Source organism: Eschscholzia californica, unplaced genomic scaffold, assembly GCF_041429995.1.
Source record: "Eschscholzia californica isolate CP2 unplaced genomic scaffold, dmEscCali1.0.p SCAF_3, whole genome shotgun sequence".
Taxonomy (NCBI): Eukaryota; Viridiplantae; Streptophyta; class Magnoliopsida; order Ranunculales; family Papaveraceae; genus Eschscholzia; species Eschscholzia californica.
The window spans coordinates 139,624-246,914 of record NW_028238420.1 but is presented as its reverse complement, the minus strand read 5'-3'; the positions used below and the strand labels follow the sequence as shown (position 1 = coordinate 246,914).

At 38.1% G+C, this 107,291-nt stretch overlaps 5 protein-coding genes, 3 long non-coding RNA genes and 4 other non-coding genes across 28 annotated transcripts; 3 read left to right on the top strand and 9 right to left on the bottom strand.

Annotated features, from left to right (window-relative positions):
* Positions 1-9,343: 9,343 nt before the first annotated feature.
* Positions 9,344-25,363, bottom strand: LOC147547394 (ARM repeat superfamily protein). Of its 2 annotated transcripts, XM_086668996.1 has the most exons (25): positions 25,237-25,363; positions 24,852-25,085; positions 24,590-24,688; positions 24,266-24,490; positions 24,003-24,122; positions 23,833-23,916; positions 23,687-23,746; positions 22,974-23,102; positions 22,702-22,763; positions 21,659-21,715; positions 19,760-19,883; positions 19,249-19,383; positions 16,819-16,899; positions 15,818-15,931; positions 15,600-15,679; positions 15,356-15,494; positions 14,549-14,698; positions 14,384-14,469; positions 13,154-13,341; positions 12,971-13,063; positions 12,078-12,265; positions 11,828-11,939; positions 10,587-10,744; positions 10,336-10,452; positions 9,344-10,252 (listed from the first exon to the last, which is right to left on the bottom strand). In XM_086668996.1, exons 1-25 carry the CDS (start codon positions 25,258-25,260, stop codon positions 9,986-9,988), a joined length of 3,126 nt encoding a protein of 1,041 aa, XP_086525122.1. In that variant the 5' UTR covers positions 25,261-25,363; the 3' UTR covers positions 9,344-9,985. The 2 variants fall into 2 exon arrangements, with proteins under 2 accessions (XP_086525122.1, XP_086525123.1); XM_086668997.1 differs by lacking the exons at positions 24,852-25,085; positions 25,237-25,363 and having other exon boundaries at positions 24,266-24,459; positions 24,590-24,672.
* A 1,028-nt stretch (positions 25,364-26,391) lies between these two features.
* ATSBT5.2 (Subtilisin-like serine endopeptidase family protein) lies at positions 26,392-35,341 on the bottom strand. Its single transcript, XM_086665391.1, has 10 exons — positions 35,337-35,341; positions 35,232-35,239; positions 29,508-29,858; positions 28,931-29,033; positions 28,262-28,823; positions 28,054-28,154; positions 27,718-27,960; positions 27,507-27,621; positions 27,183-27,396; positions 26,392-27,092 (listed from the first exon to the last, which is right to left on the bottom strand). Exons 1-10 carry the CDS (start codon positions 35,339-35,341, stop codon positions 26,524-26,526), a joined length of 2,271 nt encoding a protein of 756 aa, XP_086521517.1. The 3' UTR covers positions 26,392-26,523.
* Positions 35,342-36,333: 992 nt separating this feature from the next.
* LOC147547392 (uncharacterized) lies at positions 36,334-41,830 on the bottom strand. 10 transcript variants are annotated; one of them, XM_086664934.1, is made up of 16 exons: positions 41,450-41,830; positions 41,262-41,335; positions 40,883-41,094; positions 40,646-40,767; positions 40,449-40,536; positions 40,259-40,344; positions 39,760-39,841; positions 39,537-39,650; positions 39,365-39,457; positions 39,173-39,271; positions 38,954-39,061; positions 38,802-38,861; positions 38,605-38,667; positions 38,378-38,443; positions 38,166-38,270; positions 36,334-36,645 (listed from the first exon to the last, which is right to left on the bottom strand). In XM_086664934.1, the coding sequence occupies exons 1-15, from the start codon at positions 41,460-41,462 to the stop codon at positions 38,183-38,185; spliced, it is 1,368 nt and encodes a 455-aa protein (XP_086521060.1). In that variant the 5' UTR covers positions 41,463-41,830; the 3' UTR covers positions 36,334-36,645; positions 38,166-38,182. The 10 variants fall into 10 exon arrangements, with proteins under 10 accessions (XP_086521060.1, XP_086521061.1, XP_086521066.1 ...); XM_086664935.1 differs by having other exon boundaries at positions 36,334-36,639; XM_086664940.1 differs by having other exon boundaries at positions 38,378-38,437.
* Positions 41,831-44,353: 2,523 nt separating this feature from the next.
* Positions 44,354-47,559, top strand: LOC147547391 (uncharacterized). 3 transcript variants are annotated; one of them, XM_086671744.1, is made up of 4 exons: positions 44,423-45,652; positions 46,645-46,806; positions 46,895-47,036; positions 47,294-47,559. In XM_086671744.1, exons 2-4 carry the CDS (start codon positions 46,744-46,746, stop codon positions 47,401-47,403), a joined length of 315 nt encoding a protein of 104 aa, XP_086527870.1. In that variant the 5' UTR covers positions 44,423-45,652; positions 46,645-46,743; the 3' UTR covers positions 47,404-47,559. The 3 variants fall into 3 exon arrangements, with proteins under 3 accessions (XP_086527869.1, XP_086527870.1, XP_086527871.1); XM_086671743.1 differs by having other exon boundaries at positions 44,354-46,806; XM_086671745.1 differs by having other exon boundaries at positions 44,438-46,806; positions 46,895-47,018.
* A 599-nt stretch (positions 47,560-48,158) lies between these two features.
* Positions 48,159-48,729, top strand: LOC147547390 (uncharacterized). Its single transcript, XR_015238587.1, has 2 exons — positions 48,159-48,268; positions 48,471-48,729. It is a non-coding gene; the product is annotated as an uncharacterized LOC147547390 (long non-coding RNA).
* A 16,762-nt stretch (positions 48,730-65,491) lies between these two features.
* Positions 65,492-69,328, top strand: LOC147547389 (STOREKEEPER protein-like). The gene is made up of 2 exons (XM_086671053.1): positions 65,492-68,876; positions 68,960-69,328. The coding sequence occupies exon 1, from the start codon at positions 65,794-65,796 to the stop codon at positions 66,667-66,669; it is 876 nt and encodes a 291-aa protein (XP_086527179.1). The 5' UTR covers positions 65,492-65,793; the 3' UTR covers positions 66,670-68,876; positions 68,960-69,328.
* Positions 69,329-69,807: 479 nt separating this feature from the next.
* On the bottom strand, positions 69,808-75,265 carry LOC147547384 (uncharacterized). 3 transcript variants are annotated; one of them, XR_015238274.1, is made up of 3 exons: positions 75,079-75,187; positions 72,181-72,273; positions 69,808-70,300 (listed from the first exon to the last, which is right to left on the bottom strand). It is a non-coding gene; the product is annotated as an uncharacterized LOC147547384 (long non-coding RNA). The 3 variants fall into 3 exon arrangements; XR_015238276.1 differs by lacking the exons at positions 72,181-72,273; positions 75,079-75,187 and adding exons at positions 71,715-71,783; positions 71,951-72,080; XR_015238275.1 differs by lacking the exon at positions 72,181-72,273 and having other exon boundaries at positions 75,079-75,265.
* LOC147547388 (small nucleolar RNA Z266) lies at positions 72,654-72,763 on the bottom strand. The gene has a single exon (XR_015239054.1). It is a non-coding gene; the product is annotated as a small nucleolar RNA Z266 (small nucleolar RNA).
* On the bottom strand, positions 72,832-72,936 carry LOC147547387 (small nucleolar RNA Z266). The gene has a single exon (XR_015239052.1). It is a non-coding gene; the product is annotated as a small nucleolar RNA Z266 (small nucleolar RNA).
* LOC147547386 (small nucleolar RNA snoR74) lies at positions 74,389-74,518 on the bottom strand. Its single transcript, XR_015239027.1, has one exon. It is a non-coding gene; the product is annotated as a small nucleolar RNA snoR74 (small nucleolar RNA).
* On the bottom strand, positions 74,575-74,707 carry LOC147547385 (small nucleolar RNA snoR74). Its single transcript, XR_015239015.1, has one exon. It is a non-coding gene; the product is annotated as a small nucleolar RNA snoR74 (small nucleolar RNA).
* A 22,320-nt stretch (positions 75,266-97,585) lies between the features above and the next one.
* LOC147547383 (uncharacterized) lies at positions 97,586-99,742 on the bottom strand. Of its 3 annotated transcripts, none has more exons than XR_015237762.1 (4): positions 99,570-99,742; positions 99,413-99,452; positions 98,694-98,854; positions 97,586-98,427 (listed from the first exon to the last, which is right to left on the bottom strand). It is a non-coding gene; the product is annotated as an uncharacterized LOC147547383 (long non-coding RNA). The 3 variants fall into 3 exon arrangements; XR_015237763.1 differs by having other exon boundaries at positions 99,566-99,671; XR_015237764.1 differs by having other exon boundaries at positions 99,598-99,634.
* Between the last annotated feature and the right edge of the window lie 7,549 nt (positions 99,743-107,291).

The window sequence follows — 107,291 nt, the reverse complement described above, 5'->3', positions numbered from 1 at the left end:
ATCGATAAGTCGATTTCTCTCTGTCTTGGCTTAATTTAGACAGAGTTTCCTTTCTCTAACTTATAGAGAGATAAACTAATAAGGAATAATGATTAATCAATGTTCCTTCTTTCGGATAATGTAGTCGAGGCGAGAATAGATTCTCTTTCCTTAAGACATTTTACACCCCCGTAACAGTACCAAACGTTAGGGTGAATGCCTTCGGGATACAACGACTAACCTTTCAGAATTTTAAGATGGTACTTCTATATTCTGAAAGCGGACGAACCTTTGTCAGTATTATGAGCTCTTGGACTAATGCGGATGATCTTCTAGACGCTTCTGAAATTCAAATTTCACTCGAGACTTCTTTCTTCCTTTTCCAGATATTCTAGTCTAACCAGAACCTCTAGAAAATACTTCTTTAATTAGATATTCTAGGCTAACCAGAACCTCTAATTGTTAGAAGGGAAGAGAAGAAGAGAATGAATTGAATTGATGATAAATGAAGTGGGTTTGATGGGTTTATATAGGAATTGAATAGGTGCATAGTGTCTTTTGGGTTCAAAAGACATAGCTGTTCGAAACCAGGGACCATAACTGAATATGAGAGGCGGTTTGATCTTGGGACGTCGGATCTGCTTCAATCCCGCGGACTTAACGCCATCCGTTGGATGGGAAGCGAAATCCCGCCATTGTCCCGCAGATGAATTCAACGACCGTTAGATGCTAGCCCGGAGCGTGCCCGAACGCGGAGAGAACGCCAGACGTCAGATCTCGCGCAAATCCGCGCGATGAACGCTGGCCGTTCAGATTTGAGCGCGTCCTCTTCGCGTAAATGCCCCTCATCTTAACTTGTCCTCTTTGACGATTTAGTACCTATTTCAACCGTTCTTCGTTCAAACTTTAACCTTGAATTTCTCATTCATCCGGAATCGGATTTGAGTGATTCTTGGCTCTAAATTGTAGAGCTCGACGAGACGAACGCAATGGCGCGTTCCGTTTCTGAGTTTGACGAGTCGGCTCGAGCCAAAATAGGCTCCGATTCCAACAATCCCCCACATGAATGAAAATTTGAGGTTTTATGCTATGATATATGCAGACATACTATACTGACAGACTGACACTGACAGAGCTCATAAGCGGAACTTCGCTGCATCGGAAGAAGGTAGTCTTTCGACTTTGAACCTTTCCTAGTGAATAACTACAAGGTCTACAAGGACGGCAGTGAACTTTACGTCTTGAACTGAGTCCTGGGAATTGTAATCCAAAATAGCTATCACACAGCTAATCCCTTACTAACTTAGGTTCTCGGTTGTGTTCATTTCGGCCCTGAACATTCCCGATTTCGTGTGTGCTTTAGAGAAGTCGGCCTAGACGACCTTCCCATAGAACCGGCATCAATTCACACACATATAGGTTATCCGTAATAAGGTATCCTGCTATACCTCACGTTAGAATCAAGTTCTAAGTTTTCGGATTCATTAAAAGCTTAATGCTTAACCTCTCAATGCAGGCAACACTGTTATCATCCTAGGAATGGGTAAGAGATAGAGATCTCTTACAGTGTTACTGTCGAGTCAGGATATAGCTTCAGTTGCCCTTTGAACCTAGATCGTGGGATCTCCAGTCATCTAGGTAGGGTTTCACCATGCCTTTACTCATTTACTTTAGGCGTTAGCCCCATTCCCCTTGATGATGCAACTACTAACTCTCTTGATAACCCTTTTGTAAATGGATCCGCTAGGTTATCTTTGGATCTTATATAATTTATAGTTATGATCCCTTCAGAGAGAAGTTGCTTAACGGTATTATGTCTCCGACGAACGTGTCGAGACTTACCGTTGTACATCTTGCTTTGTGCCAGTGCAATTGCTGCTTGGTTATCGCAGTGTATGTTGATTGCAGGCACCGGCTTTGGCCATATTGGAATATCTTCAAGGAATTGTTGCAGCCATTCTGCTTCTTCCCCTGCTTTATCTAGAGCAATGAATTCTGAATCCATTGTTGATCGAGCAATGCACGTTTGCTTCGAAGATTTCCAAGATATGGCAGCCCCTCCCAGTGTAAACACATATCCACTGGTTGACTTAGTGTCGTCGGTATCTGGTATCCAATTTGCATCTGCATATCCCTCTAAGACTGCGGGATATGTGGTATAATGGAGTCCATACTCCTTCGTCTTTCTTAGATACCGTAACACTCTCGTTATGGCGTTCTAATGTGTGTTATTCGGGTTACTCGTAAATCTACTTAGCTTACTAACTGAGTAGGCTATGTCTGGTCGAGTACAGTTCATTAGGTACATCAGACTTCCAATAATCCGAGAGTACTCTAATTGTCTTACTGCGCTCCCTGTATTCTTCATTAAGTGAATACTTGGATCTATCGGAGTATTCGCCACTTTGAGGTCATCTTTGCTGAATTTTTCTAAGATTTTCTCAACGTAATGCGTTTGAGATAAACTTATCCCTTCAGCCGTCTTGGAAACCTTAATTCCAAGAATGACTTCCGCTTTCCCTAAATCTTTCATGTCGAAAGTTTTCGAAAGCATCTTTTTAGTTGTATTGATGACATCTAAATTATTTCCCATAATTAGCATGTCATCCACATACAAACATAGAATAACACATCCTTTAGCAGTTACCTTTGTATAGACACATTTATCACATTCGTTGATCTTAAATCCGTTTGATAATAATGTGTCATCAAACTTTAAGTGCCACTGCTTTGGAGCTTGTTTTAGCCCATATAGTGATTTCACTAACCTACACACTTTCTTTTCTTGACCCGGAGCTATGAACCCTTCTGGTTGGTTCATATATATCTCTTCTTCGAGTTGTCCGTTTAAGAAAGCGGTTTTCACATCCATCTGATGAATTTCTAGATTATATAAGGATGCTATAGCTACTAACACTCTTATTGAGGTGATTCGACTAACTGGAGAATAGGTGTCGAAGTAATCTAACCCTTCTTTTTGTCGGAATCCCTTTGCGACAAGTCTTGCTTTATACTTGTCTATAGATCCATCTGTTTTCAATTTTCTTTTGAAAATCCATTTGCAGCCTAGAGGCTTGCAACCCGGTGGGAGGTCTACTAGCTCCCATGTATGATTTTGCATGATGGATTCTATTTCACTATTAACAGCCTCTTTCCAGAATGGAGCTTCTGGAGTAGCCATTGCTTCTGTGAAAGTTTGAGGTTCATTTTCTACCATATAGGTTAGAAAATCAGGACCAAATGTCTTAGCTTTCTTTGTCCTTTTGCCTCTTCGAGGTTCGAGTGTTGTTTCCTCGATTTCCATATCATCTTCTTTAGATGTTTCTAGATTTTCCTCTTCCTCATCTCTTACACGTTTTCTACTTTCAGATGAGACTTCTGAATTCTGTTTGAAAGGAAAGATGTGTTCAAAGAACTTAGCATCTCTCGATTCCAGAATGGTGTTTACGTGTATATCTTCGATTTCAGACTTCTGTACTAGAAATCTATAGGCGCCACTATTTATTGCAGGCCCTATGTATACACAGTCCACAGTTTTAGGTCCTATCTTGACCCGTTTAGGAGGAGGAACTAATACCTTTGCCAGACACCCCCACACTTTCGTGTATTTAAAGGATGGCATCCTTCCTTTCCATAATTCATATGGAATTTTACCGGTTTTTCTATGGGGTAACTTATTTAATAAGTGATTCGCCGATAATATCGCATCCCCCCACAAGTTCTGAGGTAAACCAGAACTTATCAAGAACGCGTTCATCATTTCCTTTAATGTTCTGTTTTTCCGCTCTGCTACACCATTTTGTTGAGGTGTATAAGGAGCCGTTGTTTGATGAACTATGCCATTCTTCGCACATATCTCGGCGAACGGAGATTGATACTCTCCTCCTCGATCGCTTCTCAAAGCCTTAATCTTTTTATTAAGTTGAGTTTCCACTTCGGTTTTATAAAGCTCGAACTTATCGATTGCTTCATCCTTACTCCTTAGTAAGTAAACATAACAAAACCGAGTGGAGTCATCGATAAAAGTGATGAAGTACTTTTTACCACCTCTGGTTTGAACCATCTTTAAGTCACAAATATCACTGTGAATTAGATCTAAAGGTTCTGTGTCTCGTTCTATTGATTTGAACGATGTCTTAGTCATCTTTGATTCTACACATGTTTGACATGTTCGTTTTGAATCAATTTCGACTTTCGGAATTAACTCTAAGTTCATTAATTTCTTTAATGACTTGTTATTCACATGTCCTAGTCTTTCATGCCAAATATTAAAGGACTCAGCAATATAAACGGAATTATTAATTTTATTAATAATAATAGACGCCTTTGGCGTTACAGAGGTTACATTTAGTTTAAATAACCCCCCACATAAGTAGCCCTTCCCAACATACATCCCATTCTTAGATAAGACGAAGTTGTTTGACTCAAAGACTAGTTTGAACCCATTCTTACTTAGAAGAGAACCAGAAACCAGATTCTTTCGGATATCTGGAGCATGAAGTACATCGTTCAAAGTTACTTCCTTTCCTGAAGTGAACTTTAGTATGATCTTCCCTTTTCCTCTGACCTGGGTGGTTGAGTCGTTTCCCATGAACAGGGTTTCTCCTTCACTTATTTCGTTATAAGAGGAGAAGAGGCCTTTGTCACCACAAATGTGACGAGTTGCTCCGGTGTCGACCCACCACTCTCTCTGGTTGTTAACCAGGTTGACTTCAGATACCACTGCACAGAGGTTCAAGTTCTGAAGTTTCTCAGTCACTTCTTCGGCTTCAGTAACCATAGCACATAAATTCTGAGTTTCGGTATCTTCTATCAGCGAGGCTTGGTCATTCGGCTTCTTATGTCGTTTGCCGGTTTTGGAACGACAATCCTTTGCCATATGGCCTCGTTTGCCACAGTTGTAGCATTGGCCGAACCTCGTCTTTTTCTTCGGCTTTCCTCCGTCTTTAGACAGATGCTTACGCTTCTTACTTGGACTAGTCTCTACGACGTTCACATTCGAGAGTCTTTCAGAGTTCTTCTCGGCAGTGCGACTGTCCTCTTCGATTCGAAGCTTTAGGATGAGTTCTTCAAGGCTCATATCCTTATTCTTGTGGCGGAGATAATTTTTGAAGTCTTTCCACCCCGTGGGTAATTTTTCAATCAGAGCTCGGACCTGGAAAGGTTCATTCGTTATCATGTTCTCTGCCTGTAGTTCCTGTAGGAGACTCTGCAGTTCCTGGACTTGGGTCATAACTGGTTTTGAATCAGTCATCTTGTAGTCCAAGAATCGTCCTACGATGAACTTTTTGACACCCGCCTTTTCAGTCTTATACTTATTGATAAGGGTGTCCCACAGTTGTTTAGACGTTTCTATAACCGAATATAGATTATAGAGTCCGTCATCTAAACTGTTCAGGATATAGTTCTTGCACAAGAAGTCTTCTTGTTTCCATGCATCTATTTCAGCAGTACGTTGTGCCTCATCCTCTATTTCTGCATGGGTGGGTCTCTCTTCGGTTAAGTATTTAACCAGACCCAATGTCGTTAGGTAGAACATCATCTTCAACTTCCATCGGTTGAAGTCAGTTCCCTTGAACTTCTCTGGTTTTTCCCCATTGTTTGTGTTAGGCGGAATAACTCGTAGAGTGGTTCTTGTTCGTGCCATTTCCTTTTCTGAAACACACAGAAAGTAAGCTAAATTAATATCTTATAACCAGAGAAATAATCGCTATAAAATGTCTTAAGATTGTTGTTCTCTGGTTATTAATCGATAAGTCGATTTCTCTCTGTCTTGGCTTAATTTAGACAGAGTTTCCTTTCTCTAACTTATAGAGAGATAAACTAATAAGGAATAATGATTAATCAATGTTCCTTCTTTCGGATAATGTAGTCGAGGCGAGAATAGATTCTCTTTCCTTAAGACATTTTACACCCCCGTAACAGTACCAAACGTTAGGGTGAATGCCTTCGGGATACAACGACTAACCTTTCAGAATTTTAAGATGGTACTTCTATATTCTGAAAGCGGACGAACCTTTGTCAGTATTATGAGCTCTTGGACTAATGCGGATGATCTTCTAGACGCTTCTGAAATTCAAATTTCACTCGAGACTTCTTTCTTCCTTTTCCAGATATTCTAGTCTAACCAGAACCTCTAGAAAATACTTCTTTAATTAGATATTCTAGGCTAACCAGAACCTCTAATTGTTAGAAGGGAAGAGAAGAAGAGAATGAATTGAATTGATGATAAATGAAGTGGGTTTGATGGGTTTATATAGGAATTGAATAGGTGCATAGTGTCTTTTGGGTTCAAAAGACATAGCTGTTCGAAACCAGGGACCATAACTGAATATGAGAGGCGGTTTGATCTTGGGACGTCGGATCTGCTTCAATCCCGCGGACTTAACGCCATCCGTTGGATGGGAAGCGAAATCCCGCCATTGTCCCGCAGATGAATTCAACGACCGTTAGATGCTAGCCCGGAGCGTGCCCGAACGCGGAGAGAACGCCAGACGTCAGATCTCGCGCAAATCCGCGCGATGAACGCTGGCCGTTCAGATTTGAGCGCGTCCTCTTCGCGTAAATGCCCCTCATCTTAACTTGTCCTCTTTGACGATTTAGTACCTATTTCAACCGTTCTTCGTTCAAACTTTAACCTTGAATTTCTCATTCATCCGGAATCGGATTTGAGTGATTCTTGGCTCTAAATTGTAGAGCTCGACGAGACGAACGCAATGGCGCGTTCCGTTTCTGAGTTTGACGAGTCGGCTCGAGCCAAAATAGGCTCCGATTCCAACAAGTCTATCTTGTAGGAAATCGTGGTTGATATGTATATATATTGCTAGTTGCTTCAATTAATCCTGGTGAAAATAAGTTTGTAGTAGGTCAATATTCCATCTTTCAGGTTGAAGCATCACGAGGTTTGAAACCCAAAAAACGTTATCATGCTTTTACCTTATTATTATTGGCCTATAACTTGCAGAGAGTTCTTCAACCATTGACTTTTGCCAAAGACAACAAAGGCTTAAGGTCCCTTATATTATTTTTATGCAAAGAAGAGAGATCTTCATCCATTGACTTTTGCGAAAGAGGATCAATGACTGTCTCCCAATAAGAAGAAGGCTCAGAGTGACAATGAATAGACGTCAAAGAAAGTAAAAGAAAGAGAAAAAGTAAACAAAATCAAGTAACTGAGTAAACTTACGAAGACGATGAGGATATCTGGAAAGTGGATGCAATCTCACTAGGAGATTCGTCAGTCGTAAGGAGTGGAGGGACATAATTCATAAGCAATACTGCAATAGGAGAATCAACAACATCAAGTGCAACAAATTCAACATGGACAGTAGAAGTATCACAAACATCTGAAAAGTTATCAATATGGATTAGGTTAGAGGGATTCACATCATGAGCATTAACATAAATAAAAAAAATAAGGTATAAGCTCTAAAAATACAACATGACAAGAGATATAAAATTTATAAGTAACTGGATCATAACATCGATAACCCTTTTGACCTTCAACGTGCTAAGAAACACAAACATGGAAGAATGAGAAGATAACTTGCTACGTTTTATTCCTAGTGACTGTTGGGGCGAGGTTGTTCTCACTACGACCAATTTAATTAACAGACAATAGCAAACAAGCAGTTTCAGCGATGCGCCGATGCTTCCTATCAGCAACACCATTTTTCTCAAGAGTATTTGTATATGAAGATTGGTGAACAATTCGATCCATAACAAGTGATGCATGAAACTTATTTTAAATATATTCCTCACCTAAATCACATCTAAAACACTTAATGTAGGGAATATTGTTTTTTAACTAAGGCTCGAAACTGTTGATAAATAGCATAAAATTCAGAACGATGTTTCATAAGATAAAACCAACAAGAACAAGTGGAATCATCAATAAAGAAAACACAGTATTGAGAACCTCCTTTTATGTAAACAGGAGTAGGACCCCATACAACAGAATGTTAAATTCAACTGAAACATACATACTTCGAGTAAATGGTAAAGCCAAAACTTTTGCAAGTTTGCAACCACTACAATCAGAGTCTAATTAGTCTGGAATAGGGTTTAATTGTTCTGGAAATCGGTAAAATCCCTCCCAAGCAAGCTTTCCACGTTAGATGCTATGCTCGGGTGGTCGGACCACATCAGCGTGCCTGGTTTCACCTGGGATTGGCACCGGGCATAATATCATTGTTATTTGTTATATATATATATAGATTATTATCACTCACTTATCGAACTCTTCTTGTGCTCCTCAGGGTGCAAACCTTGATTCAAATTGAAAATTCAAAGTGTCACTTTGGATTTTTGGAGTTCTTTTGCAGAAACAATGGTCTCCATTTGGGGTATTAGCATCATCTAATTCTAAGATGTCTCAAGAAATATTTGAGATTTCAGTTGAGGATCCCAATTGTCAACTCATTATATTAAAAACAAAACTCTTCATCTAGGAAATGATAACTAAGTGATTTCTATTGAAGATGTCTTTTGAATAGAGGATTTCAGTGGATACTTCACGCGTTATATATGGCACCGCAGGGGTCGATACGCACGACGCCTAGTGTCGATCGTTTAAGGCTAGAAATATCAGGTATTACGCTCCACTAGCTTTCGCCTCTTAGTGTCAGCCCAACAAAGTGATTTCGTCGTTGGTGTTCTTTCCGATCTGTATGCATTTCACTGCTCCACCAGAAATTTCCTCTGTCCCTTACCGTTATATAGTTTTGTTTCTCATAATGTATCTAAGAAAGAGAAATTCAATTAAGAGCCTGGATAACTTGGTATTGGGGTTGCTCCTAAACGATTGTTCGAATTTTCCCGATTCAATTTTTCTGGCTTAAAAGTATTGACCTCGAGTCTGTTTCGTTAATATTCAACTCGAATCCACTGATAGCAAAGAGGTTTTCTATGAGATACTACTCAACCTTGATAAAGTAGATACAACTCAAGCTTGACCGACTTGGGTTGAATTTTGCCACAAAAAAAACATCCAACCTCAGAGGCGTTGAATTAGGTGGACTTATACTGAACTTTGTATAAAAAAAAAAATCCCACTTCTGAGAGGTTGAATTAGGTGGACTTAAACTGAACTTTTTTTTTTTTTTGTTGAAACGACTTAAACTGAACTTTGTATAAAAAAATTGGTCAGCCCAATTTGGAGCACCTCTTACCAAAGTTAACAAAACCAGATTTACGGAGAGCGAGCACTTTCAAAACTTTACTGAGAGCGAGCACTTTCAAAATTTTCAATGAGACTTGTAACAATTTCGTGATAATCAACTTGTTTTAGGTTAGAAGATAAGAACATACTAGACAATCAGAGAAGGTTTCAAGTTCAACAAAAGGAAAAAAAAAAAGACAGTTGGAGAAGGGCAACAAGATAGGTTAATATCACCACAAAAATTCTTGCCCATCTTTCAAACAAGTAATACCAGTATATCAGAATGGCCCTTTTGGAGAAACTTTTACACTTAATTGGAGAGGATACAGTGAGGCCACCCAAACAAGGATTTTTCTTTTTTCTCCATTAATAATAATGATAATAATAAATTATTAATAATAATTTAATAAATAATAATAACAACAACAACAAAACAATAATTACCACTATCAACCATTGTCAAGAGCAGTGAGTGAGAAGCTTTCCTTTGTATTGACTAATGATGCTAATCTCCACCATCTCCTGCTAGAAAGTATAAATGGTCATATCTCTCCAACCTCAACCAGACTGACTTCCATGGGATGCAAACTCCTTTCAATTAGGAGGTATAACAAGAAGATTCATCAACAGATCGCGAAAGAGTGAGGATCAATATCCTGGAATCATTTCAGATTGGTTGCACTTCCCTTGCAGTTGGCTGGATGGATATAGTCAAGCTTGAATTCGTTAAAAGACATTTCAGGTGCTACTGGGCAGCAGGAACATGAGGCCCATTGAGAAGCGGCCGGCCTGTTAAGCTACTCTATGGAGTTTTGGAGCAGAGGGAGAGGAGAGAGAGAGAGAGAGTCACGTAAGATTAGGGACATTGCGGTGGGTGTCTGCAAATTCTCTGATAATGCGCTTCAGTGTCCTCCCCCCCTTTCCTTGCATATGCATATGCCCTCCATGTTTGTTACTTCTACCACCACCACCACCACCACCATCATCATCACCGCCACCACTTCTCTTGCTCTGTAGGTAATCTGATGCAGCGCCGACAAGGGCTTTTAACCATACTGGCACTAGAGTCTCTGATTCTCCCGGCTTAAGATATTCAGCTGGCAACGCCCTAATCTGATCATACCTTCATTCAGTCAATATCCATTATTGCACTCATAATATAGCACAGAAGAAAATGGTAGAGCTGAGAGAGAGACCGTTGTGTGCAGCCATCCATGTAGGCACTCCAAAGAAAGCACAGACATCCCCGTTGAGCTCTCACTGACACTGCATATTGCTGCCAACTGTTGCAGTATAGTTGCCGACTTATGAACCTGATTAAAAGTGTAGAAAGCAATTCTTTCCTAATTAGAAAGCAACAAGCTTAAAAAACAAAAAATATCATGACATAATGGTCTGAATAGAAGACTTCCGTTCTTCTCCTCGAAATAACGTAAACCTTACTCACCCTCGACATTGCCGGGACACCTAGTAAAGCATACAAAATACTAGATACAACTCCTTCACCACTGCGAGATATGACCTGAACTGCCACCGAACTGAATGCACCTTCAGTAACAGAAGCCAATGACTCCAGCACTGATGTTAAGCCAACCTCCAAGAAACCTGCAAGGCTCATTGTCAACTACAATCATGCTATTGGACTTCAGAGAGCACTAATAAGTCATTGTTCTCATGGTTCAAATGTTCAATAAATGCTTCTTAAGTCATATATATGTATTTTGAACAAGTGCAGATATGCATGCGGAATACATGCACTTACTAAAATATGTTAAAATGATAATAAAAAAAAACACTCAATTTTCAAACAAACTATCACAAACACTGCGAATTAGATCTAAAAAGAGATTAAATAGCATTTAGTTACATACAGCATTTTTTAATGATGCATGAGTTATTAAATGATAATCTTGAAAACGGTGTACAACTACAAATATAAAAAGAGTGGGTGGGTTTTAAAGAGAAAAAAGGAAGGAAGGAGATACAGTCAGTTTGTTTCTTGTTCCAAGCTCCATGGACGGGAGAAAAAAGAGAAAAAGGAAGAAAGGAAAAAAGTAAAGAAACTCTGACCTGTTGTTCTTGTTTCTGCTTTCTATTTTTATTTTTCTGGTCATTTCTTCTCTTTTTATTTTTTCAACGGAGTTGAGATTCTTGAGAAAACCCTAGGGCCTAGACACCCTATCATCTCCTTATATGCAGCCGAGTTTGAATCTTGGGATTCAACAGATTTCATTTGCGTTTTACTAAGGATATCGTAGGATATGGTAAGCTTTACTAGCTAGGTATTAATTTTGTACAATCAAATTCAGATCATGCAGTCTGAACCCTAGATTTTAACAACACTATCTCCAATTACTTGCGAATTGAGCTGCTTCTTTCAGCATAAGCTCCTTGATCTAAAGAACAAGAGTAGATGCTAGTGGTTGTCACTTGTCTGTTTGAAGGTATTGTGAGAAACTTAGATATTGCGAGGGACACACTGACAAGTAGTGTCAGAGTTTGGTTTGCCAGAAGTGCCCGACAATGCACCTGCTTCATTTCAACAGAGATCACTGCTTCCAGAGATACACTTTCAACCAAACCAAGTGAAATGCATATCATTGTTCTTTTGCTAATTAACCACGAAGCACAAGCTGAAATTTAATAATTGGTAACAAAACTAAAAAACTATCAGAGCAAAAAGCTTACATGACATGTATGACATTGCTGCTAATGCTGCCCCACGATGCATCGCTGTGCAACAAATTGCTGCTTTTTGGAACGAAACCTCAAGAAGAGAACTTGAAGCAGCTAATACTTCCTGAAAATACTCACATCGTCAATTCCAACTTTGTCTATTAATAAGACTCAACGAAGAACTTTCATAATTCAGTATTAACAACTAATTGGAGTGTATTTCTTATTTACTAAAATAACCAAGATGAAAGAGAAACTGAACCTTAGGACAACAACGAACAAAAGTAGATGCAAAGTTGGTGTAAGCCTCCACAAGATCCGGTTCTTGGTCACATATATACGAAGAATTGAGAGCCATTACAGAAGCTGCAGATGTGAATCTGTCAAAGGTGCTGATGAACAAAGGTCCATATTCTTCGCTATGGCCGAATTCTTCAACGACGACAGCAGCTGAAAGGATTTGGGTACGCCCAAAAGAAAATGAAAAGAATTAGGGAAGTGAAACATAAAACTTCATGCATCAATAGAAGAAACAAGAGCGTGGTGGATGATGTAAGTGTAGACTAGAATTAAACACCCATACATAGTGAAAATAATATCTACAGACTTATTTGTTGATACATTGGCCTCTCTAGTGTACAGAAAGTATTGGGTTAGGGCATTGGATCTTTCACTCTATGCAAGCCTCCCAATTAACTACTACATCTATGTAAGCTACAGTTTTGGAAGTTTCTAATTTCCTAGCCAACTATATCATTATTATTTAATTAAATTTTGATGTGTTCCTCAAGTTGTAGAGTGACTGTTTTTCTTGCTGATTCAAACGCGAGAAGATACAGTTAGTGTTCCCATCTGACATTGTACTTGTTGTATTACTATTTCGGGCATAGATACCTAAGTATTCCCATCTGCCCGGAAAGCAATTGGTGTATCTCCAATTATATGGCTTTATGATCTACCCACCTTATTTGTAGAGCTCAAGATGGAATTACCTCTTTTACGTAATGGGTATGCACTCAGGCATCTATCAATTCGCACTCATTCAACATAAAAGCATGAATAACTTGAGCAACTTTTCAGTTGAAGCTAATAATCAAAATTTCTACTAGCTCAGATAAATCACAACATCCAATTTACATTCATACATAGACTTACCTGTTCTTATATAGCATTCATGGTTCTGAAAGGAACAGAAGTTTGAAGATAGACAATCTAGAACTTTTGGTAACAGCATTAAAAACTGCTGGCCTGCAAATGTAATAAAATAATTTTCTGAAAAAAATCGTAGTTGAAAGACCATACTATGATGTAAATTGCAACCTCCATCATCAGCTTTACCTGAAGACTGAATAGCTTGCGAAAGAGCCCTACATGCTGCTTGAGATAGACTACCACTTTCCATGTGTAAAGACCGAAACAACTTTTCCAGAATAGGCCAAAAGACACCAAGTAGAGCTAAGATGGTGTCATCGTCCGCATGAACTGTTGAGGGAGGGCTGGCAAGCTGAGTGAACACAGTTCCCATCCTGAAACCAGACAATCATTATACGGCCACTTGATATATGAATATTGATACATTGAAGCAACGAAAGCTTGGACAATGGTTATACATTATAATTATAGAGAAAACAATTGCTCCAATATGAACTGAAACTTCCAATTGGTCCACCAACATCTTATTAGAATGTTCACTTCTCCATATGCAATTTGCATTTGTATGCTTTTACTATGCACATACATTTTTTATCTTGTGTTTCTCATTGTGCATGCCGTGCAGAGCCGTACTCGCGTAGGAAGTTCTAAATTGACCAAATTGAATTGTTTGTGTATTTTTTTTTTAAGAGACTACGGTCTACGTTAGTCGTTACAAGGCATTGATGCATCATGCAGATGTAATGAGCACGATAACCGCCTAATATAAACTGAGAATGAAAGAGGCCTAAAGCCCGACAACGAAGAGGCCTAAAGCCCGACAACGAAGAGGCCTAAAGCCCGACAAATAATTACATTATTCATAGCCTAAATTACATAGGATAAATCTTGATGGCAACTGCTTCCACCGAGACTCGATCCCACGACCTCATGGTCTTAAGAGGGGTGTATTAATTTAATATTTTGAACAGGAATTTGGATATATTGCTCATTGTCTATATCATAAAACCAGGATGACTAAACAACACCGTTTTGGATAGGATGCAGACAATTTTTTTGTGTGAAATCTAAATATAAATCAGCTAGAGAACAACTTCGGCAAAAAACAGACAACAATTGGCAAGACTATAACTACATAGAGAAGTTAACGTTTCACGGGGTTACAGGCTTAAAGCCGGCCAAAAAAAATAGTAATAGTTCACAAATCAACTGAAATTTAGTAGTTAATAGCCATCTCAGAATATACCAGCAGAACTTGCTTTCAGGGAGTCCTTACAATCTGAAAATTCTCGAAGCCATTCCTCCCATCTAAGTTACCAACGAGGAACTAGTCGGATTCACAAAATAGTGGACTTGCATTTAAGGACATGCCAGGGATTCTTGCCTTAAACATTCAATTTTGCAGCAAGGACCTACCTGTAAAGGCCTCTTGCAGCAGAGTTTAAAGCTAGTGTGTAAGTAGCAGGGTTCTGTCTCACTGAATGCCCATTTTCGTCATCAATCTGGAGAAATAGAGTACTTAGTAACAGAGGGCATCTAATATCTAGCATAAATAGACAAACAAAACAATTAAAAGCTTACAAGTCTCCCAATGGCTCCGTAACAAGAAGATAGCAGTCTTGCTAAGGAGTTGTTCTTTAACTGTCTATTAGGAATGGAAGAAATTATAAGAGTTATCGCAGTAACGACTTCCTCCTCCTCTTCCATAGGTAAGTGCCTCTTTTCCAATCCCTGAAAGAAATTACTGATTCGCTCAGACAACATTCATACGCAGCATAAGAGACATAAAGTGGCAAGAAGTGAATTCAGGTGTCAAGAAGTGAACTGAATCATAGTCTTTATCAACAGCAACATAAGTCACCAATTTATCCCAAGACAGGATAAAACTTCAAACAGCTAGGTGAACTGAAGACCATTGAGCTCTTAATGGTGCAGACTTAGGATTAACGACGTAAAAGAGTTTCCACCATTCCACGCTTATTCCATTTCTAAATTGGCTTCAGGTCCTACCAGACCCCAGCTTGTTGACATGTCAAAACAACTCTTTGGATCACAGAGTCTCTCTTCACCAGTGTTTCCAGTAGCTTCTCAGTAACTTAACAGGTATCTGAGAGAATAATGTCATTTTCTTACTTGCGCAAAGTGCTTGGCGCGAGAGACTACTACAATCACAGAGCGCAAATGAAACTAAATAATGAATGTGTAATCATTTTTACTTTTTCTTCAAATCGTACCCCCTTCATCGAATATATTATACAATTTCAACAAATAAGTTCATACCAGTTGAGGTGAACACATTCAACTGAGCATCTTACGTTCAAATACATAAAGCTGCAAAGAATTATTAAAGTCAGGGAGTCAATTTAAATTGTGGTAGTATAGTTTTACCTCTCCTATCCAGATCAGAATTTCTAAATCAGAAGGTTCATGGATCAGTAACGCAGAAGCATCTTCACAAAGTTTACGCAAGGCTGATGCACAAGCATTTGAGGACATAGGCTCTCTAATACCTGCAGCAAAGAATAACCTGCAAGTAGAGGTCACAGAAGTGCTCGTGATCAAGAAAAAAAGGATTACCACCAAACCAAGAAAAATATGGCCAAGATGGAGGATAATAGGAAAAGAGCCTCACAGTAGAGGTCTTGTATAAGTTTGAGAAGCAGATATCCACTTGGAGTAAGAACCAACAACATCGGCAACTTTTCGGTAAACCTAGAAGTGAATCGATTATCCAGGGTAAAAGGTCAAATCAAAATCTACAAAAACTTCAGCAGCTTGAACATTAGTAGAGCACGGTCAAACAATATTTTGATAAATCAAGAAATAACATGGAAACAACGTTTAACTTACAAGGCACAGGAAGCCCTTAAGCCCATTTGATGCTCTATTTGACAGGATGGTCACCAACTGCAGTACAACTGAGAGATCGAATGATTGACCATCTTGAAGAATTAGTTCTGCAACCTAAAATGTGTAATGATATACAATCATCAATTTGTATTTCTAACTTACTGCATTGTAAATCCTAACCACAGGCAAATTAAATGGTAAAATCTCATTAGAAATTAAACATTTACAACAACTAGAAGGTTGATTTAGTCAAAAAGTAATCCAAAATTTGGACCTCAAAGATAATGAGTATTGGTTATTTTGAGTTCCTCGACAACATCCAATTGTTGGCTCCTCAAAAATTGTTCCATGTAGATTATAGAACTCCTAAGCAGTTTTGGATCCCCTAGTTTCTCCTCATATACACAAGACATGTTAAAGATCAACTTTTACGGCAAAGTTCTCCCACCTTACTTGTTAAAAATTAATTATATTGTCCAGAGGAACCAGGGACGGAATTAGGAGTAGAAATGAAGGGGGGCCAACCAAAAACCTTATAAAAATTGACAAAATCTAAGCCTACTAGTGCTCGAACCCGGGTCTCTCACGTCCACAACTCCCACCTCTACCATCTCAACCACGCTACATATGTGTCATGATTTTGACTTGAACGTTATTTATGTGATAAACCAGAGGCCAATCAACATTTCTAAATCAATTTGCAGCAAGTCAAGGGGGGCCATGGCCTGCATGTAGATCCGTCCCTGAGAGGAACTGGTTGGTGATTACTGAATAGGAGACACTGACTAGTACAAGTGACTCCATAATTACTTGAGATACAGAAAAATAAGGAAATCTCACGGGCAACTACGGGATTGTTCTTGTCCGCATGCCATTAAAATCCGTCTCACGACTCTCACTACAATAAACATAAATGGTTTGGTGATCTAGTCAAGTATGGTATAAACAAGAATCTACTATAGACACGACTAAATATCCACAACTTATAAAAAAAATCTCACCACATTAAGGGCAAACATCTTAGTTTCGACCTCCTTCCAAGGTATTGGTAAATCTGCAGATGCCCATCCACCAGAGAAAAGCTACAGTAGCATTAAAAAGATAAGAACAATTAAGCGATACATAACTATTTTCGCAACTAACTCAGCTACAGTACACAGAAGGAGATGCGTATGCAGCATGTGCTTGAGTACAGTCCCTCTTAGTGTAGAGGTGGTGGAATTATGGTGTATGTACAAACGAAGGAACTGATATCATATAACTTAGGAAGAAAAACGAGTGAACACATTAAAGCGGGAAAAAAAGTACAGACTAAGGAGCAAGGGCGATCTCAAACAATCGCCTCTGTCCTCGATAAAACAAGAAATTACAAAGAAAAAATTATCAAAGAAGAATATCCAAAAGGAACTCAAGTTTTGGTATGATAGCTCGCAATTTAACAGTTGGATTCATTGGTTCATTGATGCCTTTACCTTGTTCTTGTTTACATGGTTCCTGATTTGCAGGTTCAATGTGCAATTTCCAGTATGTCTCCTTCGTGTGAAAGGGAGTTGACAATGATCTCACCAAGGTTCGTCATACTTCCAGTTACAATGTTATTCACTTATAGACCTTGGAAACCAAGCTGAATTCTGATATAGATCCTTTGAAGTTGAGACTAAGCTTCCCAATATAACTTTTTCTAACGTTCTTCTCTTCTTATTTCAGAAAATGCCTCTCTAGTGTATGGTGAAGGCTTTGTACTAAGAGAACAACCACAAAATTTGTCCTATTCCGTGTTTAAACCTTGAAGAAAGTCGAAAACTCTATCTTGTTCGAGCATTAATTTATGTTTCCAACTGTCTTCAGTATACTGCCATTCTACGTTGTAAAACATATCATCTTTTCCCACCAGTTTTTCATAACATTGAAGTAATTTGTTACCGATAAATTACCTTGTCTTGTGTTTCTCAAAGTAGTTCTGATTTCAAAACACGAAACTGTGCTTTCAAGATCAAAGTGGGTGTTCTTAAGCATAACCCATATTTCCTTTGTTGTCTTTTAAAAAGGTAGGTATGACCAATTTGTTTATCCATGGAGTTGATCAACCACACCATTACCATGAAATTTTGTGCTTCCCATGCTGAGTATTTTTTTTCTCACTATCTTGGGAGCCTTGGTAATTCTCAAATACCTACTTTTTTGTTTCCACTAATTAGTTGCTAACATCATATATTGATGTCATGCAAGGAAATTGCTTTCACTGGGTTTATCATGTGTAATTTGAAGTGAATATGAGTCACTGATAGGGATTAGATGAAACTAAGATATTGAGAAACTTCAGAGGATGGATCTTTTTTTTTTGAAACTAGTTTGAAAGTCATAGTTGTTTTAGCCACAGTTTTTTGGAAGTCATAGTTGTTTTAGCCATTAAACCATACATGAAAGAACCTAGCTCTGATACCATGTGAACATACACAAATAGTGCACGAGAATATCTGACTTTTGAAAGTAAAGAATTTGTGATCTGATTTTTCTGGGCACGTATACATAAATACAGCCACTAAGGCATCAAAGCCACTAACATAAGCAGGTAAATCACTACCCCTTAATATGTTATAGATAAAGGTTAATAAGAATCACATTATTAGATAAAGATAAGTAACTAACTGGACACTTGCTTTTTTTTTGTGCTCTCGCAACTCAAGTTCAGAGGCATTTTACAACTGTCTTCATCATGTCTAGAGAATAGATGAAATCTCATGAGAAGCAAAACCAGGAGGGATCTAACTCTTTTTGCAATTTTGTGAGCTTTATGGAAATTAAAAATAAAAAATAAAAAAAGGAAGGTGTCTTTGGAGGATGAGAAGCATCGGATGAACTCACTGATCTTTATGGACATAAAAAAAAACAATTCTTTGGAGGACGAGAAGCATCAGACGAACTCACTCAAGAAAAACTATCCTTGTAATCAATTTTAAGGAACATCTTTCTGGTCTTCTCGCGCACACCATCCTAGATCACTTAATAGGCACTCAGAGCCAACGAACAAGAAACTCTAAGATAATTCTAGTAAATTTTATCTCATCTAATAGATATAGAGAGCACCAGAGTACAACTTACAAATACTCAGCTTTTGGGTTAGGTTGGGATTGGAAGTGGAACATCATGTTTTTGCATCAATGTTAAGAGTACTGGTTATGCATGTTTCAGTTGAACAGTTTAAGTTCTCCAATACGCTAGTCAAAATAAGATTCCTGAACAATGTTTTAAAATTAAGTCCTTCCTCTCTATCACTTGGTAATAATTAACTAACAATTCAATTTCAAAATTACTTCTTCCTTAACTACGAACATAAAATAGATGATTGCAATAAAAAACATATATTACCAACTAATGTCAGAGCCAAATAAGTTGTGTGTCACATCCAATTTAACAAGCAAAAATATTACCTTTTGCACAAATGCAGCAGATCCTAAAAGCTGACAAATATCCACAAACAGCTCCGAAAGATCCATTCTGAACTGTGCAAGGGAATCAGGCAACTCAAGAGTTTCATTCTCACCATTAAATGTAGAATCATCCACCTGCAAACGAGATTATAGTTCACATGCATTCTTAACAAAAGTAACCAGGTAGATAAATGAAATTGAGAAATTATATCTGGAGAAGGCGGCCAGGTATAACTAAATGATGTTGATGTATCTATTGACAGGCCTTCACTTAGGTATCGATAATCATACCAAATACTAGGACCAATACCTATCTCTATGTATCGATAATCATACCAAATACCAATACTAGTACCAATATACCTCTCTCTTTACTAGATAAAAGAGTAAAAGTAAAAGGGAAAACAAGAAAACCAAAAACAAACCTCTAAAAAGCACTAAATACTTTCTTTCTGAATCTGAGAATGAATAAAACATGACACTACACTAGTACTCATTATCGTAGACAAACCTGAGCACGAAACAAGAGGGCATCAAGTAATCCCGAAAACACAGGTAAGAACATTTCTTCGACATTTTTTCTGCTTCTACTGTTGTCCAAATCAAGTCCAAGAGCATAGTTTGCTAGACCACACCTGGAAAAAAGAAATACGAGGAAAGTGTAGATTTTACACTTTTATTAGGGTAGGGAAATGTCATTTAGTTAAAACATTCAGTGAAATTCCACATAAAGGGAAACCAACAAAAGAAAACATCAAGCTGATACAATAGAGTAGCTTCTTTTGGGAGTAGATATCAGCTTAAATTTTAATGACTTGTCCATGAGTTTAAATTACAAGGTTCTATCCATGGCTGCAAAATATGGAGCTCTAATGTATTATGTTTGGAATGGTGGCAAATGAGGTGAAACAAAAACTTGAACAACAATAAAATATAAAGGAGTGATCACCTGTATGCGATTACTACTAAGAAAAGAGTGACAGTCAGAGAGATGCACGTGGAAGGTGAGCAAGGGGGTGCATGGGAATTTCAAAGACTATAAAAGTAGATGTCAAAGTCCTAATGTTTCATTGGAGTAGAAATATATTTTGTGCTAAAACAAAATCCTAAAATGATTTTGTAAACAACTGGGGGGGGGGGCTATGATGATATAACATAGCCACAGTCTTCATCTTGTAAACTCTTTTTCAATAAATATTAGTTCAAAGTTTCAACTTTCAAGAAAACAAGCAAGTGAAACGGTGGCACGCGTCTTGTTTAGCTGTGAGCTTTCTTCGCAGATTGGAGACATTTTAGGAATTTGTCAAACTCGTGCCCACAGAAATGATGTCGGTGAACTTCCTAAGTGGGTAATGCGCAAGTGAATCTTCACAATAGAGGGCCATATGGGAACTAACTTTCTCCGTCATGCGTTGGTGTATATCAAGCGGAGGAACATGAGAGTCTTTCAGGAGTGAGAAAATACACAAGAAACACTAATTTAGGATATTAAGTTCCACATTTATGTGCAGGCATAGATATAAAGCACTGAAGAGTTTTGATTATCATGTTTTTGTGTCTACTTGTGATGCGTTCTGCTAGCGAGGAGTGTGCTCGCAGACTGCCAGAGGGAGTTTGTGATTTGTATAGATTTAAATGTCTGTAACAATTCTTTGCCTTGGGGTCTTTAATATGCTTTTGCCCTTATAAATAAAATGCTATATATGTCAACATGGGAGTTTGTGATTTGTATAGTTATCCACAAGCTTTTTCCAAGTCCCTTGCATTTTTCTTCTCAATGACCTCACCTAATATCTGGACTTCAAGGAAAAAAACATGCCGAAGGGAGGACACCAGTTCTAGTTGTAAAACGGGTCCTGTTCCGTTGGAGCATGATTTAAGCCTGGCCTAAGTTCAAAACTTTCAACACTTTGCTTTTAACCGGGACACCATGGTGCATAACATGTAATATCAGCATAGCCTGTTAAGTTCCTGAGTCAGGAAGCGGGAGGCCATTTTGCTTAAATGAAACAACTCGTTAAGAGTTCTTTGAAGAAACAAAAGAAATGCGGATCATTATATTTTTCATCATAGCCGGGAAGAAACTAGATATCCAGCACTTGAAATGGTTAATTTACGGGAACAAATGTTTCAATGCCGAAGTAGATCAAGTAAACACTGGAAACATTACATATGCACATTGCAGATTGAGTAGATGGCGGAATTTCTCAGTTATTCATATTTAGATAAGAGGTGCAAGCATTTCCAAGCTCATGATGGAGATGGACTTCATCTCCAATGTCCCAATAAAGACATTTCAAAAGAAGGTTCATATCTCTAATTTTAGTCATTTTACCACAGATGCAACTAGACATTTATCATAACTTCTGAATGGAAAAATAGAAGGGTGAATAATAAGTAGGAAACCAACCAAAACTGCAAAGTTGAGTCTGCAATCTCCCAGTCTTCACTTGGAAAAGCTACACAACTGCCATTTGTATGGAACAGGTTCCCAAAATATCAGTAGAAAATTTCTTCCCATTATATAACACATGAAAACAGTGTTGTATAAAAATGCTAACGTGCCAGCAAGGTTAGAATATTAGATTTATTACAGATAAAGGAAGACTGAATTAAGCTTCTTTTTAAGTTTTATCAAGTAATCAAACTCTGATTCCAGTATATATTTCAGTCTCATTGGAAAGAAAAAAAATTAGGTTGTTATCAAAATAGTTAGAAATTTAACAAACTGTTGATACATTATGCATGTGATGGAATGTTATCACATTTTATGGGAGGATGCTCCACTTGAGAAAACAAAATTTCCTCCCAAAATGTCGAAGTATAATCTTACATAAAAGATGTCTATTTTTATATGCAACAACTGTTGAAGTTTTTCATGTTTGGAAAGTAATTAGGGGTTTTATTTGCAATATGCAAAACGATACACACTTAAGTTACTTCTGTCACGAGTTGGGGGGTGTTATCAGTAATATGCGAAAGAATTGATATATTAATTAAGCAAATCCTATCGACATGCTATTCAAAACAAAAATAAGTTATGTCCTTTAGAGAACAATGAAACCATTGAACTTGATTCAACCATACTTTGTTTGGAAGATGCAGAGTTTGAAGATGAAATAGAAAGGTGAGAGCTTGTACACGTCCTCTGCAATATTATTCTTCATTTCTCTCTAGAGTGTTTTTGGATAATCGATCTACAAAAAGTTCTTTTGTTTTGTTGTTTCCATAAATTTTAGTATGTACTGAAGCGGTCTCTGATATAAAGAAAAACTTCTTACTATTCTGTCCATTTCTGGTCGAGACAAATACTTCTGGTTGAAATATTTAAGCCACTTCAGTGGGCCAATAAAGAAGAAAAAAGTGCAAGTGAAGGGTACACCTAGAAATATATTGGTCATTATAGTTAAAGTATGTCAACATTTTATCTACTGAACAAGATTGGGGTATAACCTCAAAAGTGCATTTGCAAGCACAAGTGCTTCTGTACTAGCTTCTACAATCAAAGCTGGTGCCTGATATGCAAAACCGAACAAAATGAAATCAGTGAAAAACCGAAAAAGAGTATCTATGAAATAATCAACATGTACAAAATCATTATATCACCAGTACTCGTTAATTAAGGAATGCACCTATCATAGACGAAAGCATCATATACGAAATTAGAGAAAAAAGTGGGAACCACAAGATAATCTCAAATTCTGGATGGAAGATTCATCACTTACCGCCTGCCCGATTTCTGACATCAAGCATGCAAGACCACCAATTATTTTCTCATCTCCGCTTGCAATAGCTGGTTGGAGCAGTACTTCTTTAAGGAAAGGTACTTTGTACAGTAAAACTTGGGGTAGCCCCTACATATACCAATTTTGATGGAAATATGATTACTTGTGAGGTAGATATCATAATACTGTCTGACGACGTTTTTACCGAAATATTAGTAATTATTTCCACACTAACAAAGATATTTCTATGAGATACTTGTCTTTCGAGGAGCGGGGTGGGGAATTAACAAAGAAACTGAAATGCATGAGTTAAATCGTAAGTTCACACTATATTTCTGAGCTTCACCATTTATATATTTGTTTTTATTGGCTATATCCAGAATTTCAGATGCTTAGGCAGTTGAACTGGTAAATCATGTATTTCTGGTATGCGTCAACATTAACTCGAGATTACTTAGGTCACCAGTAAAGCGAAACAATGCTTTCACAATAGTACTTAAACGAACAACTGAAGTTTCTAAACAAATAAAAAGGTAGGAACAAAGTTAGCTCTATATTAAAAAAAATAACGATTTAATTATACAGAAAATACTGAAGTCCTGGAAGTTCCTTAGAATTTTTTAAGTGAAGAAACAGGCATATCCAAGAGGTGAGCCTCAAAGACGATGAAGACCTGGGCGGCCATAAAAATTTGATATACAGGAGATCCATACCTCGTATCGACTTACAAGCTCAATTAATACTTCAACGGCCAGATCAAATGAGGAGAATACCTGCAGGAGAAATAACGGTTGGTTGATCGTGAATCGTGGTTGAAATAAATATGGGAAAATTATAAGAAAAATGTTGAGGAGATAACCTGCAAAGAGTTGAAGAGAAAGTTAAGAAGTGGATGTGTTTGTAACGTTAGGGGTGGGATATCTAAGAAGCATCCAGCTCGAACCTGTAATTTATTGAGACTTCTACTGTTAAAATTTTCTTACCCAACTACTATACGAGGTTTATCAAATGATCCAAAAACCTTCTTACCCAACTAAGCAAACAACGCAAAATTTTTCGATTCCTCTCATGAAGTTGAATAGAATCATCGAGCCTCTGCTCCGATTGGTGCATCAGGAACTCAAGAACTGTAGGAGTATGTGCAAGAAGCTGCTTGAGACGTGAGAATGACATCAAACAACAGAGAAATAGACATGACATTAGTGAACGAAAAAGACAAGTGCTTCAAAGAGGGGACGGCGGAAGAACACAAAAATAATAATTAGAAAGTTGAGGAGATAAAGGTTTCATACCTCTTGAACATATTGAAATCGAACAGTGGAACTAATATTGCAATCACTATTTTGATCCTCAACAACTTCTTCAGGTAGAACAGTGAGCATCTCGAGAACAGCAGCATTGCCATTTTCCTGGTTTTGCAAGGCTTGGAGACTTGAGAAAAGCTGCTCAATAGGTTTTTTATGTTCTACGGCACGAAGTACAAGTGCTGAGAGTGCAAGACAGATTTGTGTTAAGAGCTGAAAATGGGAAATAGGAGGATCATAGTAAATACCCAAAACAAACTCATCTAAACAAATTGAAACAATTACAAGAAGAAAAGAGAGAGAAATAGAGACCTGGGGAGGTCCTAAACTGAACTTGTTAGCAGCTAGGAGAAGAGCATTAAGCAAAGCATCCTTAACCCCAAACTGCAAATAATATCCTTCACTTTGGATCTGAAGGTTCAGATAACAACAACAACAACAACATTAAAGGAAATTAAGTTCGAGAGGTCACTTGTGTCTGGCATTTTTAGAGGGAACAAGAATAATAATCGTGTGAGGACTGGAATTCAGATCTAAAAACAAGAATAGGAATTGAAAGTAGGAGTAAGTGTACCTTGCGTTTGAGAATTTGAGCGGCGAAGAACTCGAGCTCGAAATCAGGGAGGAAAGACCTGCCGGAGGTGAGGAGAGAGGTGGCGACCTCCCAAGCGGATTCAGACTGCTGGAATTGAACAAGCCATTGATTCGCGGCTACACGGTTGCAAGATTGTAGGTCGTGGTTCAATACATGAACTGCCTCTGCTACCTTCATTTGCATCTCCTCCATCATGCTCATTTTCTTCTCTCTCTATATATATGTATAACACAGTAGTACTACTTATTACTAGCTCTTGAATTGATTCTTACAAACAAAACAGACAGTGAGAAAGAAAGAAAAGCAATCAGACGGAAGCAGAAGAAATCGAAGTCGAGGGGAGGAGAGGAGCCAGCAAACGGACCAGATATTTGTATATCAAATTCATATCGAATTTGGGGGTGGGACTGTCAAGCCTTCTCTCTCTCTCTTCTTACACATACGGACATACCATCTCCTTAGACCAATCCAAATAGAGGCTCCCAATGGGGAGCCCTCCCATGTGGAGCCTCTAAATTAGATTTTTGGTTCCCAACTTTCAAAAGAAAATTTCTACCTCTCTAACACAAATTTAATTTCTTTCAACTAGAAAAAACACAAATTTAATTTATCTTGTATGTATGTGATGAACGTATATGAAATTTTAATTCTAATTTTCAACGACAAAATATTGATTTTAATTTAATCGTTTATTTTTATAATTCATTTGCCTTTTTTTCGTTATAAGGTTGACTCGAGAAACCACTGAGATCACATAAATTTTTTAGAAAACTTGCAAATAAATTTGGAAAAAGATTTAAGAATATTTGTTAACAAAAAGTAAGGTGAATCCACTTGGGATGGCAGTTTTTGAATATGATCGTCATCTATTGAAAGTGTCTTGAATATGGATTGATATCTAGTCTGGTTTGCGAATCGTGAAACCAAATTTTTGGGTCCGAAGTAAGGTTGATCTTCTTGCGTGCAAGATCAGACTTACTAAGTAAAGTTGATCACCGAGACAGAGCTTCTATTTGGGCCGTCATCAATGTAAATAGTATCCATGTACAGTATATTTCAAAATGAGAGAGAGAGAAGCAGTGACGTGATGGGATTGGAGTTTTTTGTGGGCTATATAAACTGAAACTCCAAGATATATCTTAATAACTTGTCTTTCCATCATAGTGGAAACCAACCGAACCACTTAAACCTCTTGTGTTTTGTGTGATTCTATACTTTCTTTATTACTTTTCTTAGTTGCTTGTTTTTCGTCACAACACTATCCGTATGACTGACTTTTTCTGAAGATAGATAAAGTCCGAGTGCATTAGAGGGATCTCCACTCGAGTGACTACTCAATTTTGATGATACGAGGGATCTGCAACTCAAGTGACTACTCAATTTTGATGATACCTCTCTAGTATTTTCTTTAGCTAGGTAGGAGTATTTCTTTCATTTCGTTTTGGTGTCTCCCAAATGGGCTTGCTTATATATTGCCCTCTTTAAAATATTTTATAAATCAGCTCAAATTTAGATGAAATTTCACAAATCTACTTCGATCTAAATCTCTATTAACTCACTTTTAAATAACGGAATCATAATCTTTATTCCAACAAACACTGCAGGGAAATGAGAGAGAGAGAGAGAGAGAGGGAATCTTAATTTGTTCGGGTTAGGCGGTAGCTACCACAAACGTAGTACGAACTTTATGTTTCCCATTGCTCCATGTAATCGATCCAAAGCGATCACCTGTTACTGTAGAAGTTGAGGTGGCTGCGGAGAAAGTTACTTCGTAGCTTAGTTCATTGTTGCTCTTTGAGAATTCTAGTTTGGAGGGTACCACCATCACCTCAAGCTCTGGTGGTGAGTCCACACTAGCAGTATACACAGTTTCATACTCCACACCCACATTTGTGACTGTTCTACTCACCTTTTTGGTCTCTTTACCATTAAAATTTGAAATGGCAATGGAAGGGTAGTTGAGTTCAGAGATCAAATCCTTGGTAGAATTCTTCGGGCAATCAAACCCATCAGGGAGATTTGATGATATGAGTTTGATTTCGGAAACTCGGTATCCATAGTTACATAGAAAGACCAAGTAGTCCTCCGGATTTATTTCGTAAACTAACCCCGGTTGAAGTGCCTCAGAAGGATTCACTTCACCTGCACCATAATCGTAGGGTGTTGATGCTACATTTGAATCTGTTGTAATCAGGGCCTTTTCGTTGTTCGTTTGTATTGCTGCAGATAATCAACACACAGGCAGCAAAATGTTTCTCAGAATCTTGATGAAGAAAAGAGGCTAAATATGTGTCTGTAGATCCTTCTTACCCGTTGTCATAATGGCTGATCTGATCATAGAGGGACTCCACGTGGGATTCTTTGATTTGATTGTTGCAGCAATTCCAGAGATATGTGGACAAGACATCGAAGTCCCCGATAGCAAATTGAATTGGGATGGCTTCTGGTCATCTGGAGCGTCTGAGGTATCGTTTTTTCCCATCCAAGCTGCTAGTATGTTTACACCTGGAGCGGAAATATCTGGCTGCAAACACAAACTTATGATTCCGTTTTTGGCGTTCAACTGTTCTTCTCGAAGAAACGTAAAGATCAAAACAAACAAAAAGAAAAGAGAAGCCAGCTAGCAGGGCTTGCCTTGAGAAGATTTCTGGTCTGAAGAGAAGGACCTCTTGACGAGAAGTAGGCAACCATAGGTGCTGGCTTAAAATTGTTCACAACTACAGTTGGTAAGATTGTGGCGATTGGATTTCTTGAACAAAAGACATTTCGTTTAATTAGTCACAAGTTCATTTATGGCATGATAGTTGTAGCTATAACATGGAGTGCTGGTAATTTTATTCATTACCTGGTTGAGTTGATATAGGAGGATATTGCAGCTGCTTCCCCTGAAGAGACAACAGTGAGTGGGAAAGTTCCGAAAGGAAAAGCGACTGCTCTTTCCAAGTCATCTATCAATACCAATCCAACCCCTCCCACCTCCTTCACTCCGTCCATCTTTTCTCTTTTGGTAAAGCTCGTATCTGAGTGCTCGCAGAGGACAATCTTTCCCTTTATCTTTCTCTTATCCAGTGAATCTGGGTTGCAGTTTCTGATCACGAGCACTATATAGTAAGTGTAGTGTACCACCAACCAGATTACTTAGTATGACAATATGTGTTAACGTCGGGTCTTAGTTAATCACCTTGCATCACTCTCGGAGCTCGAACTCAGTTTTGCAGAACTAGCATTTATCAAAGGATAAATTGGAGAATTCTTCAGAGTGGAGAAATTTATGGATTCACCCTATACTTGGAAATGCCAGGATGAAACTTTATGTAGTTTTCTCAGAATCAATAATAGATTTGATAATCAAACAAGTTGGAAGAAGAACTAAGTAGTTAGTTAGTTACCTTGATGACTTTGTTTGCACCAGAAGAGGCATCACCCAAGACAACATTAGACTCAAAATCACGGTCAATAGTGGTTGCAGCAACTGTTAGGATCCACGGAGCAGCATTCACAACAGTACCTGAGGTGGGTCCGTCGTTGCCTGCAGAACAGACAACTGTGATGCCCTTCTGGACGGCATGAAAAGCTCCAATTGCAATGGGGTCAGTGGAGAAATCTGGTTTCATGAAAGATGAGGCACCGAGGGACAAGGACAAAACGTCCACTCCATCCGCAATCGCGTCATCAAAGGCGGCCAGGATGGTGGAACCACGACATCCGCTGGAGGTGCATACTTTATAGACAGCGATCCTGGATTGAGGGGATCCACCCTTTGCCGTACCAGAAGCGAGGCCATAGAAGGATGCACTGGATACAGACGCCCCTGCAGCAGTGGAAGCAGTGTGGGTTCCATGACCGACTATGTCTCTTGTTGTCATCTCTCCCTCAACTTTAAAACCGGATGAACTAGTAGTAGTAGTAGTAGTTTTGTTATTTACGTAGTATCTAGCACCGATCAGTTTTCTATAAATGGGTAAAGTAATAAGTTGTGTTAGATCTATGGGAATAATAATCATACATAGTAGAGTTATACTGTAAAATATGAAGTTGATCGAGCTGTTGATTTATACTTGTTACACTTGAAGTCATGTTCCCGCATGCATTCTCCCTTCCACCTGGACGGTATCGGACCCATACCTTGGTCGGAAAAACTTTCTGATTCCGGCCATATGCCTGAAACAGTTTGGCTTGGCCATCATTGATCAATAATATTGTACTTGAGTTGATTAGTCAAATCAGTTCATTATTGGAGCATACATGTATTTACCTCTGAGAATAGTCCCACATGGGAGAAAGGTTATCTAGCAACCAAAAATATAATATACGTCCTCTCCACTCATTAGGCAATTGGTTTTGAGTTGGATGACCACAAACTTAATATGGTAACAAAGCTAGGCCCACACGTGATAGGCTTAAAAGCAACACGTTCTCCACATCACCCGAAAAGTAAAAAAAGAAAACACGTGTTAGGCTCAAAGAACCTCACACGTGAGGGGTGTGCAAGAATAGTCTCACATGGGAGAAGGTTGGTCTAGCAACCAAGAATGTAATGTTTAGGTCCTCTTCCCTCATCGCCAATTGGTTTTGAGTTGGATAACCACAAACTTATATATACTAGATCATAGTTATTAGCTAGGGATGCCTCACCAGTGTCAAGTATTCCAATGATGGTGCCACTTCCAGCGTAGTCCTTGTCTACCAAGGGGGAGTTGATAAGGTGTCGGGGCTTGTCAGCGTGGCTGTGGTGGTCGATGACAATATCAGTTTGAAGTTGAAGGAAGTCCCAGGATCTAGTGGTGTGGAGGTGAAAGACAGGATCCTCAAAAACAGAAACAACTCTTTCTCCTCCATTAATGTTATTATTGCTCGGCTTTGCAATAGCTCGAGCCTCTTCTTTTGATAAAAGAGCTGCAAATCCGGAGAAACCGTGCTTGTAGCTGTGGACAAGTCTCTTCTCTGCTTCGTCCGCTTTCAACTGGTAATCCCCCTCTGTTATAACTGAAAGTCGCGGAAGCTATCGAACCTATCCTAGAAATTGATCCGATTATGAAGATTAATCGAAAAGCTAAGCCAAAATCAAATATGCGAACAGAATTTAACGAGGTTCGGCTTTAAAGCCTACGTCCTCGGGCGAACAAGAAATCTTTATTGAAGGATAGATGAAGACGACTAACACAATCCGCAAGTTCGTCCCAAGATGGTACCGTATAGAATTAACCTTCTATACTAGATCTTCGACAACCGAGAAATTAAACACCGCTCAAAACTATGAACAAAAAAATTTCTCTCTAACTTGCTCTCTCTCTTTAGCTCTCTCTAAAGAAGAGTTGTTGTTGCTTGTGTTGGTGTGTTGATTACAAAGCACTCAACCCCTATTTATATATATTATAAGCCAAAAAATTGGAAACTGCCTATTGAGCCAAAAAATTGGAAACTGCCTATTGAGCCAAAAAATTGGAAACCATCCCAATTTGGAAACTGCCTATTGCTGCCTCTTAAACCTCCTCTTCAATTTTTAGAAACTGCCTCTTACAATTCTCCACCTCGTACACAATTTGATATACTTCAAATTTTGGACGAACACCAGGATACTCCTTGTAAGATATATCTGCTTCTTGCAACTTCATCCGACTGCACCATATGACCATGGTTGCCTACGTACCCTTTTACAGGATCAAGCCTACCGTAGTTCTACCAACCCTTCACATAGAGATTACCTTGTCGCCATTACGCCCTTTCGGGCAACTTAACACGAGCCGATTTGTAGCAATTCCAGGCAATGCTGAAACTTGCTACACGTCACCACTTTAGTCAACATGTCCGCGGGATTCTCATCTGTGTGTACCTTCATAAGAGAAACATCACCTTCCTCTATGACATCTCGTACAAAGTGATACCTGACGTCGATATGCTTAGTACGAGCATGATGAACCTGATTCTTCGCCAAGTGGATCGCACTTTGACTATCACACCATACATCCACGCACTCTTGCTTAATCCCTAGATCATCCAGAAGACCCCACAACCACAATGCTTCCTTCACACCCTCGGCCATAGCCATATACTCGGCCTCCGTAGTAGATAACGCAACTGTAGATTGTAACATCGATCGCCAACTAACTGGAGCACCATGTACCTTAAATACATAACCAGTAGTAGATCGTCTTCTATCTAGATCGCCAGCATAATCCGAGTCAACATAACCGCTTACCTGACATGTGTCTCCACCAAAGCACAAACCCGTATCAACGGTACCCTTCAAGTACCTCAAGACCCACTTCACAGCTTCCCAATGTGTCTTCCCCGGGTTTGCCATAAACCTACTAACCACACTGACCGCCTGTGAAATATCCGGACGAGTACACACCATAGCGTACATCAAACTGCCAACTGCACTAGCATACGGTACACGATCCATATGATCCTTCTCCACCGTAGTAGTGGGAGATTGTTTTCCCGAGAGCCTGAAGTGTGGTGCCAAAGGTGTTGACACCGCCTTCGCATTCTGCATCCCGAATCGAGAAACTACTCGTTCGATGTAACCTTTCTGATTCAAGTACAGTTTCTTACTTGACCGCTCTCTCTTAATCTCCATTCCCAGTATCTTCTTTGCAGCGCCCATGTCTTTCATCTCAAACTCTTGACTGAGTTGAGATTTCAACTTATTTATCTCCACCATGCTTCGAGAAGCAATAAGCATGTCATCCACATACAAAAGGAGATAAATAAAATCACCTTCGCGAAGTTTCTTGATGTATACACAACAATCATAGTCACTTCTGCGAAAACCATGCTTTAGCATGAAAAAATCAAATCGTTTGTACCATTGGCGAGGGGATTGTTTTAATCCGTAAAGAGACTTCCTCAAACGACATACTTGATTTTCTTTACCCTCAACCTTGTATCCCTCAGGTTGAGCCATATAAATTTCTTCTTCCAAATCTCCGTGCAAGAAGGCGGTTTTAACATCGAGTTGTTCCAGCTCAAGATCACTATGAGCAACAATACTCAATAGCACCCGAATAGAAGTATGTTTCACGACCGGTGAGAAAATCTCATTGTAGTCGACCCCTTCTTTCTGTGCATAACCCTTGGCCACTAGTCTTGCCTTATACCTTGTACCCTTGATCTCGGAAGAATCCTCTTTCTTCTTGTACACCCATTTACAACCAATAACAGACTTACCTTCGGGCAATGGGACAACCTCCCATGTCTTGTTCTTGTGAAGAGACTCCATCTCTTCTTGCATAGCAACCAACCAACTCTCTCTTTCCTCCGCGGTAATAGCTTGTTTGAAGGTGACCGGCTCGTCGTCTTCCACCGAGAGTGCATATTCAACAAGATTTGCCTGCCCATAATGCCTAAGAGGTTTGTCTGACCCTAACCTCTGTACCGGCTTATATAACCGTTTCGGCCTAGTGTGTACCGAAACATCCTGCTGCTGTTGTTGTAAAACTTGTGTACCTTCCCCTTGAACCTCCTCATGATCGGGTTCATCAATTTCCTCATCCTGAGTATTATCCTGATGCTCCACCTGATCATGATTCCTAGAAACCCGTTGGTCTTCGGCTTCTACTTCCACTACTTGAGCTTTAGTAGACCCAACTACACCACAACTAGGCACCGTAGCTTTCGCCATAGCTACCATAGATGACTCATCAAACACCACATCTCTGCTGATTACAAACTTCTTGTCTTCCGTACACCATAGCCGATAACCCTTGACTCCTATAGCATATCCTAAGAAAATTGCCTTCTTTGCTCTATTGTCAAGTTTGTTACCTTTAACATGGTAATAGGCCGTACAACCGAAAACCTTAAGTCTCCCGTAATCTGCATGTTCACCTGACCATACCTCGTAAGGTATGCCGCCATCTAAAGAAGAATGTGGAGACCTGTTCACAATATAACAAGCTGTAGCAACAGATTCTGCCCACCATTCTACGCCTAATCCCGAATTGGAGCGCATACATCTAGCCTTCTCAAGTAGTGTACGGTTCAATCTCTCTGCGACTCCATTCTGCTGAGGTGTGTTTACTACTGTCCAGTGCCTCACAATGCCTTCCTGATTACAAAACTCCTTGAATGCCCCATCCGTGTACTCGGTCCCATTATCCGACCTTAACGTCTTCAGCTTTCGACCAGTTTTGTTCTCAACCATTGCTTTCCACACCAGGAATGTGTTGAATACCTCATTCTTATGCTTCAGAAAATAATGCCAGACAAATCTCGAATGATCATCAACGAATGTAACAAAATACCAGGAACCACCCTTGGAAGGTAACTTTGCTGGTCCCCAGACATCGGTGTGTACGTAGTCTAACACCTCTTTGCTCCTGTGCTTGCTTGTAGAGAACGTCACCCTGTGTGCCTTCCCGAACACACAATGCTCACAAAACTCCATGCAAGGCTTCTTCATGTCCTTCAACAAGCCTTTCCCGCACATCAAAGATAGACCCTTTTCTGACATATGCCCAAGGCGCATATGCCAAAGCCTCGTACTAGCCGTTGGATCCCTTCCACTGATTCCTACTGCTACATTTCCCGTAATTGTTGTCCCCAAAAGTTTGTATAAATTACCGTAACGAGTACCTCTCATTACCACCAAAGAACCCTTAACGACTTTTATGGAGCCATTCTCTATAATTATCTTACAGCCGTTCCGCTCCAACACACCAAGGGAAATTAGATTTTTCCGCAAATCGGGTATGTGTCTTACGTCCGTCAATGTTCTCACCACTCCATCGTGCATCTTGATCCGTATTGTTCCGAGTCCCACAGTTTTACATATACTATCATCACCCAGTATAACTGTACCACCATCTATACTCCTATAGGTAGTAAACCACTCCCTATTTGGGCACATATGGTGTGACGCCCCTGAATCAAGCATCCACTTATCGAAGATCTTCTCAGACACCTCTGTCACCGAGAAACATTCGTCCGCCTCTTCTGACACATATCCCGCCTCTTGCATCTCTTGTTTCTCCTTGTAGACTTCGTTCTTTTGCTTCAACTTTCTCTTTGGACAAGCCGCTTTAAAGTGGCCAAGCTCACCACAACTAAAGCACGTTTTCTTGAAAGAGCCTCTAGATTTGGATCTAGATTTCCCGCCCTTTCCCTTTCCCCTTTCATTACTCCTCCCCCTCGTTACAAACAACCCTTGTGCTTGTTCTTTGTCTACTCCACCCGACGCCATACTGCTAGTAGCAACCTTACGAAGGTCATCCGCTAATAGCGAATTTCTCGTCTCTTCCATGCTTAGACTATCACCAACAAGCATCAAAGTTTGAACAAGGTTCTCATAGGATTTAGGCAATGAAAGTAACAATATGAGGGCTTGGTCCTCATCCTCAACCTTAACATCAATATCCTTCAAATCTGAGATAATCCTGTCAAACCTATTCACATATTCCTGAATAGAAGAACCCTCTTCCATTCTACATGTGAATAATTTGGATTTTAAGTAGACCCGATTCGTTAAAGTTTTCGTCATGAAACTGCTTTCTAGCTTTAACCACACACCCGCCGCCGTTGTTTCTCCGTCTACTAGGAACGCCACGTCCCTCTCAAGACACAACATAATGGTAGCCCGTGCTTCGAGATCTAACTCCTCCCAATCCTCATCTGACATATCTCCTGGTTTCTTTCCCGTCAACGTCTTGTGTAATTTATGCGAGATTAACAGATTCTTCATCTGCATCCGCCAATAAGAAAAATCGTTTTTACCATTGAACTTCTCTATCTCATATTTCCCTGCTTTGACCGTACCACTTCTCGATCCCATCTTCTCTTCGTTCAATCTCAACAAGGCTCTGGTACCAATTGTTAGAACTAAAAGTCGCGGAAGCTATCGAACCTATCCTAGAAATTGATCCGATTATGAAGATTAATCGAAAAGCTAAGCCAAAATCAAATATGCGAACAGAATTTAACGAGGTTCGGCTTTAAAGCCTACGTCCTCGGGCGAACAAGAAATCTTTATTGAAGGATAGATGAAGACGACTAACACAATCCGCAAGTTCGTCCCAAGATGGTACCGTATAGAATTAACCTTCTATACTAGATCTTCGACAACCGAGAAATTAAACACCGCTCAAAACTATGAACAAAAAAATTTCTCTCTAACTTGCTCTCTCTCTTTAGCTCTCTCTAAAGAAGAGTTGTTGTTGCTTGTGTTGGTGTGTTGATTACAAAGCACTCAACCCCTATTTATATATATTATAAGCCAAAAAATTGGAAACTGCCTATTGAGCCAAAAAATTGGAAACTGCCTATTGAGCCAAAAAATTGGAAACCATCCCAATTTGGAAACTGCCTATTGCTGCCTCTTAAACCTCCTCTTCAATTTTTAGAAACTGCCTCTTACACCCTCCTTTCTGCATAAGAAACATATAATTAAACAATAGAATAAATTGTAGTTAATTTGTTGCAATTTCATTAATAAAACACAAATATCATGACATATATGTGTACCTCATGGTGTTTTTTACATTTACGACTGACGCGAGAAGGTGAAGGTGGTCTTCTCTTAACAAGGAGCTGGAGGTAGAAACTACTCCTAGTTGTGATGAGGATGATAATACTGCTCCCATATAAACCACATACATGCTTTTATTATTCATCATCTCTTCCTCATATATATAGTGTTGCTTCTCCGTTTTCTCGGCTCTAATCATCATATTCGTATTGAAAGGGAGAAGACGATCGAGTGTTGCAGAAAGAGTGAATAAGGAGACGAAGACGGCGATAGAACGAGAAAGCCGCCATATTGAAATAATACCACCATTATTCTTCATCATCGCCACTTTAATTTTGAATCAACAACTTATCGAACGTACAATACCATATTATAAGTAGCATATATACTTTGGAGTATATATAATATGAAGCAGGGCTGAGGGGGGTAGTGGGGTGGTTGTTGGTGCGTGATGACGAGTGAGAAGATAAAATGAATCGTTGTTGGGTGCAAGTATTACTAGGCACTGCACGCTGCACCAACACTCTTAACCCAACCAACAAATTGAATATTAATTAATAAACTATTCACCACCACTATATGCCCACACCAGCCAGTGCCCATTGGTGGAGTCTAAATTAAATGAGGGAAGCCAAGAGAGAGAGAGAGAGAGAGAGAGAGAGAGAGAGAGATTGGTTAGTGATGTTGGGTGGATTCTCAAATTGTATTGCTAAAACAAATTAAGAAACAAACTGGTTTGATTATTATTAGGAATATGTAACTTCAAGATCATGCCTTTTAAATGATGAGAACAGAGAAATACATGCATGTAGTTGTGCTCATCTTTCAAGTAAGGCTGTTGCTATGGGGCATGCAATTCTGGTCTATAGATAATGGAGATGGACCGAGAGAAAGATGGTGGTGCTGTCGTGGTGGTTGAAGTCGGTGATGGTTGTCAAGATGAAAATGAGTAATTGGTGTTATCCCGAAATTAGAAAATTTTCCTTGAGACCGTTTAAAAAGCACAAATTAAAATAAACATTTTAAGAGAAGTCTAATAAAATTCACATGCCAGGAAGGACAAAAGAAGAGCATGGACTAATAATTGTTCAACATAAACATAAAATTCTGTCAAAATAAACTACCAACTTCAGCATGTACTAATAACTGTTCAACATAAAATCAAAATAAACTACTAACTTCATCCTCCCATCCTTTCAACAAAAAAAAACTTCATCCTCCCATCCCTTTTTTTCGTATTGTACGCCAGCAAAACACAAAAACACCAATAACACATCATCATTTCAGCAAAGCTCCATCCTACCCCTGTGCCATACAAACAAAAAAAGAAAACAAAGAACACTATTAGTGCCTTTTTCAAAATTTAGGACATGCTCAATATCAAACATGTCAAGACTTCTATTTACATTGTTATAAGCGCAAAACATTGAACCATCATGAACTCAATACTCTCTAATGTTCTTTCAATCTCACCAAATATTCACACATCAAAATCAGCTTAAAAGCTGTAGCTTCATCATAAAAGGTTCGTATTTACTGCTGCAGTGAACTAATGAACAAACCCGCACAGGTGTTTGTGTTTTGGTACATGGAAGTGGCAGAAGGATGTATTTCAAAACGAAATTTCACATCGAACAGAGAGTTCTTGTACATAATAATAGTATCGTATTCAACTATCACCAATTTATTGTTGATCACCAGGAAGTTGATGTTTAAAACCATCATCAGTTAGCGATTAGTGTCTTATATAACTCCCACAGATATGATTATGGCCTCTAGACTATATAGTTCTGTTATCAACTACTTAGACAGGGTAGCAAGTAACTTAGCTGAAGGATAATGTGCGCTTAGATATGGACCCTTTTAATCACTCGTTTAGAAACAATATCAGTCCCACACAATTAGAAAATCTCAAACACTTGACTAAGAATTAATAAACAAAAGATTTGGATATTCTAATGGGGAGAATATAACCTAAACAAAAGCATATTTATTTTATTTAGGTCTCAACTTGATCAGTAGACATTAGTCAATGGCTCAACGCAAAGTTAAAAGAAATTTTTGCAGCAAGAAATCAGTTGGCTAAGGGTTCTTTGATTTATTTATTTTTTTCCATTATAACAGACCCAATAAGAAAAACTATGTAAGACTAAATTGTGAATACACAACATTACCAAGAAATTAGGTGGCATAGAAAAACCTACCGTTTTGATGTCAGCCGAGTTCCCATGTATTAGCTTCCACCAAGGATATAAAATTATCTATTATTTTAGTGGCATATTTTAAATTATTTGCAACCGTGATAGGGAGACCGATTTGACGTGAATCAACATCCAACAAGCTGGATTGACCTCGCTATCATCAAGAGAAAAATTGCCGAGAATCCAACAGTTGGATGGGGATTCACGCCCTTTTTGTCGGTCGACCTGTTTTTCCTTATATATTCAGTCCATTTAACACGAGTACTCTGATAAATATCTCCAGTTACAAACTGCCTATATGCTTAAATAAGCAGATCAATATTGTGTGTCAATTGAATATGATACAATTTTGAATACTAGAATGGTATTGTTAACCACCTACCTATAAACCTCTATAGTTGCTTCTGCCTATATGCTTAAATATGCAGATCAATATTATGATTTCTGTTCATATTCATCTACAGTGTCATGTTTTTCACACCTGTTTTGACCACTAATGCATACAAAACTAGATCTAAGTTGCCAAATGATATACATTATCAAACCGAACCCAATTATAATTGAACTATACCACACACAATCATCGAATATTAAAAGAGATTGTAATGGCAAATGAAGAGTTACCTTGATCATGGCACTACTCATTGTTTTTTCGATTTCTTCAGCATCCCCTCTAATTCCTTCCCGAATGCATTACGAGATTTCGGAGCAGAAACCCCAGTGGTTATGCTGCTTCCACCCACGAGTGATAAATCAAATAACACTGTAAGCACAAAAGCAGACAATATTTTCCATCGTGGTTTTCGTCGTCTTTAATTCAAAATTGTATAACTTACACTGATTTTCCTTTCTTCGAAGTCGTCAAGTCAGAAGTAACACCAGCTTCTACAACTTCACTGTAACTTAACCAAAACATAAAACACATTCATATCCTTTTTAACAACTTGATTTTTAATCTATTAGATGAGAATTGGTCATAAAAATTAAACAGCACTCGAATTTGCTAAACTAAATCTATGCAAAGAAGTTCTAATTGTACAAATGTATCTTGAATTAGTCTTACTCCGATTTTCTTTTCTTCGAAGTCTTCAACTTACGACTAACACCACCTTCTATAGCTTCCCTGCTAGTAAACAAAGCAGTCTTATCATTCATGAACATGATTTCAATTTATTAGATGAAAAATTGTACATAATAGATAAATAGTGTAAGAACTGTCTCCCTAATTTGGTACACCATTATGTCGAAATTTGGTCTTACTCTATTTTCTCTTTCTTCGATGTTTTCAACTCACTACGATCGCCACCTTGGAGAGCTTCACTGCTTGTTAAACAGGAAAAAAAGATAACACTTTTTTAATCAATTCATATATATTTTTATCAGCACAAGCAAATCAAGAAGCCGGTATAGACCTTTCTGATTTTTCATCATTAGATTTTTTTGAGGACTTAGCGGCAGATTTCTCCTTCATCTGTTCTCCTCTACTTTCAGTCCGTGCATCTTTGTCTTGGTCCTTATTCCTTAGTTGATAAATAAAGACAGATTGAAATAATGTTATAAAAAGAATTTCTTTACCAGAATTAATATTATTGTAGAAAAATGGAATAATATGTATTATATATTCATATTACTTCACATTTTCTGCTTCAAATTTGTCATCATCTCTCTTAAGCTGAAGATTTTTCTTCTTCTTTGTAACCTTCTTAGTAGCACCATCATCATCTATAAGACTGTTACATTTTAACAAAATCAGAGCACTAATATATCAACATGAAAATATATCATTAAAGATTGAAAGGTCACTGGGTAATGCAGTAACTTACTCTTTTTCTTCAGAAATTTGGATGTGTTCCTCCACTGTCTCTTTAACAACGGTTATTGTTTGCTTCGCCTTTTTCTTTCGCTTTTTCTCAACACTAATCAGAAAAGTAATATATCAAACATGAAAAGATATCATTAAAGAGTGAAAGCTTACTAGGTAACGAAGAAACTTACTCTTTTTCTTCAGGAATTTGGATGTTTTTCTCCATTGTTTCTTCAACAACAATTGCTGTTTGCTTCGCTTTTTTCTTTCGCATTTTCCCAACACCATCACCAACAGTCTCACTTCTGCCAACCAATTGACATAAAAGTTAGTTTAAGAAAATTTCAGGAGGAATAATAACATCCAAAAAATATTGAATTGTAGGGAAAAAAAAGTAAATCAACAAAATCTCACTCTTTAACAGCACACTCTTCAACTATTATCTGATTCTCCTTTGCATTGTCCTTGGGGATCTCAACAAGTTCTTCAATAGTAACTGAGAAACACGGAATGTTATAAAAAACAACTCACCTTGTCACTTAACAACAACAATATTAGAGCATTACTTATTCCGACGATTATTGTTTAAAATTAATGTATCAAGAGAAAAAAACTAAACAAGAACGAATTATAAGCCGATCATAGATTACGATTTTCAAATGAGCAAGCTCAACTAGTAAATATAATCCCAACCACACACCCAATGTTACACGTTGCCCGCCATTGTGTGTCAATTAAATACGATAGACATTTTTTCAACTTACAAACAAAACAATCGCATGAAAAAAAAAAATGTGCCACATTTTTCATTTCTAAAAATAAAATAAAGAAAGAAGCATATCCAAGTTGTATTTCCAATTATGAGGTGAATTACACAAACATAAACATCCCAACATAAAGTAATGAAACTTACTATCAGTTTGTGGTAGTCCATCGACATATTGCGGCATAATGGAGCTATTGTTGGTGCTTCCAGTCACAATTTCTCCACGAGGTTTACTAAAATAGACATTTATTACTATCAAAGACGAAACTAACAACAAAGTGGATATAGAAGTGCAAAAAGAGTACATGAAGAAAGAAAAGTCCAGCTGTATATTCACCTGGTTAATTGACCCTTATGTATAGTTCCATGGTCATCAACCAAGAACACTACTTGGCCATTCCTTTGATCGACATTCCCACTCGTTACTAAAAATCAAACACGAAAATCAAACAACAGCAAGGTCAGAACTAGAAGGTCTAATTTAATAATGATGGGTACTCAAACTAAACAATTAGACAAATATATTGCACTTGCCTTTTGTTGATTGTCGAATGAACGACATAACCTCCTCCAATAAGCTTTTCCCAAATATATGAAGTACATTATTAATGGGTGCTTCTCTGGCCAATATATTGCTTTCTCCTTCGACTGCATCTCTACTCAGCTCAAATGCAAAAAAAACATATAATTCCATTCAATTATAAATGAAAGCACTACGACAAGTTTATATAGCAACAAATAATAGTATATAATATGTATGTATATACTAACCGGGGAAAATATCCAACAAGATACACCATTTCATAACCATCGACAGTGAACAAAATATCGTCACTTTCAGATAACTCGACTTCCAACGGGCAAGACACACCTGTGTCGAAAGAAAGGCAGCATAGGAGTATGGGTTTCTGATTTCCGACAACAATATAAACCAAATTCCTAGCTTGGAGTAAGCAGGGATTGACGCTTACAAGAAGTGTTGCCTGTCCAAAATGTCAAAATACATATACAAAAAGTGTTCCTTCAAATTGGATTTAATTGCCATATAAAGAATAATAATAAAGGTAAAACAATAATTGAAATATGAGAAAAGCCTTGGGTAGTAATTCTATAACAGTGAAGTAAATATTCACACAAGATGGAAATTTACCCTGGAAATACGGAGTCTCCGTTTTGTTCCAGTGAATGGGAGGGTATAAGGCTTGTCCCTTGTCACTTCAGCACCTGAAATTTCAAGCATAAATCATAATCATAAATAAATTTGAACTAACAAAAAGAAGAAAGAAAAAGATACATGAAAGGAGTGATAGAAGCAGAAAGAGTAGTAGTAGTTGTTACCCCAAAACGCCATTTTTGGTTGTATGTAGTTACTGGTGATGTTCGACTTGTGCTGGTTACAAGACGAAGTCGATGAGATTTAAACAAGTGGGGTGTGTAGTTACTAATGAATTGGAATGAGAAGAGACCCTTCGTAGTTGGAGAATTCATCCCTTCCCAATGAATAATAATGATGGATGAGGTAAAGGTGGGAATGAGCGACCAGTAACAACCAGATGATCTATCTTTTGCCGGTTCGAATTCCTCTGCAAAGACTGACTAATAAAAGAGGCGACGGGTTAATTCCATTTTGGCCAACTCATCAAGATGGGGCATACCTAAACTCTATTTTGCCCGGTGAATAAAAACAGTCATTTTTGGGCTTCTAGTCCAAAAATCTACACCTAAACACATTTAGTCCACCCTAATATTAATATAAGATTTTAGCCCAAAATAATAATTATAATTTGATATTTTGTCCAAATTGACCCATCTTTGACTCATCTCTATAGAAAAACAGATCTCTATCATTTCTATTTAATCATAATACCCATTATAACCTTTTATATAAGGAAAATCCCACTTTTGAAAATCAATCTTCAAAATTATCTTTCTTTCTTTTTTTTCAAATTTCTTCGATTGATTTCAAACTTACTATCTGTTTCGCAATATACACATTATTTTGTATCAATTACGTATATTTCTACAACAAAACACATTTAGTATGGTTAAAGTATGTCTAGATGTCAAAGTTACAGTGTTTTTCTGTTTATTGATTTTTGTTTTGTTTCATAAATAACGTGTTATTTATTGTTAAAGTTTCAATGTTTCATGTACTTTATTTCATTTTTTATGTGTGGCATACATAACACACTATGTATCAACAATGTTTCTTCTAAAGGGGAAAAAGACTAAAATCCTATTTTCTAGGAAGATTGGACCTTAATCCCTTTTTGAATTTTATGTTGGGCCTAAAACCTGTGGACCCTAAAAACAAGTAGGTTAAACTTGTTTCATTTTGACGATTTTTTCCCTTTTTAAGAAGAGAAGTGCTAAACCGCTCATTTTCGGGGTCGCCCCGCAAAGTGACATGGGCAACTGCAAATTGGTCGGGTCGTTTCTCTCTCCTCAAAGATTGACTAATTGGGCATGGCCAAGTCACCTTTTACCCTGTGGTCGACCGCTACAATCGGACCATTTTTAACACTTTTTTTTTCTTACAAAATTACTTTTTTTTTTACTAAAGAGTGGAGTGTTTGAGGAGTGTCACCGTGTGATTTCTCCCACACCGTAAAGTTCAGAAGGCTCGTGGACCTCCATCACAGTATATCCCTCATCCTTGGGCCACATTCATTTCATTACCCCCGCAAGTCCCCTTGTTTCAAATAACCACTTATTACAATTTCATTTCTTTTTGTTTTTGTTTTTTTTTTTTTTTTTACAATTTCATTTCTTGTCCACACAAACTTTGTTGAATTCATCAACGACAACTTCCATCTTCGACGTCCTACCAACTCCTAGTGGCAACATTGGAGGTGGTGGATGTTGATTTACTGGTATTATGAAAAATCAAGAATCTGGTCTTCCTGTTTTAATAAAAAATAGGGATACACTTTAGAGTATCTTTCTGAAATAAATTCAGAGATAACTTTAATTCTCAAATTATTACTGTATTCTAACAGATTAAACATGGAAGGGAAAAAGAAAAAAAAAACTAATATAATTTAAAACAATGATAAATTAAAAGGTTAGAGAGAGAAAGCCGAGTCGAGTTGTCTCTTTCCTTAACACAGTGAACACCCTGGTATTAGTACTAAAACCAGTAAGGTGTTTGCCTCCGAGGATACAACGGTTGTACCTTTCAGTGTGACGACTAAGAGTACTTCGTTTTTCTGAAAGCGTGCGAACTTAGAACAAGCAGTAAGAACGACAGATGAATTGACTTCTTAAACTCTAAATGCTCTTGTAACTTTGAATGCTAAAACTTTCGTGTTTTGTTTGCTGTATTCTGTTTGGTATTTATAGAAGTATTGGTGACACTTCAGACAGGTGCCTTAGAAAAGAATGGATGCTTCCCAACAGTCATATTTGTCTGTTGGTTTTCGGGTGCCATGTTGATCGCTCCTCGCGACGATGCGAAGTGCAAAGTGCGTGCGGGCGCCTCTAAAGCGCCCTAAACGCCCACGCCGCGCGTGCGCGTGCGTGATTTGCGTGGTGCAAACCACGTGAGTCACCTTTCTATTCTAAAGAACATACGATAAATATATGGAAGGTTCTATAAAAGGAAATAAACCATTTCCTCTTTCATAAATGTGGTACTAACTCAAAATCCCGATTTTGAGTTAATGGTATCCATACCAAACGAATTTTGTAATAACTCACTCATACGGAATCGGATTTGGACAAAATTTGAGTCTAAATTCAAGAGCTCGACGAGACGAATCCAACGAGACGTCTTGCTCGAGATTCTAACGAATATAGGTACATCAAATTAACCAAAAACAGGTCCAGCTACTTTTGAGCTAGGTACCGATTCCAACAGTGGACGCCATCCATAGCTAATTTGTCAGAATTGGTGTTCTAAAAGCTCCTTGGACTATTTCTCCATGAAAGATTCAAAAAAAATTCTCTACTTGTCAATGTATCAACTCTCAATTGAGATTCTCACTCTTAATTGACAAAATAGAGATCATCCACCATTTTATCTCCTATCCAAATCTTTAAAGTTATTTTTTTTACATCTATATAACAAAACACAATGTTTTGTGCTGACTGGGACAAATCGAAAAACAAATCTGGTCGTTCGTTGTGATTTTGATAAGATCCACACCCTTTGATCTATTACCTACCCTAAAAAATACAAATTTATTCACCCACTCATTGCAAGAAGGTAAATAAAAAGATTAATCTGGACCGTTACTCATCTCCACCGTTTGTCGATCTACACCGTCTAATTTCTTCCCTCAACTGGACGAAAGCTCTGATCTGCCTTCTGCTCCTTCCGTTACCAAATCGACTGTTGAACAGATTATTGATGCACGTTACCAAATTAATCTTCCATTCATCACCCAAGATTAATGAGACCCTTCTTCCCAATTTATCTTTCCTTCCTTACCCAAGTCGACCAAAAGATGCACGTTACCAATTTATCTTTCTCTCTATAAAAATCATACGCTTAATCGTTTAGCTCTCAAGTGAGAAGAAATGGTTGGTTTTGTTTTTCTTTTTCAATCTTTAGGTTCTTGATGAAATGATTATTGCCTTCTGGATTTCTTTCTTTCTGGGTATTGAATGAAATTATGGAAGTTAGATTTCGTCAATGTTTCTGCAGTTCTGAATCTTTAATTTTTATGAAGATCACCATGTTAGTATGAAAAGAAGAAGATGGAAAATTTTCTAATTTCGGAACATGAAGATTCATTCTTTTAAGTTGCATAAAAAGTGTTCGATAAAATTCCTCAATGAGGAATATTTCTTTTGGTATAGTTATTTTTGTATTGCCCAAGGATATTGAGGCTGATGACCGCCTGAATTCGGAAAAATGGAATATGGGTATGTTTTCCTTTTCTAATCTAGCTCTTTATTTATTTTTTTGTGTTTTCCTTTGATAGATTGTTAAAAACTTAAGGGTGACTTCTGAGTTTCAATACATAGTGAGATTGACAATTACCCATCGTCCATTTCCTCCTACTTAATGTTATTTATACACTAATTTTGTATGAGAATATGATAGGGCTATAGATATATCAAGGATTTGACAATAAATATGCCTTGTTTGGTAAAATTTGTAACTATGGGCTTAGACGATTATGGCTCTTTCTTGCAGAAGAAATAAGACCATCAATTATGGTAGTTAAACTTAACCGATCAGAAATAAACACAACGGTGGTCTTAATATGATTGTTCTTATATATTTGTCTTCAGTTTTTACTATCGCTTTCATTTTGGATAGCACAAACTTCAAGATTCGTGGACTCAGCCTTGTGTTATTTTGGAGCATAAAGATATCGTTGTACTTCAGTCAAGCACGCGTAACTGAATCTTAGTTATTCTGGACTCTGGTACTGCTTCTAATAATTTTCCGGATAACACTTTATCTTTGGGCAGGAACTGAAAAAACTTTTGAACATCACGATGAGCCTGTATGACGAACGGAAAGCTATTCTTAGAATTTAGAATTTTAGAAGAATAGTATCATACACAGGATTTTATTGTTTCGTTTCAGTCAGGGCCGGCCCTGACTTTTCGGTGGCCCGAAGCGAGGTCTGAAAATGTGGCCCCTTCTATCAAATTGTAAATGTATTACATGAAAATCGTAAGTACCACAAAATATTTTCATCAAATTTATATAACAAAAATAGTTTTTTTAATAATTACAATCACTGGAATTTTGTTCTTCTTAAATTTTTCGATGCAAAGTCACTAATAATCGTCGAATGATCAAGACTGACAGCCACATACTTCTCAATAGATAATATAGCTAACCCGTTTAACTGTTCTTGCGACATAGTGGATCGAATATATGACTTAATCAACTTCAACTTAGAAAAACTTCTTTCTGCATAGGCAACAACAATTGGTATGGTTAACATAATTCTATAAGAAACCCATGTGTTCGGGTAACAACCTTTCATATCTTTCAAAAAATCTAGTACTTTAATTGGTCTTTTGATCTCATTCGGTAAAAAATGCTTCAACAGTTTCAGTTCAGAAAATAAATCTAGTTCGTCTATGTCATATGACTCATTATGCTTGAAAAAGGTTTCAAAGCGACCACATGAATCTCTTAAATCACCATCATCTTGGGTAACTTTTTTAACTCAAATAGAAAACAAAATATTTCTTTGTACTTCTGAAACTAAACAACTTACAACGAAAAACAATAAACTTTGTTTCTAGAAATTGAATAAGCAGTCTGGTTTGGCACTTTGGCTTGAAGAAAGAAAGGGATATTGGGATTTCATGATTTGGATATTTAAAAAGCATTTTTGTTTCATAAGAAAAACAAACTGTTGGGGCTCGCCATTCATTTAAAGATCATCAAATTTGGTGGCTCTTTTTACTTAACATTTGTTAAATGGAGTCCTTATAATTTTCTTATAGAGTTGGGCTTCTTATATATTTCTTAATGAAATTAATGTCTTGGTGGCCCCTAAAAATCGGTGGCCCGAAGCGACGCTTTGTTCGCTTTGGCCCAGGGCCACCCCTGGTTTCAGTCTTGACTTAAGCGTACACAAACAATACTTGAGTTTATCTATCACTTTTATAATTAAAATGGAGACGTGTATGGTCAAAATTCGTAAAAGTTTTCTAAGATGTTTATCCAGTTTTATGCAACTTATCAGGCTGGGACAGAATTACTAGCCGACACAGCAAAGGTATCATGTTATGATTTTCTATATGCCACCGCACCGCTTATATGTTTGTTTTCAAATTTCTTTTTGAATAATATAAATGTACTTGCAGTTATATAAAGCTGCTCTCGAAAATTGTTTTGAACTAGAAGATTGGGGTCCGATAAAGTTCTCTGTGATGGCTAAGCACTTTGAACGTCAAGGAAAACAGCCTTATGCTGTATGCATACCACTGTGTAAGTATGATCTTAAAGGTGAGATGAACTGTTGTTGGGTTCTGCATACTTTGGTCAATTCATGGTGAAAAATGATGTTTTGGACAAATTTGAGCCGAAAGATACTAAAACGTAAATGATGTTTTGGACAAATAATGATTGTGATTCAAGATAACTTCATGAGCAACCCTCTAATCGTTAACATCTAAAGCTAGACACGCTCACTTTAAATATGAAATAGTGCTAGACCAAATAATTGGATTTTACTGATACATGGTGTTTCAATGGTCATGCAGCAATACATGGCACACCTCCTTTCTCATGGACAGCTCGATGGAAATGGCGCATAGAGTTAGTTACGATCTTTAAGCAGAATCGCAACTGTAACTATCGACTGGTACACTAGCGTTTAAACAAGATAGATGAAGCTTGATTTTAAGAAATTCAATGTGATATCATGTGTATGCAACTGGCAAGAGCTCATATGTGTTTTTTGTCTATGTGTAAGATTTGAACTACAAAGCTATGGAGTAATATCTCTAGAGATGAAAGTTTATCAAAACACTAGGTATAACCCATGCCTGCAGCACACTTCATTGAACATTTTACGCATCTAAAGTAGTGTACCTATTGTTACCAAAAGACCTCGTAAGTAGACATTTTTTTTATTGAAATTATTGAATTTCTTAATCACAAAAACAAACCAAACCGATATTTGAGAACGTAAATCTTCAAAATAGTATTAGAAAATAAATTACTTAAGTATTAGAATTGCTACATAAAAAAAAATAGGATTTCTTACAATCATTATACAATTTGAAAATATAAAGACTACAAAATTTGCGACAAAATCAATATCAGATGGTCTTCAACAACTTCTCTGAATTGAATTCTTCAATTGTTACTAAACTCTGCAAATTTTAATGGACATTACTAGCTAGGGCATTGGAACAACCTTAAAATTTTAAATCAAAAAATCCTTATATGATGATTATTATGCGGTCATCCCACATTTATTTTGTGTTCCATATTGTGAGTTTGCTATTGGCTTGAGTATAGACTATATATGGTTTAGAAAGCATATGACCATGTTAATTCGTTATTCGTCACATTTCAACCTCTGGCAAGTTCATTCATGTATTCCTATCTTCCAAATACAAGCGGAGAAATGACTTTGTGGAACTGAAATGGGAAAGCACGGCTTGTGTGGTATGGTACAAACAAGACTGGAGCAACAACGATGTCTGCTTTCTTGGCATAACAATATTGAAGTGGGTAATGTTTGTGTTTTTGAGACTAGAAAACCAAATCAGATGAAAGAACACATTTTTAGAGTTTTAGCAGAGACTAAACCCTTAGTTAGAACACAAAACCAGATAGGCGACTTAGTATGTTAGCATTATTCTATATTTTATACATTACACAAGAATAAGAGATAAATCCGTAACAATTTTTTTGTTTTGTTTTCAACAGGCAAGATGATGAAACAGGAAACAAATTGATGATCTTTGGGTTTCTAAGATCTTTCACTTAAACATAACCTTTTTTTTTTCTTTTCTTTAATTTGTCTCTTAAGAATACTTTTACCGTGGTCTTTTGATATTCTGTTTTTAATTTTCTTGGCCTTGATGTAGACGTAAATTTGGCTCACCAGTTGAAGCAGAATTTCATTTATCAGACTTGGTGTTTACTCCTTTCAGATAGGAATCTATTATATTCAGAGCGAAATAAATTGCATTAATATCCTAAATTTCACTTCAGACATGGGTTTCATTCACAAATAAATGCATAGGTTGTGATTTTTATGTATGTAGTTTAAGAGTTGTTTTAGCTACATGAGTAAACTTCTTTCTCATTTACCATGTAGATAATTGATCTCATGTTACATGTTCTTTCTCATTTTATGTTTATTGATTCCGGTGTATGAGAGCAACTACCCAATGATGAAAAAGATGCCTTGCTTGATTAACGAGTCAAATTAATAATTCATACTTATATGTAGTGGTGGTCAACGGGCCGTGCCGTGCCGGCACGGCCCGTTTGGCAGCTGTGGCGTGTCAGACACGCCACGGCCACGCCAGGCACGGCTTGAGCCGTGCCGTTCCGTTCCGTGCCCAGACCACAAAGGTCTGGGCACAGAAACGGCCCATGGGAACGGCCCAGCCGTTCCCGTGGCGTTTCTGTTGCGTTTCTGGCCGTTTCCGTGGTCGTTCCGTGGTGTTCCTGTAGTCGTTCTCGTGGCCGTTCCGTGGCGTTCCCGTGGCTCCGACCCATTCATAAATAATTTTTTTACTTGTCAAAAAAAAAGTAATAAAAGAAACATTACATTTTTTTCAAGTAAAAAATTGTGATGTACAAAAACTTTAGAGTTTATGTCATATCTTTGTTTATTTTATTGGAAAAGAGTTGTATAAAGATTCTTCACATTTACTTTATATTTTGTGGTGAGAGATTTTATAGGGCCCCCTCATTTTTTGTTAAAAGGCCTCCCCTCAGTGATAATTTAACAAGTAAAATGGTTCATGGGGACGCCTTTTAACAAAATTGGGGAGGCCTTATAAAACTTCCCTTTTGTGGTTTAGGTGTGGGACTATCTTTACCACTTTATTTGTTTATTTTTTTGAAAAAGAGTTTTAGTTTGTTTCAAAAAAAAAAAATCTAAGTAAAAAAAATAAAGTAAACCTCTTTTGTTAAATTCAAGTATTACTTTTTCTTTTTAAGTATTACTTCTTTTTTTAATTCAAGTTTTTTTTAATGTTTTTTCTTTTTGTAATATAAAGTAGTTGTTATGAAAATCTAACAATTTGTAAACACATTAGAATATTAGTACACCCTAAGTAATTCTTAAAAATTCAAATAATTAAATTGGGCCGTTGCTAGCGTGTCGTTGTTGCCATTTCCGTTCCGTGTCGTTCCGTGCCCACGGGTCGTGCCGTGTACGATCCGTTCCGTGTCGTTCCTGCGTGTCTAATGGGCCGTGTTTAACGGGTATGGGGCTCTAAAATCCCAGCCCCGACACGGCACGCCAGACCCGTGACGGGTCGGCACGGCACGGAACGGACCGTTCCGTGCCGTTCCGTGTCCTCAAATAAACGGGTCGTGCCGGTCCGTTTCCGTGTCGGCACGACCCGTTGGCCACCACTACTTATATGATTCAAATGTAAGAGAATAACGATGCAGTAAGGAAAAAAAAGGTTGAATGCTAGCTTTACTTGGTTATAGTTTGTCATTTTAATCTTTGGGATGTGATAAAAAACATTTGCCCGTGCCCTACGGGCACGGGTTATACCTAGTATATGATTATTTTGTAAAAAACTAATTAATTATTTTGAAATATATGGAGACTTAACTTTTATTAGTTTAAATATTAAAAATAGTGAGGTGTACATTAGATATATATCAAGAGGTCATTTTAGAAATATAGTGTCTTCTCACTACCACATCATCTAAAATATTCAAATGAAGTCTTGCTTGTGAGAAAGTTTTTAACTAAAGAATCTAAATCTCCAATATGACACTCAAAATTTTTAAGATTGAGTTTTGTATTTAAGATGTTCTTGATCCACAACCACTTTCGTTTCCAATCTTAACAATATCGACATACCACACCCTACACCTTGATTTGTTAAGTTATGGTTTCTTTATTTTGTGCACAATAACAAAGTTACTCGGCAGAGTTTGAACAAAAAAAAAATAGTTACTTGACAAAGAAATGCATGTTTGGTCCAAAATAATTTGGTCTAGCTAGCAGCAAAGAATCTCCCCTCCAATATGAATATGCCACTTTTAGAGAAACAATAATATTTTATGGAGTACAAAATGAGTTTTATTGAATTCTCCAGAGCAACAATGACAAAGCTTCCTTTTCTTAATCTTTCTCGTCCTAAACTTTTCTTGCTTTCTCACAAACATGCTTTTTGATACGGCCTATTGGACAACCTAATAGGAGTAAATGACGGCTTGGACCAAAATAATTTGACCAAGTGGCAGTTTGGGCAAAAGATTTGGTCTCCCCATATAAGTGAACAAAAACTGTTTTCTCCTACTGGCATAAATGAAATTGTGATCTAATTTAATCCATTTTTTAATTCAATCATATGAAATGTTAGGGATTGATTAGTATTTTAGTGCTTCAATTTAGGATTATTTCATATTCACCCGCTAACAAGTATTGTTTCGATTTTTGGCTGTTTTAGATTGATTAGTTTTTATGATGAATATTGACCTGTGTTTTTTATTTCAAGAACAGAACGTTTGTGTAAATTGTGTTGATGGGTGTTTTTTTGTTTTAGTTAAAGATCTTATTTGATTCGGTCCAGTTCTCTTCGTGTGGTTAAAAGTATGAGACGTAAAAAAAGAGTTATTTCTTATTTTCTCCCTACTTTGTGACTAGCTTTCATTATGGCCTCCTAATTTTCGTAAATTCAAATATAACTCATTTTTTTAATGAAAATGTCATAAAAACCCTTCCTATAAATATTTTTTCAAAATAAAATTAAATAGAAAATATAAATTTCCACCTCACCTCTCTCGTCACCTCACATGTCTCTCCACCTTACCTCTCCTCTCTCTTCTCCGGTGAAAGTCGTCGACCGAAAAATTTTCCGGCCGACGATCTTCAACCATTAAAAAAAAAAAATTTCTCGTCTCTCTCTCTCTGAACATTCCGGCGAAGGGGTTTCCCTTTGCCGGAGAGAGAGAGAGAGAGAGAGGAGAACTTTTTTTCTTTTAAGGTCGTCGCCCGGAAGATTTTCCAACCGACAACCTTGTCGGAGAAGACGGAGAGAAAGAGAAGAGAGGTGGAGAGATCGAGAAAGAGAGAGAGGTGGAGAGAGAGAGAAAGGTGAGGTGAAGAAAGAGAGAGAAAGGTGAGATGGCCCCCAACTTTATATTTTCTATTTAATTTTAGGGTTATTTCCCATATAGGTAGGCCCCAACTTTGTGACTAGTTTCCTGCCTAGCCCCCTACTTTGTGACCAGTTTCCTGCCTAGCCCCCTACTTTGTAAAAAATACCCAGATGACCCCCTTTTTGAGTTACCGTTATAACACCATTAACCAGTCATCACCTCACTCTCTTCCATCTCATCACCTCTCTCTTCCACTTCATCTTCTCGCCATCTCATCGCCTTCACCGGTGAAGGTCGTCGGCGACCTTACAACATTAAAAAAAAAATTATTTTTTCTCTCATCTCTCTCTAAAAAATAAATAATCTTTTTTAAAATTTTCTCTCTATTCTCTCTAAAAAACAAATTATTTTCTCTCTTCTCTCTCTCTCTAAGAATTTTTTTCTCTCTCCCCTCTCTCTCTAAATACTCCGGCGAAGGGGTTTCCCTTGGCCGGAGCTAGGTCTGTACGACGAACAGACCTAGATTTGTTCGGGAACAGACCTTGCAAGCAGGGCCGGCCCTGAGTTTTTGGTGGCCCGAAGCGAGATTACAAAATGTGGCCCCTTCAATCATAGCAAATTGTAAAGGGCGGCGAAAAATGGAAAAAAAAACGGGGTGTAAAAACTTTGTTAAAAAGTGGTCAACTTCAGTTGACTAATTTTTTTCTAATTGTTAGAGGAAAACCATTTTGAGTGAAATATGTTTGTTTTCTTTTTTATCCTCCACAACACTACCACCATTTTTTATCCATTCCGCAATAGCCGCCGCCAAACGACCATTGCTGGCAACCTTCAACATTTTTTTAAAATCTTTCTTCTCCTTCAACTATCATCACAAACCATTGTTTTTTTTTTCTCATTCTTCCTTTCCCTTTCTCTCTTCTCCCCTGCTCTTTTCTCCCCCCTCTCTTTCTCTCCCTATCGCTTTTTAGTTGTATTTGGCGAAAGAATCGCCAAACACGACAATAGTTTGGAAAATTCCCAAACTATATCGGTTTTCCCTTCGCCGGATTAAATAAAGAGAGAGGAGATTGGGGATAGAGAGAAGTAGAGAGAAAATAAGGATAAATGGAAGTGGTGGTCGGATTTGGTGTTGGTGGTAGGAGATGGGGAAGAAGAAAAAGTGTTATGTTTCCCTTTAAAATTTGTACCCCGAAAAATTGGTCAAAATTCACAATTTCCTTTTAAAATTTTATACTCCGGAATTTATTTCTTATTTTCCCGAAAGTCGTCAGTGTAAAACTCCAAGACAAGCACATGAACTTCTCAAATGACCAGCATCTTCGGAATTTAACTTATGCAAATCAAATAAAAAACCAAAAATCTCTTCGTACTATTGGAATTGTCTGAACTATTCTTGCAAGAAGAAAAATCAAGATTGTTTTAGGTTTTAAAGTCAAGAAAATAGAATGACTTTTGTCTTGAATTTTGAAGTTGAAGAAAGAACAAAAACAAAGTTTGAAAGTTCGGGTTGTAGCTTTTTATGTAGAACTTACAAGTGATTTAGGGTAAAAGGTATTAGTTTAAGTTAAATTATTTTACAATTTAGAAAGTGAGTTAGAGGATATTAGTTTAGGTTAAATTGTTTAGAAAGTGAGTTAGAGGATATGCTTAGTTAGATACATGATGCTTAGGGTAAAGAGTAATAGTTGCAACCAAAAAAGAAAAAAAGTGGGTATGTGGGCTGCAGCTTGTAGCATGTACAGGAAAGAGGAAGTCAAACCTAATTACCAAGGAATTTGGGGAAGTGGGATGGGGTGGATGGGGCCACTCATTCGGCCATTCCTTTGTTGGGTCGGGATCTTATGGGCCATTTACTAAAAACTCATGGGGTCTCTAAAATTTTCATACAAACTACATAGCTGGTGGCCCCCAAAAATTGGTGGCCCAAAGCGAGGCTTTGCTCGCTTTGGGCCAGGGCCGGCCCTGCTTGCAAGGTTTGTTCCCGAAATGAAGTTTAAATTAGGTTTAAATCGAAAAACATGTCCGAAAGACAGGTTTTTAAATGGGTGGTCAATTTTATTTTGAACGGGCTTTTGGTCGCATTTTTTACATATAAAAACCGAACAGTTATAATAGGTACCCGTTCAAATATGTCAAAAAATCGGTCTACCCGGACCGGTTTCACCCCTAACTATGAATTTGTGTTTGTCAATTATGCAGTGAACAAAATATCAGACAGTTGAAAAACGGCAAAATCGATACAACTTAATTGTTCTCAACAACTAATGGAGTCCACACTTAACCATTTATGATTTCATATGGAGTTACTTCACGTTCTTCCTTTCGGAAAGGGAAGATTAGGTAAATCCTATTGATTGCAACTTTACCCAGACCTCCAGAAAAAAAGTGAAAAAAAAGGTTCCAATGGTACAATCCCCGTCACCCCTTTCATTATGGGGTGATCTCATAGTTCTTCGCCCTCGATACAAGGAGATTCTTGAATATATGAAAGAAATTTATCTATTGCAGGTTAATTTTTCACGGGAGAATATTTTCTCGCAGCTTTTGTTTAACTCAGGTAGAGTACGTAACAAAACAGTATGTGCTGGAGGCATAAGTCATGCCTAGTATATATGGTAATATGTCATATCTCACTTAACATACATATATATATAGTCATACATATATGTATAATAACAATGTGAATAGAATGCCTAGAAAAATTGGGTGAAATTCCTAAAGAAACAGGAAACGAATTTTGATTTTCTACATTTTAGACAGCATTCACCTTCCTTCTTTAACATTCAATCGTTTTTTTGTTAGATAATTCGAACATCTATCTCTCCTTCATCCTAATTTTTTTTTCTATAAAAAGAAATGTTAACTACCATAGAAATAAAATTCTTCCAAATTTTGTTAAAAGTTCAAAATAACTTTTCAAAAAATGTTACTAATAGTTTTCAAAAAATTTCACTCGGAAATTACTTTAACAATAATAACCTAGTTTCATGAATTTCTCTAACGTGAATGTTATTCTAAATTTCTTACGCATTTAAAATAGAGTGTTCATTCGGTCGTAGGCGCGAACAATATATAAGATACTTATAAAATACAAAGCCACATTTTTCTTTTTGACTTCGGACCACTAAAAACTCAAGGCCGTCCCGAGACCAGTCTGCCATCGCACCATCAATAATGTCAAGGAAAGTTTTAATCGCAATGTATATTTTTTGTTAAAGAGAATGTATTTTGCTCCCAAGACTTGATCAAAACATACGAAGTTTGGTTAGAGGCACCCTTTTATTCTCCGTCAAACGCTCGAGAATTCAAACATCGCCGATCATCGACCTACCCAGATGAAGAACAGCAAAATAATTTTTTTCTTTTTTTTGGAGCTTAGGTTGCCCGAAAGTTGTTAGCAGGCGACTTGACGCTGTTAGGTCAAACTCTCATTTAGGCATTATCTCTCCCATGTAAAGTTTTAAACAAAATATGACAAATCACTTTCTTAGGAGAAAAAAAGACTGGAAAAATTTCAAAAATATTTTACCACAAACAAGGTGGTAAAATGGTTTTCCCACTGTTTGGGAAAACTAAGCTGCCTGTCCCGACTCTCTCTATTTCTTTCTTTCTCTCGTCCATCTTTTCTCTATCAATCGATCATCTTGTCTCTCTCAACAGCGAAATCGAAGTTGGTTCTTCATCTGATCTTCCCCTAATTGCTGCTCAGATTGAAATCTCCCTCTAGAACATGGTTCTTCATTTGATTTTCCCCCTAATTGTTGCTCAGGTCGCTTCAAAACCTCTGGTTTCTTGTCCTAATATGTTAGAACTTGATCTTTTAACAACAGTTTCAGTGGTTCATTACCTAACAGTCAAGGTTTTTTTCTACTTTAGAACAGATTAATCTCTCAAGCAACAACTTCAATGGTGAGTTTCCAACTGGTATTCTTCTTCAAATGACTAATTTGAAGAAGATAGATTTATGTTAGAGTACAAAGATCGAGATGAATCGAGATGAATCGAGATGAATCAAGATCCGTAGATATCCGAAGATATCCGTATCAACTGTCCAAGATATATGAAGATATTATTTATACTTATCCTAGATAGAGTCCTAGGAAAATAAGATACCCAAATCACTCTATAAATAGAAGTGACCTCTATGTATTTTACATTGAATTGAGTTACATTGAGTCCTCGAGTCTGTAACCAATCAATCCCACGAATGCGGAGATAATATAATATAGCCATTCATGGCTTTCTGGATGTAGGTCGTGATCCTCCGATCGAACCACGTAAACCATTGTGTTCTTTATTTTAGTTTATGTCTTCTAATTTACCAACTAACATGAACTTTCACATGGTATCTGAGCAGGTTTCGATTTCATTCTTGCTTCATATTTCGCTTTCGCATTCCACGATTTTTTAATCGTTGTAGTTAATAATCGATCAATCTCTTACCCATTATTCTCAAATATCCAAGATTATCTTGTGATTATCAAGCTTTTCTATTCAAGTCTAACTCAACAAAAAAAAAAAAGCTTTTTTATTCAAGTCGACTTCATGCAATTTTCATGCACCCCGACTTCATGTTCTCTTCATATGCATCTTGGCATCCACAAATCAACCTTGTTTTTCTAATCCTCAAGGCTATCAAGTTCAGTAGAAAATGGCATACACCCATCTTTTTCTGTTTTCCTAATATCAACAACATATCCTCTATATTCATGATATAGAGAATCAATTAAAGACTAGCCAGTTCAGATCATTATCTCTGAATGCTCACATTCATACGAGTAATCCGTCATCATCCAACAATTATCTTATGATTCTTTTAAGTGGCTTCAACCACTAAAGGAGTCGGTTTCCAACAAACCGCATAATATCTCGTCCCTTTCATAACGTTTATCATTGGACAACTTCCACTGTTCCTTCTCTTCTCAAAACAGTCTTTGTCGAATCGTTTCTTTTTTTTATCCAGATTCAAACTTCCGCGAGTTCCAACAATTTTACCACAGTTTTGTGTGACATCTTTTGCTCATATTGTTGCAAAATCTTTTTGGGACAAATCACTACTGTCTCTTATCTCCGACTATTTCTAGTTGTGATATAATTTTTCTGTCACCTATCTCTTCTTTTTGTGACACTATGTCTTCATCATCCTCTTTGTGGATCCACCGGTTCCTCTCTTCCATCATCAACTACATATGGCATCGTTTCCTCCTTAGTTTGTTGATAAATTTGAAGCTCACCTCCCTCTCACCAAATTTTATTCAAGCTCGAGAAAGAAAGAAAACAAAGAAGAAAAGAATGAGATTGAAGCTTACGAAAGACAAAAATATTATATCAAGTTTACGTGCGATTACAAGTTCAAGATGCAGACAAAGAATTCAGCACCATTGAAAATTGTTCGACATTAAACAAAATTAGTCTACGTTCAAGTTCAAGTTCAAGTTTGAACCGACCACATGCGAGCAACATCCACCTTTTCCAAGTTCAATTTTCAAGTTAGAAACTCCACAAGTTCCGCTTCCAACTTGAGGGGGAGTGTTAGAGTATAAAGATCGAGATGAATCGAGATGAATCGAGATCCGTAGATATCCGTATCAACTGTCCAAGATATATGAAGATATTATTTATACTTATCCTAGATAGAGTCCTAGGAAAATAAGATACCCAAATCACTCTATAAATATAAGTGACCTCTATGTATTTTACATTGAATTGAGTTACATTGAGTCCTCGAGTCTGTAACCAATCAATCCCACGATTGTGGAGATAATATAATATAGCCATTCATGGCTTTCTCCGTGGATGTAGGTCGTGATCCTCCGACCGAACCACGTAAACCATTGTGTTCTTTATTTTAGTTTATGTCTTCTAATTTACCAACTAACATGAACTTTCACAATTTATCTTACAATTATTTTTTCGGCAAGTTACCTGATTCTTTATCCAAGTTGACGAATTTAGAGTTTCTTTGTCTAAGTTCCAATAAACTTTCTGGATCAAATCCTTCTAGACTATGTCAAGATTATAAGAATAGATTAATTGAACTTCATCTTCCTAACAATTGATTTACATGATCAATTCCAGCAAGTCTTAGTAACTGTTCTAAATTGATGTCACATGTTCTTAGCTTCAATTATCTCACAGGGATTATACCTCCAAGCTTGGGTTGTTTATCTCATCTCTGATAATATGGTTGAATCATGTTAAGAAAGCTTCAAAAATGGTCTCAGTTGAATCTCCATTGAAAGATGATAATGTAATGAAATTTTTCTTTATTTACAAATGCTCAGTGTGAAGTTCTGAGTGGGATTTTGGATCATGAGATTCTCAATTCTAGGAATGGCGAAAAAACTAAACAAGAGACTAACTATAAAGTTCACTTTGAATCTCATGTCAACTTGAGTAATTTGTTATGTCTTATAGTATACATGTACATTTCAAGCTCCTCTGGTTTGCTTCAATCTCGAGTAATTTCTCTTCTTTCAAAATTGTTATTATACCCATTAGATGTAGTTTGCTCATCTCGTTTGCTTCTATCTTGAGTAATTTCTCTTCTTTCGATTTGTTATCTTTAAATTTTCTCTGTAGATATATTGACGGAAGTGAGTCAGAGGGACATTTCTCTTTGATTAATGAGGAATACTAGTCACATCTTCAAATATTTTGTGTAGAATTTGGTTGCTGGTATTTCATATGAGTGGAAAATCAAGCCATGGAATAGCTTTGTTATGAATGTTTTGATTCTTGAAGTTGTCTTAATTGGGTATTGGCTATTGTAATTGAACTAATATATTCTTGGCACTCTCTGCAGGGCTGTACACACGAGAGTTGTATGCTACTGCTAAATATTTGATGGACGAAGTTCATGTTCTCTTGATAGCTGTGGATGTAAGAGATGTTAAGAAAGTTCTCTCTGTTGTTTTTACATCTCTCCCTACCAATTTCCGCGAGTTCATTAAGTGGGTAGCAGAAGTTCGAAGACAGGAAGATGTAGGCTCTAACTTAAGCGAAAAAGAGAAAGGAAGGCTTGGCTAAACTTCTGGTTAGCATTTCCTCCAGCTGCATGGTCTGGTACAAAAGAAGAGAAGTTGCACTTAGACCGACACCAGAGTGGTCTTCAAAAAGAGACCAATTGGCAACAATTATGTGGCAGGAGTACCGTCGGCGACATCATAGATAGATATCCTTTACTCCCTTTGTGTTGTTTATTATTTTGTTTCGTTGAATGACATGTTAATGCTAATTACTTTGGTATTAATATTAATGATTTAATGTGATAAAATATCTATATTTTTATTATCTTTCCGTTTTTTGTTTATCTAAAACCACATGTTATCTACAAAATCAACACATATTGCATGAGAGTAGGAATGTTGGACTTTTTCACTTGAATTTGAATTTCTCGGGAAAACCCATGGTTGTATCACACACTTAAATTTGTATTTGAACATGATACAATGGTTTGCTTTCACACGAGAAAGAAAACAGTTTCACATCATATATTTTCACACGTATCAAACGGACCCTTAAGAGAAGTCCCAAAATTAGGTTTTGTTTACAATTCTCACTGTACGTTACAAATAAAGAGCAATTTGTAAAACACAAAAGATGATTTGTTTACATACTTGATATAAGATAGAATTACAATTAAAGGTTGATTGCCTCGGGGGGAAAAGTATGAATTTCGGCAAACTAAATGAAGATGGAGATTTTGAGTTTAGGGCAGAGATTGTTGATGATCTGCTGCTATACGATTTGTCTTGCAATTATTATATTCTTCTGGGAAGGAACAAATGATGAATATGAAGGAGCGTTTCTTCTTCTTGTCAGTTTATTAAAATATCATCCTATTTGATTTGACCAACACAAGTAGAAGAAGCAGAACAATAAGAAGGATGGCTTTTCGGGGTAACAAATTAATTATCCATTTGTTTTTGTTAACAAGAAAAAAAACTTCATTCTTTTTGTTTTTCAACTTCAACTTGCCTGTTTTTTTATTTATGGTTGAAATTTCAGGTGCTGAATTGAACAAGAACAAGCCTTATACTCTCCCATTCACCGGATTGAAAAGGAGGCTCTGTATGTCAAGGGTATTTACTCGTTTCATTCTTGTGTGGAAATTTTACTGATGGTTTTATTAAGTCATATCTTGTTGGCTTGAGAATTTACTATCTGTTGATGATGAAATTTAGTTTCAGTTAACCAGTAGCTAAATGATGTACTATATTTTCTCATTTTTGACTGTCAACACTTGTAGATGGGTCTCCCTTGGTATCACCAATTAGGAATTATGTGTTATCACGAGTTAGGAATTTTGTTCATATTGTTGTAAGAAACCATACACCAATAGTATTATGCTCACTATCTCGTGACACAAAACTCTCATGCCGGTTGAACTTACAGTTAGAGGAGACTCGTTATTTTACTCTTCACGGCTCTGGAACTGTTCGCCTAACTGGTTACTACATCAGATTGGTACTTGGTATATATATATATATATATATATATATAACTTTATTTTGTTTGTCTTGGCTTCGTTGATGGCTGAATTATATGGTTTTCTTGTATTTGATCTGAATAGAGATACATTTGAAGGAGATACCAAGATAAGGGTCGGAGAAGCACCGATTGACAATACACCAATGGATGTATTTGTGAAAGGCCTGCTGGAAAATTTCATTGAACAATCGGCAAAAGGCAAGTATATGATTAACTTATCTGTTTAATTTGACTACCCATCAATTCAACTTTTCACTTTGTTCTTGTTTGATTTTTCTATTAAATTTGTAGGAAAAACAATGGGGAATGACAATCAAAAGAATAGTCTAATATCTTACTTGGTTGAAGACAATGGAGCAACATCGTAAGTTGAATACTTCGAAGAGGGGAAATTTTGTGCAATATAAAAACATGAAATGAAAATTTATTTCTGCCCTATTTTTATATTCATCTTTGATTATCTTGAATGTTCTCTTTTAGTAAACCTTGTGGAGAAATGGTGATTGGAAGCGCCAGCGGTAGTTTTCACGGTCCATATTTATCTTTCGATGGGCAGCAGCTAACTGGTAGTAACTTTAAGTACTATGTCTGGATTGCTATGTTTTATGTCTTTGCACCTCAAAGTTGTGAAAGCTGAAAGGTATTTGGATATGTTTGTCTCTTTTCTTCGTATTGTTGTATTTAGAAAACTAAATATTTAACTTGAATACTTCTTTTTATGATTGTCTTTTACAGTCACTATTGAAGAACCTTATAGTTCTAATGCACCGGTAGAAATCATGCGTGAATGTGCAATGGAACATCGAGAAGTTGTCAAGCGTAAAGATGTCATTATCTAAGAGTGTAAACAAAGTTTGGAAGAGAAAGAGTGAGTTTCTTCTGTAATTATTGCATTACTAATATTAAGTGATATGTTTGCGCTTTTATATATTTGTTGTATAATCTAACATATGAGGCGTAATTCATGGTGATAAAATGGAAAGTATCATGGAAGTTGGACAGATGAAATACTATAAACTTCCAAGATTTTTTGATACATTTCATGACGATATATCAATGATCTGGTTTTGTTTAACTGTAGTAGTGGTGTGGATAACGGTTGTATTACAAAGGTTACAAGGAAGAGGAAGAATAGTCTCGCTAAGAAAGATGAAGAAGTTGATGAGGCGGAGGCAAAGTACTATTTTACCTTTCATTTCTTGATTTTGCTTGCAATTGTTGGATAAACAATTATTTGGTTTTTAATCTTTCTTTATTTTTTTTACCAAGGAACAAGGATTCGGAAGAAAAGACACCGATTATACCTAGAACAGAGCAAATGAATGGGAAATCTGCCTCTGACTCGAATAAGATTAACGATAAAAAGTCAGAATGGTATGTACTAACAATCTTTGATTTGGATTCACTAGTTCATCACTATTTTGTTTTATTATATGTTTACTATATAGTGTCTGTAATATCAGTGTGGCCACTGAGGGTAGCAGTAGTATGAAAGTGACTTTCGTAAAGCAATGGGGGGTTAAAGATAATCGAGGTTTTAAAGAAGGTCAAGAAAGGTATGACAACAATAATGAAATCAAAGAAAGAAGCAGTTTCAAGATTAGCAGATTAATGATCTCGTTAATAAATTGCTAAGAATGTGTTTGTTTGTCAAGCAAGGAATCTTTAAATGTTGGCCTAACTCGTGAGATAAAGACTCCAGAGAAAAGAAAATCAGTGTGAGTTAAATCTTGAAATGAAGAATTTATTATGATAAACAAGGGAAAAATTGTGTAGAACTAGTTCAGTTAAAAGTATCAGGTTTTCAAATTGGTCTTGCTTAGACGGTTTATTGTCTTTTTTTATTGCCGGTGGTGGAAACAGGACGCTTGCGGAGCCTTGTAATGCATTTGAGAGGGAGTTACTGGGGAAGTTGAACAAAAAACCGAAGACGTGAAAGGGTCGTGTAAGAGGTAACAACTGTCTCTTCATTTATGAACTCTTAATATCATACAATGATTTAACTTCGAAAAATTAGGATATTGTACTTAAAAATAATGTTGCTTTGACATCCATGCTTGTAGAACGCTCATGTTTTATATGCCTAATTAAACGTTATTATTTATTCTAAAAAAAGAATACGTCGGATGTCGTATTTGTAATATTAGTGTCCATAATGAACACTTCAGAAATAATAAAGCTTGTTGGCCTACTTAATAGTGCAATATAATATAGGAACACCAAAATATATCCTCTGGGCAAAATTTATGCTAACTCGATCACATCAAAATTGTAGGCGGGTCACAGGCGTGAATGTTCTGGTACATGTTTTGTTTGTAATTTTGGTATATTTGTCTTGTATATTTGAAGTGTCTAGGTCAGCTGTTAGGTAAAATCTGAGAAAACCCTAAACTAGCTGCTTTTTTTGCTGCAAATCTGCTGTTTTCTTACCTCTTCTTTCAATAACACCGGTACACATTGATTTGAGACCTAACAATTAGGAATCAAGATTACATCTAATTTTAGGGTGTATTCAAACGAATCTCACCATTAGAAAGGGTTTCTTAGGAGTTCTTTTCTAGTAACTCTTAAGAATGTTCATATGTTTTGGTAAGTTGATTTTTAGTTATGTTTTAGAGAAAATCTATTGTAATACTGAAATGGTTCCTTAACAAACCTTAACTAGTGATTAAATTCGTCAACATTTGAGAAGTCAGCATTGAGATTAGATCATCCAATTACATAATGTCACAATTTACGTAGTTGATATAAAAATTTGTCATCGGCTAGTCTCGGACTGTGGTAACAATATGTGGCTTATATATAACATCAATCTTATTTGATATGTTTGCATATCAATATCAGCGTCTGTGCGATGCATGGTATATCTAATATTAACCTTAATTATGGATTGATGAATATGATACTGTTATGCACCAGTGTGCTATCTTTTCCAAATCAAATGTCTCTGTCGAATGGTGTGTACAAGGACAATAATTTAAGTCTTAATGTGTTTGTATATGTAGCATCTGCTCATAAGATAACTAAATTTCAGTAGGTTGAAAACTAATCTTCATTTCCTTTTTCCTTTTAGTACAATATGTTGTCGGACTGGAAGGTGCTCATTAGAGATGGTGTGTCAATAGAGGATCTACTTTTCGCAGTACAATACGAAGAGAAAGAATTGAAGACATTCTGAATTTTCTTTTTTATTGTTGGATTGAATTTTATTCGGTGGTTGAACAATCATGCTCTGTTTTTTGTTTATCGTTTTTTTTTTCCTTTGGTATTTTTGTTGGACAGTGAAGAAGTTCAAGAATTAGACATGAAAGCTTTATTGAGAATTTTCACTTGATTTCTTAGTGAAGAGGTTACACCACTATTTATGATAGAAAGAGAAGAGAGACCAAGGAATTCTGTTAACTATGTGTTTAGAGAGAAAAAATAATAGACTTAACTGTTTGTCACTAACACGACATATTATTTCTACCATACTAGTTTCTTTTTTCTAAATGTATCTCTTTGTCTCGTGTAAAATATGTGTTGTCGGTGTGAAACACTTGTTTATCATATTACAATTTGTTTGGATCACACACTTTTTTAATTCTAACAAATATTTTCTTGTGGTTAATTCTAACAAATATTTTCTTGTTTCCAATAAACTCATGCTTGTTTGAGTTTTTTCTCAAGTGAATTAGACATGTGTTTGTCCTGTGCAAACACTAGTTTTTTTAGTCTTCTTATTTTTATCTGCAAGTGAAAGAGAACTGCTTTCAACAAAAAAAAAAGAAAAAAGAAAAAGAGAGAGAAATGAACCAAATCAAATGAAAACTTTGACAAAAACAAAATTGATAAAAGATCGAACATACCAAATCATGCTCGAAACATCATGTGTTAACCGGTGAATATGAAATGATCCTAATTGAAGCAATTAATACTAATCAATCTTTAACAACTTCATTTGATTGAAATAAAAAATGGATCAAATTAGATGATAATTTCATTTATGTCTGTTGGAGAAAACGGTTTTTATGCACTTATCTGGGGAGACCAAATCTTTTGCCCAAACTGTCATTTTGACAAATTATTTTGGTTCAAGCTGTCATATAGTCCTATTATGTGGTACAACCGGCCATATAGATAAGCGTCTTTCCGGAAACAAGAAAAATTTAGGATGAGGAAGAGAAGAAAAGGAAGTTTTGTCTCACTCTTACAATTTCATTGTTTTTCTAAAAGTGGCCTATTCATATTGTAGTATGCTTTCTTTGTTACTGGCTAGACCAAATTATTTTTGATCAAATGTGCATTTTTCTGTCGACTAATTATGCTACTTTGCACAAAATAAACAATTTATAATTTAACGAATGAAGATTTGTAGGGAGTGGTATGTAGATATTGTTAAGATTGGAACGGAAGTTGTCGTGTCACAAGAGCATCTCAAATGCAAAATTCAATTTTAGAAAATTTGAGTTTCATCGTATGGGGGAATAGTCAAAGGAGCTTTCAGATCACCAATTTTGACAAATTAGCTATGGAAGGTGCACACCATTTCCATTGCCGCCAGTAGGAGCTGGTAGGATGTAGAAGATGGAGGTTGTCGTTGATGAATTCAACTAAGTCTGGGTTGACGAGACATGATATTTTGATCACAATAGGCGTTTGCTTGAAACAAGGTGACTAGCGGGGGTATGGAAATATTATGTGGCACAAGGATGAGGGATTTACTTTGAAGGATGATGAGGTTCATGAGACTTTTGAATTTTGCGGTTTATGAGAACTCACACCAATGGCACTCCTCAAACACGTCACTACTGAAAAGAAAAAGAAAAATGAACGTTTAAATCAAAAAAATGTTAAAGGATTTGATTTTCGAGACCGAACATAGACGAAAAGGTGACATGGGCAGGGCCAATTCGTCAACCGTGAGAAGAGAGACGACCTGACCAATTGGAGATGGGCACACCATTTTGCAGCCCCGACAGAGACGGTTTATCACTTGTCTTATTTTAAAGGAAATAACGTCAAAATGAAGAAGTCAAGTTTAACCTGCTTGTTTTTATTTAGGAGGGCCAACATAGAAGTTTTTTTATTTAGGGGGGCCAACATAGAAGTTAGTTATAGGCCATTTTGTTGAATTGCTCAAAATGGAATTAACCCTCTGCCTCACCACCTCTTTTATTAGTCAGTTTTTTCTCTCGAAGAGATTCCAACCAGCAAATGAAAGATGATCTGCTTGCTAACCTTTATCTCTTCCATCAGTTTTATTATTCATTGGGAATTAGGGATGAATTCATTGTACCAGTCGTTTCCTTCACCAACACATTCACACGCACTAGGGCATCCAACCATTGATCGATCATTATTTATAGCAACCCTCAACTTCAATCTTCACCAACACCCTTTCTACTACTACTACTACTACTACTACTGCTACTGTTTCTTTCTTTCACTCTCTAATCTCCGTCCATAACTTATGGCTACTACTGAACCGCATCAAAGTTTTGAAGTTCAATCTAATGATGAAGAAGAAGAACAAGTACAATCATCTAATGATGAAGAAGATGTCATGAGTCCTGTCTCAGCTAAAGCAAAACCACCTTCCAAAACAGAGTCAGGTGGTGATGATGAGGAGGAGGAGGATGACGATGATAATTCTGAACATGTCATGAGTCCTGTCTCAGCTAAAGCAAAACCAGCCAAACGCCCATTTGATGGTAACAAAATAGAATCTAAAGGAAAGAAGAAGAAAATTGATGAAGTTGAAGAACGAGAGAAGCCCAAGATGTGGTTCAAAAGATTGTGGAGCCAAGAAGATGAGATTGTTTTACTGAAGTCTTTGAGTCTCTACAAGAAACAAGGTGAGGAAGTTACTGCCTCTAATATTCAAGATTTTCTAGACAATATTCAGGGAGATCTCAGTATTGATGTTACTAAGGATCAACTAGGAAACAAAATTAGAAAGATGAAGAGTAAGTTTCTGAGCCAAGGCAAATCCACTTTCATGAAGTGGCCTGAAGCTTTTGAGCTAATGAAAGAGATATGGGGAAGTCAAGAACAAAGTAACGATATTGATGGTTGTAGTAAGAAACATCCTAAAAGATCTGTGGAAGAAATGAAGTTGTTGTATCCTACCTTAATTAGGGAATCTATTAACTTATCTAATGGTAATAACGGGGCAAGTCTGATTCTTGAGCGTGTGTGCTCGTTTTCTGACAGAAAGGCTACGAAATTTGAAAACTATTGGAGGGAAGTGAACGATGCAGAGCTCGACGCTTTTCTAAAGAGGAGCGCAGTACAAAAACAACAACTTAAGGAAGTATCGAAGGCACCCAAATCATCAGATTCTTAGGTTCACGGATTCGACTTGCTTGATAGTGGAGGTTTTTTTGTTAGAGCACTCAAGTTTCTTTTTGGTTAACTTAGTAGTAATGTTACAAATGTCTTTTTTATTTAGGAAAGTAATGTAGTATTTGTGTCTCGAATCTTAGGTCTAGAGCGTTGAAACCAACTTTGATTCGGATGTTTTTTTGGATTTATATTTTGTTGAAACCAACTTAGATTCAGATGTCATTTTGTGGTATAAGGTACATCGGGTAATTTTTGTATTTGCAGATGTTTAATTTACTAAAAATTGACATTCAGTTGGTAAGAGTTCGTTAGTAGTAATGTGTGTACTAATTTACTGCTGTCACAATATAACGTACGTCAAAACTATTTCTATTAAGTTGTCTGGGTCATATTCAAATATGTATACTGTTAGATGTGAATACGTGCTTCTGCGTTCTCTTTGGGACCAACATTCCATTATTTATATCTTATGAGTTGCTGAATGTCGAGGACAAGTTTTTATGGAGCCTTGTTATGCTTTTTGTGGTCTCTGAACTATTTTGCTTACAAAAATATCACACTAAAACCAGCAGCGAGAATTTCACGGGTTATATTCAAACTCCAAGAGCAAAGGTGGTGCATAATCTGTTTTAGTAACTAAATGATCCAAAGCGTCTTGTACCTAATAGTTCATTGAAGAAAATGACGCTTTTGTGGTAGGGGCGAAGGAGTTAGCTGCAATCAAAGATCCAATGATGGCTTCAACCTCACACATTCACACATATTGATTAGTCATTCTATCATCTCCACACATATTCTCTACGCATTTGTTGAACACATAAGTGTGTAATAATCAGTTTTCATTAGATCTAGACATGAAACTTGTCTAGTAGCATTCTGTTGTTGCCGGGAATATGAAATTTAAATATGGATAGACTTGCCAATTGCTTCTTCTCGTGCAGGTGATGCTTCTAGTATAAGGCTTGCATTTACTAACTCGCATCTTAGTTCTTTTACAAGTTATTTTCTTTTTTTACTTGTGTTCATGTTAATATCTTATTAGTTCAACACTGCCGAGGTTTTACCATGAACTTAATGATCAAGTGTTTTGATATATATTCACAACTTATAAGCAAAGGGTTTGCTCGTATTTGAAAAGGTTTGATCTTATTCTATAATTCTGACTGTTAGCTCTCGCTCTTTCAATTATATGTGGGTGTTCAGTAGCTGTCAACATTTTCAAGAAGATCTAAAATTTGAGTTCCCTGTTGCAATGAGATTTTCACTTGATGTTCGTCACTGTTGATGTTTTTAATTTATTTTAGTCTCGCTCTCTCATTCTTTTATTCTTTTTGGGAATACTAAGTTATCAATCCATGTTATTCTATTCTACATGAGCAACAGAATATATCGCCAAGTGATAAAATTTAGTGAGGGAAAACCTTCTAGCATTTGTAATTCAAGTTCCTCCTCCGTTAAGGTATGTTCTCTACATTGTTTTTATTTCTTCTCCTTGAAAACTTATGAACATTTCTCATATGATTTTCTCAAAACAAGAATTAAGCTGCGTATTGATGTAATCTTTTGTGCCTTTTGTTGTACATTTGTTTAGTTTGGATTTAGTAATTCTAGCAAAAAAAAAAAACCTACACATTTGCAGCATGGGTAGCTTATGTTTATTTCGGTGTGACGTGATAAATTTAGCAATGAAAAGTGAGTGAACACAACTTCCATTGAAGCAACCCTCTTAAAGGTGTGCCTATTTTGAAGGAGCTTCACTAATTTGCATTCTTCTCTCTTTGTTTAGCTATCAAATCTCCAACTGACTGGTCTGTAGGTTCAAGATAGTTGCTCTAACTACATTCTCTATTCCATCATAGTGCTTGTTCAATCTCTTTCCTACTAAAATTGGAGCTTAGAAATTACTTAAGTTACACAAAACTCCTCAGCACGCACATTTATGATAAGGTCAATGTAGTTCAGTTGCTTCAGCATATAGTACTTACTATAAACAGATATTACATATTGAGAAAATTCTAAGGTATGACACCTTAATAGGTTCCTTGTTTATGTTGGTCAGTGAGCTTGCTTTCGGTTTGGAGGACAGTGTGAGGGAAGGGCTGGTTTTTGTAAATAATGCAGTATATGTTTCAATAGCTTACCGTTTTCCTGTTCAATCAGTTCGTCTTTGACGATGGTCACATTGTTCATTGCAACTACTAAATGACAGTATGTATCGGTTTTACGAATGTCTTGAAGTCCTCCAATTTGATAATGGTTATATTTTCTAATGGTTTAGTTTCCGAAAATAGATTATCCATCGTGTTGAGTAATCAAAAGGGTGGTCTTCTGTGGAAGGTTCAAGTGACTCTTCAGAGAACATGATGACAAGGCCTGAAGAAGAGTTGTGTAATCTGCCAACTGCAGATTATGCTAATCTTTGGAGTAAGGAGGTACCTTTTCACAAATCTCTTTTGAACCACTACGGAGTTGTCGAAATCCAAAAGTGGGTGTGGGTTTAGATATGAGATTGTCATAGTGCCTTTCATGGATAGTTATGACCTCGTAGTTTTATAAACTTTAGCAATTTGTGAATGTGGGGTGAGTGGTCAATTTTGATTAAAACATTAAATATATAACGCTAATAAGTTTTGTGTTAGGCTATTCATTTTATTTCTTGCCCACCTCTAGGTTCGTACAGTGTCTGCAAAATACGTCATGAAGTGTGATGATGACACATTTATCAGAGTCGGTGCAGTGATTGAAGAAGTGAAGAAAATTCCCGAGGACAAGAGCCTTTATGTCGGAAACATCAATTTCTACCACAAGCCCTGCGTAATGGTAAATGGACTGTGCCATATGAGGTAGGAAATGATCTCCAAACCTTGTATTTATTTAAACAAATTGTGTTTGGTTAACAACCTAGAGTGAATTGGTCAGGTTTCATGCTTCAAAACTTCATTAGGTCGAACATGCTTCTTCTTGGTTCAGGTGTGACATTTACTTGCGAACCCCGTAAATAACCTGTCCTATTTCTACCACTCTTTTCTCTGCCATGATAAAAATTGGCTCTTTAGAGTTGAAATCAGAGGTTTATCTTTGACTATAAAAGACAAGTGATGAATAGCTCACCGTAAATTAGTTATACGGTAAACTAAAATTTGAGGCTAATACGTTATAATTGTTCATTATGTATTATGGATTGTCTCAAACCTTTATGAGCATTCATAATACTTTGTCAACAAGCACGACACAATTGTTGTTGTTAACACTATAAATAAAAACAATCATATTTTTTTCATCTGCCTCTAACTTCTCAACCATCGGGTAAGTCTTCTTCTTTTATTTATATATAGACTATAGCATCGTTTTTTACTGCTTTCAAATGCTCCAACAAATCCTCCTATGGATTTCTTAGAAATAATAGTAATCCACTGAGAGATTCTTTGTCTAAAAACCCATGTTCGCTTTCAAATATGGAGCTAAATGTACTCGAACCTGAAATCATAAACCGTAGTGTGGAAATCAGTGTCAGTGTCTCCATCTTAGTGATTTTTAGGTACGAAAAATCCATTCAAAAGAGAAAATCCATTTTCTTGCTTGTTCTCCTTTTCCGGGGCAGTTTTTTCAGTAAATTGTCGTTGTTCAGAAATCTGTACGAAATACAAAACGAAGAACATAAACCACAGATTTAAGAGCAGCTCAAACGTGCATGGGGCTGGGGCTCCTAATTTGAATTTGGGAGCCCCAGCCCCAAGCCTCACCACTCCAACCCGGGAGCCCAGGGGCTGGGCTCCCGGTGGGGCTGGGAGCCCCAAGCTCCCGGGCTCCCAAATGGGAGCCCGGGCTGGGGGCTCCCAGCCCCAAATATAGCCGTTGGGGGTCTCCCAACGGCTATTTTGGGGTGGATCCCCTAAAAAGGGGATCCACCCCACCTTATTTTATTTTTTAAAAATTTTTTTTTTAAACTAATTTTTTTTTTAATATTCTTATTATTTTAAATACTACTTTTTTAAGTATTTTTCTCTAATTTTTATTTTTGTGTTTTTTTTTGTGTTTATCTTTTTGAAATTATCTCTCTCGAATAATATCACATTTTAATTCATAGTCGAAATCTAATAATTTATAGTCGAAATTTAAAACCAAAATTTCGCACACATACTTCGCACACGTATAATATATTGATTTGGGAGCCCCGGTTGGGAGCCCAACGTTGGAATTGAGGAAAGCCCCGGGGCTCCCAAAATTCAGGGGCTCTCAAAATTGGGAGCCCGAGCCCCACGTTGGAGTTGCTCTAAGAAAAGAATTATAGTTTCAATATTAGTCAGGTAATGTCAAAGTAAAAAGTAACTTCGGGTCACCCCTGAAGACTGCAACTTTGAGTTGAAGCCTAAAATGATGGAAAGAAAAGTTAAAGAGAGGCCAGATTATAAAACATTTTTTCAGTGTCTCATATCTTTCTTTGAATAGGAATTCAAAAATTAATGCTTCCAAAGTTTTAATATACACTATAAGTCTGAAGGATTATTCAGATAAGATTATACACTAAACTAATCATAATTTCTTCCTTAAACTTGAAAACATATTAGAATCACATGGTAAATCAGATTAGACAGTCATAAAAAAGACACAAAGTTATCTCAATTGTCTTTGACAACGAATCAGAATAGCTAGGTAAGTCAGATTAGACAGGCCTAACGAAGATAAATGAAGGCTTTTTTACATTAGAAACGACATAAACGGTTCCACTAAGCACACCCCCTTGTGTTTTACTCCAGTGCTGAGTGCCGAGGATTCATCCAAATCCCCTCTTACATTCCTCCTTAAGGAGGAAACTTTCCTGATTTTTTCCCATTATTTCTACTAAAAAAACTCTCTTTTTTTTGCAGCAGAAGTTCCAATTGGGATCTTGTACAATTTTTGATCAACGACATTTTAAGCTTTTGCAATGAACGAAGACACAAGTATCTTCTCCAAGTGTTATGAAAAAAAAATCAGAATATACTAATATCAATCACTTATAAACCCTAAAATACACCAAAGAAGAAGAGGAGAAAGAAAGCTTACATGATTGACTGAAGAGTCCGGGTTTAACGACAGTTCAAGGTCTTGCATGGATCAAGACACAAGTATCTGCTGCAAATGTAATGAAAAAGATAAGAATATAGTAATATCAATCAATTATAAACCCTAAAATACACAAAACAAGAAGAGGAAAGAAAACTTAAGTGATTTAATAGAGAATGCAATCAAAACAAATAGCCTCAATTTCGAAACAATAGTCCTGGGAAGTTTCGATCTACCCTTGATGAAGAAATCCACTTCGATTCCTTTCAGAGAAAGCCACAGTTTATGTATTTCGACCTTCAATAAAGCCTCTCAACCGAAGCGACAATAAGGGGATTAATGGAAAGAGTAAATGGCGAATTGAAGATGAAAACAGAAATGGGAGAGAAAGGCGTTACATCCGCAAGAGAGGGAAGAAAGGAAGAGAAAAGATGGTCTTAATGATGTTTAATGGAAGAGAAAGAACCAGATATGAAACTGTGAATTTGATCGGTTATTTGAGAGATTGAAAGGCATTTCAAATCCAAAGGCTAGGCTTCAAGTTGGATGAAACGTACGCCTGCAGTAGAATTAGTGAGTGGGTTAAGCTGCATTAACTTTGTCCTAGTCAACACTAACCCAACTCTATTTTGTTATATAGATGATTCAATTATGAGATGAACTAACAATCGTGGAAAACAATTCTATGGTGGCTTTAGTGCATTATTTTCATTTTAACCTGTTGTGAAAGAACATGCTCGTGTCCCACGGGCAGATATACCGAATACAAAATAAATGACACCCAAATAATATCTCATTAAACTTATTAACAAAAGTTCACCTATTGGCAAATATTTGGGCAAAGATTGGCACAAGTACATAGCATGCATGTAATAAAACTCAAATTCACATGACCAAAAACATACAGATAGTTTTTATATAAATAATACAAATAACTTGTATAGCAAATCAGACAATTATAATGCCTCAAATAATTTAAGTTCATGAAGGAAAAATAGATATCTCTATTTTCTTTCACACATCTAATTGAATCATCAGTTTTGCTTATTTCTCTATCAATATATTACCAACAATTATAAAGAAAAACAACCAAAGAACAAAAAGAAAGAAAATATAGCAATAGCAAGTCAGACTATTCCAAATGCCTCAAGGGTTTAAGTTCATGAGAGAAGAAAAATCTCCTCCCTTCACACATCTAATTGAATCATCATTCTTGCTATTATTTACTTTCTTTCTCTAGACAAAAAACCCTAAACTAGTCTAAGAATATGAAAGATAACCATTGTCATATTAAGTTGATTCATGTCTCCCAAATCAACTAGAAGCATTTCACACTGTTTATTGGTAATGAATCCCCATAATAGTAAACACCCAGAAATAAAGATCAAGATCTAAATTTTGGGATTTAAAAATGGAAATCAAATAGCAATATGTACAAAAAATACAACTTTTGGAAATAGATAGAATGGGAGAAAGTTTTCAGAGAGAAACCTCTAAGAAAACCCTAATGTTCAATTTTGCACAGCTATGACTCAAAACGCTTCCATCTATGAAAAAAATTCTGGAAGGCGATCTTAAGGGCTGCGCGTAATTTAAGTAAAAATGATGAATAATACTGTAAAGATTATGAAAAAGCAGAAAAGAAACACATTAAGGAGGAAAACAGTTGTGAATTGATTTCTAGGGTCAAACACGGCGAGGAAGAGACTGTTCCTCTTCAATTTAACAAACCCTAGCAAGAAGGGCAGGGTATAAATAACATTTGCATATTTTGACGATGACAAAAACGACCTCCTTGATGTTTTTATTATCGACTTTACCCTTCAGTAGTGGAGTGCCAGATGCCCCAAAATCTTCTTTCATCTCTCAACTGCATGCTCCAATCATGACAGTTCAAGCAAAGTATTTTGGAGCATTGATACTCAAGCCAGGCAATCGTATAAAGTCACCAATGGTTAGTGGAGAAATTTAACAAAAGTCTTTCAGGTTGGAATCAAAAATTCATTACTCAAACAGTAGAACTGTTCTTATAAGATCAGTTTTGCCTTCATTTTGTACTTACCCTTTCAGTTACCAAATGTTACCTAAATAGATCATAAATGATGATTTTTGGACTACTGCTACACCCCCATCTATGTCTCCTTTTTGGCATTCGATTTTGAAAACTAAAAACACAATGAGACATAACATCCTCTGGCTCATAGGCGATGGTACTAGCATCAAAATTAGAACTGACCCTTGGATTCCTTCTCTACCAAATAAAACCCCTACCTTGATTAATGAATTACCAGATAATTTATTTTGGGTTTCGGATTTGATCTCTAACAGCAATAATAGTTGGAACATTGAAACTCTTAATAAATACTTTGGTAACTCAAGTGTGCAGGCTATTCAAGATATAATTATTCCTCAGTCACATCAAAGAGATACCTCGATTTGGTGCCCAACATACAATGGGAAGTTCAATACAAAGTCATATTACGCTGAACTGAGGTCTCTACCAGTATTAAGTCTAGATGCTTATGAATTTCCTTGGAAAAAATTTTGGAAGATAAAAGGTACGAACCCTAATATACAGCAATTTATTTGGAAATTGATCCACATTAGATTTACAGACACTTAGTACCATTCTATAGATTAACAACAAAAATTATTATATCACAGTTTAGTAAAATAATGTGTCATCGTTTACTGAACCTTCTGCTAATTATGATATTTAGAGAGGTTCACCCAATAACAATGAGGTAATTTCCCTGACGTTTACGAGAGACAAGTTCACAAAGGCAACATATCCCTGCTTTTTTCCCCAGGTTATTTTTTATTAAACCTTATCAAAACATACCTAGATCGAGAGTTTATGTTATGTATCATCGTTTACTGAACCTTCTATTAATCGAAAAAAATCTATAGAGGTTCACCCAATAACAATGAAATGATTTCCCTGACGTTTACGAGAGACCCGTTCACAAAAGGCAACGGAGCCCTGCTTTTATCATCAGGTTAAGCTTTCAACTATTACTCCATCAAAACAAACGTAAAAAATTAGAATGTTAAAAAGTTCATAATCGAAAATCACGTTATTACTTGATACCGTTTGTATTTTTCTTAAAGTGGGTTCTGAAATCAGACTCAAGGTCAGATTCAGACAAGTTAAGTTAATTCGGATTCAACAAGTTCAGCGAATCAGATTCAGACAATGAGCCAACTAGTGATTGAACTGAAAGCAAGGGGACCAAACAAATGAATGCATCTCTCTTCTGGTCAAGAATGGAACTAGGGATTCCTATTCAACTACATACTGAACTATAAATCATTTATTCAAAGTAGGTATTGAGCAGAAAACAGAAGCTGATAAATAGGTTACCATCTAGATTAAGAAGAAATGAAAAATAGCAAGGCTCCGGCTACTGCTTTTGCTCCGGTTAGTGTAGAAGAGGGTTTCTTTACCCTTCTTTCTTCCAGTGAAGACGAATTGCTTCTTTTTAAAGATTATTACGAAACCCTAATCTTTTCCTAGGGTTTTGGGTTGATCTCCTGAAATTCACTGTTGTAGATAGTTGAAGCCCACTTGACTTGAAGCTCGCTTGATGGAAGCCCACTTGACTTGAAACCCACTTGACTTAAAGGCCACTAGACCTGTAGCCCATTTTTTGATATGGAAGCCCACTGAACTTGAAGCCCATTTGGTTTAAAGCCCACTAGACTTGTAGCCCATGTTTTGATATGGAAGCCCACTTGACCTGTAAATATTTATGTTTTGTCTAAGCAGGGTCGTAAGTATATGCCTTATCAGGCAGAGTGCCTTCTATTGTGGGGTTATCAACCTATCCTTGGTACAGAAACGAGTTCTTTACAAGAATGAATTACTTTACCAAAGAGGGATCCTTGACTCCTTTTCAAACACTTTATGTACCTAAAGACTATTTGACTAACCTTGTCCCCACGACAACATTTGCACATTTAGAAGTTGTCACCGCACTATCAAGATGACTCTTTGCCAAAGATATCTATCCTGCAGTGGATCATTCAGGTTCAACGTCAATATATGAATGTGGTCGGGTTGAATATGCTCTTTATGTTATTTTTATGATATGAAAAAATGAATTTGTCTCGCTTGTTCTTACTCATTGTTCCTTAATTCAATCTAATGTAGCTCATAAATAAGAATTTATGTCAAGACGTCTCTACAGGGTTTAAAGCATTGTGCACTGCCAAAATCCTCTTTGAAGGGTCATCTGGCATATGGTCGCTCATAAATAGCTAAAAACATCAAACAATCAACCAAAGTCAACTTTACGTAATTGTTTTAGTCGTTAGGCAGACCACAGGGGCACAACACCATGGCAGAGATTATATGATTTCATATAACTTTATATGGGCTTGTGGGCAACAAGTCTTTATAAAGGGCAATGCCTTATAAGGGTTGGCCGACATACGTTCGATATTGGCCTTATTCTAATCTGGCTAGCAGGGTGCCCGAGTCGGTCGCTGTTCCAGTAAATATAATTGGCTCGTGCAACTCTATAACTAGCCTCTCTTTTTTTTGTTGGCTTTCAAAGATTTCTATTTGTTTTTTTTTTTGTTGAACTGTAAATAACATTAAGCAACAAAAGTACTATTACAACGCCGATTACAATACTGATTAGTTAGAAAATAAGAAACGTTCTTCCATGTATTAGATCTCTTCTTTTTTCGCACCCATTTAGCAAGTTTGTCTGCTTGAGTATCAAGGTTCCTCCTTATATGGCTAAATTTGACATTTCCGATCTTTTTTACAAACAACTCTGATTCTGCTGATGTGTATCATAGATTGCCACTGGATTTTATGTCTCGGGTTGTTCAGGTGTTGGATGAGATTGATATTATCGCTATCGATAATGATGGAGTTGTGGTTGTTTTCTTCTGTCCATATGATTCCTTGTAGAATCGCAATTGCCTAACTTTCTTTACTAGTTCGAGCCCTTGAAGATGTCACTTTAGCTTCCATGAAGTTCGGCGTTGAGCTATGAACTATTAAACTAGTACCAAAGTTAGTGTCAATAGAAATATACGATGCATCTACATTAATTTTCACATAACGGAATGTTGGGGGGAGTCATTTTTCTATGTCTGCTTGAGTCGGCTTTTTCCAATGTTGTTGTTTTCAGGAAAGGCCATGATCATGTTTATAATCGAGTCTATATTGTTGATAGTATGCTGGAAACAATGATCGCATCGAGTTTTCCATATATACAATAATATAGTCACGAAATATATATCAGTTGCTGTATAGTTGTTTTGAGTAGGTTCCTGCCACGATAAAATCCAATCTGTTAAAGACTTTTATTTGTTACAATTGTTTATTTTATTGATGACGGAGAGTAAAGGGTAAAGACAGTATTCAATCACTCACAATTTTCTTGCCGTCTAAGATCATAACGAATAAGAAGATGACACATGTCACAAGAATTTAAAAAGACTAATTGTCAACCTTTAATTGGTTTCACTGCCAAAATAACAAAATTACAACACAGAAACAGCAAAATATGTGTAAGTCATCTTAATTATGTAGTTATTTAAGTAATATTGAAGAAATCTAGTATTAATAAGGATGGTTGTATAGGAGCATCTATTGGTGTATAGAGATAGACTTCCTACTTGTTTTTAGCTCTCTCTTGTGTACGTGTACCTTTTGGTACTCAGACACACCCAACGTGAGAAAATACTTTTTCTTTTGTTGTACGCGAAAAAACACTTGTTAAGTCAGGAAATACTTTCTTTTGTTGCAATAGTCCAAAAGTACATCGGTTGGTGTTTTTCTTTATTTAGTGCAATCACGACGCTCTCTCGGTATAAATGGATAATTTTTATTTAATTTCAACAAAGAAAGCGGTTATGTTACTTTGATCGATTTTGCGATTTTGTGAACAATTTTCTATGGTTTCTACTCTTCTTTGTCTTCAAAGCTCTATTCAAGTTATTTTCGCTCTTTCTCGTATGTTTGTTTGTTTGATTTTTGTTTCTTTTCCGTTTTCAATTGACTCGTCCGATTTACTTTCAATTACAGGTTTGAAGACATTTAATGCATTATTAGTTCAGACTTGGTTCAAATCATCGAAAATAATAATATAAATCTGAACCAAGACGATATGTTACATTAGTTTCTTATTTGTCTGAGTTTTCTTTTTTGTAGGATTTGTTCTTGCTTTTAGTTTGACTTTTCCTAATACAATCAGTGAACTGCAACATTGATTTCATTTGTATTAATCATTAATTAGTTCACTATAGAATCTTCGATTAGTTCGTTGTAATTGTGATTTAATTTTGTTATGATGTACCGTTTTCTGCCTTCAGTAGGGGGTAAAAGATGGATTGATGTTTCTCTTCTTCTTCTTTGATTATAAGTTTATATTTTTGTGAAAGTTCACGCTCTCTTAAGTGATGCACTCGAAAGGTTGCACACCCAAGCGGAGGTATCAAGTAGTAACCCGGCAAAGCCGAGGTCGATCCAAGGATAGGAAGGTAGTTTGGATATCGAAAGGTCTTGTCCGTCGGTTTTAGTAATACTAGCTTACTTAGACAAAAACGAAAGAAGAACAAGATAAATGGGGGTTTTGATTGAATAAGTAACAAAAAGATAAAGCAAGTAAAGCTAAACTAAACAATCAAAGTAAACGGGCGAGAGAGATTCGAGAGAAGAGTCGGAGGAACAAGAGTCGGGAGACAAGTCAGATAAGAATCGATTCGGGCAAAAGTTGATTTAGACTGATACTTCGACCCACAAGATCGATAATGACAAATACTAAGTATCTATTCGCATGAAAATGGTAGTTAACTTCACACACATTGACAATCCTAAGCATCATGTGTCTAACTAAGCATAACCGATCACACGTCACTAAGCATTGACTATCGAACTTACACACACTATCTAATGAATTGAAAATAAACAAGTATGACACTAGTAAGTGTGTTGACCAAAAACTACACCTGGGCCCTCGACGATAAAATGTCCATCGAGACGTCAAGCCCAACCCGGCTCGCTTGTCCTTGTTTGGGCCTAGCCCAGAAGTCTCTTAATGGGCACTCGTCAACTAGACCCTAAAACTCGTGTCAAGGCCCAATCACGTGCAAAGAGTTTCCACGTGCACAAAGCTCCACACGCCCGAATCTCCACACGTCTGGCGCTCGACACGTCTATATCTCCACGTACCACGTGTAAGAGATTATTTAATGAAGAGATACTCTACATGTCAAATATATCCATAATGACAAAGATATCAGACTTGGTCAACGTAACCCCAACAACGAATATTCCCCCATTATTGACATGCATAACATGGTAACGTCTCAAATAAATGTGAGACCATGCACATGCAGAGTAGTTGTCAGAGAACATGCACAACCGTTGTGCATGTACAGCCAGTGTACACGTCACCATATCCCAGGTATCTTGACATGCATTTACTCCGTAACGGTCAACCTTTACTCCTCCCAACGGATCACTCCTCAAGCCTATATAAAGAGGAGCACTTTCATTTCTCAGATCATCGAATACAGAGAAAAGCAACCCATACAACTTCTTCTTCTCCACTCGCCCTCTGTTCTTCGATTATCCTCGAGACGTTTGCATACAAGTTCACCTGGTTTTGGTCCTCGACTCTACTAGACGTCTCAAGGGTGTTAAAGCTTATCTTGCTCGACGCTTCCTGCTCGACGCTTCCGGCTCGACGCTTCCTGCTCGACGCTTCCGGCTCGACGCTTCCTGCTCGACGCTTCCAGACGTCTTCGAGGAGATCACAACCTTCTTCTTGCTCGACGCTACTGGTAACATCTACTCTCATACTTCTGATCATCTCACTCCCGTAGATTCGAACTCCGGTCATTCTACGAGCCTAGCCACTCTCCGATAACACATCAACGGTTATACCCTCGGCTTTTCATTTATTATCCACTGTAATACTTTGCTGACTTGACCGTCGGAGGGCCCTTGGCAGGCACCATCCCGGTGTCCCCCCAAGCCTTCACGGGTTTGTTTGTGTCTGTTCACCTTCTTTTGCAGGTTTCTTTCACACGTTGCTGTTGCCCATCAATCAATAACTCGACGTTTGGAATTCCAGAAGACGTTTCAGCTACCGACCTTCTGACTTCCGACCCGTAGACTTCTCACCGTCTACAGTTTGGCGCCCACCGTGGGGCATCTCAGCAACTAACAACGAAGACAATCAGCCAAATGGAAGAGAACATGACATCTACTCCTCTTGACGTTTCTGCTCAACTTGCTCTACTTAACGCCCAAATGCGAGAGAACGCTGAACGTGTCAAGGCGTTAGAGGAAGAAAATCAACTGGTCAGAGCAGAGAACCAGTTACTCCAAGAAAAAATTACGGAAATTTCTATGATGACTCCAGGAGGTTCCAGAATTCATACCTCGAGAAATGCCCGGCCAGTTCCTATAAGTACAGAAGAAGCAGGCCCCTCGAGTCAAGAAGTTCCTGTAACAGCTGGAGGATCGACTCCAGTCCCTACCGCTACTCCTGTCACACCATTACGTGTCACCCAGCACACGCATCAAACTCTTCCAACTACTACACCCTTTTACTCTTCTCTCCCATATACTTTACCTACTATGTATCCTATGACAAACGGATCGACTCAAGCTAATGTATCTTCTGATTCACTTCCGTTTGCGTTTACAGGTACTCCTTTAGAACAGGCAATGGCAAAGAAATTGGCAGAGATGGAAGCATTGATTACACGTATTCCAGGAATGCCCACTCCTTTCAAAAAGAGTCTTCCTCACAGTTACGCTGACTCGCCCTTTGTCGATGCTATCGCGTTGGTGGAGATGCCAAAGAAGTTTTCTTTCCCAAACATGAAGATGTATGATGGTACGTCTGACCCAGATGACCACATTGCCTCTTATAAGCAGAGGATGTTCACAGCAGCTATTCCAAGAGACCTGCGTGAGGCATGCATGTGCAAAAGTTTTGGGTCTAGTCTCATCGGACCAGCATTACAGTGGTACACAAACCTCCCAAATAACTCAATTGCATCATTTGCCCAGTTGACGGACACCTTTGTCGAACAATTCGCCAGCAGCAAAAAGTTGGAAAAACTTTCTGGTGACTTGTACCGAGTCCACCAAAGAAGAGGAGAACCATTACGTGACTACGTGGGAAGATTTAACAGGGAGAAAGTATCTATCCCTTATTGTAACCAGGAAACTGCTGTAGACGCCTTCAGAAAAGGTCTTTTACCAGATGGAGAGCTTTACAAAGAACTCACAAAGTTCAACTGCACTACAATGGAAGACGTGTTAGCAAGGGCGTGGGTAGAAATTCGTTGGGAAGAAGACGAAGCTCACCGAAACAGGTCGTACTCGTATGAAGGAAGAAGCAGTGATCGACGCGCTAGACAGTCCGACAGAAGGACCGATCGTCGACATGCAGAACCATATCCAACATCCAGAGGACCCTTGTCCCGAGAGAACAGGAAACCATTCAACACCCCCTCTGGACGTCCAAGTGATAAGAATCAAGCGCCTGTTCGCTCCAAACTTCCGGAATACAATCTCAACATTGAACCTGTCGAAGTAGTCGCTGTAATGAAAGGAATGGGCAATGTAGTAAGATGGCCCGCCAAGACAAAAACTCCTAGTGATAAGAGAGACAATACCAAGTGGTGTGAGTTCCACGCTGACCACGGGCACATGACCGCTGATTGCATAGCCCTTCGACTAGAAGTAGCTGAACTCCTGAAGAGAGGTCACCTCACTGACCTATTGACAGATAAAGGGAAAAATACTATAGCCCAAAGAGATGTTCATCCAAAGGAACCAGAGGAACCAACTCCAACAAAAACATGTTTGGTTATCACAGGAGGATCAGAAGTAAGCGGAGTCAGCCATTCAGCCGCCAAAAGAAGTGCACGTGTAGCAGCCAACCCAGACGCTCACTCATCTAAAACATCTTCACCTGTCTTCCCAGACCAAGTTCTAAGCTTCCCAGACAATGAAGCATCAGGGCTCGTCAACCCTCATCATGACGCTCTCGTTATCTCACTTACTATTTCTAATGTTCTTGTTAAAAGAATACTTGTCGATAATGGTTCGTCTACTAACGTGTTGTTTTTACATGCATTGCGAGGAATGGGACTGGAAGAAACGAGTATATGTCGCCGACCCACCATTCTCATCGGATTCAGCGGCGAGCAAAAGTACACGCTCGGCGAAATTTCTCTACCTGTTTTTGCAGGTGGAATCAACATGAGTACAACTTTCGTAGTACTCGACAGTCCCTCTGCCTACAACATCATACTTGGACGTCCTTGGATCCACAACATGAGGGCAGTCCCATCAACCTTCCACCAAGTTATAAGGTTCCCTACTCCGTGGGGGGTGCGTGAAGTTAAAGGCGAACAGAGCACGTCTCGAAACTGCTACAAAAACACCTTGAAGACGCCCAAAGCTCCCTTATAGCAATTACAGACAGAACAACTACTCCATGGTGACCCAGACAAGCCAACTATGGAGGAGTTGGATGAAGTACAGATTCACCCAGAGCTACCGGATCATAAAATACAAATCGGTTCAAGACTAAATCCTACGCTCAGAGAAAAGCTAGTAGAATTCCTCACGCTTCACCATGACTGCTTCGCATGGTCACACGCTGACATGACAGGTATCGATCCTCAAATCATAGTTCACAAATTGCAGGTCGACCCAAGTTTTTCTCCTGTCAGGCAAAAAAGGAGGAAGTTTGCTCCAGAGAGAAATAGAGTTATCAATGAAGAAGTTCAGAAATTGATCGATATCGGATCAGTACGCGAAGTCAACTATCCTGACTGGCTCGCTAATGTAGTAGTGGTAAGAAAGAAGAATGGTAAGTGGAGAGTCTGCATCGATTTCACCGACCTCAACAAAGCATGTCCGAAAGATTCTTTTCCATTGCCACATATTGACATGCTGGTCGACGCTACCTCTGGCCATGAACTTTTGAGTTTTATGGACGCCTTCTCCGGATACAACCAAATCTTGATGCATCCTGAAGATCAAGAGAAGACGGCTTTTGTGACGGAACGAGGTATCTTCTGTTATAAGGTGATGCCCTTTGGGTTAAAGAATGCAGGAGCCACTTATCAAAGACTCGTCAACAGAATGTTTGCCGAAATGCTAGGTGATACCATGGAAGTATATATTGACGACATGTTAGTCAAATCTTTGGAGGCTGAACAACATTTGGATCATCTCCGCCAGGCCTTCGACGTCCTTAAAAGGTATAACATGAAACTAAACCCTGCTAAATGTTCATTTGGTGTTTCCTCTGGAAAATTCTTAGGTTACATGGTGACACAAAGAGGAATCGAAGCCAATCCAGAACAGATACAAGCAGTCATGAACATTCCATCTCCCACTTGCGTAAAGGACGTACAGAAGTTAGCAGGGAGAGTCGCCGCACTTAGTCGCTTCATATCAAAATCTTCTGAAAAGTGCTACCTTTTCTTCGCCACCCTACGCAAGTCAAAAAACTTTGAGTGGACGCCAGCATGCGAAGACGCACTTCAACAACTCAAAGCGTACCTGACCTCTCCACCTCTACTCTCAAAACCCAAAGAAGGTGAGAAACTTTATGTTTACTTGGCTGTTGCGGAAACGGCAGTAAGCGCCGTGCTAGTACGAGAGGAAGATAAAAAACAACTTCCAGTTTACTATGTGAGCAAGTCACTTCTAGACGCAGAGACGCGTTATAGCCAGTTGGAGAAGCTTGCACTTGCACTGGTCCACGCTGCTCGTAAACTCAGACCTTACTTCCAATGTCACTCGATGGTAGTGGTTACAGAATTCCCGCTGAAGAACATTCTCCATAGACCAGAACTCTCTGGACGCCTTACCAAATGGGCAGTGGAGCTGAGTGAGTATGACATTTCATACCAACCAAGGACCGCCATCAAATCACAGGTATTAGCGGATTTCCTTGTTGATTTTTCACCTAACATGCTAATGCAGGCAGAGAAAGAGTTGTTATGTTTAACCGACAAAAGCGAACAGAAGTGGAACCTCTCAGTAGATGGTTCAAGCAACATGAATGGTGTAGGGTTGGGCATAGCTCTGACTTCTCCCGAAGGAGATCTAATACAACGAGCTATCCGTTGTGCGTTCAAAGCAACAAACAATGAAGCTGAGTACGAGGCACTTATAGCTGGACTTACACTTGCAAAAGAAATGGGAGTCCAGAGAGTAGACGTTAAGTCAGACTCCCAACTCATTGTCAACCAATTACAGGGAACATATCAAGCACGTGATGCCAAAATGACTGCATACCTTGCTCATGTAAAAGAATTACAAACTTCCTTCAAAGAAATGAACATAACACAGATACCTCGTCTAGAGAATGGACACGCTGATGCGCTCGCTAACCTCGGTTCTTCAATTCAAACAAAGGTAACTCAAAATATTCCTCTAGTTTTGCTTGAGTGGCCAGCAGTATGGAAAAATCCTACTTCAGAGGTAGCCGCTACGGATCAAACCGATAGCTGGATGAATCCTTTGATTCGATACTTGGAGAATGACGAGTTACCAGAAGACAAAGGAGAAGCAAGAAAGATTCGTGCTAAAGCTGCCCGATACACCATCCTAGATGGACAACTACTCAAGAGGTCTTACTCAGGACCTTATCTCAAGTGTATCACCCCACAAGAAGCCAGGTACGTCCTCACTGAATTACATGCAGGAGAATGTGGGAATCATTCCGGAGGACGCAGTCTAACAGCTAGAGTACTCACTGCCGGGTACTATTGGCCAACTATGAGGTCAGATTGCATTGACTTCGTAAAAAAGTGTGATAGTTGTCAGCGCTTCGCACCCACATCTCATCTCCCCCCAGAACGCCTCAACTCAATACTATCTCCTTGGCCATTCATGAAATGGGGGATGGACATAGTAGGAAAACTTCCTACAGCACCTGGACAACGGGTGTACATGTTAGCTGTGACGGACTACTTCACCAAATGGATTGAAGCAGAAGCATTCCACCAAGTCCGTGATAGAGAGGTAAAAAGTTTTATTTGGAAGAACGTCATTTGCAGGTTTGGCGTTCCAAAAGAAATTGTGACCGACAACGGTTCGCAATTCATTAGTTTTGACTTTCAAGATTTTTGCAAAGAATGGGGGATCAAACTAAACTTCTCAACTCCGAGATACCCCCAAGCAAATGGACAAGCTGAATCCTCCAACAAAACAATCATGAACACAATAAAGAAACGATTGAAGAAAGCCAAAGGCGCCTGGGCAGATGAACTACCAGGAGTCTTATGGGCGTACAGAACCACTGTTCGAACTCCGACAGGAGAAACTCCTTTCTCACTCGCTTATGGCTCAGAAGCCGTCATACCAGCAGAAGCAGGACTTCCTTCTACCCGTTACCAATGGACAGAAGAAGAAAGTAACTGGCAACAACTCAATCACAATCTCGACACGCTCGATGAAATTCGTGATATGGCAGCCATTAGAAATGCAGCTTACCAACAGAAAGTGGCACGTCATTACAACAGAAACATACGAGCTCGAACATTTAAGGTAGGAGATTGGGTACTTCGAAAGGTGTTCCAGAACACCAAAGAAAGCGGCGCTGGAAAACTTGCACCTACTTGGGAAGGCCCGTATCAGATCACTAAAGTGGTAGGACAAGGCGCGTATAAAATTCAAGCACAAGATGGACGTGACATAAACAACAGTTGGAATGCCGTGCATCTCAAACTGTATCATTTCTAAACTCTATTGTTACTTCTTTGTTTTCTCTCCTACTTGTACATGTACTGACTTAGGCATCGGAGAGTCGGTGGGATTTCCACCGACTATAGCCCCTCAACGGAAATTGTGCAGGTAAAAACATCTTCACACCAGTACACGATTCACGCTCACAAGGACATGTCGAGAGGAAATGGGAAGTAGTTTTCGCACTCTAAACTCAAATATTCCATCTTTCGCTTCTCTTTTAGTACTTGACTAACTTGAGCGTCGGAGGGTCAATGGCTATGCCATTGACTACTTGTTTCTTCCCCCACAGGAAATCGAAGACACCTCTTGCCGAAGGTTAACACAGCCTAAGTCCAGCACAAAGTTCAGTACTACACTTAGGCTGGGGGGAGCACACTCATGATGTAATTTCACAGGACAAAGAGATGTAGGAAAAAACAAGCATGAACGAAGAAGCAACAGTTGAAGAAGCAATAAAATTCACATACAGACATGTGAAGAAGCAACATTGCACGTAAAGACATATGAAGAAGCAACAGATGAAGAACCAATAAAACGCATGAAAAGACGACACAAACCAGGTGTGAATGTACAACAAACTCAACTACAAGACAATCCGTTTGTCTACATTCGCAAGCATCGACAAAGTGGCAACCCGATTGCTCATTTTCTTTACATGTACTTAGCAACCCGATTGCTCGTCTGTTTTACATGTACTCGGCAACCCGATTGCCACCCTTCCTATAAAAGGGTTACATACGACAACCCGATTGTCTTGTACTCGTACTAACGCACGAAATTTTCACATGTATCAATAAAGAATTTCCTGAGGTATTATTTACTTAAAATCTAAGTCTCTTACTTCTGCTTGTCTTTTTACATGCACAAAATACTTGCACAAGATTCGGCATGCTCCACATCTATAAAACATAAGTCAATATGACTCATAAAAGGCAACCCGTTTGCCCATACAAAGAACGTTCACACCTTGTGTGCACAGTATAAACGTAAACAAAATACTTCATTCATAACATAACAAGTGAGAATCAACGTCTCACCAAGTTCGAGTTGAAATACTTAAAAAGAATGGGGCAAAAACGCGCCCATTCACGAAGTTTATCAAACTAGTACTGAAACAAAAACAAACAAGCAAAGAAGGAAATAGAGTCCACGACTCGAAAGACATCTCTAGTCAGAGCAAGGATCCAAGCTGTAATCAATATCCTTCAGGGCCTCATAACGCTCAATCTCTCCTTCGGGGTCCCATCTTGCATGCTCGTTTGCGACGTACTGCTTCATCATCTCGCCTCGAGCTACTGCCACAGTGTTGTAAGTCATCTCTTTAAGCACTCCCGCACACTTCTTATGCGAGATCTTCAGCTTGGAGTACTTGGCCTCTAACTCCTCATAGCGCCCTTGCATGGATCTCTCCGACTCTGCGTGGCGACTACTCTCCGCTTCGATCTGCGCGTTCAAAGAACTAATATGTTCCTGGGCGTAGTTCGCACTCATCATCGCCTACAACAAAGAATATGGACGTTAACACATACAAGTCGGGAAGCCAATGATGTAACAGACGTCTGCTCTAACACTTTCTGAACTACAAACCTGGTAACCACTAAGCGCAGTCTGCTCCAACGCCTTCTGAACACCTATCTTCTTAAGATAAGCTTTATCACTCTCAGAAGCTAAGGAGCTAGAAACACGTCGGAGGGAGGATGGGTCTTCGAACACCGACATCAAGGAGGAATCCACATGCATCGCTTCAGAGTCTGCCTCATGCGTATTAACTCTCGAGGAAGAGGGCCCAATACCAGAAGTAGGGGGATGAACGAACACACACTCGGGAGACGTTTCGACTCTCGGCTTCTTCGTTGGAATTTTCTTCTTGGAGGCCACCTCCTTAGCTGACGGTACCTTAAAACTCTGTCTTGGAGCCATGTTTCCACCTGTAAGAAACAAAGGAAACAGCTGAAGAAAACATCTACTCGCACGAAGGAAACAGGTAAAAGTCAAACGACTGGAGAAAGCTGAAAGCAGAACACGTACCCTGTGCGCGTCTAGACTCAGTCTCTCCGAAAACCAACCTTTTCCAACTCCTCCTCAATGCGGGCTCCTCCCAAAATTTTTGGAGTCTGACTATCTGGTCGCCACGAGAAAATCCGTGCAAATTCCCGTCTGCTATATCTACATTACACAGAGCAGATGTCAGAGTAAAACACGTGGAACAAAACATGTGAAACAATACACATGGAGCAAAACATGTGAAACAATACACATGGAGCAAAACATGTGAAACAATACACATGGAGCAAAACATGTGAAACAAAACACGTGGAGCAAAACATGTGGAGCAGAACATGTGAAACAAAACACGTGGAGCAAAACATGTGAAACAAAACACGTGGAGCAAAACATGTGAAACAAAACATGTGAAACAAAACATGTGGAACAAAACACGTGGAGCAAAACATGTGGAGCAGAACATGTGAAACAAAACACGTGGAGCAAAACATGTGGAGCAAAACATATGAAAACCAAACGCGTAAGAACAAGGCGTGTGAAAGCGTAATCGACAACATGGACGGCACTCACGAGCACTTCTCCATTTGAACGAGACATTCCCGCTCTCGCGCGGGGTAAACACGCCGTCCCTCTTAACAAAGAAGAACCGGCGCTGCCAATTCTTTTCAGAACGTGGCAAGCCGACTATAATCTTTGCCATCTTTGGACGGACTTTGAGTTGGTACTGCCTTGATCCATGATCATTTGCTTTCATGAAATAGTGGGCAATTACATCTTGCGCGGTTAGAGGATCATTCAGATTCTCCCCAAGCTTCTCCAAGGCCATCAACAACCTCCACGCGTTCGGCATGAGTTGGGTGGGGGCTATCCCAAACCTAATCAACACATCCCTCACCAGACAGGAAAGGGGGAATCGTACGCCCGCTTCCAGAAAGTTCTCATAAAAGGCATAATATCCAGGCCGACGCGACTCGACTACAGTTTCACCAAGTTCAGGCGCTCTCATCTTTAGAGTTGCTGGAATTTGATAGTTCACCCTGAGGTTTTCTACGCACTCCTCAGTCAGCACCGAGAGTTGTTGTTCCACATCGATCTCGTCATCAGAAGACGAGTCAACATGAGGCACTTCACCTAAATGCGAAGAAAGCTCAGCACTACTTTGTTCACGGTTGTATGGGAAAGTCCTGGCCATCCTACGTATCAAAGGGAAAACACACTCAGGAATGCCTCACACGAGTACAAGACGGACTAACTGAAGATCGCGTGCAAAATGGAGGCATGTACAAAATAAAGACACTTACGGATCAAGAACGCATATAGACGAGTCACGTTAAATTGAGGTTACTTGTACTACAACTACTACCAGTTTGCATGCACATTTACAACTACTCCTAGTTTACACAAACAGCTACAGGTTTCTGTGTATCCCTATAACTACTACGAGTGGACGCATACGCCTACTACAAGTTCACATGCATACGGAAAGTTTCATACAAGCACTAATATGGAAGAACATGCTGATCGGTAAGACAAACGGAAATTAACAAGTTCCATACGACGAAAACAGATCGAAGGATCAGAATTTCAAAAAATGAAAAAATGACTTACTTGTTGAGAATTGGTATGAAGATCACGAAGAACGCGAAGAACAGGAGAAAACCGCTTCTAGGAATCCAGAGCTCTAAAAAAGTTTTCACAACAATGAACTTCAAGGGCCTAAGGACCCCTTTTATAGGACTCCCAACCCCTGATCAAAGGGCCACATCGACTCATGGGTCACATCGCCACATGGCAAGATCCTGACGACCCATGACATAAACGCCACCTGGGCGTCCACGCTGCACTACTCCGCCAAGTCACCAAATTCGGTCTCCCCGAAAAAAAGAACTCCCAGCGTCGTACCTCGACAACGGTGGATCCTCCGCGCTGCCCCGGCAGCGGGAGAAGCCTCCGCGCTGCCCCGGCAGCGTGGAGCAAGAGCTCCCCGCTGGCCCCACGCCGCCCAGCCGCGTGGGAAGCTCCACGCTGCCCAGCAGCGTGGGAGGCTCCACGCTGCCCAGCAGCGTGGGAAGCTCCACGCTGCCCAGCAGCGTGGGAAGCTCCACGCTGCCCAGCAGCGTGGAGATCTTGCTCCACGCTGCCAGGCAGCGTGGGAAGCTCCACGCTGCCCAGCAGCGTGGAGATCTTGCTCCACGCTGCCCAGCAGCGTGGAGATCTTGCTCCACGCTGCCAGGCAGCGTGAGAAGCTCCACGCTGCCCAGCAGCGTGGAGATCTTGCTCCACGCTGCCAGGCAGCGTGAGAAGCTCCACGCTGCCCAGCAGCGTGGAGATCTTGCTCCACGCTGCCAGGCAGCGTGAGAAGCTCCACGCTGCCCAGCAGCGTGGAGATCTTGCTCCACGCTGCCAGGCAGCGTGAGAAGCTCCACGCTGCCCAGCAGCGTGGAGATCTTGCTCCACGCTGCCAGGCAGCGTGGAGATCCTGCTCCACGCTGCCAGGCAGCGTGGAGACCTTTGACCTTGCTTCACGTCAGAAACCTGCCCGACGAACCTTCGACGTGTTCCAATAACGCGAGGGACATCTCGAAACCTGCTCGACGACGGGGAAGGTCTCCCGGACTTCTCCTCCCAAGCAGGGCTGCAACGTTGTTATCTGGTTCACACGCCTGACACAGAAATCATCTAACCAATGGGACCGCCCTCGTTCCTTCCTTCTCATCTACTCTCCAAGGAAATAGACTATTTACTTAGAGAGTGGGGGACAAACTGTGTTGACCAAAAACTACACCTGGGCCCTCGACGATAAAATGTCCATCGAGACGTCAAGCCCAACCCGGCTCGCTTGTCCTTGTTTGGGCCTAGCCCAGAAGTCTCTTAATGGGCACTCGTCAACTAGACCCTAAAACTCGTGTCAAGGCCCAATCACGTGCAAAGAGTTTCCACGTGCACAAAGCTCCACACGCCCGAATCTCCACACGTCTGGCGCTCGACACGTCTATATCTCCACGTACCACGTGTAAGAGATTATTTAATGAAGAGATACTCTACATGTCAAATATATCCATAATGACAAAGATATCAGACTTGGTCAACGTAACCCCAACAACGAATATTCCCCCATTATTGACATGCATAACATGGTAACGTCTCAAATAAATGTGAGACCATGCACATGCAGAGTAGTTGTCAGAGAACATGCACAACCGTTGTGCATGTACAGCCAGTGTACACGTCACCATATCCCAGGTATCTTGACATGCATTTACTCCGTAACGGTCAACCTTTACTCCTCCCAACGGATCACTCCTCAAGCCTATATAAAGAGGAGCACTTTCATTTCTCAGATCATCGAATACAGAGAAAAGCAACCCATACAACTTCTTCTTCTCCACTCGCCCTCTGTTCTTCGATTATCCTCGAGACGTTTGCATACAAGTTCACCTGGTTTTGGTCCTCGACTCTACTAGACGTCTCAAGGGTGTTAAAGCTTATCTTGCTCGACGCTTCCTGCTCGACGCTTCCGGCTCGACGCTTCCTGCTCGACGCTTCCGGCTCGACGCTTCCTGCTCGACGCTTCCAGACGTCTTCGAGGAGATCACAACCTTCTTCTTGCTCGACGCTACTGGTAACATCTACTCTCATACTTCTGATCATCTCACTCCCGTAGATTCGAACTCCGGTCATTCTACGAGCCTAGCCACTCTCCGATAACACATCAACGGTTATACCCTCGGCTTTTCATTTATTATCCACTGTAATACTTTGCTGACTTGACCGTCGGAGGGCCCTTGGCAGGCACCATCCCGGTGTCCCCCCAAGCCTTCACGGGTTTGTTTGTGTCTGTTCACCTTCTTTTGCAGGTTTCTTTCACACGTTGCTGTTGCCCATCAATCAATAACTCGACGTTTGGAATTCCAGAAGACGTTTCAGCTACCGACCTTCTGACTTCCGACCCGTAGACTTCTCACCGTCTACAGTAAGTATAATACGTTGAACTTAGTATAATCGATCAAAGGCTAGTAAGCATCGATTATCAAACTAAGTACGCATTATCAAACTTTGTGTCAATAGACGATTAAGATCAAGGCTTCTAGTTTACAAAACTAGACGAAGTCAACTAAACTCACATGTAAACAAATAATAAGTCAATCATCACATTCAAATCATGCTTCAAGAGTATCCGAATACAAGAGTTAATGTATCGAAGTCCGGGAATCCATAATGATAAATCTACAACTATGTATGGTCCGATTTGATGTGTCGATGTACAATCAATATTCGACTCCTAAAGTAGATGTCTCTAAGTACTACGTATATCCGAAGATCATACTTAGTCAAACAAACGTCTAAATCGGTTAATCCCGAGTCAACGAAAGTGTTGCCTAGTCGTCTAACTATGTGAAGTGCATGATAAAACACATGAAATTATGACTTAGACTACGATCGATATCAAATATTTTGTTTCGTCTATTAACTATCCGAAGTGCTTGACAAGACACATGAAAATACGATCAAAACGATAATCGAATCAAATGAACATCAATTCATAATCAAAACATCGAATCATATTAAACATAATCACAAATTCATCACATTTCATCCCATATAGTCGACACATTTGATTTAGCTAAACATGGTTAATGAGTAATAAATGAAAAGAAATGATGAGAGAAATCCCCTTTTTTCGATGTGGCTCGAGGTTAGGTTCGTCGAGAAAAGTGAGTCTCTAAGTGCAGTCGATCTCCCCGTAGCGAAATTCTGGATTTCCCTTTAATAGTGCAATTTGGGTGTCCCCGAGCAAAAATCAGATCTCCTCATAGCGACCACCATCATCTTCTCCATTTAGAACACAAACTCCATTAAAGCCTCATCAAGCTTTCTCTCTCTAGAGATTTTCGACCAAAATCAAATCAAACCACATGGATAGCAAGCCAAGATGATAGGGAATAAAAGCCCTAAGGTTTCGGATCAAGAAAGTTGCCTGAACACCATGAAAAATCCGACTAAATAAAACTAGGGTTCCGGCCAAAAATAAAAAAATCCAACCAAAATAGCTCAAATCCGAGCCGACCCGTTGATGAGACATGAAAATGTCCCATCTGAATCTCTTAACTCGGGTTAGTTAGTCCAACTCGAGCGGTTACTCTGATGAATTATTTGATTTTCTTTCTCAGGTCTCATTTACGGAGTTCGATGCGAAAACATCGTGATAAAGACATACTTGTGGGGCATTTTGGTCATTTTAATGACAAGGGTATTCTGGTCAATATTAGTGCTCATGTGAAAGTAGAGTCCGAGACGAGTCTATTGGCGAAACCGGAAGTGAAAACGGAGTCCGAACGAGCAAGATAGAGAAGGTCAAAGTCTTGGTCCAATTAAGTTGACTAACGAGTATGACGACGACATGTGGCGAGAAATAAACTGGTGGGTTGCGTGAGACAATGCTCGGGATTCATGTTGAGAACATGATTAGGTGCTTCGCCAACCCATACTTCCGTACTTCCCCGCGTAAATCTAAAGGAGATGGGGACCTAGATTTTATCTTCACACATGGAATCAACTAGGGTGGCGTTGCAACTTAATTATTACTTCCGTGAAGCACTAAATCAGTCCCTATGAGCCAGCAATTAAATGGATGAAGAAAACAGTGCCTATCCCCTTCTTCTTCTTTGATTCCTTTTTAAAGAAACTTAAGGATTTTATTCCTTTTAAGTTTCCTAACAGTGGAGAGAGAAAACCAAGAGCAGCTCCATTTTTGTGTGTATCTCGAATTAGCAAAGGAAAGAAAGAGAGGTTAAGTAAGAGAAAGCATATGTTTGTTAATCAAAGAGGGAAATAAGAAAGAAAGGGAATGAGTTTTAGAAACAGAAACTTTCGGATTATGGAGATATTCGGTTGGATGAAGATTGAATTGAGAGATTTTCGATTGAAAGGGCTGCTACTAATATTAAAGGAGATATCATAAATCAAAGGACAGATTCGACTCAATGAAGAAACAAGATAAGAGAAATTAGACTAAAGATGATTTTTAAGAGGGAAGGAAATATTTGAATAAGGATTCAGCTGATCTTATCACATAGAGAGACAGCCACACCACAGAGATTTGGAATTTTGGATTCTTTTCGTCTGCTTTCTCTATAAATCAGGAACTCTTATTAGACAAAGGAACATCTCATCTTTGGGGGTTTTGGAACAGAAATCAACTGAAGGGACATCTCGGTTGGGGGGATCAACCTCTCGAGCTCAACTAAACAAGAATTACAGAGAGAGAGAGAGAGAGAGAGAGAGAGAGAGAGAGAGAGAGAGAAATCATCATCATCTCTAGCTTGTTTCGATTATTTGTTTTCTTTTCAATTTTTCTTGTATTCTTTTTATTTCTGTTTCTTAGTGAGAGAGAAAGAGATTACAAAGAACAGAGAGAGATTGATGTTACAAAGTTAGAGAGAGAGAGATGTAAAGATTTAGTTTTGAAATAAAAACAGAGAGTATCTTCATTCTTTCATACTTTTGATTTTTGTATCTCTTTTAAGTGAGAAAGAGAGAGATTAACAGAGATTATAGTGAGAGAAAGAGGTTAAGAGAAAAGAAACAGAAAGTTAGAGAGAGAAAGAGAGTTGGAGAAGGTGAGAAAATAATTTTCCCACAGGGAATCCGTTTCCGGGAAGACGAGAAAATCGTTTTCCCTAAGGGTCTGTTTGGCAGAAAACAGGAAAAACAGAAGGAAATCACTTCCTAAGGCTCTGTTTGGCTACAAAATCAGTAAGAAATCCAACTTTTCTACTTTTCTTTCCTTTTTCCATATATTTAAGCTTCCATCCTTTATCATGAAGAACTAATTTTCTATCTAGGGTTTAGATGAAGTCGTAATAATCATTTTCTCGACAATTTATTAAAGTTTTTACCATTTTAACGATAAAATCTTCCGGGTTTTTGGACCGTTCATGGACTAAAAACCTGAGTTATATAAAGAACTATCTAATCAGACCAAAATTAATTTGTCGTTAGAATTGTTAGGAAGACGGATTCAGAAAACCCTAGGCTCTCCCCCATTTGAGTTCCTTGTATCATTTGTAATTATTTTCTTTCCGTAATTTTATTTTAATATTTTATTTATTTTATTTTATTACCAAAACCTCATCAAAACCAAAAACCAAGTTACTTCCAAGTCTTAGAATAGGTTTCACTTAGAGTCTCTGAGGAACGAACCGGTCTTACCGGAAATTATTACAACTTGACACCCGTGCACTTGCGGGTGTAGACCTATTTAGGGTAACCTTTTAGGCCCATCACCCGTGCTTGTCGTGGCCATGGAGCCGCAGTTCGAGCAAGTCCGAGCAGTAGCCGCGTCCTGTGAAGCCCGTGGAAGCATCCCGTCCGAGCTGTTGTTCGGTTTCCATGGCTGTCCCGTGCACTGATACTCCGTGCTGCTGCGTGCGCGACCTAGAGAGCTGATGTCCGAACGAGCTGTCCCGTGTAGAGCTGCAACCGCGTCCTTCAATTAATTTAGACCATGTTGACTTGAATCCATAAAGAGAGGGTGTTCATATAACATTTCCTTGTCATTCTTCTTGGGGCTTTTGGGTTTGGACTTGGCTTTGGGCTTCTGAACTAGAAACCATGGGGGTGCCTTCAGCTTCTCTCTACATTTAGAACCAAAAGGGGGTTCCTTCATAGAATCCTTGTTTCAAGACCGAACCTCGACTACTTTCATTCACATCTTCTCCATCCAAACTTCGAATTGACTTCCGTTTTCACCGTCGGTCTCGTCATTGACTCCACTTGTTGTTTGACTTGCTTGAAGTTTTCTTCTCCCATTTTGGGCACATGAAATGATAGTGATAATTTGCTCTCTTTATTCCGAATCACACGCAAACTCCAAAATATGTACCTAACATGAAAAACACATAAAATATCATTTATAATACTCGAAAAGGACTAATTAGTCTAAGTTAGGCGCTCCAAATGTGACATTTTCATGTCACATCAACATCCCCAAACTTAAACTTTGCTAGTCCTCGAGCAAACAATACAAAATAAAAGCCTAACTCACTTACGGAGGCATCCCGGTTGCATTTAGCATATGCAACAAGCCGTTAAACCCCTAGGTTACCCCTAGTGGACGAGTGTGGTCTCGTGAGGGTTTCCATAGATGATACCCACAAACATCGAGTTTCAAATGCACAAGGGTTCAAAATCCAAATCATAGATAAACATGGTTTATATAGTGAAGGGTTTAAACATGTCAACACATAATGAGTCATGTAAACAAGTTCATGTAAAAGCTAAAGACCTCTTCACTAATGATCTTACCCCAAAATGCAAGTGTCATACCATAATGAACAACATCTATGTTCAAAAGCCACAAAACCTTGATTCCTAGTTTAGTACATTTCGCCTCGACTTTGGTCTCACGGACATACTCTCCGAATATGAAATCACTCAAGAATGGTTCGCTTGTATGTGTGAGTGTGATCACTAACATGGACTCAACACATAAAAGGGGTGAGGACAACATTTTTGGAACGATTGATCTCCTAAAAGATATTAGCCACTAAATGGAGTGGGGAAGCTCACTCGCCCTTCTCACCCATTCTACCCTCTAAGAATGCCTCCTAAAGGTTAGCGAATACACGATATGGACGATGATGGTGGATTCCCGAGAATGTCGACCTCTTCATGATAGAACCTCTTAAGCATTTCCACATTCGTTTCTTGCTTCGAATACTTATATCATGAACACAACAAATATATACAATCACATCACTCACACACAAAAGAGCTAACATGCTCAAACATACACATAAACCACTTTATTCCTTCTTTTTTTTTTCGGGAGATTTGCTGTTTGGACCCCCTTTCATATAATCCACTTGCTGTTTGGACTCCCTTTTCCAGAGTTGCATTTTGGACTCCCTTTTGAGAGAATCAAAAGAGAATATTCCATCTATGAAGTTACATTTTAGATAATCCCTAAATTATCCTCACATAATCAATATTGCACTTAGGATCCCCTAGTTTATTTAACTCTACAACTCCAAATATTCAGCCAAAGACCCGTCTAGCCCGACCCTACCAAGGTTAAAATTAAAGTCGCACTTAACTCTATCTTCCTCTTCCATCGTGTGTTTCTGAGTGAGTTTATTTTCATCTCCAAACTAAGATTTTTCTTCTTTAGTTACTTAAAATTTTTGACAACAAAGTCTTGCTAAATTGGATCAACAATAAACCATCTTCTCCTATCTTCCAACCATGATTCATAATTCTAAATCAAACCACCATTAAAACTCATTTCTCTTCCATGGCTACTTCACTATCAACTGCATTCTTTTTGCACCAAAAACAATTCAATTTCTTCATTTAGACTAAATTCAAGAACCAATTTCTCTGTATTTGTATTAGCCCTGAACCAATCAGTAATTTTTCAGATCCAAAGGATGACAAAGATCACAAAGAGAAGGAAAATAAGCAATTGGTTTCGAGAATTTCGTCAGTATTGAGACAATTGGGAGGAGAATGAAAGAGAACTTGAGTCCTAAGCAGAAGGGTGATTGGAAGGATATTATGTTGATGTGTTTATCATTTGTTGTTTATGTTTATATCTCTCAGAAACATGTATGTGCTTATGTGTTTGGAAATCAATGCTCAATCAACCTTGTTGAAATCAATATCAATTTTACTGTGTTTTTGAAGAATTTGGGTTGATCTTGAGACCTAATATGAAGAAAATCTGTTATTGGTTCTATTTTGATCTTATGTTCTTTCTTTGTTTTCATGGGGTTTCTGTTTCATTTTGTGATAAAATTTGGTGTAATTATGTCAATAACAATCAGTAATTAAAGAATGATTGTATGCGAACGATCTACCGGGCTGTGTCAATTGCATAGTTGATGTGCAGGTCGGCCCCGGGTGACCTAGGCACCTAACACAGACATCCTGAGTCCTGACTACTTGATTCCTAGGGTGCGGGTCCAGCTAGCCCAAGTCGTGAAACGGGTAACCATGAGCCATCGTGGACTCTCGGACAATCCGATTTGGTGACAGGCTCTCGAGCCATTTTCCCACCCCTAAGGATACATATCTATCCATAATTCTATATCAAGAACCAAAAGCCACCTAAATCCTGAAAATTTGGAATTCACTTTCTAACAACTATTGATCAACATTACAATAATGAAAAACATTTGAATAAGTAACCAAGACTCATCATAATCATCTAAGTTCAACTTTACCCACATACTATTTCATCTTACTTGAATACACTAGGTTTTAAGTGATTAAACAGGTGGTGGGCGTAAATCTAGTGGGAGCCAAAACCCAACACAATCATCTGAATCTAAGCTCTCTTGAATGGCAAGAAAATGCAACCCTCCACATGTTTTTTTGCTGCTTCCCAAGCTTCAGACTCTTTCGTTGTCGTTGACGTTTTCTTGTAAGTGGCGTAAATGTATCAGGTTGAAATTCCCACTGATAGGATCAAGCAAAGCACGAGCTGTATCAGCTTCGAGTGAGCAGCAATTGGAGTATCTTGGCAGTAGCAATTGGAGTATCTTGACAGTAGTTTGCTATTTCAATGAGTACAAATGGTCCGAAAAACATCAAAATGAACACAAGACAGTAGCTTACTATTTCAAATAACATCAAAATACTAAATGGTTCGAAATTCATTAAAAACATGACTATAAATAAAACTCTTCTCATGTAGCACCAAATGGTTCGGCATTGAATAATACGACAAAATAGGGTCCATTCGACAAAATAGGGTCAATCAATTGTTCACAGTAACATTAATTGTTACGTTACTATTACGTTGATTTCTTCCAACTGCTCTTGACGCCATTTGCGATATGTTAATGTCGCCATGCTTAGATTTTCCTCTTGGCTTGCCGGTCGAAGAACCACTCGACTTCTTTCGTTTCTTGGTAGCATTATCAACCCCTTCATTAGCATTAGCAGTCCCTGCCATATTAATATAAGAGTGAGTAAGTATACTATTATGTTATTGGATCTTGGTTTTAATGTGCATATTCACCAAATTAGCTACTAGAATGTAGATGGTATAAGCTACTAGAATGTAGATACTATAAGCTTCTCATGTACTAGTGTCTATAGGTGGTAGTTGTGTAGAACCTTGAGTATACACCATATTCCTAAGTTCTCTGTTTTAGTGTCGACATTTTCCTTGGCTAAGTAAGAAAGATGAAATCAATACATATTTAGATTACCTCCATTAAAAAACTCTGTTTTAACACAGATTATCCTGAAATTTGCATATCTTCTATCATTCCTTATCTTACCCCCAATACCAAAACTGACCCATCTTCCATTCTTCAAATATTAATCAAAGCTTGCAACAAAACCACCCAGACTGCAATTGATTCTGCAACTAAAATCACCAAAAATCCGAAAACTCCATCAACCATTATTTCTCGGATCGAAGATTGCAAGGAAAGTTTTGGTAGTGCAGTGGATAATCTTCAAAGTGCAATGAAAGCAATCCCAAGTAAGGATTTTGAAACAGTCCATATCATGCTTAGTTCAGTTAAAACTAATGCAGAAACATGTAATGATGGATTCGTCGAAGGACCAGGATCGAATAAGAATCCTTTAAGTTATGAAGGAGATTTGATTCATAAAGTTGCAAACAATTGTTTAGCCATTGCTTCATTGATTAATTGATATAAAGTATATCTGATTAAAAAAAAATACATATTCAGTATTCTATCTGGAAAATGGAAGTTTCTATCATTAAATTCTATCATGACATTTTATACAACAAAATCAAAGCTTCAATTGAAGGTTTCTCCCTATTTTTAGAACCCTATGATTCGAACAACCCTAATTTTTTTTAAAAAATTCTAATTTTCAGAAACCCTAAATATTTGAACCCAAAATTGTATGAAACTCATAATTTGTAGAAAGGTGAAAGCTAAAAAGAACTTACAGATTAGTCGAATTTGTTATACACATCTTCCAATCGATTTCTGCAAAAAAAAATCAAAATTAGAGCCCAATCAATGTCTGCAAGAAAAATACTCAAACTTTTAGAGAGAGAATGGTAGAAGATAGAGGAGATGAAGCTCGATTTCTTTCTCACTGACTAAGTGATACTCGGTTTCCTTGTCGTACTCGATTTTGGTTCCCAGTTATAGAGAGAGGACGGAAGAACATGGAGAAGATGAAGCTCGTTTCTTTCTTTCTTCTTTCTGTCAATCAATTTTTTGGTTTTAGATGGAAACGGGTTGCATTTTACCAGAGTTTGGTCTCGCGGGTCAATGTTAAGGGTTAGTTAACTTGTGGTTAAAAAAATAGGTTGGGTTAGGTTATGTAGAGGGTAATTTAGTATTTCTCATATACTCAAGGTAAAATCGTATTTTCATCTCCAAAATATTTTTAATCTGTTATATATAACTATTTATTTAAAAAAGGGAGTCCAAAATGCAACTATAGAAAAAGGGAGTCTAAACAGCAAGTGGATTATATCAAAGGGGGTCCAAACAGCAAATCTCCCTTTTTTTTTTCTCTTTTTGTCTTTCTTTATTTTTTCCTTTTTCATTTTTTTTTTCATATCATTTTTTTTTCTTTTCTTTCTTTTCATTCCTTTTTTTTTTCATAACAAGGAACGCTCACACAAATAAATCAAACACAACTCACACAATACTATATTCTTGCAATCAACTTTCTTTTCATACTTGATTTTGACATTCTTCTTTGTTTCATCTCATGTCTTCATTCCCGGGATATAAGATGATAGATGGTGATGGAGTATCCGCCTTCCTCTAGTTAGCATTCTCATCGGGTTTCATAGACTACAAGGGCAAGGTTAATTCGCTATCCTAACGTCACTCCTAGTGGCTAAAGAATTTGAGCACACGAGATCAAATGAGCTCTTATAATAGTTACGAGGTTGAGTATTTCTTCATTCTACTCGGAGTTAGCGCGGAAGAGTACACTCGAAGGATAATTTAGGCTTTGAGCTCTCACATGGGTTAAGTCTCCACCAATGACTACTCTAGGTCTCTTAGAGATGATTCTTCTTCACTAAGATGTCACTCACATGGCACAACACAAACACAAAAAGACTCGATTTTCATGCAAATACCATTAACAATCACAAAACTCATCAACTCAACACATATGCATCAACATTCTTAAAACTATCACTATAATCACATACAAATTTACTCAAAATGTTCAAATTTTGGCTAATTTGAACCCCTTCGTCTTTGAAACCCATGGTCATGCTTTGGTTATGGTCATATCTGTTGGGTTTTAGTGGTGTCTACTAATGTCGTATAAGCGGAATCTCAGACATCTAATGTCTTGACATTAGTACTCCCAAGATCATCATGCATAAACTAGTAATTAGATTAATAAGAAAATAGATGATTACCTTAATCGCTATTTTCCCTCGAACCTTTCCAATCGATTAAGAAGACCAAGAGCTCCAATTGTAGCTCCTCTACTTGGGACACCTAATAGTGTATTTAATCTCCCTCCTTGAAAGCTTGCTAGAACTCCAATGGTGGTGTGATATAAAGAAGACCTTCTTCTTGCTTGACTAGTTGATAGCTTGGGAATTAGCTCACTTTCTCCTCTCTACTTGATGTGGTAGAGTAAGAAAGCTTAAGGAGAAATTCCACACCTTATTCTCTGCCCTAAGAGTGTTTATATAGAACCCTAATAAGAATCCACCTCCAATTAGGTTTCCTAAAACACCCTTTAGAATAAGATTTAAGGAAATTATCGAAAATAGCAACTAGTTGATATTTTCTCAATTCTCTGAGTTGGGGACGTCCAAACCCAGCCAAAATTGTCAGATTTTATTTTCCTAACATAAGGAATGGACCCACCGATTTTCAGCCCAATCCGAGCCCTAAAAGTGCTCCAATCGATTTAGGCCCAAAACCCCTTATTTCGGGCCTTTTTGCTATCTTTTGCCTAATTTCTCTCTAGGTGATGGGCCTTAAAATTTTCCCTAGAAGGTCTATACCGCAAGTGCACGGTGGTCAAGTAGTAAAATCCCGGTAAGACCGGGGTCGATCCGCAGAGACTAGTCAAACTTGTTCCTAAACTTAAAAGTAACACAAGTTTTCTTCAAAGTTGGTTTTGGTGATAAAATACTAAAACAAATTATATAGACAAGTATAATAGAAGGAAATCAATGGGGAGAAGGTCTAGGGTTTCGAATCCACTCAAACACATGCATAAGGATCAACTTAAATCTAACATCTTTTGTGGCTCAATATGATCAATTTTCTAAAACTCTAACTATTACCTATCAACTAGCAAGTATCCACCATTAAAGAACCTAACCTAAACATGGTGGATCAAGCTTCAAGAAGCATAAGTAATGAAAGATTAGACATGTCTCCACAATAGACTATTAACTAAGAAGTATTGGCCATTAAAGAGACTACTCTAAACATGACGAATCAACTCGAGAATTTACTCTATGAAGAAATCACGAATATTATTGAAAATGAATGCATATGAGATGCTTATCAAACTAGTAAGACATTACATCAATATCTCATGCAAGGTTTTAGTATCATCAAAACCCTAAAATCAGAAAAGATTAGCTAAACATTGTTATCAAAGAAAGTTTAAAGAAGAGTTTCATTACAAAATTTAAGATTAAGAGAAAAGATATCACCAAAGTATTAGATTTCTTATTGTTGGTGATGAATTGATGAAGAACTCCATTAATAGATTGACATGAATACCTAAACAACAGTTCCCTCTGTTTCTATTCCTCTCTCTCTCACTACAATTATTTCTCTCTCACTGAAATTACAAAGTAGTAAAAGAAGAAGAAGAAAACTCCTCTCTCTCTCTCTCTAAACCAACCACTGTTACTAGCTCTTTGTTATTCTTTTTCTCTCTCTGATTTCTGTTTAAGTCGTCAGCTTCTCTCTATTCTTCTCCTTCTCTCTCTAGAATGATTCTTTGAAGCTCAGAGAGGAAGCAAAAGACATTGAGGGAAGGTTCTCTATTCCAAAGGTGATAAGATCGATCCTAAAGAAAGTGATTAAGCTCTGGATTTATACTGCAATGGTGGGATTCTCTCTCTAAAGAAATCAATTATCTTCATCTCTTTCTTCAAAATCTTGAGTCAATCGGATCCAATCTTCTTATCTCTCCACTGTATACTTACATAAAACAGCCAAGAGATCAAATCCCTATCTCTGGTCAGCCATATTTAGTGTAGTAATCTCATCATAAAGAGAAAGAAAGGATCAACCGAATCCCTCTCTGTCTTAGCTGTTAATTTGAGAGAAGATCTTCATGATTCTCTATTTATCTTCATAATCTTCCAAAAGAAAAACATTCCTTCTTTCTCTGAATATAGTAACAGAGATCAATCAAATCTCTTCATCAACTCCAGCTCTCTGTTTAAGTTTCTAGCTCTTATTGAATCGAATTCCAACTCAATCCTTTCCTTCCATCTCTCTCTCTATGCATAAAATCAAATCTCTTCCTCTGTTCTAAGAAGATTTCTTTTTCAATCTTGTGAAACAGCTCATTCTTTCCTCCTTAGATTAGGAAAAAGAAAGAGAAAGTATATCTGTATTTACCAAATATATAAATAGAATCTCTCTTTTGATTTTAAGAGATTAAAGAGAAAAGAAAATAATTCACCGCATTGCGATCTTGGTCGAAGGACATCTCCTTCCACACATTCAATATCCCGCATCCCCAAACTTAAAACTAACATTGTCTTCAATGTTCTAAGCATATACTCACCAAAAGATAAGGAGGCGCATCAATTTAAAGAGAAGAGTGGAGAGATATTACCATAACCGAAGGAGATAAATGATATTACTACCAAGACTCGTGTATAAAGAGGTTCTAAGTTGATGTCAAGCTCGCGCCATCCCCAAACTTAGAACAAACCACGCCTTAGAAGTAACACATATAAGAAATACTCCTAAAATGTCAACAAATATCATGAGAATGGAGCACATAAAAGACATGACCATGTAGAACCTACCACGTTCAAATTCACCGTAACCACTTAGAAACATACTCTAGAAAATGGACCTTTCAGGACGACTAACCAAACGGGCAGTGAAGCTGAGTGAATTCGACACCAGACATGAACCCCAGACTGCGATAAAAGGACAGGCGTTGGCGGACTTCGTAACAGAATGCTCAGTCGCAGCAACCGGTATTGGACTAGAGAAATTCTGGACTCTTTTCATAGATAGAGCTTCAAGCGAAGCCACGAAAGGAGCAGGATCAGTGCTGATCAGCCCGGAAGAGGAGAAGACTTTCCAGACTACCACGTTCAAATTCACCGTAACAAATAATAGGTTTAGGCATGAGTCGATCAATGATAGGTTTAGGCCAATCTTCCGAAAAGTTTCTGGGATATATTCTCAAACACGGTCGTTCATCCTAACTAACCAAATTTTGTCAAAAGTTGAAAAGACACCATAAGAGTATGAGTTTGGAATGGTTCCAAAGTGGTCATTTCTTAAAGGTCTAATGATATGAAATTAACGTAAATGGTTTCCGAGAACCAAGTTTACACATCAGACAGAATATTTCTTTACGGGATAAAGAAATATTGGGGATTCTTCCACAAACAATCAGAGAACAAGGTGGTTGTTGCTCGTGGTGGTGTCTTCCTTGAAATAAGAGTTATTTCAAGAAGACAAGTGGGAGAAATATTAGATATCGAAGAAATTTGATCTGAGCAACAAAACTGACAGTGATGTACAAATGTCAGAAATTGCGGTTCCTATCTATTCAGAGCCAATAGACATGGAAAGAGAGGTAGAGATGGAAGATCTCGAAGATCCTCCCGCATAAAGCGAATTAGATTCGCAGGACAACTCTCAAAGAGTTGAGAGCGTCTCAAAGTTGTTCAAACCCCTTATAGACCTTGAAAGCTTATAAATCTGTCTCAGAGGATGGAGATCCGGCTGAAGAAGAAAATGAGCTAGCTACACAAAAGCTGTGACGGAATCACTTCGAAACATGGCTTGGAGCCATATGATCAGAATGGAATCCATGTCTGAAATCAAGTTTGGAACTTGGTCTATTTTGCTTAAAGAAAGGGTTCCTGTTAAGTCCAAATAGGTTTTTCAAAGTGAAAAATAGACAAGGATGGAAACATTGGTGTTTTCCAGAGCATGACTAAGGAAAGAAGGTCGCGAAATTCATGGTATGGACCAGGAAAGACCAACCCTCGTGTCACAATGCTCAAGACCATAGTGATCCATTACTAACAAAAGAATGTGTACATGACACATTCAGGAGGAAGTTAATTCTCTCCTCTCCAAACAGAATATACCATCGTAACGGAGGCTGTCATGCATCAACTCCCTTTTTCATGTTGATTTAACCGGGAGACAATTTTCGACATCAGCAATATACTTAACCAGAGTTTTGTTGGTTTCCTCGACTTGTCCATTTCCAGCAGGATGTGCTGGGCTGATGTAGGCTGGTTTGATCCCATATCCTGCAAGAAACTCCTTCATGGCCTCATTGTTGAACTGGGGCCCGTTATCCATGACTAGGATCCTTGGAATCCGAACCGAGTTATTACGTTTCCCCACAATATGCTGATATTCTCCTTCGTCCGAGTCCTGGTTAATGCTACCGCCTCCGCCCATTTGGTAAAGTAGTCTACCATGACCAACAACATCTTTTCCCCCCATGTTTCTGTTGGGAAGGGTCCCACCAGGTGAATTCCCCATTGCGCAAAGGGGCAAGGGCTTATGATCGGCGTCAGTTCGGTGGGGGTGTAGTCGATAGTCGTGTGCGTACACTTGGCACGGTTCGCAGTAATTGGTATGCTTTATGCCTAGCATTCCTGGCTAATAATACCTGGCTAGGGTAAACTGCCTGTACAATATTCTTGGACCTGCGTGAGTCCCTGCGGCCCCCTCGTGTGTCTCTTTCATTTCGTATTCTTGTTCATCCTTTGCTAAGCAGCGACGCAAGGGGTTGTAGGAATATGTGTGTATCTAATACACCTATCTAGTGTTCTAAGCGGAATCTCAAACATCATATGTTAACACTAGAATACCAGGATCGATTATGCATGAACTAATCAATGAACTAGAATAGGAAAAATACCTCTATCGCGTTTTTCCCACGAACCTTTCCAATCGCGTGTGGAGATCGAGAGCTCCAATTGTCGCTCCTCTACTTGAGACACCGAGTAGGTTGACTTGATCTCCCTTCCTTTCAGACTGCTAGGACTTAATAGAAAGTTGAGAAGAACAACTCTTCACTATATTCCTCTCTCTCCACTAGCTGTATATTGAGAGAGAGAGAGTTGTATATTTTTCTTCCAGAGAAAAATCCACACCTTTTAGGTTCTCTAATGACCCTATATATAGAGAAACCCTAATTAGAATCATATTCAGATTAGGTCTTTCTATTTTCGGGTCACAGAAAAGATAATTACCATTTTGGCTATTCCCTTAAGTGTGGCCGGCCAGGGCAGCCCACTATGGGCTTTATATGGCCGGCCCATAAAGCCTTACTCCAGGCACCCCTTTTAGGTCCGGTTCTTTCTATCTTGTTCCGAATCTCCATTCGAACCTTTTCGGCCTTTTTAGTTGGATCCAATCCATCTTTAGCCTGTTCCCGTCTAGTTCAGTCTCTCCGATCAAGTTACCACTCTTATGTGTAACCCGTTGTAGGATCCAGTTTATGTTAGCCGCGAATCACCGAATTGATCCGACGATCGTAGTTGGCTTCTAGCAAAGCATTACGACCCCTAATTGGACCGGACTGGATGATCTTCACAGTATGGTCATCGTTATCCTAGCTGACAAATTGATCGCATTGGCATCTTTATCGAAGGACACTCCTTCGGAAGGACATCTCCTTCAGATCGAACGGATATATCCTTCAGTCTCCCACTTGTACTTAGAACAAGTGCAATGCTCGATTCCCATGTCTCTTCGTATCTCATCTGATACGTCATATCTTTCAGACTTTCTTGATCTGGAGAACAACTGTCAAAGAAAATGATTAACCATTAATCCATTTGAGTGTGGCCACACATTTTCCAGTTGCTTCTCCTCAAGTGGCCCGGAGATACGTATCCTATCTTTAATAGGAAGACATCATTCAGTCTTGTACTCCCACTTAACTTCATGTATATCCTGTCTCCCCCAGTAATCCATCTTTATAACCTCCTTTTACGGCACGACGTTTGAGGGGTACGAAAGTTCGACATTCCTTACATAAGATGAGTGGATTACTCATGTTTAAGGAATCTCTCCAATCTTGCCTATGAGCGTTCATGACGTTTTTAAACTTTTGAAGAACTCTCATGTTTGGGTTATCCAGTTTATATTCTCCAATCATACACTCATGTAATTGACTTAAATACTATATTCCTATAGCCCATGAAACTGCGCTATCAGTCAATCTCCAATGCTAGTCTTCATGAGTCATTGTTGTCCATGCAATGACCTGGACTAGGGACTTAATAATGAATCTATTCCAAGTTCACTTAGTAGGGTTTCATTTACCAGATCACGCATCTGATAAACCTACTTGGAATGCTTCATTATTTTTGGACTGTCAATTAAATACTAAACCATGATTTAACGACGAAATAATTAACTTATTTCTGATAATAAGAGTTTGTAAAATTTGAGCCTGCCCGTGTAACTCCTTACACCCTCAATTTTACTAGTCTAAGCTTAAAGCTTAATGCCTATGACCTTTGTATTACTTCCATACTTAGTCGAAGGTGACAGTGTAGTTAATAGATTAAATCTATATGGATTTTGCTTGTTATCATCCGAAGGCTTCTTTTCGCTTTTCGTCTCACTTTCACGTTATAGCTT

Coding starts and splice junctions, on each gene's coding strand:
- LOC147547394 (XM_086668996.1), bottom strand. CDS start 25,260: ATGAATTTGATATACAAATATCTG. Junction 21,716..22,701: donor CTTGCAAATGCACTTTTGAG/GTTATACCCCAA, acceptor TACAAATGGCAG/TTGTGTAGCTTTTCCAAGTG. Junction 10,253..10,335: donor ATGGATGGCTGCACACAACG/GTCTCTCTCTCA, acceptor AGGTATGATCAG/ATTAGGGCGTTGCCAGCTGA.
- ATSBT5.2 (XM_086665391.1), bottom strand. Junction 28,824..28,930: donor CATGACTTCAAGTGTAACAA/GTATAAATCAAC, acceptor ACCCATTTATAG/AAAACTGATCGGTGCTAGAT. Junction 27,622..27,717: donor TCCTATATCAACTCAACCAG/GTAATGAATAAA, acceptor CTTTTGTTCAAG/AAATCCAATCGCCACAATCT.
- LOC147547392 (XM_086664934.1), bottom strand. Junction 39,842..40,258: donor TGGACTACCACAAACTGATA/GTAAGTTTCATT, acceptor CGTGTTTCTCAG/TTACTATTGAAGAACTTGTT. Junction 38,444..38,604: donor TCGAAGAAAAGAAAATCGGA/GTAAGACTAATT, acceptor GTTTTGGTTAAG/TTACAGTGAAGTTGTAGAAG.
- LOC147547391 (XM_086671743.1), top strand. CDS start 46,744: ATGTTTATCCAGTTTTATGCAACTTATCAGGCTGGGACAGAATTACTA. Junction 46,807..46,894: donor TACTAGCCGACACAGCAAAG/GTATCATGTTAT, acceptor ATGTACTTGCAG/TTATATAAAGCTGCTCTCGA. Junction 47,037..47,293: donor GTGTAAGTATGATCTTAAAG/GTGAGATGAACT, acceptor ATGGTCATGCAG/CAATACATGGCACACCTCCT.
- LOC147547389 (XM_086671053.1), top strand. CDS start 65,794: ATGGCTACTACTGAACCGCATCAAAGTTTTGAAGTTCAATCTAATGAT.